We start from the raw sequence: 110,634 nt of genomic DNA on the forward strand, positions 1-110,634 counted from the left end.
TTTTCACGCAAGTTGTCAATAACGTTCCACATTCTGCAACAGGTTTCACACCTAATGAAGTGATGTTATGGACCAAAAAAAAGGATCAGTGGGAGTCGCCCATACCAAAGGTACCCACTACAGAAATGACACTACAAGACAAAACAAATATGGCATGGTTACACTAGAAAACAGGACCGGGTATAGAAAGAAAATTTATAACAAGAAACTGAAACATGTTACACAATTTTTTGAAGGGCAACGAGTCCTCTTACAGATGCATCCTAAAACGACAAAATTTGGCAAATTCAATATGAAGTGGCAATTACTGGACCATATGAAATTTCCAAAATACCATACCCTGGAATGTACAGATTAGTTTACGAGAAAACAGGGAGAGACAAGCGTCTCCACCCTCACAAAGACATAAAAGCCTTTATAGAATGACAAAGCATGGTAACATTTTTTTGTATTGCAAGATAATTGTACGTAGTGTGCATAATTCTAAGTGTAATTTTTCTTCTGGAGTGTATTTTAAGATAAAGTAATGTGTATAGGCATAAGTAATTCTTTTGATTTGTACATGTAGGCATAAACATTAACAGCAATGAGAAGAATGCACCGCTTCACGCGAAGCGGAAGTATAAACGAAATTAGCTTATGGCTCAGCTGTTGCGTGCCCAACAATACGCGTTGACGTCAGTAGCAGGAGTGCAGACATTGACCTGTGTGCATGTGCAACAGACTGGCAGAAGACACAACCAAAATAGGAATGCAACATGTACCTAACTTAAATGCAAAGTAAACGGAAAAACTACGCAAATACATCTACTATCTAAGAACTAAGGAACCTATAGATATATGTACAGAGAGATTTAATTAGATACTAAGCTATATACGACATATTTACAAGCAAAAGGAGATATTATGAAGAAATATACGAGATTTGCAAGCCATTAACAAACGATAAAATACAATAGAAAATGCCAAATGATTCTCTTTGCAGGGTAAATGATCATAAAGGGTAACACAACAATAAACGTAAGTCTATGAATGTAAACAAAGTATGGAAATATCTACGGACAAATGTAATGACCAAATGTGTCAGTGGCCACCGAGCTATGTAATGCAATTAGTTTTAAGTTTTAGCTTTCAGTGACCAGTGCATCGTCATGACGCAGAAGAAGACATTTACACCGAGAGTAGCAGGTACCAAACGAAGAAACAGGCCACACCTCGAGTAAACAATTTAGTTATGTTTATACTGAGATCACAAGGCAAATGAAAAATAAAATATGCATCGTCGCAGAAAATCACTGAGACAATTATCAGTACCTATTCGCTGAAGAGTACACATAAACATTTAAGCATGAGATTTCACAAAAAAATTAATTTTTATCGTGTCACATGAAAGCTTGAATAATGACATTTACAGGTACTCGAGAAAGATAAGTCTACAATGGTTAAAATGTCATATTTCACACTAAGTTACAAGTAAATTGAAGTAAATAGCACTAGCACATGAATAAACAACATGGTTCTACATGAATGATTAGTCAGTACACATTATTTCCACGAAACAAAAGTTTCTAGGCAACTAGTCCATGCCCGTAGGAGTAACATTTCCTCATAAATCCTTGAACCAGTAGGTGAGTATTTCCTTTCTTCCCTCCCAAACAAGGGAGGGGGCGCCAGCAATGCATAATGTTTTAGTCCTCTTCCCAATGTTTTCTCCCTCCTCTACCTAAGGAAGAAATGAGCTCCCATAAGTGATAAAAGTCTATCTATAAAATGAAGCATAAATGTATCATATGCTTCGATTGTACAGAGGCGCAGACTTATAAAAAATATTGGGGGGGGGGGAGGGGAGACTGGGGGTCTTGCCCCAGAAAATGTTCTAAATTTTAGATGAAAAATAGTGAGTTTTAAAGCTTTTTAAGCATTTTAGAGTCATATGATCAAGATTAGAACCCCCAAAAACTGGACTCTGGAAAAAACTAATTTAATTTACAGTAATAATATGCTTATAGACTATTACAGAGCAGTGAATATATTCCTCTGAAAAGACTGAAATTATATTTAAATAAATTCTAAACTATCATTAAAAGAATAAAACAAAAAATATTGCTGTCGCACAGTAATAAGGCTTTGATTAATAAGTGAAATAGCTATTTTAAGCTGACTTCGAATAAGGCTCAGGGTTAATTACATAAAAACAATATCTCAAAGGTAATGGTTTAATACAGTTAATAATGTAATTCAGTATTCCTGATACTTTCAGTCAAAAAGTACGTAAATAGCGGGTTTTAATTGGGTCTTAAAACCTAAAAATATATAAGTATTTGAAAATAAGTAATAAGTATTATAGTAATACAGTAGTACACTAGTACTAATATTTCGAAACTGAAAATGTAACATTATGTATGTATTTAATCCTCTATTTTATAAAGATTTTTAATGTTGCTCTCAATGCCATTATTAGGGCTAGTGTCTTTAGAAAGGTGCAAATATCGACTGTATGACTGGATTACTGAATAGGAAGTCGTTGATGACTGGTCAGATATCAAATTCGTACAAAACATCTCGGTGGGCATGAAGAACAGTCAAGTTGTTCAATCGCTTTTGTCCCATTGTTGATCGGAGATATGACTTCAGACGTCTAAGGGCACTAAATGATCGTTCAGCTGTTGCTGTCGTAATTGGAACTACATGGAGAAATTTAATCCACTGCAGTACGTCACGTAACATTTTTCCAACTGCAGGCTCTTGCTCTTACATCACGCATGTTTTTTAAGACCAGTTGTTTTTTATTAGCGATATCAGCTAGCATATTGAGTGTACGTGTAGTCTCTCAATGTCTATGACATTTTTGAAAAATTCAGTTGATTTTTCCAAATCTGTTTCACCTCTGTTTACTAAAAGCAAGCACTCTTATTCAACTGCACTTACCTGTGAGAGTCCAGCTGAAGCAAAGCGTTCTGTAATGCAAGATTGCACCAGTTCACGAACTTCAATGTAAATAGCTTTGTAGTATTCATTTGGGGTTTTGAAAGTATGTGGTGAGCTGGCTTTGTTGTTTTCCTACTTCTTTGGTATACTTCGATTCCAAGGAAGGGAAAGATTGTGAAGATTTTTCTTTTAAACACAATTCCCAAAAGTGTTCAAAACTATCAAGCCTTCCATTCAATATATAAATCACGCTTTCATATATTTTTTTCCAAATCAGCAACATTTAGATGAGGTCATTGAATTTTATCATTGACATCCCTTTCTGGGTTCACTGCATGGCAATAAAGACATAAAAAGAAATGTCTTGAATTGTAACATTGACTCAAGGAAACCTGCACATTTGTAACCTGTCTCTGTTTTGTCCTCTGCAGAAAATGTTTCAAAAAACTTTAGACGTTTTTCAAAGTTTTTCAATTTTCTAAAGATACTAGAAGATCACATAGTCCATCGAGTCGGGCAAAGAGGTCATAGACCAGCTTGGTTGTTGGTGCTCCCATAGCATTTGCTTCTGAAAAGTCCCATACTTGTATTGGATTCCCTTACGGTGTTTATTAAGTCCTTGGCTAAAGCCATAATATCCCTCATAGACATAAGATGGCGGAGACTGTCTACAACTGTCAAGTCTAATCTGTGAGCAGTGCAGCGCAGATAACGTGCTTTTGGTTGTATATCCAAAACTAAATTTTTTAGTCCTTTGAACTTACCTCTCATATTCGAGGCACCATCATAACGCTGTCCTCGTAAGTTATCCATTGACAAATCACGAGGAGCGAAAACGTCTTTTAAAGCACCAAACAAAGTTTGTGATCCAGTGTCGGGGGTCTCATTTAAGCCAATAAAGTCTTCATTGATGATTAAGGAATCATTGACAGTACAAATACAAAATGACACTTGTTCATGAATCGAAGAATCACTTGTTTCGTCAACCACAATCAGTCTTCTTGATTGATGCCAATACCTTTCTCAACACAGACTTTCCTAGTAGATCAATGATCTCATTTTGAATATCGTGGGACGTCCACTTATACCCCGAACACCCTAAGCAATCTTTAAACTCAGGTATGTAATTCTTTCAGAGTTCCAACAATTGAAAAAAAATTGAGTTTACATCTTTGTGTCCTCTAATTGTTAATCCTTGTCGGCATAGAAAATGCACAGTAGTAAAAATTGTCTCAAGAGTTAAATGGCCTTTCTTTACGTCACAATATAACTGTTCATTCAATTGGGAGGCCACACTTCGGTTAGTGGTAGAATTAAGTTTCAGAACAACTTCTGTATGCGTAAACAGCAGGAAGGGCTTTATACAGCTGCAATGCCATAATGTCTTGAAGCGTCAAGGCGATGCGAGGCGGAGGATTCCAGACGCTTCTGCTCTTGTCCTTTTGATGTCGCCACAGCTGCAGTGCTGGCGCCAGACTTTACCCAAAGGTTTGCGCACCAGGACAATTCTAAATGTGCTCGTAGCACCGTAACACTATAATGATTCATATCGCTAGTTCTCAGTTAACCTGCTTACTACTGTAGTAGTGATTGGTTTTAACTCATTACTGAATGTATTTTAAAAGGTAACTATCGTCAAACAAGGAAAATAAAAAAAATTCTAACATAATTTTGTGGTTTTACAAAGCATAATATAATGAATAATTTTCTTATATTATTGGGGGGACTCCACCCCCCAAATTAATTTTTGAGGGGGTTCGGGCCCCCACATGGATTCGGCGCCTGTGCTACTGTATCATGATAATGTGTATGTAATTAATTTGTATTTGTGATGTGAACAAAGATATGTTGAAACTAACAAACATTAACAGAACTCAGTTAATTAAAATATTATGGCATTTTAGAACTTAAGCAACTTATGTTCACAGTACACTCCTGGAAATTGAAATAAGAACACTGTGAATTCATTGTCCCAGGAAGGGGAAACTTTATTGACACATTCCTGGGGTCAGATACATCACATGATCACACTGACAGAACCACAAGCACATAGACACAGGCAACAGAGCATGCACAATGTCGGCACTAGTACAGTGTATATCCACCTTTCGCAGCAATGCAGGCTGCTATTCTCCCATGGAGACGATCGTAGAGATGCTGGATGTAGTCCTGTGGAACGGCTTGCCATGCCATTTCCACCTGGCGCCTCAGTTGGACCAGCGTTCGTGCTGGACGTGCAGACCGCGTGAGACGACGCTTCATCCAGTCCCAAACATGCTCAATGGGGGACAGATCCGGAGATCTTGCTGGCCAGGGTAGTTCACTTACACCTTCTAGAGCACGTTGGGTGCCACGGGATACATGCGGACGTGCATTGTCCTGTTGGAACAGCAAGTTCCCTTGCCGGTCTAGGAATGGTAGAACGATGGGTTCGATGACGGTTTGGATGTACCGTGCACTATTCAGTGTCCCCTCGACGATCACCAGTGGTGTACGGCCAGTGTAGGAGATCACTCCCCACACCATGATGCCGGGTGTTGGCCCTGTGTGCCTCGGTCGTATGCAGTCCTGATTGTGGCGCTCACCTGCACGGCGCCAAACACGCATACGACCATCATTGGAGCCAAGGCAGAAGCGACTCTCATCGCTGAAGACGACACGTCTCCATTCGTCCCTCCATTCACGCCTGTCGCGACACCACTGGAGGCGGGCTGCACGATGTTGGGGCGTGAGCGGAAGACGGCCTAACGGTGTGCGGGACCGCAGCCCAGCTTCATGGAGACGGTTGCGAATGGTCCTCGCCGATACCCCAGGAGCAACAGTGTCCCTAATTTGCTGGGAAGTGGCGGTGTGGTCCCCTACGGCACTGCGTAGGATCCTACGGTCTTGGCGTGCATCCGTGCGTCGCTGCGGTCCGGTCCCAGGTCGACGGGCACGTGCACCTTCCGCCGACCTCTGGCGACAACATCGATGTACTGTGGAGACCTCACGCCCCACGTGTTGAGCAATTCGGCGGTACGTCCACCCGGCCTCCCGCATGCCCACTATACGCCCTCGCTCAAAGTCCGTCAACTGCACATGCGGTTCACGTCCACGCTGTCGCGGCATGCTACCAGTGTTAAAGACTGCGATGGAGCTCCGTATGCCACGGCAAACTGGCTGACACCGACGGCGGCGGTGCACAAATGCTGTGCAGCTAGCGCCATTCGACGGCCAACACCGCGGTTCCTGGTGTGTCCGCTGTGCCGTGCGTGTGATCATTGCTTGTACAGCCCTCTCGCAGTGTCCGGAGCAAGTATGGTGGGTCTGACACACCGGTGTCAATGTGTTCTTTTTTCCATTTCCAGGAGTGTATATGCGATGGATGGAATGTCAGCCATAGGTATAAGCTATCATGTTGTGTATATTGTTGTAACTCAGTGTGAATTTTCATTGGAAACTCCATATGAAGAAATGAACTTTAGGGTCAAGCAATTTACACTATGTTTTGGGTGTCTATATGTGTGTTTCAGCAAGTGGATGGTCAAGTGGGGTGACATGAACATGCATATGCAACGAAATAATTTATGAGTATCACGGCTCATAACGCTTGTCACTTTAACAAGTGAGCTTAAGTTGTTCGAGCCAGTACTTACCTCATTGACGGATGCTGTTGGTCGGGATTCTCTCCACTGAAAATGCGAGTATGATGGGTAATAAGAACGCCTGGGCCGTAAAAATGAAGATCTTCTGCCACAGCGTCTGATTTTGAACAATAAGCACACACCCACTGCACCCAGAATGAAGACAGACGATAAGAAATTTCTGCAATATGCGACACTCAGGTGAAAGTGTGACACTCAATGTGAAATCAACACTAAGAAAACGAGTGCAAGCACATGCAACGGTAGCATCTAAGATGTTGACCTTTAGTGTCTCAAATCTGCCAGTGTGCCAGTGCGAAACCCAGCAGCGACACGGAACCAAACTGAACATTATTGTTAGCGTGATAAATTCAAATGTGTAATTGACTATCATACTATGTATATAATCCTTTAATTTTTTGTAGTACTCTAACATGCATAGGGTAAGCTGACATATTCATTTCATTAAATAAAAGAGAAGCCGACAAATAAAGGGCATCGACCCCTATCAGGAAATGTAAACATGTACAAGAAAAATAAAAGAAAACTGTATGTCTCCATACCATGTCAGTGAACGGTGTGGGAGCAATTATGTACATACATGATGAAAGACTCCCAGGATATCGTAAAGTTAAAATTTGTTAAAAACAAAAAATGAGGCAACGATCGACCATAAACATTGGCAAAGACGTTAATTATAAGTGTGCAGAAAAAAAATTTCATCATTCATTTTTCTTTATATATGATTTTGTTTCTCACTCTGTGGTATGTCGAAGTTCTATTAAGAAGTGCCATTCCAAATATGACGGTTATGAGTGGTTCTTATCATACATGTATCGAAATAAGAAAAAATTTGATACCAGTATTAAGTATTTTTTATTCAAGTGAAGTGAAACCAAAAAGGAGGATTTTTCTTATTTATGATATGCGCTGGTGTACTTGCGAGTCCGCTGCTGGCATCTACAATTGAAATGTAAGACAAGAAGTTCGACAGCCTAAAAATTTGTAGAAGCACAGGACATTTCTAATAACACAATTGTATTATCCCCTTTAAATGTTTTTCGTATGTATATATCTTTTTGTTTATTTTTATTACAACACAGTAGCCAAGGAAGGCACAATAATATTGCACAACACTTGTGTCTGGGAAGTGACAGTCAGTACTGCGTCTTCACAGCGAACATATCGGCGTTTGACGATGTGGACTCACGACTGAGTTGCTTGCTTTGCAGAAAGCAATCGGAAATTATCAGAACAGGTGACAGAAGTCTGAAACTCTTCCAGTAAACAACTGAACGATCATTGGCTCATACATGGCAGTATAGATATGTAAATCAGAATAAAGAATTAAAAATTAAAGAAGTGAGCTGTGTAATTTATCAGGCTGCGTTATATGTATTTCCCTGCTGTAACAAGTTTTGCAAAGGAAATAAAACAATCATTTACTAAATATTGACTAAAAGCTTGCATGATCATATATGTATTGTACAATTCTTGCAAGAAAAGTAAGTATGAAAGCTCCCTGGACAAATGACACAACCTCATTTGTCATTTTTGAGAATCGCTAGAAGTAAAATAAATATTTCGGCTTAGTGACACCATGCTTGTTAGTTTCTTAAGCTATTGTGCTCTGTGAGGTGTCTCGAGTTTTGTGGTCAACCATGAATTTTATTTCTCAACATACCAAATAGTGCTTTCATGTACATCTTCCACCCAGTTTCTATTTCTTTTGTGATATATTTTTTTCAGTTCTTTGCAGAAATTCGTTGAGCGAGCATTAATGTTTTTAAAGCCCTTCAATTAATTGCATGAAGTGCCTATACCGATCAAAAACGGTCAAAATTACTGTGCAATATGCAGTATTGCACAATAAATGTGGAGCTCCTGATGGTGCATTTTAGTGAAGTCTAGACTCAGAGAGGCCGAAGGTGCTGAAAAATATAATTTTCCCCTACTTAATTTTGTACCCCCCCCCCCCCCCCCGGTTCTATAAAGCCCTCCAAATCCTCGAACGTCATGCACTCCGCCTCGCCTTCCGCATCCGCCTTCCATCCCCCACGCGCATCCCCTATGACCTCATCCCCTTCCCCCACCTTCTCCTTTTCCTTGAACACATCCGCACACTATATATTGTCCGCCGCCTTGATCCCCCTCACCCCCTGGTGTCTCCCTTCCTCTCCACTCCCAACCAGTTGCCCCGCCTTTACCGTTGTGTCCCTCCCTCTCTCCATCTCCACACCCTCCATCTCCTTTCCCAATACAACTTCCACCGTCTACCACTCCCGGATGATGAGCTTCGCCCTGACATCTACCCTTCCTACCAACTCTAACCCCCTCTTCCTGCCTCGTCCTCAGGGCTCCCTCTACTCCCCCTCCCTCCTTCTGAGCGGATTTCCCCTCCTACTCCCCGTCCATCTCTTGTGCCTTCTTTCAGTGTCTCTGCGCTCCCTCCTGCCCTGTCTTCCCTTTTCCTCTCCCGCCCCATGTGTCTCCTGCCTCTTCGTGAACCCACGGTTGCCCCTCCTCTCTTCATCCCGCCGCTTCCCCAGCTGCCCCATGCTCTCCCCTCCTTTTCCATCCTCTCTGACCTTTCCCTCGGCAGGTCCCGCCTGGTAGTTTTATCCTTCGTCGTGTGTGCTCCAAGTGGGTTTTAAGTGTGTTGTTTCGGAGTGTTTTTAATACTGTGGCCAACTTTTAACCTGTGCATGCGCATCCAGTGTCTTCTCTGTGTTTTAAGAATCGCCAACTGTGTTTTTTAACTTTCTGGTGACTTTTTTAACTGTCCCCAATGAACTTCTACATGTCAGTGTATTTTTACCTCCATTTTCTCCCCTTACTCTGTTTTATGTTCCCCTTTTTTACCTCCTTATGTATGTATTATTTTATTCTTGTTTTAGTTGTCATGTCACTCGGCTGAAGAGCGGCGGACTGTGCTGCTGACAGCCCTCCCCTGCCCATATGGGGCAGGGGCATGAAATCACAATAAAGAAAAAAAAAAAATTGTAACCATAGTTCTCAACCATCATTCAGCGATTGTGCCAATAAGAAGACTACTGCGTTACAAGGATTTTTTTAGGTCTAGAGTAGTTTTAGTCTCTGAAGGTGTAAATAAATTCTCTTTTAACAGTCAACACAGTATTTACATTCAACGACTACAGCAAAAATTTATCATCATTACACTGAAATCAAAATACCTTTATAGTAATGAGAATTCTCGCTATAATGTGAACCTCAACAAGTCGATATTCTCAGTCACATCTTTTGAATCTGTTGCATTAAGGTCGATGCACACTACTCATGAAAGGACCATCACATCATATCACCATCACGTCAGTGTGTATTCAAACTGTATATCACACATCAGAATATGGCGTCGGAATTGATGAACTAAAAATGATAAAGTTTATTAATGGGCAAAGCAAATATCATTACGTATATTTTTCATCAGTTTTGCGTGGTTAAGTGCTGTGAAGCGAATCAACATTTCAGAATAATGGCATTTATTTGCTAGCGAAAATATATACATACAAATACATCAAGCAGTATTTATAAGGGAATAAACAGAGCCTGTTTACCTCGTCCATTATGGTTTTTTCCCTATGTAACTAATAAAGTGATAAACAGCTGTATTTCTCTCCTTCATGAGAGCTGACTTTTTCACTTAAAAATTTTATAGTATTTAATGAAAATTGCTTCACCAACTTACGTTCTTATTTATACACAGTGTAGGCATTGGATCTGTACTGTTATTATAAAACCTAAACGATTTTCCGCCTTTGGATATCTGACCTCACTGAGAATACTAAGTGGAAAAAAAGTATGCAAGTCATCACGGAAAATTTGCAATTTGCCAAGAATACAAAGCAAAATAACAAGATAAAGATTAAGAATACACAAAATCATGTAGTGAACCAGTGTAATATGATGGAATCAGCGAAAATAAGTTAACTTCCGATGTTAACAGACGACAATACTGTCAAAGCTTTCTTTCCAAGAAATCCTGACAGTGATATGACATGACGGGTATGGTCCACAGATGGTCTGTGTGATTGCTGCCATTTGAAATGCGTAGTGGAACGTTTCGAATTGACAGGATGTGACATGACAACAAGTGTGAATTAACCTTTACTGCAAATGATATTGTGATTACATGGAATTGTTGAAAACTAGAATGATATTCCTGTCAGGAAGGCTTAAGAACATATTATCACTGTACAATGTATTTATTTGAAGACAAAGTCTATTTTTTCTTCATGACACTAGTCACACAGATTTAATTTACTTGCATGTTCAACATGAAAATATTATATCCAACACTGACAATGTTGAGTATCAATGGACAAAGTTTAAGAATATTATACAATAAGCTTTAGACAGGTATGTGCTGAGCAAAGTTGTGAGAGATGGAAAACACCCACTGTGGTTCTACAGCCATGTCAGAATGCTGCTACAAAAGCAAAGAAGCTTCACTGCAAATATAAATGTAGCCAAAGCCTCACAGACAATTAACACTGGACAAAGCTAAAATTAGCAGAAGGAGAGCCTGCATGAAACGTTAATGTATCCTGAAGTAAAATTCCATTGACAGAAAATCCTAAGAAATTTTGGTATTATTTAAATGAGTGACCAGACTGGTATCGAAACGGAGGATGACACAGAGAAGGCTGAAATACTAAACGTATTTTTGCAAATTCACTGAGGAAGATTCCTCCTTTAAATCATAACAGGAACGTCAAAATGATAGAACGTCGCTGAATGGAGGAAAGGTCATCGCACCAGATGAGATACCAATACAATTCTGCAAAGAGTACACAAAAGCTTACTCTTCTTCTTACAGCAGTGTACTGTAGATCACTGGAGATGCAAAGCATCCTAATCAATGGAAAAAGCGCAGGTCATTCCCGTTTTCAAGAAGCGTCGTCGAACAGACGCTCAGAACTATAGGCTTATAGCTCTGACGTAGTCCTGTTGTGGAATTTTGGAACATGTTTTATTCTTGCGTATTATGACATCTGTGGAGACTGCAAATCTCCTCTGTAGGAATCAACAGGGTTCTGAAAACAATGATCGTGTGAAGCCCATGAAGCAGTAGATGACATCACACAAGTTGATGTGTTCCTTGACGTCTGGAACGCATTTCATACAGTTGCTCACTGTCGTCCAATGAACAAAAGAATGTATGGAATATCCGTGAGCCTGGATTGAAGAATTTCTATCAAATAGTACACAGCATCTCATTTTCGATGGAGAGAAATCTTTAGACGTAAAAGTAACTTTGTGGCGGCAGCACCGTCCAACGCACGAAGGGCTGAACTACTGCACTGCCGACACACGCAGGGGCAGCTGTACCGTTATGCGGAATTTCGGCAACGGTGCGTCGCACACCGGACCGCACGGGAACAAAGCTACCACCAGTGCGAGCTAGTCGACGCGACGCGACACACGTCTCCCCAGTTCTTCCGCCGCGGACCACGTGCGTCGAGTCAACGTGACTCCGCCGTAAATGCGTACGCGCGGTCGTAAACGCAGTCGCCGTTAAATTGTCTTTCGCTTCTTCGCGGACGTTACGGCGCCTCCGGTCGCGCCAAGAGCAGAACATTCTGTGACGCGGCCTTTTGTCTCGCTCGGTCCACGCGGTCGCGCCACGGCTCGTCACTGGAGTGTGCACCCTCCGGGATCGGTGACCGAGCCGTGCCGCCAGTGCAACGCGCCTATATAGGCAGACATTAGCGAAGTATATTATTTGTCATTTATTGTAACGGCAGGAAAAATAAATGTGTCCTGTCCAGAAACCGCTTTAGTCATTTCTTGCCACAGAGCCTCTCCCATGAGCATAGTGCGTGGGCGCGGCGATAAATGCCGGTTCACTGCACATGATCGACTGTAAGCGGAGATACAACATGCTTCCCGCTTCACTGGTGACCCCGACGTGATCTGAGGCTAAAAAAACACGTGGTGACAAACGTTCGTCGGTACAAGAGACGTGGAACCGCGAGTAGGCTTGCGCGCATACGCCCGCGCCGAACAGTGCTCCGTAGTAATTTTTTTTTTAACTAACTTTTTTTGTATTGTTTTTGTGTGCGTATATTTTGATCGCGGACTGCTTAGTGTTATTTTTTTCTTTTCGTGTGTTTCCCTTGTGTTATTTTCACTGTGTGCTTTCCTCTTGTACGAGAATTCGACTCTGAACTAAGATGGCGACACTAGAGGAGTTGCGAAAGACCGTCGAAGAACTGCTCGCACACAACACGAGGCTAGAGAATGAGCTACAGGCACGGACTACACGCGCGGACGCCGCACAGCCGCAGACAGCTCAGGACAATGTTGGCGCGCAAATCCCCGCCACACCGACGCCTCCTACGACCGCCGGAACGCCGACAAGCGCTGGACGGGCATTGATCAGGCTGCCTCCCTTTTGGCCGCGTGACCCCGTGATGTGGTTCAGCCAGGTTGAGGCGGTATTTATGAGCAACCACGTGACCTGCGACCTGGCGAAATTTGGGCACGTGGTGAGCCAGCTGGACCAGAACTATGCGGCCGAAGTGCGGGATATAATCACCGCCCCACCGACGCAGTCGAGCTACAAACGGCTCAAGGAAGAGCTGATCCGGCGGATTTCGTCGTCAGAGGAACAGCGTGTGCACCAACTGCTGCGGCAAGAGGAATGCGGCGATCGGAGGCCCTCGCAATTCCTGCGCCACTTGCGGAGCCTCGCGCAGTCCGATATGGTGCCAGATTCGCTGTTGCGCACTATCTGGGTGCGCAGCCTCCCAGCTCAGGTGCAGGCAGTGATAGCCGCACAGACGGAGATGCAGCTGGACGCCGTCGCTAACTTGGCCGACAGGGTGCACGACGCGCTGACAACGGCGCCTAGCACCGCGGCTGCGGCAGCTTACGACTCCGTCCCCCCACCTCCGTGGCGGCCAGCGCCTCCCGCACCCACATCGGATGCCGACCTGCACCAGCTAGTGCAAAACTTGACTGCACAGGTGGCAGCTCTCTCGACGCAAGTCGACCGGTTGGCGCGCTCGCAGCAAGAGGGCAGCACGCGCCGCAGCGGCAGCAGACCGGGCGACAGGCGGCGTGGTTCGCGCAGCCGGCAACGCAGCAACAGCCGCTCCAACGGTACCCCGCCAACGTCACACCACGCACAAAGCGGCTACTGCTGGTACCACGCCCGCTTCGGCAACGAAGCAACCAGGTGCCGCGCTCCTTGCTCGCACCCAAACGCCAGCTGCGACCGGACCTAGGCGCACCCGGCTGCAATATGATATCGAAGCGTCTGTTTGTTGCGGAACGGGGGGCAGGTGTGAGGTACCTCGTCGACACGGGTTCGGACCTCTCGATCTTCCCCCGTTCTATGTTACGAGACCGCAGGCGGGCCGAGGCACTCTGCCTTACAGCGGCGAACAACTCCACTATTAAAACTTACGGCACACACAGCCGCAATATAGATCTGGGCCTACGGCGCACGTTCTCGTGGACTTTTACCGTGGCCGACGTCAATGAGCCGATCCTGGGCGCAGACTTTCTCGGCCACTACGGGCTACTAGCCGACATCGCAAACGGCCAGCTCATCGACGCCACGACTAAGTTAAAGATAGCGGGACAGCGCCGGCAGGCTGCATACTACAGCATTAAACCCGTGAAGTGCCCCAGACCGTACGCTGACATTCTTGAACAATTCCCCGGCCTCACCCGCCCAGCCGGTGCACCGAGAGACATCAAACATTCGACGGTGCACCACATAATAACCACACCCGGACCCCCCACATCGTGTCGCCCACGTCGACTCGCGCCGGACAGACTCGCCGCAGCAAAGGCGGAGCTCGAGGCCATGCTGCGGCAAGGCATCGTGCGACCATCGAGCAGCCCGTGGTCATCGGCGTTGCATTTAGTGCCCAAGAAAGACAATTCGTGGCGCCCGTGTGGGGACTATCGCGCCCTTAATTCGCGAACGGTGCCGGACCGATACCCAGTCCCACACCTTCAAGACTTCAGCTACGCCTTGGCGGGCTGCGCGGTGTTCAGCAAGATTGACTGCGCAAAGGCGTACACCCAAATTCCGGTGGCGCCCGAAGACATCGAAAAAACAGCCATCGTAACGCCCTTTGGGCTTTTCGAAAGCCTGTTTATGACTTTCGGTCTTCGGAATGCTGCCCAGACTTGGCAGCGGTTCCTGGACGGCGTCTTGCGAGGCTTGCCATTTTGCTTCGCGTACCTCGACGACATCTTGGTGTATTCCAAGTCGCCCGAACTCCACCGCCGCCACTTAACGACCATCTTTCAGCGCCTGAGTGAAGCCGACATCGTCATTAACCCCGCTAAATGCGAGTTCGGCGTGACGGAAATTGAGTTCCTCGGCCATTTAATTACGCCCACCGGATCGACACCGCTACCGGAGAAAGTTAAGGCAATACAGAACATGCCGCATCCGCAGACGCACAAAGAATTACGACGCTACCTCGGCATGTTGAACTTCTATCGTCGACACCTGCCCAACGCCGCAGCAGTGCAAGAGCCGCTGACTAAGGCGTTACAAGGTCCTATCTCAAAAGGAAAGACCCTCGTGAATTGGACAGACGCAATGGAGCAGAGCTTCACCGACTCAAAAAGGAATCTCGTGGAAGCGACGCTGCTCGCGCACCCGGTACATGACGCGGACTTAGCTGTAGTCGTGGACGCCAGCCAGGCCGCCATCGGCGCGGCGTTACAACAGCGCGTCGGCGGGAGTTGGCAGCCTCTCGGTTTTTTCTCCAAAAAGCTTTCCGATTCGCAACGTGCTTGGAGCGCTTCTGACCGAGAGTTGCTTGCGGTGTACGCGGCGGTGAAATACTTCCGACCGTCCATAGAAGCCCGACAGTTCATCATTTTCACCGATCACAAACCCATTACCCACGCGTTCGAGAACAACCACACTAAGTGTTCACCGCGCCAACTCCAGCAGTTAGAGTACGTGTCGCAATTCACGACTGACATTCGACACATTTCAGGGATAGACAATATCGTCGCCGATTGTTTGTCCCGAGCGTGTGCCGTTATTTCACCCCCTGTGAACTTTGAGGACGTGGCCCAAGTACAGGAGAGTGACGAAGAACTACACCGATTCCGTCACGACACTTCCAGCGGCCTGCAACTGGAGCTGGTGCCTGTCCCCGGCTCCGCACGGAAGATTTGGTGTGACACCTCAACCGGCACGCACCGACCGTTTCTCCCGGAGAAATTCCGACGCAGTGCCTTCGACCGTGTCCACGGACTGTCACACCCCGGCACCAACACCACTGCGACGCTCGTGGCTGCGCGTTTCGTCTGGCCCGGGCTTCGGAAGGACTGCCGCGAATGGGCGCGCACTTGCACGTCATGTCAGCGCGCCAAAGTCGGGAGGCACACCCACGCACCCGTGGGCACCTTCCCGGACGCGACACGCCGATTTGCACACGTCCACGTGGACCTCGTCGGCCCGCTTCCTCTCTCACAAGGCAAGCGGTACCTCCTCACTATGGTGGACCGCTTCACTCGCTGGCCGGAAGCAACGCCCGTCGCGGACGTTACAGCCGAGACCGTCGCCACCGCATTCGTCGACACCTGGGTGGCACGCTTCGGATGTCCCAGTCACGTGACAACTGATCGCGGCCGCCAGTTTGACTGCGCGTTGTTCACGCACGTCGCCAGACTGTGTGGCACCCGGTTACACAGGACAACCAGCTACCATCCGGCGTCGAATGGCATGGTCGAACGGTTCCACAGGACTCTCAAAGCCGCTCTAACCTGCCACGACACCTCATGGCCAGAGGCGCTTCCACTGGTGCTGCTCGGCCTGCGAGTCACGCCGAAGGAGGAGATCGGCGCATCACCTGCCGACCTCGTTTACGGGCAATCCCTGACAATCCCGGGCGATTTTGTCGAAGATGTAAGACTCCCACGCGACGCCGTGGCACCCACTCTGGCGGAACGTCTGCGCAGTCACATGGCCGGCCTCCGAGCGCACGCACCGACGCGCCACGGCACCGGGAAGATATTCGTCCACGCCGACCTGCAGCGCTGCACGCACGTCATGTTGCGTACGGACGCAGTACGGCCACCTCTCCGACCGCCCTACAGTGGACCGCACCGCGTGATCGCCCGAGGAGACAAAACGCTGGTCCTCGAGTGCAACGGAAAGCCGTCGACAGTGTCAGTCGACCGCGTCAAACCAGCCTACGTCTTGCCCGCTCCATCAGCCACGCATTTCTTCGACCCGGCAGAAGATCTGATCACGGACGACACGCCCTCTGCCAGCGGTCAGACGGAACCCACACCCGGAGCCGCCGGTGACGCACAGCCGCAGCCTGCTGTCATCGCGCCGCCACGTGCGCCTCCCTCCACCACGCCCAGGCAGCTGGTACGGCCGCCCGGACCGCGCCCACCACAGGCGCACCGGTCGCCCCCACCACAGCCGCCAGCGGACTACGTCACGCGCGCCGGCCGCCGCGTCCGATTCAAACGGCCGTGCTGCGTCGCCAGCGCGCCACGACACCCAAACCGGCAATCACGCGTCTGAGCCGCCGAACGCCGTCAGAATTCGGCGCCCACGAGCCGCCGTCCGCTGTAGAGACCCGACCTCCAGCTGCAAGTGCCTTCGGCCGGTAACTCCAGTCGAGCGTTCGTCACAGCTCCTGGACCCGCGTTCGCGTCTTTTGCCTCCGCCGCGTCGGGCGTTGAGGCCGGATCGGCACCCGCGCCTGCTTACCTCATTCGCTTCTCCGTCGAGCTCCGGACATCGCGCACCACACCGCCCGGCTTGTCCGTAGTAGCTCCCGGACCCGCGTTCGAGTTCCGACGGTACCGCACTCGCGCAAGAGCCTTCGAGACGTCGCCACCAACGACCTGCAACGCGCGCCTTCACGCACATCGCTACGGACAGTCGCAGCCAGTGCCTGCTGCCGCTGTCACTAGCCGCCAGCGCGAGGACACGCCCACCGCACGCTCGCCGGTCCGGCGCGCTGACGTCACGGGCCGCCGCCCTTCCGACGCCGACCGACCCCCGCCAAAGCTGCCGCACTGCCATCACGCAGTGCACGAACTTTAAACACACGCGAACGATCGCCGCGTTTTCGCAGCTACGGGGCTCCGCTCTCCAAGGGGGGATCTGTGTGGCGGCAGCACCGTCCAACGCACGAAGGGCTGAACTACTGCACTGCCGACACACGCAGGGGCAGCTGTACCGTTATGCGGAATTTCGGCAACGGTGCGTCGCACACCGGACTGCACGGGAACAAAGCTACCACCAGTGCGAGCTAGTCGACGCGACGCGACACACGTCTCCCCAGTTCTTCCGCCGCGGACCACGTGCGTCGAGTCAACGTGACTCCGCCGTAAATGCGTACGCGCGGTCGTAAACGCAGTCGCCGTTAAATTGTCTTTCGCTTCTTCGCGGACGTTACGGCGCCTCCGGTCGCGCCAAGAGCAGAACATTCTGTGACGCGGCCTTTTGTCTCGCTCGGTCCACGCGGTCGCGCCACGGCTCGTCACTGGAGTGTGCACCCTCCGGGATCGGTGACCGAGCCGTGCCGCCAGTGCAACGCGCCTATATAGGCAGACATTAGCGAAGTATATTATTTGTCATTTATTGTAACGGCAGGAAAAATAAATGTGTCCTGTCCAGAAACCGCTTTAGTCATTTCTTGCCACAGAGCCTCTCCCATGAGCATAGTGCGTGGGCGCGGCGATAAATGCCGGTTCACTGCACATGATCGACTGTAAGCGGAGATACAACACGCTTCCCGCTTCAACTTCTTACATATCTCAAGCGAGTGTTTCCAGCCATTACTTTTCAAAACATACATGATTGACCTGGTGGATAACGTCGGACGTTCCATGAGGGTTTTCGCAGATGATGCTGTTGTATACGGCGAAATCGTAATGCTAGATAGCTCTAGCAAAATGAAGGAAAACCTGCAGAGGATGGACAACTGGTGCAGGGATTGGCAACTTTCATGTATTGCACATTAATAGGCAGAAACGCCCATTGTTGTATGATTACACGACCGCAGAACAATCACCACAAGCAGTCACTTATATAAAATATCTAGGAGTATGTGTAAAGAGCGATTTAAAGTGGAAGCACCATATAACAGTAATCGCAGGTAAAACAGATGTAAGACTATATTTATTGGAAGAATCCTCAGAAAAGGGAATCCATCCACACAAAGGCAATAGTTTACAAAACCCTCATTTGCCTAACACTTGGATATTGCTCATCAGTCTGGGATCCATAACATATGGCATTGATAGATGAAGTAGAGAAGAATAAGCATGTTTCGTTACAGGTTCATTTAATAAGCGTTGAAACTTCAGAGATTTGCTCAAAAATCTTTCTATGCTCATATTCGGCCTTTTCAAGCTGAGCTTTTGTTTGTGTGTGTGTGCCTGTGCACGTTGTAGCCGAATATGAGGGCAACCTGTGCGTATTGACACAGACGAAGGTCAATGACTGGGTAGCCTTTAACTATATATATGAAGATAGTAATTGTTCTTGAAAGAACATATGTAGATTGTGGACAGTTGGGAGTGTGGGTCTCGGGGAGGGAGGGGGGCGGCGTGGAAGGGATAACTCCCTGCAGTCGCAGCTATTCATCTGTGTCCTCGGTGGCTCAGATAGACAGAGCATCTGCCCTGTGCCCTGTAAGCAGGAGATCCTGGGTTCGAGTCCCAGTCAGGGCACACATTTTCAGCAGTCCCCATCGAGGTATATGAACACCACCTGTCGGCAGCTGAGGGTTTCAATTAATTGTCATTTATTCTAGAGAAGCTGCACGGTCATCAATGGTATCTGTTCTTTCAAGAACAGATACTATCTTCATATATTAAGCTATTTTGACAAAATCCAGATTGTCGTGGCCCACTGCCTGGGAGCAAGCCTCTCGTGCTACTGTCGCGAGCATCTCCAGAATGTGGTTGAAGGATGCTGAAACCACGAATAGGCGACAAGAAGTTGGACATCAGCGGTTCGTCACAGAACATAGGGATCGGAAGCTTCCCCACACTCTAAAGCACGATAGGAGGCGATATATGGCGGATCTGACGACAGAGTACAATGCTGGCTCAGACACAAGTGTTTTGCAGCACACCATTCAGCCCACAGCGTTGGACATGTTGTCCTGCATTAGAGGACCCCTACGTTTTCCCATGTTGACCTAACAACATCGTCAGTGTCAGTCAATTGTGATTATAGTGGGCATGGGATCATTGACATTGGACCACTAATCAATGGAATCATGCCGCCTGGTCGCATGAATTCCATTTATTGTTAAACCAGATCAATGGTCGTGTCCACATACACTGTCATCCAGGAGAACAGCTACTCAAGCTCGTCACAGACTCAAGTTGGTGAGAGCAGTATTATGTTATGGGGGACAATCACCTGGGCTTCCATAGGACCTGCACTAGTAATCGAAGGCAACTGACACCTGTGGACTATGTGAACATTATTAGGGACCACTTGTAACCCCTTACACTTGATGCCTTCCCCAAAAGCAATGGCAGCTTCCACCAGGATAACTATCCATGTCACAGGGCCAGAATCATGCTGCAATAGTTTGAGGAGCATGGCAGTGAACTCACGCTGTTGTCTTGACAATAAAATTTGGTTTATCTGAATCCAATGAAACCCAACTGGGACACTGTCAGGTGCCAGCTCTGAGCCCACTAACCAATCGCCTGTAACTAATAAGAAGTGTTTGACTTGTGCGTAAGCATCTGATGCTACAAACCTCTGGAGACCTATCAAGTACTTGTCGAATCTATGGCAAGCAGGATCACTGCTGGATTGTGTTCCAGAGGTCACCCAACACGCTTTTAAGTAGGTGGTCATCATGTTTTCGCTCATCAGTATACTTACTCAATGAAGAATATTCAACTGTTGAAGAATATACACTCCTGGAAATGGAAAAAAGAACACATTGACACCGGTGTGTCAGACCCACCATACTTGCTCCGGACACTGCAAGAGGGCTGTACAAGCAATTATCACACGCACGGCACAGCGGACACACCGGGAACCGCAGTGTTGGCCGTCGAATGGCGCTAGCTGCGCAGCATTTGTGCACCGCCGCCGTCAGTGTCAGCCAGTTTGCCGTGGCATACGGAGCTCCATCGCAGTCTTTAACACTGGTAGCATGCCGCGACAGCGTGGACGTGAACCGTATGTGCAGTTGACGGACTTTGAGCGAGGACATATAGTGGGCATGCGGGAGGCCGGGTGGACGTACCGCCGAATTGCTCAACACGTGGGGCGTGAGGTCTCCACAGTACATCGATGTTGTCGCCAGTGGTCAGCGGAAGGTGCACGTGCCTGTCGACCTGGGACCGGACCGCAGCGACGCACGGATGCACGCTAAGACCGTAGGATCCTATGCAGTGCCGTAGGGGACCGCACCGCCACTTCCCAGCAAATTAGGGACACTGTTGCTCCTGGGGTATCGGCGAGGACCATTCGCAACCGTCTCCATGAAGCTGGGCTACGGTCCCGCACACCGTTAGGCCGTCTTCCGCTCACACCCCAACATCGTGCAGCCCGCCTCCAGTGGTGTCGCGACAGGCGTGAATGGAGGGACGAATGGAGACGCGTCGTCTTCAGCGATGAGAGTCGCTTCTGCCTTGGTGCCAATGATGGTCGTATGCGTGTTTGGCGCCGTGCAGGTGAGCGCCACAATCAGGACTGCATACGACCGAGGCACACAGGGCCAACACCCGGCATCATGGTGTGGGGAGCGATCTCCTACACTGGCCGTACACCACTGGTGATCGTCGAGGGGACACTGAATAGTGCACGGTACATCCAAACCGTCATCGAACCCATCGTTCTACCATTCCTAGACCGGCAAGGGAACTTGCTGTTCCAACAGGACAATGCACGTCCGCATGTATCCCGTGGCACCCAACGTGCTCTAGAAGGTGTAAGTGAACTACCCTGGCCAGCAAGATCTCCGGATCTGTCCCCCATTGAGCATGTTTGGGACTGGATGAAGCGTCGTCTCACGCGGTCTGCACGTCCAGCACGAACGCTGGTCCAACTGAGGCGCCAGGTGGAAATGGCATGGCAAGCCGTTCCACAGGACTACATCCAGCATCTCTACGATCGTCTCCATGGGAGAATAGCAGCCTGCATTGCTGCGAAAGGTGGATATACACTGTACTAGTGCCGACATTGTGCATGCTCTGTTGCCTGTGTCTATGTGCGTGTGGTTCTGTCAGTGTGATCATGTGATGTATCTGACCCCAGGAATGTGTGAATAAAGTTTCCCCTTCCTGGGACAATGAATTCACGGTGTTCTTATTTCAATTTCCAGGAGTGTATATCACACTTTATTGCACATTTTTCAATGTGTCACCCAGCCATATAAAAAAATTACAGAACAGCATTTGCATCAACTCCTCAATATTATGCTCTATAAATGAGCACTCTTTTCTGAAAGCCATAAAAGCTTTTATTGCTCCATTTAGTGAGCTCACAAATAAAAGATATCCTATTTTCTTCTTCAGTATATCTGGACCAGTAGAACCATTACTAAACAACTTTCATGATAGGGAAATGTGAAGAAAGTAGCTTTTCGCTTTTATGGTAAGTTTGATAAGGACACTGCCGTTCCATATTTTTATCTCTAGTTTACCAATTATACTTGGCAAGACTAGCGGAAAAGGCAGGCATTTTTATTTCAACGTTGAAACAAGAAATAAAAGGATATTATCTAATGTGTATGTTCCTCAGGGTCATACTTAGTACTTCGAATCTGTCTCTTGTTTTTCATGTCATTTGCTTCTTCCAATCCAGCTCCAGCACCTCTGAACTGCACTAGTTGGAACTACCTCTACAACAAATTCTCTGTTCACACTGTCTCCCTGATCTATATTTAACATCTATATCCCCGTACAAGAAACTACTTTGAAGCGCATGGCAGACTGTGTGTCCCATTGTAGGAGTTATTATAGCTTCATTCCAATCCAATCACCTATGGATCATGGGACGGAGGACTGTTTGAATGCCTCTGTGCACACTGTAATTAATCTAATCTTATCCTCACAGTCCCTATGGGAACGATAAGGGTGGCTTTAACATGTTAGTAGATTTATTATTTAAAGTCGGTCCTGAAAATTTGTAAGTAGGCTATGCTTTCTCAGTATAGTATATATCTAAATTTAGGTATCTGCTAGTTCAGTTTCTTCAGCATCCCCGTGAAATTCTTCCACAGTTCAAGCAAATCTGAGACAATTTGTGTTGACCTTCTGTGTATACATTCAATATCCTGTATTAGTCTTATCTGATGTAGATGTTACACACTTAAGCAGTAGTCTAGGGTGGGTCACACAAGTGATACGTAAGTAATCTTTGTAGATCAATTGCATTTTTCTAGTGTTCTACTAGTGAATTGAAATCTGTCATCTGATTTACCTATGACTGAATCTATGTGACTGTCCTGTTTCATATCCCTTCAAAGAGCTACACGATGATATTTGTATGAGCTAATTCCAATTCTGACTCATTTGTACTGTATTCATAGGACACTACATTTTTTCGTTTTCTGAAGTGCACAGTTTTACATTTATGAACATCTACAGTTAGTTCCAACATTTACTCCATTCTGAAAACTTATATATATCTTACTGAATATTTGTGTAGCTTTCTTCAGACAGCACTTTATTACAGGTAGCTGATCATCCTCAAAAGTCTAAAGTTACTATTAATATTGCATGAAAAAGCAAAAGAACACCATCCAAACAGGCTTTGAAGACCCAATGGTACTGACTGGCTGCCGTGTCATCCTCCGTCCTTAGGCGTCACTGGAGTAGGGGCATGTGGTTAGCACACTTCTCACCCAGCAGTTGTCAATTTTCGTGACCAGTGCCGCTACTTCTCAGTGAGATAGCTCCTCAGTTGCCCTCAGAAGAGCTGAGTGCACCCCACTTGCCAACAAGACTCGGTAGATACGAGAGGTGACCCATCAAGTGCTAGCCAAATCCCACCAGTGCTAAACTTCAGTGATAGACATAGGTCGTGTGACTAGGGCCTCCCGTCGGGTTGACCGTTCGCCGGGTGCAAGTCTTTCTATTTGACGCCACCTTGGCGACTTGCGCGTCGATGGGGATGAAATGATGACGATTAGGACAACACAACACCCAGTCCCTGAGCGGAGAAAATCTCCGACTCAGACAGGAATCGAACCCGGGCCCTTAGGATTGACATTCTGTCACGCTGACCACTCAGCTACCGGGGGCGGCCCACTTCAGTGATACAATGGGAACTAGTTTTACTACTGTGGCAACGCCAGGTCATTAATATTCAGCATAAACTGCAAGGATCCCAACCTGCTTTTCTGGGCACATCTCAAGGTGCTCATACATCTGTCAATGAATCTCCGTCCAAGATAAAATGCTGCAACTTCGGTGCCAAGAAATCCTCTATCCAGTCACAAATTTGCTTGATACCCCAAGTAGCATGGTAAGGAGAGTCCACAACAGAGGCTGCATCAATAGCATCACTGATGACCATAGGATTTCCCCACCTCCACCCCTCCTTTGTCTCAGAAAAGTCAATCACCCATTTATAAAATGGCGGGAATCCAAATTTTGGCAGCAAATTCAAAATTTTGGCAGGAAATTCAAAAAATAACTCAGCTGCGCTAGTGTGTACATAGGGCCGTTCTTGTAAGTATGAACTGGCTGGAAATTCAAAATTCCACATTGACATGCTGGTTGACATGGAATCGAGGGACAGGGAATGTGAGACCTGGAATGCTGAGACATGAACTGTGATGTCCGAATACAAGATGGCGTTGCAAGAGCACCGATCTTCAATACTGGGAAAGGAAATCCAAGACTCAGAATACTGTCACCAGCCTAACAATGTCCAAGTTCTGGAATACTAGCATCACAATGTCTGAGACAAAGAATATTTTTGCAGGTCTAGCCCCATGAATGACATGTTTTCCTTGGCTGCTATTCCCTTGGAGGTGTGTGTCACTGCTTTTCTTAACTCTAAGTTTGGTTCTTTCCACTTCATATCTCTAGCATCACTGAGAACAAAAGGCTCTGACTCAGAGGTGCATGATTACTTACAGAATTCCTGCATACTTCCTCTAACTCGCTCTGGATTCGGCTGATGACAGTTCTGTGTACAGAAACATCAAATACATACTGTTGACGCAACTACCTCACTGCAGCCATACACTTTGCTATAAGTTTAACTCTGCCTGTGGTATGGATAAAAGAAGTACAGAGGGTAGGACAGTGACATTTCATCTTTCTCTAAACAAACAAACACCAGGCCAGGGAGAAATCTCCTTTCCTCTATCTCAAAGTTTGTGATCGAGAAGTCCACCCACAACCAGTAAGTGTCATGTCACAGTGCACCAGTGCCGACGTCAGCAGACAAGGCCGCAGGGTTTGGTCTTCTGTATAAGCCATCAGAATCTTTAGTTAAAATGACAGGAAACATGAAAACACTGGATTTTAACCCAAGTGAAGCATACGGGAGGGTAACAGCAGTGGGACTGAGAGACAGGAATACTGGAATTGAGAGTTGCTCCAACCAAGTCAACTCAATAGCGAATGTGTCAGGATAGTAATTATTGAGAAGCACAGGGAGGTAGCCCCAGTCAAGTCTGCTCAAGAGGTAATAAGAGGGGAACGCTATGGCAGCTAGTAACACACACACACACACACACACACACACACACACACACAAAACCCACACGAACTAATACACAGAAGCCGTGCAGCCTCGAAATTTGAGAATGAAACATATCTATACATACTTACAAGTGAATGGTATCCATCAAAATGTGACAAATTCATATGTTGGGAAGTATGATATTTTGTATGAGAATAATGGTCTACACTATACTCGCACATCAAATTTCAAGACAAAAAACTGAACTGCCACCTCCAATAGAGTGTAGTGCCAACTGGTGGTAGACAACACTAGCATCGCCCAGTGACACAAAGCGAGTAGCTAGCTCTATCTGGTGGAAAGAGTATGAACATTAAGCCTCAAGAATGCGAGCAGAGGCTAACAGGAATGACGTGTGATTCATATGCACTGGCTGCACTTCATCTCTTTAGGCACTGACAGTGTCAGTGACTTGTGTATGCCTAGATGACAGAGCCACTAGAATTTGTCAACATGTCACAGAACTTTTACAGTGCTCACCCATAGGATTTCTAAATGGTGACAGGCATCACACATACAGATAGTCATTAAATTTCCACATCAGTGTTATGGTGAAATCAAAGAATAACGTATCAAAAGATACACTGGTTCAAATGGCTCTGAGCACTATGCGACTTAACTTCTGAGGTCATCAGTCGCCTAAAACTTAGAACTAATTAAACCTAACTAACCTAAGGACATCACACACATCCATGCCCATGGCAGGATTCGAACCTGCGACCATAGCGGTCGCTTGGCTCCAGACTGTAGCGCCTAGAACCGCATGGCCACTCCGGCCAGCACAAGATACACTATCCAGGGTTGCGAATGAAAAGAGTGAGGCACCTACCTTTAAGAAAAACGTGGTATTTACTAGGAACGCATCACCTCAGTCATTATTTCGGCGCAAACATTCCGCAACATGTGATCGTGCATTGTCTTGCTGAAAAATAGGGTTTGGGGTGTTGTGCAGAAAGGATATGGCTATGGGTAGCAGGATGTCATTCATGTAGGTCACACTAGTCTCAGTGACCTGGACACGCACCAACTGTGATTTGTGGTTGTACCCAATAGCACCCTACACCATAAGGCCTAAAGTTGGTGCTATAAGTCTTGTGCAAATGCCACTCCCACTGTCGCAGCAAACCAAAATTTGGCCGCCATTTCCAAACAAACAGAACCAGGATTCGTCTGACAACACTATCTGATGCCATTCGTGTTCCCAGTGACATCATTCCATACACCACGACTGTTTATCATGTTTCTGCACATTTATCAAGGGTAGGTTGAGAAGTGAATGACACGCACTTAGCCCATGCTATAATAAATGGCGACGGACTGTCACCACTGATGGTGTATGACGTGTTGCACTGTTCCACTGTTGTGCCAGAGCAGAGGAGGACACAGATCTGCCCTGCAATGCCATACAGATGACGCAGAGGAGATTCCGGGAAGAGCTCACGTCACTGCAGGACGATTTGTGTCTCCAGGACAGGCCCATCGAACCATTACCCCTGATGTGATGTGGCGGATTGATGGCCCTACCTGGAGAGACTGACAAATGAGAATGAAATTCGCGTTTAGTCGGCATTAAGCATGGTTCCATTCATACCATCATCAAAGACCACTTGCGTTACTGAAAAATTTGTGTGCAGAGAATGCTGTATCACCTGGCAGAGAGACAAAAGATGGCCAGAATGGCATCAAGTGTGAGTAATCTGCTGAGGTACCACAAGGGAGGGCATTTGTTTCTGTCCTGTATAGTCACAGGGGTGCCACCATTTCGAGCCCAGGGGCAAACATTCAAGCCAACAGTGGAAACATCCCACATCTCTCCAGCCAAAGAAATCAAAAGAAGTTTACTCATGTTCCAGTAAGTTCATGATGACCTCCTCTCCGGCTGCATGGTGCCTTTACTCATCAAGTTCCTTGACTGTGGAATCACAATCAGTGTGCAGAACTATTAAGACACTTTGCAGAAACAGCAACTTGCTATAAAGTCAAAACAGCCTGGAATGATGCCAGAAGGAATCGCCCTGTTGCACGATAACACCTGTCCCTTCGCTTCCAATCGGATGAAGGCTACACTTCAGTGATTTGATTGGTAAACACTGCAACACCCTCCATAGTATCCAGAAGAAAGGCATGCATGGACGCCAGTTTCAGTCAAATGAGGAATTGCAAGACTGAGTGCAGTTGTGGATCTGTTAGAGGCTGACAATGTTCTGAAAAACTAGAATGGATCATCTCATCTTATGGTGAAATAATTGCAGTAATGCATGTGACGATTACTATCAGGGTGTATACGTGGACAAGGAAAAAAAATCCCCGATTTTTCCCGGATTTCCCGTTTAAAAATACACTTTCCCAGGTGAAAATACACTTTTTCTGTGTTAAGTGCAGTACACTCTTCCTCGGCACTGTATAACTCATCAATCCTTTGAATGTTTATAGTTTTATTTCCCGGCACTTTAGAAAACGAAACTCAGCGTGGAAAAATAAGTTTTGAAAGATAAGAATTTTTAGCATATTGCAGCCCCGTCAGCAATTGTAATAGACTAATATTTTGAAGAATCATCCTCGTTTGCACAAATTTTCTAGTCTTTGCCAGCAGTGCAATTCCGCATGCAACTGTCAGTGCCAACGTATTTGCTGCTGCCGACCGACTGCGTGGTGAAGATGAGCTGGGGCTGGACTTCAGTTAAGTAGTTTTAATTCGACATTGTACCACGGTACTATAGGTTTTAATTTTAATGTTTATTGTGCCTTACTCTGGCATGTTACAGTAATTTTCTGCTTCTGAAGAAGGCTAGATTAATTTAGCCGAAACCTGGTAAAGACCAGAAAATTTGCGAAACTGTTGCTGATTCTTCACAGTATTACGTTTTGAAAGACCTTTGATGTGCAGCAACATGTACACTGCATATTTTCGTATTAGGAAGGTATAAATTTGAATTCCACCGAACAGCGCACGTCACTTTCCGAAGCATTGAAATCGAGATTGCGACGTGCTTTTGTAAGCCAGTCATAGTTTATGTCACGTGATCTCGCCAGCTGATGACAGCATAGGGCAAGTGATGTAGTCAGCCAATAGCAAGATCACTCTTAAGTAGCGTGAACACACAAATATGAAAAGTTAGTGGTTTAAATTAATATACATAGCATTCACATACACTCCTGGAAATTGAAATAAGAACACCGTGAATTCATTGTCCCAGGAAGGGGAAACTTTATTGACACATTCCTGGGGTCAGATACATCACATGATCACACTGGCAGAACCACAGGCACATTGACACAGGCAACAGAGCATGCACAATGTCGGCACTAGTACAGTGTATATCCACCTTTCGCAGCAATGCAGGCTGCTATTCTCCCATGGAGACGATCGTAGAGGTGCTGGATGTAGTCCTGTGGAACGGCTTGCCATGCCATTTCCACCTGGCGCCTCAGTTGGACCAGCGTTCGTGCTGGACGTGCAGACCGCGTGAGACGACGCTTCATCCAGTCCCAAACATGCTCAATGGGGGACAGATCCGGAGATCTTGCTGGCCACGGTAGTTGACTTACACCTTCTAGAGCACGTTCGGTGGCACGAGATACATGCGGACGTGCATTGTCCTGTTGGAACAGCAAGTTCCCTTGCCGGTCTAGGAATGGTAGAACGATGGGTTCGATGACGGTTTGGATGTACCGTGCAATATTCAGTGTCCCCTCGACGATCACCAGTGGTGTACGGCCAGTGTAGGAGATCGCTCCCCACACCATGATGCCGGGTGTTGGCCCTGTGTGCCTCGGTCGTATGCAGTCCTGATTGTGGCGCTCACCTGCACGGCGCCAAACACGCATACGACCGTCATTGGCACCAAGGCAGAAGCGACTCTCATCGCTGAAGACGACACGTCTCCATTCGTCCCTCCATTCACGCCTGTCGCGAAAACCACTGGAGGTGGGCTGCACGATGTTGGGGCGTGAGCGGAAGACGGCCTAACGGTGTGGGGGACCGTAGCCCAGCTTCATGGAGACGGTTGCGAATGGTCCTCGCCGATACCCCAAGAGCAACAGTGTCCCTAATTTGCTGGGAAGTGGCGGTGCGGTCCCCTACGGCACTGCGTAGGATCCTACGGTCTTGGCGTGCATCCGTGCGTCGCTGCGGTCCGGTCCCAGGTCGACGGGCACGTGCACCTTCCGCCGACCACTGGCGACAACATCGATGTACTGTGGAGACCTGACGCCCCACGTGTTGAGCAATTCGGCGGTACGTCCACCCGGCCTCCCGCATGCCCACTATACGCCCTCGCTCAAAGTCCGTCAACTGCACATACGGTTCACGTCCACGCTGTCACGGCATGCTACCAGTGTTAAAGACTGCGATGGAGCTCCGTATGCCACGGCAAACTGGCTGACACTGACGGCGGCGGTGCACAAATGCTGCGCAGCTAGCGCCATTCGACGGCCAACACCGCGGTTCCTGGTGTGTCCGCTGTGCCGTGCGTGTGATCATTGCTTGTACAGCCCTCTCGCAGTGTCCGGAGCAAGTATGGTGGGTCTGACACACCGGTGTCAATGTGTTCTTTTTTCCATTTCCAGGAGTGTATAATATTGGTCTCTAAGATTAATAAGCTGGAAGAGAAGCTAGGCTTCCACATATAATGCTGATCTTTTTTCGCGTGTTATATTTTAAGACACATCACACAAATGTGCCAGTAAAATTTTTAATTACGACGTAAATGACTGATCTTCTGGGCTCGAAATTCTTCTAAATGGTCGTCCTCAAAGAGTTGATTTTTAAATTAATGTCAAACGCTTTGTGATTTAAGAAATTCAACGTACATTCTCGCACATAGTTCATCTTGCGGAAAAGTAAATTTGCTTTGAATGTAACGCTTTTCAAACCCCCATTCGCAATATTTTCCTGTGACCTGTTAGAAATTGGTTAGTTTCAGCAGTTGCAAGAGAGCGCCAGATAACAGGCGTCACTGTGCTTGCGCAGCTACGATGAAGCAGGAAGCCCATATGTTCGTACGTGTAAAACATTAAAAGACCTTACATTATGTCACAAAAGAAACAAGACATCAGAAGATACTTCAAAAGCATTGGAATTTAGTGAAGCATACTAAAATACATAATTCGTCTTAAAATGCACATTCGTTTTTTCCAGATTCATATGTAAATTTTCTTGGAGTACCAGTTCTGTATTATCTCATTTATCATAGCATAATGCCATACGTGCACTTGAAATGCAGCGAACAGTTGAAATTAGCCAATAGTGTGAAATTAAACACTTCGTTTCAAATAAATTGACAGCCTCAGCAGAAAAGATTAATAAAAGCCAAATCTCTTTAGTAAACCGACAAAAATAACTTCATTGTTCTGCAAGGCGATTAATGCTTGACTGACAGAAAGGTGGAAATAAAATCGGAAACTAATAACACATTTTAGCCATCCGTAATTGTGCGAACGTATTTTAATTCATTTGATAGCTCCTGACCACAAAAATCCGTATTTTCATCATTTAACGTGAGAGCAATAAACGAAGAGGAAACAACAAAATCACTGGACTGAACACAGGTCACGTGGAGACGACCCACCTCCCCACCACAACTCAGACTGCTCTGTGCATCAGCCCCAGAATTACTATATTCCCGAACCGGGGCAATATTAGGTAGTGGCACCCAGCCACTCTACTGTAACCAGAATCGGGAGAAGGTACTTCTCATGCGCGACTCAGCAGCGCACGCGCAAGAGTCAGCCCGCAACTGCTCAAACGAATCTAATTTAAACAGTTCTCACGTCACGCTCATCGGAGGCAATTTGTTTTTATGAAGCATTGCACAGTCTTCATAAAGCCTTTGACACACTTTGCTGTAGGCAGACGCTTGCATGAGCACTATGTTTTGTTGTTGTATACGGCGCATTTCCTTTGCAAAATTAAGTTTTATTTTAGTTTTTTTTTTCTCTCGTTCATGTTTTGTTGCTGCAGTATTATTCTGCAATAGCGGGATACAGTAATATCCTTTGTTAGAGTACTGGTTCTGACCAGTCAAAATCACAAAAATTTAACTGGAAATAATGAAAAATTCCTGGAATTCTAAACAATTCCCGGGGTTTCCCCGTTTTCTCCCGGATGAAAAAATTCCCGGGATTTTCCCGGATCGTATACACTCTGTTCTATGGTACCATTGTGGTGGGTGTTTTATTTTCATTTGACTTTCCCTCATAGAGGTTAATGATAAGGCATAAAATGTAATTTGTTAATTTTCTCAGTTTGAGAATTTTTGCATAAATAACTATATTCTGTGTGAATGAAGGGTGAAAATGTTCAAAGGCATAAATAGTGATGTGGAGCATTTCCAGAGCTAGTTGGAAAAAAGGTAGCACAGTTGTCGGCAGATAATATAAAGTTTTGGGGGCAAACTGCAGTTAAGGATGAGCAAATAGCATAGCTCCAGGCACCAGGCCATGTGATAAGATCCAGCTGCCATTAGCCTAATCATTCCTTTTCCTGGAGGGTATGACGATGTGGTGTCGCTCATGGAGGACCTGATGTCCTCAGCAGTTACACGTGGCTTGTCTGATTTTTGCAGGAAGCAAAATTACGCTTGTTGGAGTGGCAAAAACTTTTGCAAGGTGTACAGAGGCACTGAGGAATTTGGAGAAGTTCTAGTATTTGAAGCTGGGGCTTCTGCAGAGTTATAAGGAGCAAAACAGTGAAAGGTTCTTTCAGGAGTGACCGAGTACAGTTATGATGCGGCAAGGGGAAGCATTAGAGGATATTGCTGACAGAATAAGGGAGGTGAATGTACACACACATGAGGTGGTGAGGAATTATGAAGCAAACATAATTCTGCTGCAGGAACCTAAAGAGCACTCAACACTTTTCTGCAAGGCATACTAATGGATATATCAAGAAGGGTGCCCACAGGTGATCCTAAGAATAGAATGTAAGGAGATCGATATGTCAACAGGTGTATGTGATAGACATGGGGTGTTCTTCAAACAAAACTTGCTCCAGGTGTGGGCATACAGGACATGCAGAGGCAGTGCCGTCAGCCTCAGAGGGATGGGGGTAATATGTATCAGCAACGGAATTTTGGTGGGGGTAATAATGGTGGACGGGAATGACATGAGCAGCTCGTAAATGTAAGAGGGAACTCGAAGTCCGTAAAAACCCATTCCTGTTAGACTTCTATGCAGTGAGTACATATGCAGGGGTGGAATGTGTGACAGACACATAACTCGTACCCAACATTCCAGATACCATTGATAACTTGGGCCAGTGCCAGTATTTCTGTATCATGGTTTTAAAAAGTGTATTCCGTCGGCTGGTGGTGATTCTGGTGGACCAACTGAAAACAGTGTTCTTGGTATACTGGGGCCATTATAAGTACCGGAGGATGTCTTTTGGACTGAAGAATACTCCTGCAATGTTTCAGCAATTGCTGGACAGGGTATCGAGGGGATAGAAGCCTAGCCAGTGTGTAAACTACCTGGACAATGTGACTGTGTTCTCGAAAGACATGGAGGAGCATAGGCAACGGCTGAGGGAGATACGGTATGTAATAAGTTTTAGGCTGCAAATCTGACGTTAAGCATGGTAAAGTGTCATTTTATGTTGGAGAAAGTAGGTTACTTAAGGCATGTGATTAGCAAGGATGAGGTGAGGGCAGATCCCAGACTGGCAAGAGAAGTATGGGATTTCCCAGTAACCAAGTTGATTAGAGAGCTACAATCATTTTTGGGACTCTCAAACTATTAGAATATTTGTGAGAGGGTTCGCTGATATAGTGTGAGAGGGTTTGCTGATAACGCACGACCACTTGTGCAGCTATTGAAAAAAGATGCAAAATTAGTGTGGATGGATGACTGTCCGAAGAGTTGAAAAAGTTTTAACGTCAAGTGCAGCTTTGCTTTTTCCATATTTTGAGTATGTTACACTATCTTGTGACACATATAGCCACACTTTGGAATGTGTCCTAGTCAAGAGGTCAAAGCTGAAGGAGACTCATTTGGCTTTCACTTCCAAACTTAATAAGGCACAGAAAAACTATTCAACTACAGAGAAAAAGATAATGAGTCTCATATAAGAAGTCACATTTTTCGATGTTGCCATTACAGGCCAAAATTTACAGTAGTGACTGACCATGCCACTCTGCAATGGCTGTAAGACCCATCCAGCGAAATGACAAGGTAGGTGTTAAGACTCAGCAAGTTTTACTATGAAGTGATATACAAGCCAAGAAAGAAATACGGTGGGGGGGGGGGGGGGCGGCGGCAGATGGTTGGAGCAAAAAAGAAGTGATAGTACAAGTGCTAGGTCATGGCCTTGCTGAATGGCATACAGCGCACAATGCTGACCATAACTGCAAACTATACAAAATGCAATCACAGTTCAGCGTGTGTGACAGTCTGTTGTGTAAGGTAACTAGGGGCCAGGTGCACCACTGATGGTTAAGTTGAAGGATGAAGTCCTGATGGTCATGCATGATCTTGTACTGTCTGGTCCTGGAGAATGCAGAGCAAACAAACCGAAGGGTGGCTTAGAGATATTGGTGGAAGGGAGTGCGAATAGGTATGTGAGAAACTGTACATAGTTTGAACAGCATGCAGGCTTGAGGCATACATGAATACCATTACAGAGACTGCCAGAAACATCAAAGCCATTTGAAACAATTGGGATGGACGTGTTAGGGCCATTTAACCAGACTATAGCGAGAAGTGTTTTGTGTTGACAATAATAATAATCTTTACAGTAAAGGAATGGTCAACAGTTGGATACTTAAGTTTGGGGTTCTGGAAGTGGCAATTACAGATCAAGGGACAAATTTTATGTCATACTTGATAAAGGAATTGTGTCACTTGTTGCGTGTGAAGAAACTGAGTAGTCCACTTCACTTACAGTCAAATGGAAAGGGTGAATTGTATGATCCGAAGTATGTTAAGTTACTATGTGAAATTATGCCATAATGAATGGGACACATATCGCTTATTTGTCATGTCAGCATACATTTCGAAGATTCACACAAATACAGGATTATCTCCACAGGAGGTAGTGAATGGTAGAAAAATGCAGACATATGAATTTGGTGGTGGTTGTCGGATGTTTAGAGAGATCAACATGGCACTCATCAGTGCCTTCAGAATTTGGATGGACCTGTATGGGAGGTACCACAAGCATTAAGGTCGAGGAAAGCACAGATGCGTTTTTACTATGTCTACTGTTGACTGTTTACAGTATCGTGTGCAAGGTGTCGGGATGTAATATTTGACACTAGAGGAACACATTTTGTGTTACAATAAGGGTTCTTTTGATTTTCTTTGCGAGGGAGTGCTAATCTGTGGCAGCAGCCTCCTTATGGGGGACGAAGGATTATGATAATGCCTGTACTCAAGTTTCTGTGCACCAAGAACGAGGATGGGAAAGAAGCTAGTTGTAATAGTGCTGAATCTGTTTGCTTGGAATGGAGTGGACTGCTACTGAATCAGCACCTAGAGGGAAAAGTTCTTTTTGTGAAACAAGAAGATGTGGTGGTTACCAGCCAGCCTCTTTTTAGATGCTGAGTTTAGATGTTAATGCATGGGAATTTTGGAATGAGATGAGAAGCATGGAGGTGTTTTCTGTTCTTCAAAGGAAGCCAAGAGCTGGGGTGTACACAGGGAAGTTTTGGGGGAATGTAAGACATTGCAAAAATCTTATGAAAAATTAAGGGAACAAATGCAGCAAGCATTTGGGGTCGTGCTGCGTTCTCTAAGCGCAATGGAAGTGTGGTTGGACAGACGATGGCGGCAGAATTTTGAAGACTGCATTTGGAACAACAGATAACAGTGGCACCGAAGAATTGAGGGAGACCGTGAAGAAATTGGATAAGGACAGTGAATCGGTGGCAGAGTGGCATACCTCACAGATAGCAAGCCTGAAGAGGGAAGTGTTGAACAATATGTATTTCCTACAGAAGCAGGACACTGTTAATTGAGATTTAGGAATCAAATAGGCAAGAGTGCATGTGGAGGATGCAAGAGTCACTATGACAAGGCTGACATAATCGATTGCAGACAGTGTATGGAATGCATGAGCTGCAATGGCTAGCTTGCAGCAAGCTATCCATCATACATTACACAAGCAGCTGAGTCCTGTCCTATTATCACCAGAGCAGTATTTGCCACAATTGTGGAAAGCGCACAGGGAACTATCATTGGAGCTGGAGATTGATAGCTGAGCCCCATAGGCAGAAGTTACACTTTTACGATAGGGAAGTTTGTACAAGTGAAGATAGGCAGTGTGTTGATGACCTCTGATGAGACTGACATGGTGATGACGGAAGAGCAACTGCAGTGCTGTCAGAGGGAGTGGATAACAGTGCAGCCAGCCTGGGTGATTCAAACTGCCACAAGCACATGCACAGTGCAGTTACTCATAGGCAGGAAGGACTGGATTGCCGAGGGACATCGTGGAACCAAAAGCTTATTTCCAGAAAGCAACGTTACACTGGATTCTTCCGTGTGGTGGTGACAAGTTGCTATGAGCAGGAAAGGCTCACAGAAGCAAGGCAGATAGCGCTGAGGGGTAGTGGGTGGTTGATTAAAAGGACAGGTTGTGACACAACAAGGCCAATTTTCCATGTACCTGCTACGGTTATGAGGATGACCCAGCTGGACATGACACAGCAAAAGTTGTACTGGCCAGACAGAGCACTAGAGGTGCTTCTGAAGCAGAATCTAACAGTCCTAAACAATACATTAAAACTGGACCTTATCCATTTCCTGAACCATGAACAGTCGAGCAAGAAGAACAGATTTCTGCACAACAGTTGGTGCAGCACATTAAGTAATTTAGGGAAGGGCAATGACAAGCGATTGTGATTTTGAGTGTTGCAACAGCTAGCATCACAGTGGCTCTATCTCCGCTGTCCATAGCCTTCATATGTATGAGGCAAAGAGCTGCCCATCAACCTGATCCACCAGTAGTACAGATTCCAATAGACTGGATCCCTAGAGGACAGAATTGTGAATATTGATAAAAAATATATTTCCTTGAGTTTAAGAGGGTATATGGTCACAGAATGAGCTGTGGTCATTTTCAAAGAAAATTACCATGAGCACATTACTGGCAAAAGGCAGAAGTATAAATGCACCAAGTGTTGGGGGCTTCCAAAGGAACTAATGGTCTCTTAAGTGGGATAGGAATAATCAGATTAGTAATATGCAAAGAAATCTAGTACATAAGGCTTATAACTTAAAGTAACTGGTGAGCACAAGGTACTGTCATGTTGTTAATAACAATGGAGCTCTTGAATTACTATGAGATGGGCCAGGCTCACCTAGTGAAACCTGTCAGTGCAGCCTTAATCCACAGCACAAGCAAGGGGATTTCTCCACCAGCAGTTTTCACTGAGGTTGCAGGGAACGTGATGAAAAGTGGCACATTGGCATAAAAGGTGTGCTACTATCTGGTACAAATAGCTGTTATTGTCATAGCATATCCATTTCCAGCCAAAAAGTTCTGCCAGGATTTGAGGGCTATGCCACCTACACCAGTCATTAATTCCGAGGCTCCGTTGCAGTACCAGCTTGCAGCATTAAGTCTGACCTATGGGCTTAATGCCATAGTGCATTGGGCCTTCCATGCTCTCTCCAACAGCAGGCAGACTCCTGCCCAGAGAAAGTGGGTGGCATCCCATGCACGGCAGCCCACTGCTGTGAGCGCACCTTGCCACTAAGCATCAAGGGCAGTTGGGATGCAGTCATTTCCTGTAGAGCTGGCTACCAAAGCAAGGTTGCCAACCATCTACATTTGGCACTGACGCCAGGTATTTGTGGAGTGACTCACACAAGGGAGTTGCATGCCAAGAACAGTGCACAGGTTTCAACAAAGCTGGGCATGCGCGTGTTGCAGCAAGCTGGCCGGACTCTAGTTGACGGACGACCAGCCCTCTTTCCTTTGTGTGGGGGCATGGTCACTAACCTGCACCGATGGAGCATTAATGTGCGAGTAGAAAATAAAATAATTTTGACAGCCACAACTTTCTGAGTCTGCACCTGCCTCAGTCCTCTGCTGTCTGCCATCCTGATACCATTGCAACCCCTCCGCCCCTGGGGTCAGCTATAGTATAGTTGTCAGGCAGATCTGTCTTTCAGTAAATTTTATCCTAACAAGACTTAATGAAAACAACAGAAATAACAGGGATTGGGCAGACAATACTCTGGTTACAAGGTATCAATTTGTAATTTAATCTTGCAAGTAACTTCTTATTGGAAACACTCAGAATAAATCATACCATGTACATTCTGAGTGAGCGAAAGGCAAAGCTTTATCAAGCTCTGCATTTATTTGATCGTGATAATGCTACATTCAGCTCTCATCAATTGCATAACTAATATTATGGTTGAAACTGTTGCTGGCACATTGCCCCCCTCTCCTCCACCTTAATATTCAATATGAGATCTTGGGGAGGAGGGGGGGGGGGGGGAGGGGGGGAATCAATATGAGATCTTGGTTTAAAAAAAAAAAAAAGACCTTTCCCCAAAGAGACTGAATGACCAGTGACATTGCTGACGTCCACATGTGTACCTAGAGATTTCTGTACTACTTCCTGATGTTCCTCTCCCATGACTATTCATTAACAGTTGGATTTTCTTGGTCTTTTTAACCCTACTTTAACTCACCATTTTCTGTGTATGCTGTCAAAGAGTTCTAAAACTCTCCAGGTTGTCTCCATACTTTGTCGCGTCTCCAGAGCACTGAAACTGTTGCAAGACATCTAGACTAAATGTAAAAGACTTGCAAGATCTTTTAAAACTCTTACGTGATTTGGCAAGCTTCATCATAGTCCAGCAATCTATCCTATTTCTGATTCAACTACTATCGGCTGCAGCATTCAATTGTTGTAATTTTGTTACACATCCCAACAAGTAGTGTGTTACAGGCTATCAGTCAAGAATATATTTTACTAGTAATACGCCTTATTCAATCACCATTCAGCTGTGCTACTGCTCCATCGGCATTAAGGTTCAAGAACAGCTGCTCTTGCCCATGCACTGTGGAGTGATATTTAAAGCTACTACACAATTTACGCTCAACCACATCTGCTTTTAGGCTGGATGCATCACAGCCTCCTACACAATATAAAAGATAGACAGCCTCCACACAGTAAACAATTTGCCACTGCTCTGTGGCATTTTCTACACCTGTACATTGAGATAATATTTATTTTGTTGGGACAGGTTATTAACATTAACTGTTCAACAAAAAATCGCTTTGGGCGACTTTCTGCTCGTTTTGAAAATTACTGGCTTAGGATACTTATTTTAGGAGAGAGACATGTGCAAATTTTTCTGTGTGTTACTTAGTTCCTTAAATATCGAGTTAACAAATGGATACTGAACATGATTTAAGTGGCATTAGATTAAGTTACATTCAGTATATCACTATACAAGGAATGGAAAATTCAAAGAAATGCTAACAGTAAATTTGTATCCTCTATCTTAGGCTATTCCAGCTCGCATGTCCACTGGAGGGTAGCCTTGCTGAGGTGTGGACAGCCTTGCAGCCAGGTCATTATGTGCAAGGTCATACTCCACTGCCCAAGCACACAGGAGCAGGTATGGTTAAGTAGCTCACACATGCAAAGAATGTGTGCAATGAGACTGACTTGCTGTTAGCCTACATGCACCTGCCAGATTGTGTGAAGAGAGTTGCGCCTCTGGCCGATTGGGGCAGCATTACAACACCTGATATGAAATTTGTAACTGCTCTTTTACGAAGTATGAATTTTTACAACATTTAAGTTTTGTTCTCCGTGGGAGCAATGTGTTTTATACTAATCCTTCCACAGTTGCAGATGCTGCAAGGTACATATTCACAATGATATTGTATGTGCATGGAATACAATTTACAAAATTAATTGGAAAGCATGAAAATGAGGATGTTCTACAGTGCTAATTTATTTAATTTACAAGGTCATCAGATAGTAACTGGCTACCACTTAACCACTTAACTAAGTAATACTGTAGAGCATCCACATTTTTGGGCTGTTCATTCATAAATATGAAGTTGTTCTACCAAACAGTGTCAGGAGAAATAATTAACACAATATATAGAAATTTTAGTCTGTACGTCAAGAACATAGAAAAAAAATACTACAAACTTTTTGCTGTAATTTCAGTTCTCTAGTTACTTAGACACACGGAAATCAATAACTTAAAAGTGTTCTGGGATAAAGTGCCACAAGTACTGGAAATTTAACACTGACCACATGGAAGGTACCACATCACCTCCATTAAAATTAACAACAGCATTACTGGCTTCAGTTGTTTTATTTCTGTTACACAAATTATAAATTATGCACAAGAGAAAATTTCGCCATTTCAGTTAAGTACAAAGCAGGAGTTAAGTAATTTTCTATGACCAACATCGCAGCTGAAGTTCATGCAATAATAAGACAGTTAACTTTATTCAGTCTTTATTTTTCAAGTGAACAATGAAATATATTGAAATAATTTGAAAATTATTTTAAAGTTCACATGAGAACATGTTATGTGTATATTTACATTAATTAATACTTCTCTTTTATTTTACTTCACTGACAGTTACACATAACATGGCTTAACCTAAAGATATTTACAATTTTGATCTCAACATTTTGATTAATTTTGGAGATTGATTCTGAAAGCGCATCGACATGTAGTTTGAATTGCCAGGCTGCAGTTCATACCCAAGGTTCTCATAGAAAGGAATCAGATCATCTTTGCAGTCCAGAGTGAGCTTGTAGCAATTCAATTGTCTAGCAAGCAACTCAACAGTTGCCACAATTCTGAAAGAAGATTCATGAAACAAATGCAATTCAAAACAATTTTAAATTAGCTACTGACAATGCAATATAGTGAAAAAAGAGATTTGTTTCCAGTTGGTATTCTTTTTCATACAGTGCACATATTTGACACTTGATTACACACTCCACCTAACTGTGTACATTAAGATTATGAATGAGGTATGGAGAGTTATGATCTGTTCCAATATTTTTTAAAGAAAAGGATTCATATATAACATCTGATTATACAGTCTATCTAATTATGGACATTAGATTATGGAATCAAATGAGACAACAGGGGCTGTGCCAAAAGTGTTTAGCAGCTCTTAAACTGGAAGTCTAATGACAATGGAATTATTTTAGTTTGAAAGGGTACTGTTTTCAGCCCTAGAGCATACAGTTTCCCAACTACTAGATTTCAAACCATGCTGTGAGCTGTGAGTGAAAACACAGGTAGTATTGAGTCAGGCAGAGTGCATGATGGATCTGTCGTGCTGTGATTTTCATGCGATGATATATTATGACTAAACAAAAGGGTTACAGGTGGAAGAATGATTTTCTGGTGCATGTTCTAGAGCTACCACTGGAAATTAGTTTCATAAGTTTTCAAGGGGGTCAGGAATCTCCTGAAGATGAACCTTGTCCCGGATGCTCTGCAATGACAGTAAGCCAAGGAAACATTAATGCTGCATGCAAAATGATATCTCACAGGAAGATGATCCTCATCTCACAGTTTGTGACACTGAAGGGATTCTAAATACTGGGTTGACTACAGCACAGATTACTGTTCACTACCATTTAGGTCTAGGCAAGAGATGTGCCCAATGGGTGCCACATTTTTTGACAAAAGCCCAACAATGCACAAGAATGGAGTGGTGATGTTTATGCTTGAAAAATTTGACAAGGGCAGTCTGAAGACATTTACAATATTGTCATAGGTGGTGAAATATGGGTGTACCATTATGATTCTGAAACACAGAGTCTTCAGTATGATGCATTCCCAGTGAGGAACCACCCACGAAATTTGGACAGGTATGAGCTCTGGAAAGAAGATGGTGGCCACTTTCTGCACCACAATGGGTCATCTCACCTCTGTGACCTTGAACACAGCTTGCACTGTCAATGCTGAGTGGAACGGGACTGAATGTGTGCTGAAAGTCATTGCCACATGGAGATCAAAGAGTGGTCACCTTCTTCTGCATCACGACAATGCCCCAGTGCACACAGCTGCCAGAACAATGGACTTCTTGTAGAAGGAAAAGGTGTTTTACTGAACCCACCCTATTCATCTAGCCTGATCCTGTATGATTTCTTCCTGTTCTCAAAGGCGAAAGAAAAACATTTGTGGGCAGTGTTTTTCATATGATGAAGAGACTATTGCAGCATGCAACAGTGCTCAAAGTGGTTTCCCCAAAGAAGCTTCGACTGAGGTATTTTCAATGTAGTTTCAAAGGATGGAAAAATGCATAAGTATTTATGGAGAGTATTTTGAAAAGTTGTAACAGTTACATTGTAAACAAAACTTCTTCCCGAATTTCTGCTAAAAACTTTCAGCATAACCCTCATATGAAATGTAAAGGTCTGTCCCAATAGTTTTAAAAAAGGAAAAGGCTTCAGATATCCAGGACTCGTTCTTCATGATCTCTTTTTTCTCAAAGAGACTGTTAATAAAAGTCTAAGAGTTAGGAATAGTCCATCACAGCCCCTAGAAACTTTATGATAATATTTTGCTGTACAGCAGACAATGTGAGGAACGTTTTTAAGCAATCCAACAAACAAGCATATGAAAATTACAGTCGCTTATGCAAAAAAAATAATCGTTTAAATTAACACAAATTGTAGGTTAGTTGATAACCCACCATAACTTCATAATGTATTCTGTACTACTCTGTACTGATTGATTTATGTACAAATGAGCTCCACATTATAGTGCAGATTTCAGGATTACTCAATCCCCATGACAGCCGTAATGTTTCCTTATTTTTATAACGACAAATACTACTGGAAATTTAAGCTAAAAACAGTGCACTGATGCAAAATGTATAAAATTAATAACAGTGGAAGCTGCCTTAACTAAGAGACAGAGGGAGAGGCCCTTAATTACCTCTTAATGGGTATTACAGAAACCAGCCAGGGTGGAATCCAGTAGCCAATCCATATGTTAACACTGTGCAGGTATCAGTACCTACACAATCTTTATGTATCGCTTGAAGACGGACAAATGTAGGTGAGCTGCTCACCAATTCACACTTTAGACAGCGTAATGAACCAAAGTCTGCAGTGCTCCAACTAAATTTATTATGTGTGGCACAAAGACAGATTGTTGAATTACAATATTGTCTGAGGGGTGATTGAGGACTCTTCTGGTGTGTGATCAGTTTGCAAACTGGCCAAGCTGATTCCAGGCTCTGTTATTCAGAAAAATTCCTCATACAAGAAGCTTCCACATGAGCAAAACTGTAATCACAGTCTTACAGAACATTTTCAGTTCCTCACACTGCAAAATGAGGAAGGGCTATGTTAGTGGAGCATACCTAAACCACATTCATTTGCTTTTGACCCTGTTTGCCTAAATTGCAGATAAACTTCAATAATGACTGGCATAACTTAACAGACCAACTTTGAAAGTAGGGCTAAAAATAATACATAGCCGGCATACTAAAAAGAAAATATTAATCAACAATAAAATCACAGAACCCAAGGAAGAGTTTTTTATTTAGAGCAGCTGAAAGTAGTGGAGGAATGTACAGTAAGACAAATACAAAGAAGTGCAAACATGGTCTAGAGCGGCAAAGTGCTGCATTGAAACAATCCTACGTCATAGGAAGAACATTTTTAAGATTGATGATGTTGAAGTTACTGACCAAAATATATTCTGTAAGAAATATTAAGACATACATGATTAATAAATATCCCTCCCTGCATTTAGAAACTTATTTGATGCCCTTGCATCAGTATGATGCTGTCTTGAAGTGATTGCCTTCACTGAAAGCACAGCTGTGAAAATGTGGAAGGTGCCTAAAGAATACAGTGTGGCACTAATGGTGGAATTAGAAAATTGATTTGTACGAAATGAAAAGCTTTATGTCTGAAAACTGGAGATAAGAAACTCCCCAAATAGGTGACATATAAAGATCTGGAATAAATTTGGACACTGTGGACTTTGTAATGCAATATAGGTAGTATACGAGTGAGGAATAAAAATCTCCAACACTATCTGCTTTACAATTTCAGTTCTGATGGTAATGCTTCATGCGTTAGTGTATCTTCTTTCCACATGCCATCTTGAACTCTGACACGGTATACAAGTTGTTCTGATGTCATTCTTAGGTGGCTGAAGTACTTTTGAAATAACCTGCATAAAATTTCTGTTGTTGAGTACCCTGCTGACTACTACTCTTTTCTCAGTCAAGATTTCAGACGTGTTTGTCCCCCTCTCTCACTCTCTATTGGTTTCAAGCAGACTAGCCTGAACCCCAGCATTGTCATTCACAGACAGAAATTGTCCTTTGGTACTCATTTACTTTCCTACAGTCAGATATGTTACTGAGCAACAATCAAAGGTGCTTCTTCTGGTTGCAAGTTTAATACATTTCTCAGCTACTGAAAGCTTTAGTGATGAGTCATTTTTCTGCCATCGGTACTTTCTTTTTATGTGATGAGCTTAAGAAAACCCACCACTATGCCACAGGACATTACTGAGAGTAAATGAGCAACATATATTATTAAGATGTTATTCATTTGTTTCCAAAACTAACAAGTATGAGAAGAACACAAGTTGTTGAAATTAGTTATCTGAGATGCTCAATAGTTACCGGTACTCTTTTCCAGTTCAAATTTTCATTTACACAAAAAAATTCAACACATTTTGCACTGCTTGTAAACTCCTGTTTGTGTGCAGCAGTAGTCAGTGTTATTTTGTTTGTTGTACAAACCTAAATGGCTTTGGAGCTTATTTTGGAAAATTATTGCAAATAAACACATACTACATATTTTACATCATACAGAATTTATTTCCAGTATGAAGCAATAACAAAAGCAAAATGCAAGACATTCCATTACACAGCAGAAAACTTTAATTACTGTCCATTTTTAATGTTGAAAAAGAAATTGGGCACTTAACAAAAAGTATTTGGACTTTAATGACTTTCGCTGATATTTGTGTGTTAAGGCAGATCAAACATACTTGTGAACTTACAAAAAGTGACCGGCACAAAAGCATCTGGACAGTACATGGTGTGTCAGAACTAATTCCTGCTTCAGCAACAAATACAGGGAACAGAAGATATTCTACACTGACTCTTTCAAGTTTTAAATGATGAAAGTCTTTTCTCTACTACTGTCACTACACTGACATCCTTTTTTAAAATTATTTTCATTTTCTATAACTCTTTCATAATATTTTGCCTTCTGTCACAGATGATTTCTACTCATTCTACCTTTGTCAGTTCAGATAATTCACTTTCTCCATAGAAAGCACCCAGTTCCTCATATTCACCCCGGAATTCTATTTGTAACTTTGGATACCTCATATACAACTTTATATCTCACACTGCTATCCTCATTTACCACTCCATCAGTAACTAAACATTCTGCTTCTACTTAATTGCACCACCTCTACAAGAGACTACTGCTGTCACTGCAAGTATGTGAACTTGTGCATCAGTGAAAGAGTGTGTAATTAAATCAGGACAAAACGTGGCAAACCATACAGTGTTGTGTATGTCTATGTAGCACACAGCAACTTACTTGATACCAGTATTACTATTATTATTTTACTAGTATTCTCCCACGACAGATAAAATGTTAAGAGCAGTAAGGTACTAATGTTTTATAATACCCACACCAAGAAAAACCTTGCAGTATGCATAAATAACATAACTGATAAATTAATGAAAATTATTTAAAAGTGACAAAGTCAGATCCATTTAATAAGAAAAGTAATTTTAGACATTATTTGCTGGCTTCTAAATTTTCTTTGACATGTTTGTAACGTACATATTTTCTCAAACAGATAAATGCAGATGTTTTGAAATGTTTGGATGACATTCCCCATCCATTCTCAGGAGTGCGGAGAATTTACCATAGATCTTTGTCAAGAACATCCACAATAAATTTAGCTTTGGACCATAATGAACTCTATTATTATTGTTTATTCCTACATAGGTTACTATTTTTTCCTGAAAAAGGATGGTCCCTCATAAACTGACTTTCACCATTCAGGTGTTAGGCTAAAGAGGAGACAATTCTCGCAATAGACTCTTTATTGGCACTGATGTGTAAACAAAAATGACCATTCATCACATGAATAAAATGTACTGCAGTGGATTTACTTGTCGCAAGTAGGCAAATGAGACAACTATGTTGCACATGTAAACGAGGCTTCAGGGTCAGTGGTTTATAGTCCTAATTTTTGTTTGTTGCTCCTATCCTGAAATGTCCATTCTGTTCTCATGGATTTTGGATAAGGTGTTATTATGGAAACTGTACAATATTTATTTAATTGCCATCACCCTTCTTACACATAAAGCTTAATAACAGCATAATTTAATCTCAGTAGACTTTGTATGACATATCTCACTAGAAATCAGAACTTCTCAGAACTCAAGACAGGATTCCATCAGCATTACATAAGGTTTTGTTTTTGAGAATTTGATAAATATTAACTGCCACTCTTTAAACTGTTTTTCAGGATAACATTTTCAACATAGCCCTTTGCATTCCCAACTGAACTATGTGACTCCATTTTTGTTGCTACATCCAGAAAACTTTATTCAAAGTCTCACTGGCAATGACATTTTCTTCTATTGTTCAGGTAGCCTAATGTTTAAGACAACAGCTCATGGAAAGCAGCTGATGCAGGATCATATCTTGTTTATCATAAATTTTAATTTCACTTAACATTCCTGAACAAATTTCATTGATAACATTTCATGTAACGACATTTAACTAATTTCATAATCATCTATTACATTTATTTTATTTCAGTGAATTATGAATTGAAATGAGTCTTTATAGTTTTCTCTTGTTAAACAGGTAACTCATAAATGTGTACTGTACATTGTTAAAAATTATGTCATACATTTTTCAACAAAATGTCTCAATATTCCTGATTTACACAACAACTTGTTTCATATTTTTTTTAGACTTTTAATGATGTTACAAAACCTCCAATTTGCATCATGACTCTACAGGAAAATGATTCTATCCTTTTTAAATCATCAGTCTTCTCATTGATTTTATTTGGCCCACCACAAATTCCTCTCCTGTGCCAACCTTTTCATCTCAGAGTAGCAACTGCAACCTACATCCTCAATTATTTGCAGGATGTATTTCGATCTCTGACTTCAAGTTTTTATCCTCTACAGCTCCCTCTAGCACCAGCTGTCCTATCATATTGTCCTTTCTTCTTGTCTGTGTTTTCCACATACATCCTTTCCACATAATTTTCAACATTCTTCTGTACCACCACACCTCATATGCTTCAATTCTCTTCTGTTCTGGTTGTCCCACAGACCATTTTCCACTAACATACAATGCTGTGCTCCAAACACACATTCTCTCAGAAATTTCTTCCTAAAATTAAGGCCTAAGTTTGATATTAGCAGACGTCTCTTTGCCAGGAGTGCTTTTTTTTTTTGCCACTGCTATTCTGCTTTTTTGCCCTCCTTACTCTGTCCATAATGGGCTATTTTGCTGCCCAGGTAGCAGAATTCCTTAATTCTGCCAACTTCGTGATCCCCAATCCTGATGCTAAGTTTCTTACTGTTCTCATTCTACTACTTCTCATTAGTTTTGTTATTCTTCAATTTATTCTCAATCCATATACTCTATACATTAGATTGTTCATTCCAATTAACAGATCTGGTCATCTTCTTCACTTTCACTGAGGATAACAATGTCATCAATGCATCTATCATTGATATCCTTCCACACTGAATTTTAAACCCACTCTAGAATCTTTCTTTTATTTCTGTCATTGCTTCTTTGATGTATAGGTTCAACAGTGGGGGCCAAAGACTACATCCTTGTCTTACACTCTTTCTAATCTGAGCACTTCATTCTTTGTCTTGTTGCTCCCCCTTGGTTCTTGTACATACTGTATACTAACCGATCATTCCCTATAGCTTATCCCTACTTGTCTCAGAATCTTGAACACTTGCATCATTTTACATTGTGTAACACTTTTTCCAGGTCAATAAATCCTATGAATGTGTCTTGATTTTTCTTCAGTCTTGCTTCCACTATCAACTGTGACTTCAGAACTGCCTCTATTGTGCTCTACCTTTCCTTTAAGTCAAACTGATTTGTCATCTAACGGATGTTTAATTTCTTTTCTATTCTTCTGTATATTATTCTTGTCGGCAGCTTGGATGCGAAAGCTGTTAAGCTCATTGTGCTATAATTCTAGCATTTATCATCTCTTGCTATCCTTCAAATTGTATGGATGATGTTTTTCCACAAGCCTGATGGTATATCACCAGTCTCATACATTCTACACACTGACATGAATAGTCATTTTGTTGCCACTTCCCCCAATGATTTTTAGAAATTCAGAAGGTATGTTATCTTTCCCTTTTGCCTTATTTTATCTTAAGTCATTCAAAGCTCTTGGTAGCCTATAGACACTTAATATGTCACGTAACAGCAGTATTTAGCAATGCTATATTACTCTCTCTCTCTAATAGGTTTATGTATGTTGAAGAACTCTGAAAATATTAAGCTTTTGACAGATTTGAATCCTTTCCTGGAATATTTTCATTATATTCCTCACTAGGATATCAACTTTTTATGCAAATGAAATCCACCCTCTTATTTACTGACTTACACCAATGTTGAAGAGCAATTTAATCAGATACAGTACCATGTACTAATGATCTTAAAAGGAGCAAATGATAAAATATGATTATGTTCAAATTTATCAAGTACATTCCAAACTCTGAAGCAATGATATGGAGGCATTGTGGATTTTCAGAATCAGTGCACTTATGAATGTACTGGAAGTCTTTGAGAAAGCTACGATTCATTCAATAATTAATTCCATTGGCACTGCAACATTAGTATTATGCTATTGTTCCTGGAACAGTGTATGATGTCTGTACAGTTCTCATTACAAACCTGCTACATTTTTAAATTTAAATGCTAATCTTGTCTTATTTTTCAAAATATTGGACAACAATAGTCAGAACATCCATTTTAGTTCTCTTTCTTCTGCCTTTATGTATTTTGACGTATGACGTGTGATAAAAAATTAACAAGTATTTTTTTAATTTAACAGGTTTTATACATCCAATTTACAATTTTTTCTCTAGTTGATACTCATGTACTTGATGTACATTCACATTTTTGGCTGTCTTGAATATTTAGTTTATTGCTGACATTGAAAAGGTTATAAAAGCTTTTTAGTGCTCAATGAATTTTTACTTTAGAAAAAGATGGAGCAAAGAATTTGCATTAAATGTTGCTTGAAAAATGAAATAAAGTGCAGCACTGCACTTGAAATGTTGACTGCAGCTTTTGGTGAATCTACTGTGAGTAACAAGGCTCTACGAGTTATATAACTGTTTCAAAGAGTGTCGAGTTGAAGATGACAACCACCCTGCGCACATTAGCTCATCAATTACTGATAACAATGTGGAAGAAGTAAAGAAAATGGTTCTGGAAAAATCGCTGAATAAAAATCAGACAGGTTGCTGATGATGTCGGCATATCATTTGCCCCCACCCCCCCCCCCTTTTTTTTTTTTTGGGGGGGGGGGGCGTGACATGAAACATGTAGCAGCAAAGTCTGTTCCGAAATCGTCGAATTCTGACCAAAAACGACATCATGTAGACATCGCTCAGGAATTGCAGAATGAAATCAACAGCAATTCAGAACTTCTAGACAAGGTTAAAAGAGATGACAAAACATGGGTATACTGGTATCATGAGTCGGTCATACGATCAATAAAGAATACTATCTGGAGGCTATGCGCCTTTTGCATGATGCAATCAAAAGAAAACGATTGGAGTTAGGGAAATTGCATCATGATAACACTCCCACTCAGAGCTCAACACATATTCGCAATTTTTTGGCAACAAAACAAATCCACTATCTTGCCTCAGCCGCCATATTCACTGGACATGGCTCCCTGTGACTTCTTTCTATTACCTAGGCTGAAGGTAACCACGAAAGGATGTCTTTTGCCACCACTGATGAAACAAAAACAGAACCACTGAAGGAGTTGAACACCATAACAAAAAGTGAGTTCCGAAAGTGATTCCAAGATCACAAAATGCACTGATGTTGTTGTTGATGATCATCATCATTAAATGAAGATTCTTTAAGAAAAACAAAAATTCCCATTACTTTTACATCACACATCATATATTAACACCTAATATATGGTGCACTGGGGCCTCTTTGATTTGAAAATACTCTTAACTGTATTTGCTTTTCATGCAACCAGATTTGGACTTCTATCCTGTACTGTTCAAGATACCCCAACTATTTCCTGACATAGCCATAGACAACTGTTCTTGTGTTTGCAGTATGTTCCAAACATTAGGAGTCCTGCATTACCTGTTAGCAATATAGTGAACATTGTTGCAAAATATGTTTCAAACTCGAACAAAGCTTTATACTTAATTTGGGGCAATATAGTGAAGGCAGTTTGCTAGTCCCCCATTGCGCACCTCCCTAGGTGGCGGATAGGGGAATGCTCTCTATATATAGAGGGTATACGGGGGGAAAAAAAAACCTGGGGTGGACCAAAACTAGCACGGGCAGGAGAGGCTCACTCAGCCGCGGTGAAGGCGACCTTCCTATGGGTAGAGTACCCCAAAGTCAAGACTACTGGTCCTCCAGGTTAGAGTTGTGCAGAGGGCTACCAACCCACTCATGTAAAAATACCAAATGGTCAGGATACTCAACGCCAGCCTCGGAAACAGGACAGGATTTCCTTGAACAAAAACTGGCAAAGCTACAGTGCACTGGACAGACAGAAGTGGAAGAGGCTTATAGAGCAGGTGTATGGTCGATAAGGCCCTTGCAACATGTAAAGTAAAGTACAGTGAAGGAATGTGGTAACGACATACATTTTTACTCAATCTCAACTCTTAACTACTGACTTTAAAACAATTATTTAATCACTGAAATGCATTCACACAAAGAGAAACACCCACAGAGCCTTTATTTCATTAGTTATGATAAAAAAACCACTCACTACAAAGTGATTCACAATTGTGCACAAAGACTTCCAGTGAACTATTCTTTTACGAGTACACGTCTCGTCTTTCTCTGCTATGCCATTTAGAAACACTATGGTGTAAGCAACTGTTTATGCAGCTGCTCCAGCTTATAATAAAGGCATCTACAAATGAATCCTAATATAGGAGTTATTCCTGTAAGTTTTTTACTCCCTTCTATGCAAAAGGCACCATTTGTATCAGCACCTCCAATCATCCTTCCTCTGTTTCGTGCAGCTCCAGAACTATGATTCTAACTAGTATATTTCCCCATTAATGTCTTTTTTTTTCTCCTTTCCATTCTGTATTTCAATGCCACAAAATGAACCTAGTTCAAACCACTGCAAGCTTTATGAAATATTTTTAGTGTGGTCTAATTTTGACATTTATGAGTATACACAAAATCAGTGCTGCTCAGCATAATTAACAAGACAGATATAGAAAAAAAAAAAACTATCTGATGTTGTATATTCTTATAGTACAATACTTACCACTCTAAACACTCTGGTAAAAACAAAAGTTAGAAGTATTGTGAAAGAAATTAAAAGTAATTTGTTATGCAGGACATTAGATTTAATTCAAAAATCATTCACAAGCATTTACAGATATTGTGCTGCATGATATAAATCTGCACATGAAAAGTCAACAAATTAGTTTCATACCCTATATTCAATTGAAATGGACAGATTATCAAAGTAACGAAATTAAATAAAAGTTAAATTTCAAAATACACATGCCAATAGGAGAATATTAAGTACAATTGTTACAAAGTGTTACATCCATTATATCTGGGAAACTTATAATTTTGCAGCAGCATTTGGGGTGTGCTTTTTTTGAGGAGCATCAAAACGTATCGACATAGAATTTGAATTCCCAGGCTCCAGAACATAGCCTATGCTTTGATAAAATGGTATTAATTTGTCTTTGCACTCCAGGGTGATCTTGTAGCAGTTCAGTGTCTTAGCCAACAATGCAACGGTTGTCACAATTCTGTAATGGAGAATTTTTTTAAAAGTGAGATACACTGTCCAAATAACACAAAACCCTCAGAAAATTATTTTATGATGATACCTCCACTTTAAGGGCATGTTCTACAGCTAATAATATCTCACAGATGAAGATGCACATCTTTATTTAGTGTTATTATGGCTAACTCAGTTATAATAAACTTTAAATTTTGTCATTTAATACACCTCCTCCCAATATTAATTTTACTAACTATAAGTTGTGAGTGCTATTTACATTACTTGGTGGCTCCTATTAAAGTACCGGAAAGAATACCATGAAGCCGTTACTTTAACTTTTCCTATAAACTTAGGTTAATTATTTCACTGAAGGGTGAAGACCTGCATACTTTTTTGACAACAATCAAGAAAAATTGCAATATGAGACCACTGTCTCATGGGGCAACAAAATAATTAAATAAGTTCTCAATTTTGAACATTCAGCATGATTTTCTTCCTTAAAAATGTAAAAGCTAGCATGGTACGAAACAATTTTTAAAACCAGTAAACAATGAAACGAGTCACACAGAATCTCACGTTAAACAGTACACATACGGAACAGGTCGAATCCCAGGTCAAGAGGAATATATACGGCATAGGTTATTCACAGTGGATTGCAGTAGCTGAGAAATTCCAGACAAGTATATCAGAAGTTTTCCAACACAATAGGCAATACATGTAGGTAACAGTGGGAGGTGGGAGATGAGAGAAGACATAAGCTTATGGTACAAACAGAATACCAATAAATGACAGAGTTGGTTTAGAACCAGAAAAATAAAGACTAACAGATGGTACCATGAGAGTCTCATGTTTAAAATGTAAAGTTTAAAGAATGTGATCACTAGAAGCCCGAAATATTTAATTTTATAAGCCCATATCTGTGTAATTTGTTTTTCAAAACAGAGAGAAGGAAAAATGCAATGGCATGACAGGGATGAAATAATCATAGTCCAAAAATGAAAAATAATGCTCACGTCTTTGCCATCACATAGCAGTCTGTGACCTGTTGCAAGGAATATTCAAGAAATTGTGTATGCTTTTTCTATCTGCTAATTGAAGATTGGAGATGAGAAACACTGAAACTGCCAAAACGTGATACACTCCTGGAAATTGAAATAAGAACATCGTGAATTCATTGTCCCAGGAAGGGGAAACTTTATTGACACATTCCTGGGGTCAGATACATCACATGATCACACTGACAGAACCACAGGCACATAGACACAGGCAACAGAGCATGCACAATTTCGGCACTAGTACAGTGTATATCCACCTTTCGCTGCAATGCAGGCTGCTATTCTCCCATGGAGACGATCGTAGAGATGCTGGATGTAGTCCTGTGGAACGGCTTGCCATGCCATTTCCACCTGGCGCCTCAGTTGGACCAGCGTTCGTGCTGGACGTGCAGACCGCGTGAGACGACGCTTCATCCAGTCCCAAACATGCTCAATGGGGGACAGATCCGGAGATCTTGCTGGCCAGGGTAGTTGACTTACACCTTCTAGAGCACGTTGGGTGCCACGGGATACATGCGGACGTGCATTGTCCTGTTGGAACAGCAAGTTCCCTTGCCGGTCTAGGAATGGTAGAACGATGGGTTCGATGACGGTTTGGATGTACCGTGCACTATTCAGTGTCCCCTCGACGATCACCAGTGGTGTACGGCCAGTGTAGGAGATCGCTCCCCACACCATGATGCCGGGTGTTGGCCCTGTGTGCCTCGGTCGTATGCAGTCCTGATTGTGGCGCTCACCTGCACGGCGCCAAACACGCATACGACCATCATTGGCACCAAGGCAGAAGCGACTCTCATCGCTGAAGACGACACGTCTCCATTCGTCCCTCCATTCACGCCTGTCGCGACACCACTGGAGGCGGGCTGCACGATGTTGGGGCGTGAGCGGAAGACGGCCTAACGGTGTGCGGGACCGTAGCCCAGCTTCATGGAGACGGTTGCGAATGGTCCTCGCCGATACCACAGGAGCAACAGTGTCCCTAATTTGCTGGGAAGTGGCAGTGCGGTCCCCTACGGCACTGCGTAGGATCCTACGGTCTTGGCGTGCATCCGTACGTCGCTGCGGTCCGGTCCCAGGTCGACGGGCACGTGCACCTTCCGCCGACCACTGGCGACAACATCGATGTACTGTGGAGATCTCACGCCCCACGTGTTGAGCAATTCGGCGGTACGTCCACCCGGCCTCCCGCATGCCCACTATATGCCCTGGCTCAAAGTCCGTCAACTGCACATACGGTTCACGTCCACGGTGTCGCGGCATGCTACCAGTGTTAAAGACTGCGAGGGAGCTCCGTATGCCACGGCAAACTGGCTGTCACTGACGGCGGCGGTGCACAAATGCTGCGCAGCTAGCACCATTCGACGGCCAACACCGCGGTTCCTGGTGTGTCCGCTGTGCCGTGCGTGTGATCATTGCTTGTACAGCCCTCTCGCAGTGTCCGGAGCAAGTATGGTGGGTCTGACACACCGGTGTCAAAGTGTTCTTTTTTCCATTTCCAGGAGTGTATTTTTGCTCTTTTCCCTGTAAGCTGTTGAATTTGCCTTGGCTAATAACTTGAGATGGGTTGGAAGCAGCAAAGAAGCCTCGATAATTTAAAATATCACACTAGGTTTCACAGTGTGTACATTCATTTTTTTTGTGACATCATGAATGTGCTGAGCACATGTAACTCACTCTCTTTCCAACATGCAATAAGCAATATCCCATTTTACTTCACTTCAGTTCTTCCCAACATTAGTCTTTGGTGTCCTTTGCTTTATGATGGAAAAGAAAGGCAATATTCGAAACATGAATAACAATACTGAGCTAAGAATTCAAGGAACGTCATGTGCAACAAACAAAGGGGTGGTTGAAACTTCCTGGCAGATTAAAACTGTGTGCCCGACCGAGACTCAAACTCGGGACCTTTGCCGTTCGCGGGCAAGTGCTCTACCATCTGAGCTACCGAAGCACGACTCACGCCCGGTCCTCACAGCTCTACTTCTGCCAGTATCTCGTCTCCTACCTTCCAAACTTTACAGAAGCTCTCCTGCGAACCTTGCAGAACTAGCACTCCTGAAAGAAACGATACTGCCGAGACATGGCTTAGCCACAGCCTGGGGGATGTTTCCAGAACGAGATTTTTACTCTGCAGCGGAGTGTGCGCTGATATGAAACTTCCTGGCAGATTAAAACTGTGTGCCCGACTGAGACTCGAGCTCGGGACCTTTGCCTTTCGCAGGCAAGTGCTCTACCATCTGAGCTACCGAAGCACGGCTCACACCCGGTCCTCACAGCTTTACTTCTGCCAGTATCTCGTCTCCTACCTTCCAGACTTTACAGAAGCTCTCCTGCGAACCTTGCAGAACAAGCACTCCTGAAAGAGAGGACACTGCGGAGACATGGCTTAGCCACAGCCTGGGGGATGTTTCCAGAATGAGATTTTCACTCTGCAGCGGAGTGTGCACTGATATGAAACTTCCTGGCAGATTAAAACTGTGTGCCCAACCGAGACTCGAAATCGGGACCTTTGCCTTTCGTGGGCAAGTGGTAGAGCACTTGCCCGCGAAAGGCAAAGGTCCTAAGATCAAGTCTCGGTCGGGCACACAGTTTTAATCTGCCAGGAAGTTTCATATCAGCGCACACTCCGCTGCAGAGTGAAAATCTCATTCTGGAAACATCCCCCAGGCTGTGGCTAAGCCATGTCTCGGCAGTATCGTTTCTTTCAGGAGTGCTAGTTCTGCAAGGTTCGCAGGAGAGCTTCTGTAAAGTTTAGAAGGTAGGAGATGAGATACTGGCAGAAGTAGAGCTGTGAGGACCGGGTGTGAGTCGTGCTTTGGTAGCTCAGATGATAGAGCACTTGCCCGTGAAAGGCAAAGGTCCCGAATTCGAGTCTCGGTCGGGCACACAGTTTTAATCTGCCAGGAAGTTTCATACCAGCGCACACTCCGCTGCAGAGTGAAAATCTCATTCTGGAAAGGGGTGGTTGTTACTTACAAAGAACCATCACAATATATTTCGAGTTGAAATCATTAGAATTCAACTGCATATTGTGCAGCACAATGAAAGAAAACAAAATATCGTGGTGTTTAAACTAATCTTCCCAGCCTAGTGTTGAAAAGAAGAGGACCTACAAAGCAAGCTCAATTTTCTTGAAGTGAAATACAAGGAATTATACTGAAGAGCCAAAAAAACTGGTACACCTGCCCACTATCGTGTAAGGGCCCCGCACAAGCATGCAGAAGGGCTGCAATATGACGCAGTATGGACGCAACTAATGTCTGAAGAAGTGCTGGAGGGAACTGACACCATGAATCCTGCAGGGCTGTCCATAAATCCATGAGAGTACGAGGGGGTGGACATCTCTTCTGAACAGCACGTTGCAAGGCATCTCTGATATGCTCAGTCATGTACACGCCTGGTGGGTTTGGTGACCAGAGCAAGTGTTTAAACTCAGAAGAGTGTTCCTGGAGCCACTCTGTAGCAATTCTGGACATGTAGGCTGTTGCATTGTCCTGCTGTAATTGCCCAAGTATGTCGGAATGCACAATGAACATGAATAGGTGCAGGTGATCAGACAGGATGCTTACATACGTGTCACTTGTCAGAGTTGTATCTAGACATATAAGTTTCCTATATCACTCCAACTGCACACGCCCCACACCATTAGATGATCTTCACCAGCTTGAACAGTCCCCTTCTGACATACAGGATCCATGGATTCATGAGGTTGTCTCCATACTGGTACATGTCCATCCACTCTACACAATTTGAAACGACACTTGTCTGGCCAGGCAACATGTTTCCACTCATCAACAGTCCAATGTCGGTGTTGACGGGCCCAGATGAGGTGTAAAGCTTTGTGTCACACAGTCATCAAGGGTACACAAGTGGGCCATCAGCTCCGAAAACCCATATAGATGATGTTTCGCAGAATGGTTTGCACAAGGGTTGCACGCCTGTCACGTTGGACAATTCTCTTCAGTCGTCATTGGTCCTGTTCTTGCAGGATTTTTCCCTGGCCATGGTGATGAAAGAGATTTGATGTTTTACTGGATTCCTTATATTTACGGTACATTTGTGAAATGGTCATACAGGAAAAATCCCACTTCATCACTACCTTGGAGTTGCTGTGTCCCATTGCTAGTGCGCCGACTATAACGACATGTTCAAACTCTCATAAATCTTGATAACATGCCCTTGTAGCAGGAGTAACCAATCTAACAACTGTGCCAGACACTTGTCATCTTGTATAGGCGTTGCCGACTGCAGCATTGTATTCTGCCTCTTTATATCTCTCTGTACTTGAGTACACATGCCTATACCAGTTTCTTTGGCACTTCAGTGTAGTTTTTCTCAAGGCAGTGATATTATATTCCATGTTTCCGTTCAGAAAAAAAGTGACGTGAAGCTGTGTACAGTCAATGTCAGATGATAAAAATGATTATCATAATGACAGATGAAACTATCATAATTTGCATTCCTTTGAATAAAACGGTTTGTAATGTGTATCTGTCACTTTTTTTTTTCCTTCTGTTTTTTGTTTTGATATTTCACACTTTTTCATGTGTTATCTAGTATTTTACCACGAATACAACTGCAAAATACAGCAAACAGGCATTTGCATTACAGCTGAGCCAGATCTTCTCATGTACAGTCTTTTTTCTTTCGTTTCTCTTTTTTTTACATACAATGTTATGCAGGCAGCTCCTGCAGTATTGCATATTGTGTCACGAGTCGCATTGCTGAATGATTTGTATTTTGTCTAGCTGGTGACAGAAACTTCTTCTAATGTAATTTGAACCTCTGTTTTAACTGCTGTTAATTTACACTAATTTCTTGTATTTTTAGAATAAGTAAAGAATAATTTATTTTCTATGTTAGTGTTATGCATTACTTGACACAATCAAACCAGTGAGATGAAGTGGGGGGGAATGAAAAGAGTGAACGGAAGGAAGCAAGGTGACAATAGGCTAGAGTTTACTGACAACTTTTTGTCAACAAGGTCATTAGAGAAGAGCACTAGTTCCTTTGAGGAGGAATAAGAGGGGAATTGGCAACTACTACTACTACTGGTGGTGGTGGTGGTAGTAGTAGTAGTGTTCATTCATCTGTAGACCTCTTTTACAAGGATATTGAAGATGTCTTAGTATTACAATTTCAGAACAACAAAAATAAAATAGTTAACATATACTGTGGCCATGTAGAAGGAACTTTACTCACATTCACCTTAAAAGACTTGGAAGAACCACTGAAATCCTAAATATGAATTGTCAGATGGGGATCTGATCCTACTCTACCCCAACGTGTGTCTAGTGCTTGTGTCAACTGTGCTGCCTTGCTCAGTACAAAGAGCAAGAAAAATGAAAGAGTGTGAAGGGATGAAACAGGGTTAATATAATGGAATAATCTGGAACAGGAGGGTAGTACTCACATGGCAGTAATCCATGTGGTCAGCTCAATACACCAATGATGCTTTCTATGATTCACTGTTCTTAATTGTTTAACATCCAAGAGCCTGTTTCTGTTAAACTTAATGTCTAAGGCCGATTTACTTCAAGATAGACAGTTTTCCATCCACTTTCCTTTTTGTTATGTTAAGTACTCTTGGTATTACTACCTAAATAATGACGAAAACATTTTCACTCAAGCATTCTGCCAGCATTCAAAATGAATTACCCTGTCTTTACAGGGAGTATTTCCATATCTTTCTTCAATGGTTTTACTCTACATTTTAACTCCGCTAACAAACTTGAAAATATGGTATTGGATTTCTAATTGTCCTAGGTTCTTCCTTCACTGTAGCACCCTTTAGGTACATTTCTTTACCAAAACACAAAGAGTGGTGGAGAAGCCATTTTGAAAGTCAATACACTGCAGCAATAAATGTTATTAATCAACTACGGGCAACAACATGATACATGAATTCCTGAGCTAGTGAGATGCAGTGAATGAGGAAAGTGATGGGGAGGTGTGGACTGGGTGATGATGACAGGACAGAGGATGGGAAAATTGTTGGGTAGAGGGTGTAGGTACAGTGGGTGCACTGCATCTAACCTGCTCCAATTCCCGTACATTACACGCCTACCCCAAGCACTTACCATCCCTCCCTCCTCCATTCCTAGCCAGCAAAACTGCTGCCTTCCTGCAGGCCACTAGCTATCCATCCTCAACCCCTCCTCCCACCTCTATCTCCCTTCACTCACCCCATCCAATGCAACCCCCATCCCACTGTAGTCCACCTACCGAAATGTAATTCTGAAATTGTGTGAGCAGCAGGCATAATGTAGGGACCAGGTGTGTGTGTGTGCGTGTGTTGTGTGTGTGTGTGTGTGTGTGTGTGTGTGTGTGTGTACTCTTGCTAGAAAAAGATTTTATTCCAAAAGCTATCAAGTTTTCTTTCTGTTTTGTGTGTGCCTGGTGACGACTCAACACTTCTGCTATTCACTGAGAGGTCTCAATTACTCATAAATGATTCACATACAGCCACAACTTTCCTTATAATATACGGATAAAAGTCTTTTATTATAGACAATCAGATAATTATAAAATAAAAAAAGGATTAGTCAAGTATATGATCTACTTACAGTTTACCGAGTTGCTTTCCACGATACGTATCATTTACAACAACATCTTCCAAACGGCCACGCTGTAAATAATAATACCATTTTATAAAAATCCAAGAAATCTAAAACAAATCAACTACTCCTTACCAAAAGGGAAGTATTAAAACTAAACAAATGCAACATTTGCAGTAATATTCCTCTCCTAATCAATTTGAAAGCACACTATGTGTAAGAAACACTGGTCAACTGTGTTAGATTAAGAGTCCAAACCAGAAAGATCATGTCTTCAAATCAGAAAAGAAAAATTTGAATGTCTAATGTTTGCTTTATAGAACTCTTTCAGCAAGAGGAAAAAAGAAAAAGAAATTATAATATCAGCCTTGTGAGAAGACAAGTGTTAAAACCTACTTATGGATATGCAGTGAGATTAAAAGCGACAAAGAATCAAATAGCACCTACTTTTTGTCACTGCAACTGTCTCATTGCCCTGCTGTACTTTATTGTCTGTTGTTTCACACACAAGCAAACATTTATTTACTAAAGCTTTTGATATACACTAAACGACGAAAATAATGATACACCACAAAGGTGTTATCCAAATGGGACAGAAATCGGTTGATGTATTGTACATGTACACACAAATGATTACAATTTCAGAACAATTGGATGAGTTATTCAACAGAAAGAGTACTGCAAATTTAGCAAGTCTTAACACATTGGTCCACCTCTGCCCCTTTTACGAACCATTACTTGGTCTGGCACTGATTGAAGAGTTGTTGGGTGTCCACCTAAGGAATATAATGCCAAATTCTGTTCAATTGGCACATTACTAAAAAAGGTAAATGACATTAGTCTGTCATATACATTGAACATCAATCCCACCAAGTCCAAACTCATGACTGATCGAGTAGTGCAGGTCCAACTCTTGGGCCAATTACAGGAACTGAAAGTCTTGCACTGTTTCACACCTATCTTAGGTCAATCATCTACAACATGGGAACTTGTGAAAATGAGATAAGAAGATGGATCATACTAGGGCAAGTAGTTATTAAGCAGCTCACCAAGATCTGGCAGAACAGAGTGCTAATGAACAGCAGAAATATCTAGCTTGGTGAAACACTTATTTTCGATCTTCTTTTGCAGATGCAAAACAGGGACCCTCAAGGCTAGGGATAAGCAGCATATTGACGCATTTGAGTTTTGGTGCTAGTGCAGGACGCTAATCTTAAAATAGACCAAAACAAAAATTAATGTGGCCATTATTGAGCAATTTAATATCTCTAGGCATCTTTCTTCTCATATGAGACATAAAAGTCACCAGTTCTTTGGCCTTATTGGGAGAAAAGGTGGAGAAAATAATCACGGAAAGAAAATTTGAGGGCAGGAGACCACAGGGGAGAGCAGTGAACAGGTGGTTAGATCGAATCAAGAAGATAACCAGTCCCCCTCTTCAGCAGGCTCTAAGAGAAGCAACTGTCAGGGATGGAGACACACAGCAAATGAGTCGAACAATTTATAATGATGATGATGATGATGATAAGTTTTCGAGTTCATTCAACTTACAATGATGCTTTATGTTAGACAATCTGTTGTTATGAGCCTACTTCAGAAAGTTCATAGGTAACATTTCTCCCAAATTGTTTGGGGCAATGAGGATTTTACTGCTTGGTTACCTTCTAGGCACAACACATCGTATGTTGGCAGGCGTTGTTTGTACCATTCCAAAAAGGATAATTGTTTCACATCAAAATATTTGTAGAATAAAAGATACTTCAACTTCCCCATTCACAGTAACTTACGGAGTTGCCCATTTAAAAACTTTTGAGCAGAATAATGATGTAGGATTAGTTGCAATTAAGATACACGATCTTCGTAATATTTATCCATTTTTCTTTCCGTGCCTGACTTGTGACATTATAACACAATCAAATACCTAATGGGTACTCCAGGGTGATACGGATATTTGGAGGATGTCACACAACACATTTTTTATTAAATAAGCTTTGTAGTAACAACAGTACATTTACAGCTTTATTATACGCAACAGTAAAAGACTGAAGAATTGTGTCAAAAACTGAATGGTAACATTAGATCAGCCAATCTGAATGCCTGAAACAGCCTAGCAAGTTACATAGACACCTCTAACTTGGAAATGTTATCTTAATACTTGATGGATACCCTCTACTGATATCTTTCATGGGCGTAATGGATTTTATAGTGGAAGGTAGTAGGCTGACAGAACTGTTCAACATACTTTCTGCCTTTTACAGGTGAGCAAAGCATGTTGACAAAAAGGACCCCATCTAATAACTTCAGCAAATGTATTGATTGAATAGAATCATTTTATTTTATTGCGAACTTATTCATTTTTCTTTTTCTTTCTTTCCTTCTTTTTATGTTGCTGTCTACTTATGCACGTGTAATAAGTAACTACTGCTGTAGAAGAGCAAGTTACAAAAATGGTAATGAGGAGAGTACTTTTGTATCAAAAGGCACAACTATCACAGGTACAAAGTTTTTTGGACTGTCGCAGCAACAACTCAATCAACATCAAGAACTGGTAAGACTTTTGACGAGTTCAGCGTTCCACCAGTCACAAGCATTGTGGGCTATTCCAGCTTTACGATCATTCAATGATAAGCAGGAAGATTGAAAAGTGTACCAGAAATGGCTAGTGCTGCATTTTCAGGCAAGAGATATTAAGTGTCCGGACTGTCAGTGAATGTTTTTGTTGTCGAGCAATCTTCAACTGCGTCACTTAGTTCAAAAGTCAGATCTGCTGCTGGACCCATCGGTGCTGCTCCTATCAGATATTATTGCCTTACTTTTGGAACATTTTCCGTCAGGATGCACATAGTAGCAGCCTATTTAGGGGTTTTGCAACTTTGCAAATCTGGCACATAAAGCTATGCTTTGTGGACTGTCTGACTTCAAGGTTTATGCAGAATGCATAAATTTACATGCATAAACTTACAAGTGGAAATTTGAAAGTGTGTAAATGTGAATGATCCTATGCTGAGAGTTGAAATAGATATGCAATGCATCTGGCTCCTGATAGAGATGTGGCAATCGGACATCTCTCTCTTACACTCCCTTTTGAAATCTCAACAGTTACACAGCAGATGTTTTCTCTATTTCAAAATTTCTGCTATGAGTATGGCTATGGCAAGAACAGACTCAGTGCATTAGGCTTCTGTGTTGGACCCTAAGGTGAAAAAAAAGTCTTGCCCGGCAGCAGCTCAACAGTCCCGTTGTGCACTGTCCCATGTTGTTCTGATGTGCCAGTTGCAGCAGTTTTATTTGTTTCCTAGTTGTCCAGACTGTTTCACATCATATGCACACCACGAGTCTCTTAACTGTGAAACGGAATTCCATTGATGTTTTTGTAAAGAGCATATTGCAGAGCTGTGTTAAACTACAGTAGGCATCAGGTGACATCCTTCGCCAATTCATATTAACAGTGATTGAGAGTAATCATGTAGGAGCACCTAGGAAAATACCGTTACAAGCAGAATTACAAGAAGGGCCAGTTACTTTTCTCTTTAACACTGATGTGTCAGTCTTAAGATAAACCTATTCACGTATTTCAGTATTGGTGCTCTGCCATTGAACAATGTGCAACCAAAATTATGGGTATATGGAAGTTATGTTATTCCATGCTTAGCTCAAGTGCAACTTTCAGTCAAATATATTATAATGGTGCATTAAGTTCATAATGTTTTTGTTTTGCATGCTGGTAATTCAGTTGCTATGGGTTTATTTATTGATTGTAGTTTTTTATTTGTACTTCACTGTTGCTATTTGAATTTACACACTGCTAGCTGTGGGCACTAGAAAATGGAGGCAAGTGCAGAAATTCCTGGCATATTCTTCTGTTTGATTTCAGTAGGTGTGTGATAGCAGTGAAGCCAGCAGCGAAACATTTGGAGATAATGCCACTGCAAGAAAATGATTTTCTCATTTTAAAGAGGATCGTTTTGACATTAGTGACTCTCTATGTCCAAGAAGATCTTTGGGGTTTGATGAAGATCATTTAAATGCTTTTATCCACAAAGATCCATGTCAGCGTACTCTAGAACTGGCAGATGTGATGAACTGTTATCACGCCACCATTCTGCGACATTTACATGCAATAAGGATGGTAAAAAAAATTGGATGTATGGATACTGCATGCTCTAAGCCGAAATCAGAGGGTGGCCATATATGCATCTCTGCTTGCTCATCATCAATTGGCTTGTGAGCAACAATACTAACCACTCCTATCATGTATCATTACTGGCAACGAGAAATGGTGTCTTTATGCTAACATATGGGAAAGAAAAGAATAGGTGAGCCCAAACAAAGCAGCAACTCCCCATAGAAGGACCCGTACACATCCACTAAATATAATGTTAGGCATCTGGTGGAACAGCGACAGTATGGTGTACTATGAAATGCTTCCCTGAGATGTAACCATCACTGCTAACCATTATTGTCAATAAATGAGACGTCTTGCAGACACAACCCAAGAACAATGACAAGGAAGACTATGTGAAGCAATGCTGCTCCGTAACACCCACCCGTATTCTGCTAGACTCGTGCTGTACAGGAGTTGGGAAGTCATTATGAATCCACCATACTAAGCTGATCTTGTGCCTACAGATTTTCATCTTTTTGCTCTCTATCGAACAACCTTCAAGCAAATTCCTTTCCAGATGAAAATGTACTCCGAACATGGCTTGAAGAGTTCTTCGCATTAAAACCATGAGATTTCTACAGTCATGAAATTGAAAAGTTACCCCAGTGTTGGCAGATTGTTGTAAATAGTGAAGGATAATATACTAAACAATGGAAACTTCAGTTTGGAATATCAGCAATGTAGGAAAAGCTAGATTGCTACTTACTGTAAAGATGACACTTTAAGTTGCAGACATGCACAATTAAAACACACACATAAGCTGTCAGCCACAACCTTCGCCGTATGTACATAAGATGTGCTTGCTTGTGTGAATGAATGGTGGGCATTTCTCTTTTTTTTTTCTGGTGAGGCTGTGGCTAAAAACTTATGTATAAGTGTCTTTTAATTGTGCCTGTCTACAACTTAAAAGAGTCATCTTTATGAAAAGAGAGTGTATATGTTGTGTTTATTAAACTTATGGAAAAACACTATGAACTTATGCACCAACCTAGACCAACACCTTCAGCCTTTTGCCCGTAACCTACCCTCCTATATAAAAGGTACCAACCATTTCAACCAGTGACTCTCCACAGTTCCTGTTCTTTTACCACGCGGTGCCCTGCTCGTCACTATTGATGCTACCTCCCTCTATATAGACATTCCTTATGCCTATGGCCTCACCACTATTGAACACCACATTTCCCAATGCCCAATGAATTCCAACCTTACAATCTCCTTCCTCATCACCATGACCAACTATACCTACACCCACAATTATTTCTCCTTGAAGGCATCACATACAAACAAATCCAGGGTACGCCAATGGGCACCCGCATGGTGTCATCCTATGCCAACCCATTCATGGGACATCTAGAGGAATTCTTCCAGAAATCCCCCCCCCCCCCTCTCCGGTCCACATTCACACTGATGACATCTTCATGACCTGGATTGAGGGTGAGGACACCTACACACATTCCTCCAGAACCTCAATACTGTCTCCTCCATTCAATTCGCCTGGTCTTCCTCAACCCAACAAGCCACCAACCACCAGTAACACTTGCACTTTGACATCTGCTACCCATTCTAAACCAAGAAGTCCCTTCCATATAGCTTAGCCAACCATAGCCGTTACATCTGCAGCGATGAGCAGCCCCTCTCAAAATATATCAAGGATCTCACTGAGGCCTTCACACACTGCAATTACACTCCCAACCTCATACAGAAACAGATCTCCCATGCCTAATCACTCCAGTCACCCCCTCCCCTCCTCCTCCCAAAGTCCCACCATCTGGCCACAAATGAGAATGCCCCTCATGACACAGTACCACCCAGGACTGGAGCAACTGAATAATACTCTCCATATGGGTTTCCACAAGATCTCGTTGTGCCTCAAAATGAGAACTGTCCTACCCACTAGCCTTCCCACAGTGGTATTCCACCACCCACCAAACCTACACAAAATCACAATCCATCCCTACACAACCCCAGCTTCCAACCTCTTGCCTCATGTCTCATATCCCTGTTTAATAGACTTAGATGTACGACTTGTCCAGTACATCCTCCCACCACCACCTACTCCTCTCCAGTCACAAGCATCATCTATACTATCACACACAGGGCTACCTGTGAAACCAGTTATGTTATCTACAAGCTAAGCTGCAACCACTGTGCTGCGTTCTATGTGGGCATGACAACCAACAAGCTGTCTGTTCACACGAATAGCCACCGACAAACTGTGGCCACGAAACAGCTGGACCACTCAGTTTCTGAGCACGCTGCCCAACATTATGCTCTTCTTTTTAATGATCGCTTCACAGCTTGTGCCATCTGGATCCTTCCTACTAAGACTAGCTTTTCCGAACTGCGTAGGTGGGGACACTCCCTGCAATATATAGAATGTTACCGCAAACTTCCTGGCCTAATCCTCATAAGTCATTCTCCTTTACGCATCTATCATCTTCCCTGCTCCCAATCCAACTCGTACACAGCCATCCATTCCACCAATGCACCCAGTCTTTTCTCCTTTTCCGCTCCTCCCCTCACCCGCCTAACCCTCCATCTAACGTCCTGACTGCACCTAGCTGTCTTAACCCTCTTCACCACTTTGTCCACCCCTGGTAGCTGAATGGTCAGCACGGCAGAATGTCATACCTAATGGCCCGGGTTTGAAACCCGGCTGGGTCAGAGATTTTCTCCACTCAGGGACTGGGTGTTGTGTTCATCATCATCATCATCATTTCATCTCCATCGACACGCAAGTCGCCAAAGTGGCGTCAACTCAAAAGACTTGCACCAGACGGTCTACCCGACAGGAGCATTTCCATATCACCTCATTCCCGTATGCTTCCACAAGCAGCACTTTACCCCACCCACCCTCCCTCCCTGCCCCAGGCTCCTCCTCACCCCCACCATCTCGATTGCTTCTCGCATTATCAGCAGCTGCTCGCAGTGTGGTCTCAGCACCCAGAGACAGTGGTCTCGTGTGTGTGTGTGTGTGTGTGTGTGTGAGAGAGAGAGAGAGAGAGAGAGAGAGAGAGAGAGAGAGAGAGAGCGTGCGGGCGCATGTTTGCGTGTGCGTGCGAGTGTGTTTTGTCTAATTTGGAAGGAGGCCTTTTGGCCGAAAGCTTACTTGTTTTACAGTATTTCTACTGAGCCTGTCTGTAACTCAACATCTCCACTATATGGTGAGTAGCAGTCTATCCTTTTCATAATACTGCCATTGTTCCTTCTGGATTTTCAATTGCTTGATTTCACCTAATAACTACGTACCTTTGACACTGCCTCTCCTGCTGATTATAAACCCTTCTGTGGAGAACATTTTTGGACTGTATTTATACTCCACACTTGAGTTTTCTATTTAATATTCTCTGCATTCTACTCAACCTTCAGTGCCATGTGAAGCAACAGACACTATCTACACTCAATGTGCAGCATTTTTTGAGCTGGGTATAGAGAAGACTTAAAAGTTTCAGGCTCACGTAGTGCTGGAACCTCTGGTGGTGCCACAGTTCTTTAAGACACATCAAAGTTGGTTAATACTTCTACACAAAGTTAAGCTTGAATTGGACATATCGGATAGCAACAAGTGCTTGCCCCTCCCCCAACTCTTTTAGCCATTGGACTTCTCCTTTGGTTGCAGCATGAAAGCAAGATGTCTCCCTTCAGAAGTGTGGCAGTTTTAAACTTACAGTCAGTGCACACAAGCAGAAGCAGATCCATACCCATTGCCGTGTCCCGAAGAGCTCTTTTGTAAATTGTCTGGAGTTCAACTTTTTTTGTAAAGCTTATTTTTCAGCTTCTGTAGATTAACAGTTCAGAAAAATTATGGTGTTTAACACCACTTTTGCCTCTCTGTCAGTGCAACATGTTACCATTTGTAGTTGGTAGTGCACTTGCCATATTTTAGATGTTTTGAACAGATCATTACAAGGACTCCTTACAGTATATAATACGTGTATGACATTTTGGTAACAGATCATACAAAAAAAAAAAATAAAAAAATAAAATAAAAAATTAAAAAAAAATAAAAAAAAAAAAATAAATAAAAAAATTGGCACATGGAGTACCATTTTTGTGACAATCACAACAAAGACGTGAAGTGTACTTTTCCAAAATGTTCCTTTTTCTAGCCACCCGTTGCATACCTCGACTACATAGTTAATAAAGAGGACCTCTGGCCCACACAATAGTACATCATGGCAATGCACAATCAATTAGAAACAATGTGTCTAATTTTGTGTTAAGAAGTGATATTCATAGCCATAATACTAGAAACAGAACATCTGTAGACGTACCATATCATAGATTATCAAAATCGCATAACTTTTACCTAGTTCTTGGACTAAGGATGTTTAATAGACTAAGTGCTGACTTTAAAGAACTGCCTGTAAATATCTTTAAAGCTAAATTATACAAGCTACTAGTGAACAATCCGTTTTACACCATTGATGAATTCTCTGAAGATGAAAATACTGTATTCTAACGTGTACCTATTTTATGTAAACCAATTTACATCGATATAGTAGTTTATGTAGAAATATATGCTCTTAACTTTGTCTATTGCTGTAATCAGCTGAACGACAATAAAATTATTATTATTATTATTAATTCTTTAGCTGCTAAAAGATCTTCAAGTATTTTAGGCAAAATTATGGCCAGGTTATCCCATGTGCAGCTTTTATTCCTTACCCGCTGAATCAGTTATGCAGAAAGCAAGTTCCCTTCCATGCTTGTCGGAAGGATTTTAAAATCTTCAAATCCTGCCTTCAGTTTGTGCCCTGTCCAATGGTGTATCACCTTAATTTACCATTAATTCTGGCTACAGATGCCTACTGCATAGCACTGGGGAAATCCTGTCTCACAAGCTTGCTAATAGTACTGAAACCACAGAGTTTGTGTCCAAAAAAATTAATTCAGGTTTTTTTTAAAAAAAAAGAGAGAGAGAGAGAGAGAGAGAGAGAGAGAGAGAGAGAGAGATGTTGGTTTTGACCATAAACCACCATTACCACTGTGCGCTTACGGGCCCTGACCTGGACTTTCACAAGCAAGATATAGTCAGTTTACAGATAGACACCTAAACAGAATAATCCTTGGAGGTCTTTCTAATTCTTTCTAAAGATGTTGCAGCACCATCCAGGCATAACATATCTCCAGCATGTTTTACCAGCATGTCCACTTGGGATGCCCCATCATGTCATCAGCCACTTCACCAACAGGCATTAAATGCTTCTTTGTCCGATGACATAATTCTCAAATTTGTTAGGGTGTTCTGCTATTAACATAAGAAGATACAATGGCTGGGTGGTGGTGTCAACATGCCTGCAGCAACTGCTGTTGCAGCTGCTCCACTATTCGCATTGGGGAACCACACAGATGAAGCAACTGGCGAGTCAGTATACCTAATGGCCACGGATGGATGACGATGTCACACAGATAGTACATCCTGTCAAGCACTTCAACCCCCCCCCCCCCCCCCCCCCAATTTTATTCTGCATGGACAGCACATACTTAGCTATGGGACCATGTCAATTCTGATTTCTTCAGCTCCTTTCTTGGAACAATGGGGTTATAGTGGTGGACTCCTTTTTTCACTTTCTTTAAATTGTTGCACTGCACCAGACAAGGTGATGGTGGAGGTCATCAAAAGAGCTTCCTGCATCTTGATTATGGACAACTGACCTCAGTTCATGGCATCCAAGTTTCGGTGATTCTGTACTCTCAACAGCATTAAGCATTTAATGAGTCCACCTCTTCACTCAGCTGCTAACGGTTCAGCAAAACAATTTGTTCGTACTTTTTAATAACAAATGGGAAAAGCTAAGGTGTTAACTAAACCACAAAAAGCTCTTAATCTCTTTTTATCTATCCTAAGAAATTATTGCATGGGCATCCTCATGATCCTGCTGCATCTTCTCTTCATACCATATCAGTAAGCCAAAGAGGAAGCAACAATGTTTTGCACGAGTGCTCCACTGGGTGCATACACTTTCGGAGTGGACCTTGCACTGGATTCAGGTGTCCATTGCAGCACAACAGGGATGTCAGCTGGTTCTGGTAGTGACTGTGCATAGGATGCTGCACAGATACTGCAACCAGCTTCAGTTGCTGCACAGTGACCAGATTTCTCCGCTGTCCTGAGGCACCACAACAGTGGCAACCCCCACACCCAGCTCTTCAACAGCTTCCAGCAAACATGGGCATCTGATCCTTTCACCCCACCTATTACAGGGGACACTCCTGGACATTGACCCAGCTCCTCCACTAGAAGAACCACAAAGACTCTTGGTACCAGCATGGGTGCAACCTGCTTCCAAAGTTCCCACACTGTCTTTGGAGCCTTTAGCTATGGTTCCACCACCACTTGGGAATCAGAGCACTGCCCCAAAACTGACAAGGCTTCCTCAAGCAAATGCCTGCTCCCACCTCAACATTCTATCTGACATCAGCCCGGTCATTTTCATTTTCAACACTGCATGCCAATTCGAAGGGGAATGGGTCTTTTAACCACACTGGATGTATCAAATCAAGGAAAGATTCAGAACTATCGATAAGTGTCATTGCATATATGTCTGGGGAGGTACTCCCAGCAACGAAAACACAGCACCTCCAGCTGATCAACTGTTTGAGGGCAGCTAGCAGATGGATTTGGCCCCATGTGCCCATTCTCCTCTGTGAATCAACTGACACCGATCAACTGATACTGTGTTCAGCTGCTAACTATCATTGTAGTTGCTGTTACATGCAGTTATTCAGTGCAAATAATCTGTGCTGCTACTGCCAATGGTAGACATTTCAGAGCATTTGTAAAAAAATTTGACTGAAATTTATTTTTCCACATAGATTCACATTTAAGAAATACATTTTACCCAGCAAGAAGGATGGTTTTTGTATTGCTGCATTGTAGAATGCGGCTAACTGCATCAGGAGCCAACTGCACATGAATCCTTCCATGCTCTCATTATCTTCAAATAGGTGCCCACCTAGAGCTTTTTTAAGGAGTCAAAACAAATGGAAATCACAAGTAGATAGGTCTGTGCTGTAAGGAGGATGATCAAGTTGAGTCCGGTTTATTTGATACAGTTTGGAGAACATTAGGGCTGCAGTATGAGGCCTGACATTGATGTGGAGGAGGATGACTTGTTGAATCGGCCTGTCATTTTTTGCGGCAATATGCATTCCTGACCTCCTTCAACAGCTCGCAATAGTACTCAGTATTACTGATTGTGTGTATTGCCTCTCCAGTAAAAAAAGATCGGTTGAAAGAACCTTGCCAGCTGACGGTCGAGTCTGATTTCCCTGGGGTTCCCTCCCCTTTTCTTCGCCACTCCTTATTATCTTGTTTGAATTAAGGAGTGTAGTGGTGGACCCACATTATGTCACACGTGACAATCTGACTTTAAAAAGAAAACCTAGCTGTAGGTCTCTGAAAGACATCCAAACGCCTCAGCTTTTGACTTTTGGCCAAAAGACGAGGGACCCAACTGGAACAACTATAGGTCATTTGTGATGATCATATGAGAGATTCCAGAACTTATTCTGACCTGTTCTGCAACTTCTTATACTCTCGTTTGTCAATCACCTTCAAGAATGTCTCTTAACTGCTCAAATATTTTCATCTGTAATGATGGTCTGAGGATGGCGATCATGTTGCTAATTTTCTATATGATCTTGCCTTCCTTGAACTCTTTATGCCAGGCAAAAAACACATGTCCTTGACAATGTTTGATCACTGAAATGTGCAGTCAAATTCTGTAAAATTTCCATCACTGCAATTCCTTCACTATCAAGAAATTTTCTAATTATGCACCTGTTGCTCCAACATTGTGAGTGTTTATGATGAAGATGCTAGAAGTATGTAATGGCTGTGTCTCCCCACTCCTAATGGCCCCATCCAACTATACTAGAGGTGCAGGTCCGGTCCTACCAACTACTGATGCCTGGGAACAAATATCCCATTTATATTTGATTCACCCATGTACATATCTGCAATGTCAACTTGTTCACTGGAAATTCCTAGTACAATTTATCTTATTATCAATTGGGGCTGAAATATGAATTCAAAGAGGCTTGCATGTGAGAATGTTACAGATGGTGAACTGGGATTAAGAAGATTCATACACAAACAAATGACGAAACATGAAGAAATAATTATTTATTCCAAACTATTAAGTATCTTTTTTGTTAGAATAAACAATAGTGAAGTTGTATTTTATAATCGCTCTTTCAACTACAAATGCCTTTCTCTGTCTATAAATACTGCATGTCTGAACTGACTTCCACTGGCCAGGGTGTATACGTGGACAAGGAAAAAATATTCTCAGGTTTCTCCCGCATTTCCCGGTTAAAAATACACTTTCTCCCGGGTGAAAACAGACTTTTCCCTGTTAACTGACAGGACATTTTCTCTTGGAACTGTTAAATTTTTCAGTCCTTTGAATGATTATGGTTTTATACATGGGTGTAGAATTTCCCGGCACTTTAGAAAACTAAACACAGGCAAAAAAACGCATTTTGGAAAGATCTTTGATGTGCAGCTGCATGTACGCTGCATATTTTCGTATTACGAAAGTATAAATTCGGATTCCACCAAACACCACATGTTACTTTCCAAAGCATTGAAATTGAGACTGTGATGCGCTTTTGTAAGCCAGTCATAGCTCATGCGCTTTTGTAAGCCAGTCATAGCTCATGTCACATGATCTCGCCAGCCGATGACAGCGGGTACTCAGAGCTTAGGACACGTGTTGTAGTCAGCCAATAGCAACACCACTGTTAAGTAGTGCGAACACACAAATAGAAAAAGTTAATAGTTTAAATTAATATATATAGTGTTGCTACACGAAACGCAAAGCTTTCACATATAATATTGGTCTATAAGATTAATACGCTGCAAGAGAAGCTAAGCTTTCACATATAATGTTGGTCTTTTATGCGTGTATTACACTTTAAGATATATCATACAAATTTTTAATAACGACATAAATGTCTGATCTTCTGGGCTCAAAATTCATCTAAATGGCTCGTCATCAAAGAGTTAATTTTTAAATGAGAGTCAAATGCTCTGTGATTTATGAAATTCATCGTACATTCTCGCACGGGATACAGTAATATCCTTTGTTAGAGTATCGGTTCTTACCAGTCAAAATTACAAAAATTTAACTGATAACAAAAACAATGGAAAATTCCCAGAATTCTAAAAAATTTCCGGGTTTTTCCTGGGTCGTATACACCCTGCTGGCTGGATCAAAAGAGACTGGCGATTTAGGAGAAACCTTATGTTAGAATAGGAAGCTGTTCAGCTTGTCCTCTAAATTTCAATACTCCCCAATATTTTTTCTAGCAACAACCAAATTCTATTTTTCAGCATTTGACCAATTGGTTTGGAATGAAATTTTGGCAATGAGACTTACCGCCACTTAGGTGACTGTTGAATGACGTGGACTACGTGTCCTCTTATGTCTTTTTTTTTTTAGCCTCAAGTGACATGTGCCATGCTTTGCAAACAGAGTAAAGCTCTGGCTCTCATATCACATTGATCACTGCCCAAGCGTGACAATACTAACAGTTCAATTCTCACTCAAGTCATTGCCAAAAATTCATGCAGAATTCATGTCAACACCTCAGTAGAATTTGAATACAAATTAGTTGGAAAAATCTCCAATTAAAATGTCTGGACTTGAAAATACTCACCACAGCACATCCGTGAATGAATTTTTGCTCTATAACAAGAGTAGCAGCACCAATAATTCTGTTAGTTATTGTATCTTCAATTACGGTGATGAAGTACGTATTTTTACATGCCTTCATTTCAGCATATCGCCCTAATGGAAATAAAAATAAAACTGTGTTATTCATAGTATTACCTAATCAAAGGATTTTGAATATTAATAAAACAGAATCTAAATGATGAAAATGAAAGCAACAAAAGCTATTGTTTGGATTTAATTATAATACCAAGACACAAAATTAAACCATCAGATGATACAGAAGGTGGAACAAAATATGGAAACACAAAAAACACAATACCAGGCTTAATATGGGGCAGGGAAACCACTAGCACTCAAAACAGCTTCCAGTCATCTCAGAATGGATGAATACAGGCCTCGTATGGCTTTCCAGGGAATTTTGTACATTCTTTCTGCAAAATAGCAGCAAGTTCAGGGAATGACGATGGAAGTGGGTAATGATCATGCACCCTTCTTTCCAAAGTAAGCCACACAAAAGCTCATTAATATTGAGATCTGGTGACTGTTGTGGACATGGGAGATATAATTCAACCTCACACTCACGAAACCGGACCTGGATGATGCGAGCTGTGTGAACAGGGGCCCTGCTGCCTTGCCATACTTCTCATCATTAGAGAACAAACACTGTACCATGTGATAGATCTGATCAGCCAAAATGGTCACATAATCCTAGGCACTAATGCACAGAGAAACCATGGGGCCTATAGAATACCATGATACTGCAACTCACATCATCACTGAACCTCTCCATGTTTTACTTTTGGAAATAAATGTAGCCAGAAATCGGAAACAGTGAAACAAGACTCATCTGACCAATTAACATTCTTCCACTGCTCCACAGTTCAGGTTTTATGGCTTCAACATCAAATTTTCCTGTTATGGATGTTTGCATCACTAGTGGGTGGTTTTGAAATTGCAGCTCACTTTGAAATTCCCTGCTTATGGAGCTCCATGTGTGTTGTGTCGGTGCTGACAGGATCAGCGAGTGCGACTTTCAGTTCAGCTGTGACTTTTGCAGTTGCTGTCCCCTAATTTTTTGTCACAATTATCTACAAGGATGTCCGCCAAAATCACTCCACCAACACTTTCGTATGTATTGTAATTTTGTGGGTGATGTTTTTTCTGCTTTCCCTGTATGTAGTAAGTCAGCAATCCGGCGCCTCTTGAAACAGCAAACAATTCAACTGCTTCGGTTACAGAAGCACCCACCATACAAGCACCAACAATTTGCCCACATTCAAATGCCCATGGCTCTGCACAATGCACTCACAATTACACAGAAAACTGTTCTGACATGAGTGACATTTGAAACGTATTGAGAACATTGCACATGTGCCACTCATGGTCAAATACAGCATTGCGAACTGCAGACTTGGCTAGCATCTGCATTTAGGTTCAAGCATGCATTTCTTGCTGTGTTTTCATATTTTTGTCCACCCTTGTACCTGTATTAGTAATGACAGCCACGATTCATTCAACAAGAGAGAAATCGCAGTTTTTCAGAAAGTTAACTATGGCTTTGTACGTATCTCAAGGTGCAGGTCTAGAGAACAAAAGATTGCCAAAAAATAATGTCAGCCAAACGTTTAGCTTCCTTAAAGGCTGTATCTTCAGCTTTAAATGGAATGTTATTAATAATACTTCTCCAGATATTTCTTTATGTTTTCAGTTTCTTTTTATGGCCTGTTACTCCCAGATCTTCAGCTGTACACATTCATCTTTCTTTACTGTATTTCTCCCGTCTTTCCTTTCTATCTCCACTACTCTCTCACACATTCCAGTACATCATTGCTCGTGCAACGTATTAGGACTGCACTAATCTTATTGAGACTCAAAATGATGACTAGGTCAAGTGCTGCACTATTGTAAGTGTATAAAATATAGTGTTCATAAACTTCAGTGAAAACAGTAGGTTCCAAGTAATACATGATTGGGCCCTAGCACTAGGGGGGGGGGGGGGGGGCTACTCAGATGATGTTGCAGATAAAATTTGCCTCTCTTGGTAACTGGATGATGGTAACAATTTTTTTTAAATTCTCTTGCACATCAAGCCACCTTACCCTACTAGCACACAATTCTGGCTCAAAAGCAAGATAATGACAGGTAGGGCAGTACACAAGGGGTGACTGTGAAAACGTTAAAAACGTGTCACCCTGCTGGATCATAGGAAGTTGCCAGTGTGCTAGTTCATGCACCTCAGGGCAGAGGCTTGATGCAGAGCTAAGTCTGCATAACCCAGCAGCCAACCAACGTTCTATGCATATTCTTTACACAAGGAACAGTGAGCATTGAAAAGTTTTTTGTTCCCTCTCTCTCTGACAACAAACAGCAGTAATTTGTTATGGCTATCATGATAAGAGTTACCAAAATTAGTAGAAGTCCCTGAACCATTAGCGGAAGAAATCAGTGCTGCCCTAAAACCACTCAAGAACAACAAGGCCCCAGGAAGTAGTGGTATCACAGCTGAGATGCTTCGCTTGGAAGAACAACCACTGATGGATGCATTGAAACGATTAATATCCACCATCTGGCAGCAGAAATAATTGCTGAAGAATGGAAGGGAGCAAATTATATGTCCCATCTCCAAGTATCCAACTACTGAGGAATTTCACTTCTTGAAACTGGATACAACGTCTTTGCAACTCTACTTCTAAACCGAATGAAACCACAGGCTGAAAGAATTGTGTGCGCATACCAATGTTGGTTCATCCCTGGACGGTATATCACTGACCACATATTTACTTTGAGGTAGCTGAGAGAAAAGTTCTACGAGTTCATTCAGGAACTACACCTCATCTTCATCGATTTTCGGCAAGCTTATGACAGCACTGACCGCATCACATTATGGGAAACGTTAGAGGAACTTGGAATCCCATCGAAATACATCCGTCTAATTGCAGCTTGCTACCCCCCAGTCAACTTCTAAAGTATGGTTTGGCAACCGACTATCACCACCTTTCACTATCCAAAATAGATTGAGACAAGGAGATCCATTGGTGCCAATATTATTCAATTTGGCCTTGGAAAAAGTAAGTAGTGACACTTGCCAAACCAGAGAATTGGAGATGGCGGGAGCAGACACAATTCTGGCATTTGCTGACGATGTTGCGATCCTTGGCAACGCTCTAGAGCAAATGTGTGCTGATACTTCCTGATTCCTCCAAAATGCAAAGGAAATTGGGCTGGAGGTGTATGACGACAACACTAAATACCTTGGAGTATAATCTCATCGAGTTCTCCCTCCTTCCATTGTTGTAGATGGGCATGCCTTTGAAGGAGTTGAAGAGTTCAAGTACCTGTACTCAATATTAACGAACAAAAGTGAAGTGACGAAAGTACTACGTCAGTGCATAACAAGTGCTAATCGTGTGTTCTTTAATCTGAACATTTTTTTTAAAATCTCGTTTGATATCTTAGAAGAACAAAGTTCATCTGTACATGATACTGGTGAGGCCAGTACTTTTATACGATTGTGAAACTTGGGCGACATCAGCAACGACAGAAGATTCAATATGTGCATTTTAAAGAAAACTACTTTGAAAGATCTATGGCCCCATCTACAATAAAATGGAAGGTAAATGGGAAAGGGGAAAGAAAGAAGACCTGTACCAGAGATTTGGAAAGCAGCACACAGGACGTATATTGGGACAGAGGCGACTACAATGGTTTGGTCACATCTTACGAGCGGGCGGATCCCTTCCTGAGAGAGTCCTCCACTCTCAACTCATGGGAAAATGCCTGAGAGGGTGGCCAAGAACACAATGGAAGAATTGAGTGATGACGATCCTTCAAGAAGTGGAACTGGGGGCCTTGGAGGATGATGCTATAGACACGAAAAGATGAGAGTGCCATCTGCAGCAAATATCTCCTCTCTTGTGATTGACAGACATTCCTTTTATTGGGGTTTTTGTGTTTGTAATGTTTTTTTTTCTTCCTACTGTTCTTCAGCAGTAAGCATCAAAGGCCCGTTAATACAATAAATGATGATGATGATGGCTACCATGTTTAACATTTGAAGTTAGGTCTCTCTCACATTGTCCACATCCTTACATAAACTGTTGATGCTCTGACAAATCTTCGACCATCCCCCCAGTATTAGCTAGTAGTGTCCACATACAGAGTATGGCTACCTTAATGCAAAAATCACCCATGTATATACCAACAAATGGCTATTTCAATACCACAACAGATAGCACATACATTTGTAATGAAGACACACCGGTTAACTACAAGAATTATTTGGTATCAGAATGATCAACCTGTTTGTAAACTTAATTGAAATATGAGACACATTTTGTCAGTACACACAAACTGCATTACAGAGCATTGCCATACAGTGAAAAGAAAAAAAAAAAATACAGCTACTTGTTTCACAATTACAGCTGGTTGGGTTTTAGATACTAGCTTTTAAAAAACCTTTGTTTATGGGATTTTGCTTCATTATTACTGATACACAACAATTTAGTTTCATATAGCATTCAAAATATGTTCTTTAACTGGTATCATAGTATTCATGGTACTGAAACATTCCCATTAAAAAGTCTGTGTGTATGTGTCTAAAAACACACATACACACACACACACACACACACACACACACACAGAGAGAGAGAGAGAGAGAGAGAGAGAGATAATGAATATATATGCAATGCTTACGAAGAAACTGCTCCTTTGTGATATCTCCAACACTTGTCAGCTGCCCAAGCAATTGTACAAATCCTGAAAGATGAATTTTATTCTGTCAGAAAATTTTTCACCCTGTAAGCATAATGTAATTTACAGAGCCAAATGAAGTGACAAGAAAATGACAGCAACAACAGCTTCACAAGCTGTGGCATATTCATGAATAAAAACAGATCCAGGAATTGTTGAATTTGTTCCAGTATACGGTCACAAAAACTGTCATCAGACTATCAGTTTGGTCTGTGATCATAGACTGTAAAAAATTTACACTTCCTGGATCAGCTTGTGAAACTAGTGTCATGTCTGGCTTATGACAGAGTCAACAGCCTTTGTAAACTGAAGTAGAAAATAAGTGTCAACATCTGAAGACAGTCACCACAGAAGAAATTGATTACAATTTTTGCAGTCATTGACTGGAACAAAAGAAAGAAACAACAATAACAATTGATCAAATCTGAAAGAAAAGATGGTATTCATTTAAACATGGTTCCATAATAAATAAATAAATAAACTAAGGATGTGGAACAAATCAAATTACACGAGTTCACAAAGGAAGGTACTTTAGGCTAATTCGTCCTTTAGGTCTTGTTTTTGTCTAATATTTCAAACCAAATATACGTGGAACCTTACACAGAACACAATCAAGATGTCCATACACAGGTAAATTAAAAAGGTGCCTAGTGTGAACATAAGTGTTAACCAGAGTTCACCCACTTAGTGATATCAGTGCGTTACAATTACAGGTATGAAGAAAACATGAGTAAAGAAAGAAGCAGACAACTATAAGTTTATAGATCATCTACTCAAAAACAGAGCCCAGTACATACAAGAGGAAGAAAGCTAAACTGAAGAAACTATCTGAAGTATGACCATTTTAGAAGAGAAGGTGAATAGCACATTAACTAAAACAAAGAATGGTCATCTAGTACAAGAAATATTCCTGCAGGATTACTAAATGCTGGATGACACCATCTGAAGTACAAAATAACACACCTTATTAAAAACTGTTGTCAATCGACTGTAATACGTCATTAGTGAGAAACGTATAATGAGCAAAACTATGTATGAGAAAATAAAGCAGAATGAGGGTCATCCTACTGGGGAAGACAAGTCGGTGTAGACAGATAGATCCTGTACAGATATGACAAATGGGGACTGCAGATGAGTCTGCCAAACACTGAATATCTGGTAGTGAATAGTGACAGTAGATTTGAAGTACACATCAATAACAAAGCAGTTATGAGACATGTAGAAAAACTTGATGATCTACAGGCATTTATAGACAGCAGTGGATTTGGCAATACCGAAGCAAAATACAGACTACAACAAAGTGGAAAAGCAATGAAGTGTATGAATTCTTTTTGGCAGGATAAGAAAATTCCGAACAATAACAAGACAGAGGGCAGGCTAATAGTTGAAACTGTCATATGCTATGGATCAGCACTATGGACATTAAATAACATCAAATGAAGACTGATAGCTGTGAAAATGCATTATTAATAATAGAGTACCAGAACATCAAGAATCACGGGGAAAAAAACTAATGATGAAGTAAGAGTTAGAACAAGGACAAATGAAACAGTGATAGGAGTGAAAGAAAAAACATTAAACTGGTATGGACGTTTGTTGAGATTGCCAAATATAAGTGGCCACAATTTTTTTTTAATAGAAGCCACCAGGCAGATGGAAAAGTGGCAGACTACAACATTCTTGGAAAAACCATATCAATGAAGTAATGGAGCGTCACTGTGTATGTAAGGGGGATGATCTGAACACAGAGACTTTGCAGATGGTAATACAGCATCATGTTGTCATTAACAGATCTTGATATTAAATGTCTATAATAATAATAATAGTAATAATAATAATAGTAATGTCAATGAATAGTTTTACTTCATAAAATTTTGTAAGTAATTATTTTATAAAGTATATAATATGACCTTGTTGCATATAACACATAACAGTAGCTGTTATATGAAAGAAAACTTCCAACACTATATAATGTAAACTACAACAAGCATACATTTTCTATTGAGAATGCAGTAATATCTTGTTTGGTTATGAACACTCAAACAAGCACTGAATCAAGTCGCCAAGTAGTAGAGGCACTGGGTCATCGACAGGTACATAAATCAAGACAGAAAACTTTCTGATTAACAAGTAAGCACCGAGACGTGTAAAATTCTTATATTGTCCTTTTGATGTCATATAATTTTATTTCAGTTTGAGTGTTTCTAAGCCATAAAACTTTAATTTAGCTCTGTCACAGTGTATACGTATCCTTCAGCCTCATGTACAGTACTGTTAATAAACTTCTGTCTATTGTCTAATGTATGTTAAATTACATCTGTTGTGGTGTATGTATTTTAGTTTTGGTTCAATGTACTATTATGCACATTACATAGGTTTGGCAGGTTGAAATCTTCTTATATTTTAAAGTGAGAAATATGTAATACGTGTGTATCATCAGTTTTTACTATTTTGATCTGGCTGATATTATTTGCTTTGTCTTCAGTAGTGCACAGTGTTCTCAGTTTCTTACTGACACTGTGCATGATTACTCATTATACTGAGCTTTGTATGTTCGAATATGAAGGCCTAGCAAGTGTGGAAGTCTGATTTTCGGTACTGGTTACGCAGAATCATGCTTCTGGATTGTATTTTGTCTTTTCCTACTCTTAGCAACAGTAGACTGCATGAACCAAAATGAATAGTAATAGATTTATTTTGCAGTTACCGGAAAGAGCAATCCCAACACACTGAATGCCCGGAGGCTGCCAGTAGATACAGCAGGTTCATGCCCAGCACTGTGTGCCTGCCAACAGCCACACTCTCAACTATGTTTAGAACAGTATATAATGCAGTACTGTGCATTAATTTGCGTTTCTTGCTGGAGTTACAACCGGTGACAGGAAATTAGGTACAATGCCTTGTTCCACATCTTGGACTTTGTCTTTTGCACTTTAACCACTACTCAAAGATACACTATACAAAACATCTTGGATCATGTGGCCACAGGTACACAGCGTCAGGTGTGAATCTCTGTTGTGTCCGCCACTGGCCCCATGACTGTCAACGTACTAGAGCGCTACATAAAATAAAGTCTTGAATGGAGACACATTTGGAATTCTGTATAATAATTTGCAGAAGTTTAATGTTTTGAAGGCGAACAATTTCTGGAACTGCTGATTAAGTAATAACAAATAATTTCTGTTTCACGTGTGATTAAGGATGTGCAAAATATTAAACTGGTTGCAAACCATCTGTTGTCTTTTCCCACCTTCAAATAACAAATGCCAAGAGAAAAGAAAAATATGGTATAAGTCTCCAACAGGGATCAGTGTTAGGGCTACTGCTATACATTTTGTAAAACACCTCATTAACAGGTGACACTATAACTATGTATGAAGATTAAATAGAAGGGAGTAAATCATATCAGTATGCAAAACATGCAAATTAATTTTTTTTTGTTCAGTTTGGTTTACATGGTGAGGCACAACGCGACATTCAATTTAGCCAAAAATGCACAGCTGTTTCAGTTTTCTCTATCTATTCTTTTACGTTCTCCTGTAAGTCTCTTGTATGCGTTTACCATGTTTATGAATATTTTCAGCCATAATTCTTCATGTATTTTGTTCACGTGACTAGCCATACATATCTGAGAGTAACATGTTTACTGGTTAAATATGATACCTATAGCTGCTTCTCTGAGGAAGAGAATGAAAACACTATAATTAATAATACAGAACTCTTGCGAATTATTATTGCAAGTTAATGTAATTCTTACAAAGGGTCGTTTCAAATCTATTGCACAGAAATAAATTAAATGCTCCCGTAATGCTAACTACGTTACACTGTTCCACAACAATGGTGTATGTATAACAATGTCCGTCCCATTAAATTGGGCTATCCGTCCATGTATTTTATTAGCTCCCACTTCCAAGCAAAGGCAATTGGAGTTTTATCGTTAACAATGATACTCTTCTTTACAAATCATTCTAAAATGTTAACTGAGCACCGTACACATTTATTAACAAGGAATGTAAATTAGAACAGCCAACGCTAAATTAATAACTATATTTAAATACTACCAAAATGCTACAAACCTTTTTCGTAATCCGCCCGGCACAAGGGGCGAACTAGAAGATTTTCTCCGGGGTTAACTGCAGTAACAGGAGGATTAAACTTTGTTGGTGACTGCGAAAAGTCCAGCTTTTTAAGTAACTCTGGATCGTACATCGGCTCATGATGTAGAGCATGTGTGTCCTGAAAATACGTTATGTTCAAATCTACATACGGCTATATGGTGGAACAGTACAACGAATTACATGCAATAAAGCGACAATGTGACGTTACACCACAAAGATGAGAGGTAAAGTTTCCCATTGAAGCAAGTATAAGCGGCTTTCGCGGTGTAAATTATTAAGTATAAGCGGCTTTCACGGTGTAAATTATCTTATCTCATGTCATACACTCTGACAGCTGTTGTTACAGTGCTGATGTGACATATGCTTAAGTAGCTTACACTGTCAACAATGCTTTAATCACATACAAATGAAAATAATCACTATATTTTTTCAGAGTTACCTGCTCTCTAAACACCATTTTACAGCTTCTGGCAGTTCTCTGCGAATATGACCGTTAACTACGAACTCCAGGGACTTGGGTGTCCTTCATAACTTGTCAGTCCAACATTCCGAACACAGAGCTTTCAGAAGGTCACTTAGCGTGCCGGAGAAAACTTTCGGGCGTAGCGACGTTTACATCCAACGCCACCTGTTCCTAGTGTTGCCACATCGCACGTCGCGGTTCGATACATGCCGCGTCCACAAGTTATTTTCGATTCAGTGGTACAACTTTGTTATAAGCGATGCTTATGATATTATGTCCAAAAGAACAGTCTCTGTCGCCAAGCAGACAGATTTTATAAAGTCTAACTAGTCTATATTTTATCATTTGCCGAAACTTATGTTTCAGTAATCACGTCTTCCGAGAACCTTACATTATTAAGCTAGACGATTACAGTCAGTTCAAGGGATATTTATACACTTTATACAAGTTTAGCTACCTTATCCGGAAGGTAATTGCTTATTTTGTTTCTTCATTTAGGATTGCTAGTTGACACCAGCGACAGAATGGAACAGGCACAGACTCTCGGAATCTTAAGACAATCAGATACGGTACTATTGGGTGATAGCCGCGTTGTTCATTTCAAAAAAAAACTTGGAAACAAAAGTTAAGTCTTGAAATGTTTCAACGAAAGTTCCACCCTGTTACTGTTAATGAATGATTGTACTTAAATGCAAGGGTCAATGGACGGGAATGGATTGTGTTGTTCATGACTGCGTATTTTGATTTTGAGGCACACTCTTAGAAATATGATACTCATATAAGCAACTAAGAATTATGGAAATGATTTAATTTATATACCAAATTTAATATTATGGGTCATTCTTGCGATCTATAATGGGGACACAGGTCTTTTGTTTCTCAAACATATTCCGTTTTGAGGGACGCTCCACTGGTGGGAACAGAAGTGAAACTGAAGAAATCAGATTCCTGGTATTAAGGATAGTTAGGAAGCTCTCGTGATTTCTTGCAAAAGCTGAACATAGCGTCTTTCATGAACAAAATATTGACCGCAGTCAGCATCTATTATGCCTTTAAGATAATGTACCTTGCATGCTTTCGTCAGTTAATCTAATATTCAGTGACAACTCAGTTTGGTACCAAGGATACAGAGTCAAAGAATATTTGTATCATAGTATGTAATTTCTGAGCATTAAAAGTCTTTCAGAAGAGACTAGCAGGAGACAGTAAAATATAAAGCAAGAGTGTATGGGTGAATGGAAAGAGATTCAACCATTCTGTGGATTAACAGGCAACAAAAGATGCATCTAAAATGTATTAGTCTCTTCTCAGTTCTGCTGTGGTTTCTCTTGATCCCACCACTGGTATCGTGGCGCGCGCACACATTACATTACCGCGCGTGCATATTAAGTTAAAATATAGATGTATTGGTAATTAAATTTCGACTTCATAGTGTTATTTAAACCTCATATCTTTCCATTTCGCCCTTTTCTTTCGTTATAATCACACAAACATCTTTCAACTCAATCTAGATCGTAGCCTAGGCTACAGATCAGTATGCCACCACATCTAAGATTACATAGTCACATTCACGGGATATAGGCCTACCAACTCACAACCAAACTGTTACCTTCCAGCCTAATCGAGACCTAGGGATACATTACAAATCAGCCTGTCACCACAGTCTTCATTTCATAAAATAACAGACGCAACATAATTATCGTCAGCGTTCTGTCATCTTTGTTATTTTGCACAATGATGTCACGTGCCACATCATAATTATGTTACAGGATTAAGCTGACATCCGTTACCAGTAGGTTCAAATGATCCCAAATTTCAGTTTGAACATGGATGTTTTCACTGCACAAATTAAAGACAGTTTATGCAAGTTTAATGGCACCTCATGAAAAACAAGAGTTTTAAGTCTGGAAACAGATTCAACATGTATATTAGAAGCCAACACCTGACTCAAGGAGGCTGAGAAATATGATGAGAAAAATTTGTAGCTGGTTGTAATTTCTTGAGAGTGCACAAGAAACTCAAGATGGCATATCATGTTTGAAATTGACAGTTCCTAGGTGCATGCAATGTGCAGATTGTAGCACAGAAGAGACTTGAAGATACACCATGTTTCTAAGTTTATCTGTGAGTTGTCTCATATATCTACATCATAATCCACAAACTACCCAATGGTGTGTGGTGGAGGGTACTTTCAGTACCACTATCAGATCCCTCCAACTCTGTTCCTTTCGCGAATACTATGTGGGAAGAATGATGATGGTAAGCCTCTGTATTGGCTCTAATTTCTCGAATTTTCTCCTTGTGGTCAGTACATGTAATGTATGTGGGAGGAAGTAATATGTTGTCCAACTACTCCTGAAAAGTGCTGTCCCGAAACTTTAATAGCAAATCTCTCCATGATGCACAACACCTCTCTTGTAACATCTGCCAGTGGAGTTTTTTTAGTATCTCCATAATGCTCTCTCGCCAGCTAAACAATTCCATGACGAAAAGTGCCACTCTTCATTGGATCTGCTCTATCACTCCTACATGATAGGGATATCAGATGAACAACACTCAAGAATCAGGCAAACATACGCCATATAAGCCACTTCTTTCATGGATGAGTTACATTTCCTTAAGATTCTTCCAATGAATTGGAGTCTGGTATCTGCTTTTCCCACTATCTGTTTTATGTGGTCATTCCACTTAAGGTCGCTCTGGATAGTTACGCCTAGATATTTTATGGCAGATGCTGTCTTCAGCTGTTTGTCATCAATAGTGTAGCTATACAGTAGTGAATTTCTTTTCCTATGTATGCGCAATATGTAACATTTCTTTACCTTCAGGTTCAACTGCCAGGGCCTGCACCATTCATCAATTCTCTGCTGGTTGTTTTGCAAATTCTTACTACCTTCTGGCATTGCTACTTTGGTATAGACAGCTGCAACATTTGTGAATAGCCTTTAAGAGCATCTGACTCCTACTAGATCATTTATATATACCGTAAACAGCAACGGTTCTATCACACTTCCCTGTGGCACTCCAGGAATTACCTTTACATCTCTCGACATAATGGACAAACAACTTTCTGATTTCTGGCTAAGCCACAGTGCTTGTACCTGGTACAGAAATTAGGCATAGTGTTTAAATTTTAGCACCATTTTAATCGTGTTTAATCAATTAGGACCATTGCTGTTGCTGAATGGGTAGTGTTGCTGCCTTCATTGTGAAAGGACCCAGGTTCAATTCCCAGTACAACCTCACATTTTTTTGAGGTAGAAAAAGTCAGGAACAGGATTCACTCAGCCTTGTGAGGCCAAATGAGTAGCTTGTGACATCATCAGGATTCATCTACTGGCAATCTTGTAGGCTGCAATCTGAACAGGCCTAAGGCTAAATCTGTGAATGTTGTTTACGTTTCATTTTGCTGTGTAATGAAACATTTAAAAGACTTTCCTAAAATGAATGTGGCTGTTTTATAATATATTTGCAACAATATTCACCACACGTTTCTGATATGTAGAGGCTGGAAAACCATATTTTTTCTGAGCTAGAACAATTACAATCAATTGCAACAATGATTACCAAAGTACAAAGTGCAACTGAAACAGCCAGAAAGATATACATGTTCAGTAAACAAGATTAAAAAAACAGTAACGTCACATTTTAACGAGGAACTTGAAACTTCCTGCATAGGGTAGGAGCATGTAGAGGATCTACGGCTCAAGTTTAATAGAATAGTTGACCATGCACTGGAGAGAGATGTGCCCAGCAGAACAGTTCATAATGGGAAGGACCCTCCATGGTGTACAGTCACTGTAAAGAAACTTCTAAAGAAACAGAGATTACTGCATAATAGACGTAAAACAAAGCAGAGAGCTACAGCTAGAGAAATGCTGAATGAAAAGCATTTGGCTGTCAAAAGAATAATGCATGATGCCTACCATAGGAGAATATTGTCAAACAATATTTTACAAAACACAAAGAAATTCAGGTCATATGTAAAGGATGTTAGTGGCACTAAAGTTAGTGTCCTGTCCCTAGTGAATGAGACAGGAGCTGAAACTTAGGGTAGCATAGCAAAAACTGAAGTGCTTAACTCCGTTTTCAAATGTTCCTTTTTACAAAGAAAATCAAGGAGAATCGCCCCAATTTAATCCTCGTACCACTGAAAAGATGACTGAAATAAGTATTAGTGTCAGTAGTGTTGAGAACAGCTGAAATTACTGAAAAAAAAGCTCCAGGACCCGATGGAATCTGTACCACATTCAACACTGAATTTGGGGCTGAGTTAACTTCTCTTATGCCGACGGCCTTGCCGCAGTGGTAACACCGGTTCCCGTCAGATCACCGAAGTTAAGCGCTGTTGGGCTTTTTGAGGTAGAAAAAGTCAGGAACAGGATTCACTCAGCCTTGTGAGGCCAAATGAGTAGCTTGTGACATCATCAGGATTCATCTACTGGCAATCTTGTAGGCTGCACTGAACAGGCCTAAGGCTAAATCTGTGAATGTTGTTTACGTTTCATTTTGCTGTGTAATGAAACATTTAAAAGACTTTCCTAAAATGAATGTGGCTGTTTTATAATATATTTGCAACAATATTCACCACACGTTTCTGATATGTAGAGGCTGGAAAACCATATTTTTTCTGAGCTAGAACAATTACAATCAATTGCAACAATGATTACCAAAGTACAAAGTGCAACTGAAACAGCCAGAAAGATATACATGTTCAGTAAACAAGATTAAAAAAACAGTAACGTCACATTTTAACGAGGAACTTGAAACTTCCTGCATAGGGTAGGAGCATGTAGAGGATCTACGGCTCAAGTTTAATAGAATAGTTGACCATGCACTGGAGAGAGATGTGCCCAGCAGAACAGTTCATAATGGGAAGGACCCTCCATGGTGTACAGTCACTGTAAAGAAACTTCTAAAGAAACAGAGATTACTGCATAATAGACGTAAAACAAAGCAGAGAGCTACAGCTAGAGAAATGCTGAATGAAAAGCATTTGGCTGTCAAAAGAATAATGCATGATGCCTACCATAGGAGAATATTGTCAAACAATATTTTACAAAACACAAAGAAATTCAGGTCATATGTAAAGGATGTTAGTGGCACTAAAGTTAGTGTCCTGTCCCTAGTGAATGAGACAGGAGCTGAAACTTAGGGTAGCATAGCAAAAACTGAAGTGCTTAACTCCGTTTTCAAATGTTCCTTTTTACAAAGAAAATCAAGGAGAATCGCCCCAATTTAATCCTCGTACCACTGAAAAGATGACTGAAATAAGTATTAGTGTCAGTAGTGTTGAGAACAGCTGAAATTACTGAAAAAAAAGCTCCAGGACCCGATGGAATCTGTACCACATTCAACACTGAATTTGGGGCTGAGTTAACTTCTCTTATGCCGACGGCCTTGCCGCAGTGGTAACACCGGTTCCCGTCAGATCACCGAAGTTAAGCGCTGTTGGGCGGGGCTAACACTTGGATGGGTGACCATCCGGTCTGCCGAGTGCTGTTGGCAAGCGGGGTGCACTCAGCCCTTGTGAGGCAAACTGAGGAGCTACTTGATTGAGAAGCAGCAGTCCCGATCTCGGAAACTGATATAGGGCCAGGAGAGCGGTGTGCTGACCATATGCTCCTTCATATCCGCATTCAGTGACGCCTGTGGGCTGAGGATGACACAGTTGGTACCGATGGGCCTTCATGGCCTCTTCTGGAGGAGTGTAGTTTTTAGTTTTAACCTCTCTTATAATTATAATCTATCACAGATTTCTCAAACAAAACACCATGCCCAGTTCTCGTAAAAAAACACAGGTCACACTTGTCTACAAGAAGGGTAGCAGAAGAATCCACAAAACTACCATCCAGTGTCCTTGACATTGATTTGTTGTAGTCTTAGAACATATTCTAAGATCAAACATAATGAGGTATCTTGAACAAAATGATCACCTCCATGCCAACCAGCATGGATTTTGACAACATTGATCATGTGAAACCCAACTCTCAATTTTCTCACAACATATTGAATGCTTTGGATCAAGGCAACCAGGTAGATGCAGTATTTCTTCATTTCTGAAAAGGATTTGACTCAGTACCATGCCTATGCTTATTGTCAAAAGTATCTTCATTTGGGATATCACATGAAATTTGTGACTTGGCTGGTAGGGATGACACAGTATATCATCTTGGATGGAGAGCCATCATCAGTTTTAGAAGTAACTTTGGGTGTGCCCCAGGAAAGTTTATTGGGACCCTTACTATTCATGGTGTATATTAATGGCCTTGTGGACAATATTAATAGTTACTTCAGACTATTTGAAGATGATACAGGTATCTATGATGACATACTGCTGAAAGAATCTGCATAAATATTCAGTCAGATCTTGATAAGATTTCAAAGTGGTGCTAAGATTCTCAATTTCCTTTAAATGTTCAGAAATGTAAAATTGTGTACTTCAAAAAACGAAAAACATAGTATCCTATGAGAATAATATCAAACTACATCCACCTCTATACCAATACTTTCAAGAATTTCAAGAATTTTATTCACCATAGATCATTTTACAATGATATTGGCTTCGTCATACAAGATGTACTAGTACATACAGAATAACAAAATAAACTTCTGTCAATACATTATAAATACATTTGAAGCATGGCAGTGTACCAAATTACAAAGGATAGCTTTTAAAAGCTAACGCAACAAGCTATCTTATAATCTAATATAATAAGGTATTTTATTGTTTATAGTATAAACTTTGTAATTACACACGATTAACCACAGCACAAAATAATATGTTTAACTACAGACAACTTTTAAATGCTTATATTCTCCTCAGGCATCTCAAAGAATTCTTTAATGTCATAGAATGGATGATCTGACAGCCAGCTGTACCACTTAATTTTAAAAGAATTTTTATCCATAGACTGAACATGAATTGGCAATTTATTGAACATTTTGAGTGGGTTAACTTTGTGGGAATTTCCTGTTCTCGCTAATCTGTGGCGCGGTATGTCTAAATTACCGTTCGCCCTGGTGTGTGTTTGTGTATTTCCTTTCTAGCCATAAATTTTGAAATATTATTTTTAATATAGAGTACAGACACATAGATGTATAAATTTATAATTGTAAGTATTCTGAGTCTGGAGAAAAGAGGACGACAGTGCTCCCTATGACCTCTTTTACATATTATACGTATGACTTTTTTTTGTAATTTCAATACGTTTTTGATGTGAGGGGAGTGCCCCCATATAATAAGACCATATGAAATATGTGACTGGAATAGCCCAAAGTATGTCACCCTGAGGTACTCCAAGCTCACTACCTCCCTTAGTTTCAAGAGAAGATATGCCACCTGCAAACCCCCATAAGGTACATGACACAATACATACCAGTTATTAGGCTTTTCTCCTGTTCCATTCATATATGGAGTGCGGGAAGAATGATTGTTTTAGTGCCTCTGTGGGTGCAGTAATTATTCTAATCTTATCCTCATGATCCCTATGCGAGCAATACATATGGGGTTGTACTATATCCCTAGAGTAATCATTTGAAGCCAGTTCTTGAAACTTTGTTAATAGGCATTATCAAGATAGTTTATGTCTGTCTTCAAGAATCTGCCAGTTCAGTTCCTTCAGTATCTCTGTGACACTCTCCCATGGCTGAAACAAACCCGTGACCATTCATGCTGCCCTTCTCTGTATATGTTCAGTGTCCCCTGTTAGTATTATTTGGTAGGGTTCCCTCACATCTGAGCAGTATTCTAGAACCAGTTGCATGTGTGATTTGTAAGCGATCTCTTTTGTAGACTGATCACAATTCCCCAGTATTCTGCCAATAAACTGAAGTCTACAGTTTGATTTACCCAGACTAAGCCTGTGTAATCATTCCATTTCATATACCAACAAAGCATTACACCCAGGTATTTGTAGGAGTTGGCCAATTGAAACAGTGACTCATTGATATTATGGTCAAAGGATACTACATTTTTTCCTTTTGCACAGTCAAAATTTTACATTTCGGAACATTTAGTGGAAGTTGTCGATCCACCCAAGATCACATGCTGTTTCATCCCCTCCAAAAAGTCCTCAGTCCAGTCACAAATTTCACTTGATTTCCATATAATCGTCTTTTTAACAATAAGTGTAGGTGAGGTACTGAGTCAAATGGTTTTTTGAAATCAAGAAACACTGCATCTTCCTGGCTGACTTGTTCCAAAGCATTCAATATGTTGCGTGAGAAAAGTGTAAGTTGGGTTTCACATGACTGATGTCAAAATCCATGCTGGTTGGCATGGAGGAGGTCATTCTGTTCAAGATACCTCATTATGTTTGAGCTCAGAATAGGTTCTAAGATTCTACAACAAATCGATGTCAAGGATATTGGACAGTAGTTTTGTGGATCACTTGTACTACCTTTCTTGTAGACGAGTGTGACCTGTGCTTTTTTCTAAGAATTGGGCTGATTTTTATTCCAGGAATCTATGGGATAGATTATAGTTAGAAGATGGCCTAACTCAGCCACAAATTCACTATAAAATCTGATAGGAATTCCATCAGGCCCTGGAGTTTTGTTCAATTTTAATGATTTCAGCTGCTGCTCAACACCAGCGACACTAGTACTTATTACACTCACCTTTCATTGGTACAGGGATTAAATTAGGGTTTTCCTACGTAGAGGAACATTTGAAAATGGAGTTAAGCATTTCGGATTTTGTTTTGCTATCCTCAGTTTCAGTTCCTGTCTCTTCCCCTAGGGACTGGACACTAACTTTGATGCCACAAACAGCCTTTACTTAAGACCAGAATTTAATTGGGTTCTGTGAATGATCACTTGACAATATTCTGCTACAGTAGTCACTGAAGGCTTCACGTATTGCTCTCTCAACAGCCAAAAGTATTTCATTCAGCATCTCTGTCTAGAGCCCTATGCTTTGTTGTAGACCTATTATGCAGGAATCTCTGTTTCTTCAGAAGTTTCTTTACAGTGACTCTATACCATGGAGGTTCCCTACTGTTATGACTGTTGTAGTGGGTGCATATTTATCCAGTGCATGGTCAGCTATTCTTTTAAACTTGAGCCACAGTTCCTACCCTGTGCTGAAAGTTTGTAGTTCCTCATTGAGGTATGATAGTACTGATTTTTATCCAGTTTACTAAACATATATATCTTTGTGCTTGTTTCAGTTGTCGTTTGTAGTTTGACAATCATTGTTACCACAGCTGCGTCACGGTCACTGATACCAGTTTCAATGTGGACATCCTCAAAGAGGTCAGATCTATTTTTTGCTGTGAGATCCAATACGTTTCCATCATGAGTGAGGTTCCTAACTATTTGTTCTAGGTAGTTTTCAGTGAAGGCATTTAATATAAAGTTTCACTGGATGTCGTATCATGCCCACCACTAACAGCACTCTGATTTTCCCAATTAATTGTTGGGTGATTAAAGTCTCCACCAATGGTCACAGTATGATTGGGGAACTTACATAAAAGTAACCTCAGGTTTTCTCTAAAGTTCACAATGAGTCACAGTTGGAATCAGCCCACTCATGCAAATACCTTGGTGTAACACTTTTTAGGGATATGAAGTGGAATGATAATGTAGGCTCAGTCACTGGTAGAAGAGGTGGTAAACTTTGTTTTATTTGTAAAATACTGGAGAACTGTGATCAGCCTACAAAGGAAATAGCTTACAAATCACTCAAGCAACCAGCCCATAGTACTAACAGGGATGGCACGAATGGTCACAGGTTTGTTTGATCCGTGAGACAGTGTCACAGAGACAATGAAGGAACTGAACTGACAGACCTAGAAGACAGACATTATCTATCCTGAGAAAGACTACTAACAATGTTACAGGAACCAGTTTTAAATGATTACTCTATGAATATACTACAATCCCCTACTTATTGCTCGTACGGGGACTGTGAAGACAGCATGCACAGCGTTACAGCATGCACAGAGGCATTCAAACAATCATTCTTTCCACACTCCTCATATGAATGGACTGGGAAGAGATCCTAATAACAGGTACAATGGGATGTACCCTTTATCATGAACTTCACTGTGGTTTGAGGAGTATAGATATAGATGTATCATTTAAAAATTAAAAGCTGTAAACATTTTTCCATATTACTCTGAAAATGGTAATGTGCTGCTTTTTCTAGTTTCAGATATATTAATTGAGCTGAAGAGGAGCATGTCAGTACTATAATAATAAAGTGCAATGATTCTCATGATTATTATTAATAATGATTGTTCCCCTTTAGGAGAGGGATTGAACTTGAATTCACAATTTCATCTCTCGACGTTTTGCTTGCCAAAAACTCTTCATCCTCTCAGAATGTTCCTTCTCCTGTTTGTCCATTTTTTTTTTACCAGGCTGGTGCCATGTTCTTTCCTCAAACTTTACACTTGTGATTTTATTCCGACACTCAGTGCGGTCTTCGGGATTTTTTATGTAGATCTGCTGCAGATGCCTCTGGATTTCTTTCAGCCTCTCTGTGCTGCATTTGCTCTTTGTTATACTAATGAAAAGTTTCCTTGCTGTTCTGGAGTCTTCCATCCTGTAGGTACATGTATAAAATTTGGCTCGGCATTTTCTGATTTTGTCTGTTACTGTGTTGGTCTTTATGTAGAGCTCGTTTTGCAGTTTCTTCATCCAAATGATGTTGATTGCCCCATAAATCTTCCTGAGCATTTTTCTTTCCTGCTTTTCTATTTTGATAATTTTTGAATGACTATCAATCACTATTGTTTCAGCTGTGTAGATTGCTTCTGGAAGAATCACTGTTCATAGCGGCTTAATTTTGCGTCTGTTGAAATGCACTTCTTGTACGCCTTCTGGAGCTTGGTGATTCTTTGTTCATTGGCAATTCGGTTTACTCCTGAGGACTGTATAGTTTCTCAGAGGTATTTAGAATGGCAGACTTGTGCAGTTTTACCATGTTTTGTGATTAAAGGGGATTTATTTTCTGGCTGTCTTTCCATATATTTGGTTTTTTCTTAAGAAATCTGTAGTCTAGTTTTCTTGTGAAATTTCATGTAGTTTTGTCCACTGTGTGAATTGCTTCTGTTCTGTTATTGGTGATAATTACAACATCATCAGCGAAAGCAAGGCACTTGACTTAAATTCGGTTTTCTTTTTTGATATAAATTTGGATGTCCTTTATGTGAGATTCCTATTCCCTGATGATCTTTTCTAAAACAATATGGAAAAGCTTTGGGGATACTCCGTCCCCCTGTCAGATGCCAGTTTTCATTTCAAAGGTTTCTGATATTTCGCCCACGAGTTTCACTTTGGATGTTGTTCCTGTATGTGTCTGTCCTGTGATTTTTCATGTCTTTCAGTCAATCCCAAATTCTTCCATGATTTTAAACAGGGTTTCACAGTCCACTGAATCGTATGCTTGAATGAATGTAATTGCTGTTTTCCTCATTTGTAATATCAATATCGTCTTTAAGCACCAGATCTGTTCTGCACATTATCGTCCTTTTCTGGTACTCACCAATTAGTGGATCTGCTTGGGATTCTATCCTGTTTAAAAGTGCTTTGGAAAGGATTTTTTAAGTTACTGGGAGCAGGGAAATTCCTCTGTAATTGATGATGTCTGTCATGTCGCCCTTTTTGTGTAGTGGGTGAATTAGAGTGCATTTCTAGTCGTCTGGTATTTGCTCCATCATCCATATGTCCGGTATTATATGATGTAGTTTCCACATATGTATAGTATCATTTAGTTTCCAGAATTCAGCAATGATCCCATCTTATCCTGGTGCTTTGTTATTTTTCAACTGCTTGACTATCTCCCTAATTTCATCAAGATCCAGGGCATGTGAGTCTGAGTGTGAGAATACTGGAGGAGAGAAGATAAGTTTTTCTTGGGGTGGTTCACAGTTGAGGAGGGAATTCAAATATTGGGCTAAGATTTTGCAGTTATTTTTCGTGTTAGTTTCCAAAGAGCCATTGGGTTTTTTGAAGCACAAGCTGGGCGCTTGGTATCCCTGTAAGTTTTCTCTGAAAGTCTTATAGAAATTTCTTGTGTTATTTTTGATGAAATATTTCTGGATTTCACAGAGTCTGTTGTCGTATCCCCATTTTTCTTTTCTAATTATTTTTGAGATCTGATTTTGGGTCTTAAGAAAGTTCTCCCAGTTTTCACCAGTTTTGTGACTGCTAAATTTTTTCCATGCAGTTATTCAGTTGCCGACTGCCTGACCACAGATTGTGTTCCACCAGTGATGTTTCCTGGAGTGAGGGGTTTTTCCTAATTTGATGACTTCCTGAATTTTCTCTGTTAGTTTCTTCTGGTCTGCTGATTGATTTGCATGATTATTTCTTCTTTGTTGAGTTTCAGATACTCTGGATCTGGTTTGGTACTTTTGGGTGGCCTTTTTAGCATTCTGTTGGTTTGGAATTTTGTTTTTATTTGGAGAAGATGATGATCTGATTCAAAGACACCTTTGTGGGATCTGACGTTTAGAATTTCTTTTATGTTTTCCTTGGAAATTGTGACATGGTCAATTTGATATTCACCCTGTCTAAGACTGGGTGATCTCCAAGTGGTTAATTTATGTGCGGGTTTTTGAAATTGGGTACTCATGACTTTAAGTCCGAAGTTTCTGCAGAAGTCGATTAGTTTTTTCACCATTCTTGTTGGTATGTTTGTGTTTGGTATGGGTGCCAGTGGTATCTCTGTCTTTTTTTTTTTCTTACCTAACTGTGCGTTAAAATCACCTAATAAGATTTTCACATGGTGCCTTGGTATTTTGTTTGTTGTTTCTTTTAGTGTTTCCCAGAAATTGTTCACAGTTTCAGGGTTGATTTTATTGTGGAGACTTGTGGGAGCGTGCACACTGATAAAAGTGTAGGCTTTATTAGCTGATTTTACTGAGAGCAGGGAGACTCTTTCATTGGGAGACGTGAATTCAATGAGTGAGTCGAGTATGGAAGTGTGTACGGTGAATCGAGTTCTGATCAGGTGAATCCAGTCTATAGACTGGTGCCTGGGATAGTGACTCTGTGGTAGTCTTTTCCATCATGTGTTCAAGTTGAATTTTGGTTTTTGTGGTGATCTCTGTTGAGACAACAGGATTTTTGCATCATATTACTATTATTATCATCATCATTATATGTAATAGTTTTATATGTTGATTGCAATTAAAACAATAAAGATGTATGAGTTGGCTGGCTATGGCGATGATGCAGACCCATCTTTCCTAATGAGGAATTTGAGTCAAGTGTTTTGTCCTTTTTATGTCCAGATCAGTAAAGCCAGTTTTTGTAATCAACATGGTCATTAAGTCAGTTATTTCAGTCTTCAGTCAGGTTTCCATCCCTTTTTAACTATAGAAATTATTTTCCACTTTCATTGAAGTATAGTTCAAAATCTGTAATGACTGGTGATGACACAAGCAAATTAATCAAGGGTCCAAACTTAACTTACCTGACACAGTTCAGATGACAGCTGAACAGTCCAACTGGTTCACAATAAACAGTCTGATTTTTGATCTCACACAAACAGTTATTGGATTTCAAACAGGCAAAAATAATGGTTGTACACTAAAAGAAACATCTATGTAAATGTCATGATTCTAGCTGGATAACAATCTCTAATCATGTTGACCTAAAGACAAAAGTGTTTGCTTATTTTAACTGCGTGTTTTATGAAACTGTCTTGTGGGGCAGTGCACCTAGAGTGATATCACATTTGTTCAACAGAAGTAAGCTGGAAGGATACTGAAATGTGATCTAAATAAATTGCAGCTCAAGGCAAAATATAAGTTTCATGTAGATTTTGCCTCCTTGTCTAGCACTGAGAATGGAGTTATGTTGTTTGCTGTAAAGGTATTCAATAAGAACCGATCTAACAGTGCCTGAAATTGGGACTCCCAACCAATTCAGAAGAAAATTAAAATCTTCCCTAATTAGCTATTCCTTCCACAAATTGTCTGAATATCTAGATTCAACAAGTGAACAGTCTGCTAGCTATATGCCAAGTATCCTGGACTGTTGTAACTCGGGCTCCACATTTACAGGTGCTGATAAGTATTTTCTTTGAAAACTACTGCACTGAAGCACAAAAGAAACTGGTATAGGCTTGTGTATTCAAATACAGAGGTACATAAACAGGCAGAATACGGTGCTGTGGTCAGCAACGCCTATATAAGACAACAAGTGCCTGGTGCAGTTGTTAGATCGGTTACTGTTGCTACAATGGCAGGTTATCAAGATTTAAGTGAGTTTGAACATGGTGTTATAGTCGGCGCATCAGCGATTGGTCACAGGATCTCCAAGGTAGTGAAGAAATGTGGATTTTCCCATACAACCATTTCACGAGTGTACTGTGAATATCAGGAATCTGGTAAAATATCAAACCTCTGACATCGCTGTGATCGAAAAAAGTCCTGCAAGAATGGGACTGGCGACGACTGAAGAGAATCATTCAGTGTGACGGAAGTGCAACCGTTCTGTAAATTGCTGCAGATTTCAGTGCTGGGCTGTCAACAAGTGTCAGTGTGCAAACCATTCGGCGAAACATCATTGATATGGTCTTTCGGGACCAAAGGTCCACTCATGTACCCTTGATGACTGCACAGCACAAAGCTTTACACCTCATCTGGGCCTGTCAAAACTGATGTTGGAATTCTGATGACCGGAAACATGTTGCCTGGTCGCACAAGTCTCATTTCAAATTGTATAGAGTGGATGGATGTGTATGGGTATGGAGACAACCTCATGAATCCATGGACCCTGCATGTCAGCAGGGGACTGTTCAAGCTGATGGAGGCTCTGTAACAGTGTGACGCTTGTGCAGTTGGAGCGATATGTGACTCCCAATATGTCTAGATTTGACTAACAGGTGACACGTATGTAAGCATCCTGTCTGATCACCTGCATCCATTCACGTCCGTTGTGCATTCCGACAGACTTGGGCAATTCCAGCAAGACAATGTGAAACCTCACACATCCATAATTGCTACAGAGTGGTTCCAGGAACACTCTTCTGAGTTTAAACACTTTCGCTGGCCACTGAACTCCCCAGATATGAACATTATTGAGCACGTTTGGGATGCCTTGCAACGTGCTGTTCAGAAGAGATCTCCACCCCTTCGAACTCTCACAGATTTACGGACAGCCTTGATGGATTCATGGTGTCAATTCACGCCATCACTACTTCAGATATTAGTTGAGTCCATGCCATGTTGTGTTGTGGCACTTCTGCGTGATCGCAAGGGTCCTACACGATATTAGGCAAGTGTACCAGTTTCTTTGGCTCTTCAGTGTAGTTTTATCAAATAATTATTACGCTACTAATAGGAGAAAAACTAGTTGCTTTATAATGAGGAAGTAGCAGCTTTTTTTGAATAGTAGCTTTCTTTCTGATTTACTTGGTTAAATGTAGCTGGTGTAACCACAAACAGCATTCAGCAGTCTACAGAAGAAGTTTCTGTGATCTGCTTGTCTTTTAGTAATAATATAATGTAAGCCCTGTTTGTTCCATATCCTAGAAGTTTCTACTGCTTACTGCTATCAACATAACCTAACAAGTAGCTGCTGCGCACTTACTACCACTTGCAAGTATTTACAGGAGACTAATGATGATTGTCAAAGAATAACAGTTATCTACATCTTATAAAAATAGAGGTGTATTTACAGTGGACATCATTATTGTAAACTGGTTTCAGGTTATAATGTTATGAGCTTGAATGTGAACAGATAATCAGATAATAAGGTGGAAAACTTGGGTCTTCGTTTCAATTTTCAGTTTACAAAACTGATAACAACTAATTAACCATTTGGCAAAAAAAAGCATAAAAAAAGAAACAAACAGTTTTTGATTACTCCATTCATCCCACAAGTGGGATACAAAGTTATCCATAATAGTAGTAGATGAGAAACTTCTAGTTTGAAACATTCTTGTTTTCTAGTTATATATATATTAGCCACTGCTTACCTCCATCTGCTTCAAAATATATACATGACTACACTGAGAAACCCCACAGGCAGAACAGACAGATACAAATTATATCTTCGTAATTATTTACATTTCATCCCATGAAGGGCGAAGAGAAACATCTTTATAACTCATTTTGATTGTTAAGCATAGGTTTCACTCATTTTAATCATTTCATAAACAATTTATTCAAAAATCAAAATTTGGAAACTCCGCACAACTATTTAAACATATTTATCATTTGACTACCTAGTAGACTGAATACACAGCCAATAATTAATGTTGTCAATTAACTGAGATCACTGCTAATGAGACAGATCATGTTTTTGAACTTTAAATAAATGGGCAATGACAGATTTATAGCTCAGTAACTCCTCGTCTACTTCTGCAAACTTCTTTCGTATCAGAAACTGACCATATGATTTCTTGGCCAGTATGTTGAATCTGGAGTTGACACTTCAAGGGTATTCATAAGCAGCATCAGCCATATTTACAATAGTTATAGGTAACAAACTGGGATCATAGTTGTTATGTTGGAAGGTAACATTATAGATCTTTAATAAGGCGTAATAGTATAAGGACCCAAATATGAAGCATGGAAATATTCAGCTTTTCACAACCAAATTCTAAATTGTATGTCCAGTTAACATGCTTATGAGCTCATCTGCAGAATAATGAAAAGCATGGTTAAGTCCACAATGGTGAAGTTTCATTTATATCATCATCGACAGAAAGAAACAACTGAATTCTTTCTAAGAAGAAAAAAAATAAGAAGAAAACAAATTTGACTTTTGTATTTAGTCAGTGGATAATGGGAACAATGAGGAAATTATGAATTTTTGTACTGGAGGATATGGCTTTCTATTGTTTTTCTTAAATAGATATATATGATATGTGTTGGAAGTTTGAAGAGGAAGTTTAGTATAATGTTTATCTGATAACAGTCATCCGAGACAGACAACTAGGTCAATTATGTAAGAATGAAGGAAGAAACCATCCAGACACTCACTGAAATTATTTAGAGAAATCGTAGCAAACCTAAATTAGGATGCTGAGATGGACTGATGTGCTTGACATGTTTATTTTTAGTGTCAATACTAAAACACATCAAGTTTGATTAAAATGATATAATATTATTAAGAAAAAAAGTTTTCCTAAAATGTGTCCATTTAGCACACACACACACACACACACACACACACACACACACACACACACACACATTCTCTCTGCCCCCCCTCCCCCCTCTGCTTCTGCTCACCCATAGAGTACTGGTTCCTCTCATGCAAGCAGAAAGTCACATGTCCAGCACAATGCCCTATACCTTCCTGGTTCAGTCTCTGTGATATGAAAGAAAAACAGTGCAGCCAGACAAAGTCTGACTGCAGCTTATTGTCCATTGCTTGCAGTTAGTCTTCTTCCAACCATAAATGAAAAATGAACTTCTACCTCAACAGCAAAGCCTAGTCTTGTAAGGACATGGCTTGTTTTATTGCAGCTTGCTCTCAAAGAGCTCACTTAGCTGCTTCGTCTGTTTGCTCATTTCTGTGGATTGCAACATGTTCTGGGGCTCTGCAGAAAGCTGTGACCTTTCCCTGTATTTGTAACAGGAGAACAAAAAGTGTCACCTTATCTGAATTACATTTTAACCTGAGAACATTAATTGAATTATTTAGAGGGCACTGAGAGAATCAGGTCAGGGACGATATGATCATGCTTGTCATGAACTGCATTCTATGAAAAAATTCAAAACCTGGGCTTTACACCCATTTTGACAGCCTCTTGCTTGTGAATTGCAACTGTCTTGTGGCTGCTGACAAGCTGATAAAGAGCAAAATTTGGAAAAATGTTCCTGAATTTAGATTTCTGTATGGGGTCCTGTATTATAGATTTTAATGTTTGGAGGTGTCCAGGAATATGAAACCTCAAATAGTATTGCAGTACAGTAAGAGAAAACACCTGTTAGCTGTTTTCCTGTATAACTATTCAACAGTTTGAAGTATAGTGGTTAGTGTCACTGCCTCTAGATTGAAGGGTCCCTGGTCTGATTCCTAGCCGGGGACTGGGTGTTTGTGTTGTAATCATTTCATTTCATCTTCCTTGATGCACAAGTCACCAAAGCGGTTCAAATAAAAAGGCTTGCACTCAGGCAGCTGGACAACCCCAGGTGGCATCTCTAGCTAATAATGCCATACAATCATTCATTCACGTGCAGCAGTCAGGTTACTGAACCACACAGAAAGTGATTAGAAAGCTGACTGCATTCTAAAAAGTTTAATCTCACATCACAGTTATCAGAAATTGAGTAAAAACTGGTATTGGAGAAGGACAGGGAAGGAAATTAGCTGTGTACTTTCAAAAAGTAATCATACTGGTGCTGGAATTTCAGATGTAGAGAACGCAGCAGTAGACCCATCAAAACCATGGTCTTTCTGTACAGCTGGTGAGGGTGACACCACAAATACTTTTTGAGCATATACAGTCCTTCATAGGTTTGAGGAGGAGAGTTAAAATATCTTCTTTCCACAGTTTGCAAGAATTCCATTCATCAATACAGCATTAATAGGGCACAAGAACACTCAGCTGGGATCCCTCTGATTGTCTCACATACAGTGAAGGTTGTTATTCTTTCCTACATGACAAACACAATTAAGATTTAATGGAATAATTAATAGAATACAGTAATTACAGCTATGGTCTGTACTTGCTAACCTTAGTAAAATGATGTTATTTGAACCTGTGCAGAGCTGTTTGCCTGCCTGCTCACAGTAGCTCTCTTCACTAAGTAAGAGGACATATGCTTTTCATACCAGCCATACAGAATTTGGAATTTATGCATCTACAGTTTTGCGGACTGTGGTTGTAAGATAATAATAAAGAGTAAAACACTTTATACTTAATATTTTTAGTATTCATGTTACAGCAAATAATGATACTGTGTAAGCTGCAATAACAATTTTTATGTTGTCTCATGATGATCAGAATACTGAAATTGGTAGCAAATAAAAGTTTTGTTTTATTAGCTGCTTATTGAATGCAAGAAGTTGATATTCTTTAAATATTTATGAGCTGTGGGAGACTGCCTACACAAATTATTAGGGAAATGCTTTGTAGCAGAGCTCAAATACTTGTATGCTCTAACCACTGTTCAGAAGGTATAAAACTTATGAAGACTTTGGTGATACAGTCCCAAATCACATCACAATGTTACAGACTCCAACAGAGGAGGAATGATCAAGAATTTTTCAGAGCCTCTAGACCAAAATCACCTTTAGGGGAATAAGTAGAGGTAACACATGAATGATACTTGGGATGCATACACTAATGTAGTCTCCTTTCAGGGTTGTGGCTAAGGACAGAAGTGATGAGTGGCCCCTTTGTTGACAAGTATGGCCACACCACCTTTAGATCTCCCCAACTGAGGTTGTCCTCTGCCTACAGGTTACAAACCTTTAACAAAGAGCTGTCAAATAATTTGAAGTATTTTTGTAAGCACAAGAATGATTTGATTTCTTCCACGTGTACTCTGAACCCATTAATGTGCCACTGTAAAATGAGAATTCTTCTCTCAAGGGAAGGCACACCAATCTCTTAGAAAAATTTTGAAACAAGAAATGGAAATAATGACTGGTGCTCCCATGAGCAACTAGGAAGTTAAAAGTAATTTTAGGCAGTGCCCCATACATCTAAAAGTGATTAAGCCTAGCATATCTTAGCAGTGACAGGTTCCCCTAAAGTTGTCTTCTAATGACTGTTTTCCTCTCAGTAGCCAACTACTCCATCAAAATGTAGTGCATAATGACTGTTTTCCCCTCAGTAGCCAACTACTCCATCAAAATGTAGTGCATCTTGATTTCTTCCTTTCTTTTTTTGTAGAGGTTACAACTGCTCTTATAATATGGGCTGTTAAGCCAAGATCCCTATTCTCCATAACACGAAACATTTCACTGCAGGCAGAGCCTCACATACTTGAGCAAGTCTAACACAACTGAGGTGCGGGAGGTGCCTCAGATGTTGATGCTTACTAACCACTGTTATGCCATAACAGTCAACTAACCCATCAGTATGGACCAAGCATTAAGTTAAGCTGAGATCCCCATTCACTGTGACACACAACATTGCTCCACCATCCTTAACCATAGCTTTGGAGATGCCAGGAGCTTCCAACAATAAAGGACTGTTCATCCGCATTTTAAATAGTTATGAATTATTAGGGAAACAACAGCAAAGGAGAGAATAAAAGAGAGAATTTATTTTTAAGCAGTATGCTTCTTTGCACCTACCTCAAATTCTTTTAAAACAGCATTCCTCACCATCAACCATCACAAACAGAAGAATATCACAACTGAATTTTTTTGACTCTACATGCACTTGAAATAGTTTTATTTTATGACATTTCTTGAATTATGGCCTGCGATGTCACTTTTTCCATTTATACATGTAACAAACGTTGGAAGGTTAGGAGTCACCTCTTTTATGTATTCTTCATTTGACAAGTGAAGATATATGTAATATATATGTACATACATAGCCTTTCAGGGCCTGAGCCATTTTCCATAGAATTCTTGTGATTGTTAGGCCATGTCATATTGTAAAATGTACCGCTGTTGTAGCCACTGTTTACCACAGTGCATAATGTTACCAGTCTAAATAGGATGGAGGAGGGGCGGACACCAGTCTAAATAGTGTACTAGAATAGACAACCTTATAAAGGCCGCTTGCAATTGTGGTTGAAATCTTGGTATTTTTACAACATGACATGGTCTACTATCCATAAAATCTTATGGAAATATGTAATTTATTAGAAAACAGCCATTTCTACAAATATGGGCGGAAATATGTACAACGTATTCCTCGTGTCTAGGAAAGTGCATCCCAAGAAATAAAGTTTGTAGCAGATTTTTGAATGAAGGCAATTTTTTTACATAATGAGCTGTGTAAGATAAATGCTTATTTACAGTCTTGCCAAACTATTATTGGGTACTACATCAGTCTTCATCACTATGAAGATGATTACTCATACTTCATTAAAAGCAAGACTGTATTGCCTGATTCTATTTGGGCAAGACCAAAAATAAATATGCATATTACACAGGCTTCAGTCAATATTATTACATAAAATTTACCTTTTTTCAATATATTCAAGCTGCTGAAAACCAATATTTTAAAGTAGTTGACTTACGTTTGAAGTAATGCCATTATCATTAAAATGAACAGATTACATGACTTAACATCTACTCTATCAATTTCACATCACTATTACACATTCTGACCTACAGCTTTAATTGTTTCAGAAGTGTTTGCAAATGCTGGGATGGTTGCTTTGAAAGGGCACGGCCGACTTCCTTCCCCATCCTTCCCTACTCCGATGAGACCAATGACCTCGCTGTCTGGTCTCCTTCCCCAAACAACCCAACCCAGAAGTGTTTACATTTCAAAATCTGTTAGCAGTAGAGCAGGATCAGCTAGAGCCTTTTGCTTACTCATGTAATGCAGAAATGTCTATCTCTGCCTTGGAAAACATCGAAAATTCACTATAGAATAAATGCAATAGGTCTCTGGTTGTAGGTGAATGGAGCATCACTGCAGTAATAAAGTGAAATATCCTCGATAGTATATTGTGTGTCCATTAGCTATGGGGGACTGATGACCTTAGCTGTTTAGTCCCCCTTAAACATCCCAACAACCACCACCATCCATTAGCTATTCTGTATATACACATACATCTTGAGAGAACATTATATTTTTAACAGTTAGCTGCATAAGTATCCAGAATTATCATAGGAAGATGTAAGACATCAACTGGACGGACATGATGAGAGTACAGTTCTCAATTATTGGACCTCTACGAGTTGTCACCATTCAGCATCAGCTTAACTATGATTTGAGTAAAAAATGTACAGGTTGCACATTATTTGGTTTACTTGACTAGTTTGACTCATCAGATGTGAGCATCCTCATATATTTCTTGCCCTGTTGGCAGGTTTAAAGCACTGCTCAGCATCCTCATCAACACACAGTTGCTAATGTTGAATGTTGCTTAAAACATCCAATGTTTTGCCACAAAATCAATGCAATGAATATCTCAGGATGCTCATGTCTTATGAGCAAAACAAGTCAGATAAATCAAATATGTGACCTATTGATATATGCCAGGAGGTTTCTGTGTTTCAGCACTGATCTGTGGTGAATAATGGCATATAGGGAAGTGGACATAAAATAATTGAAACTGATTAATAATTGCTGCTTGAATAATTAAAAAAAATAATTGGAAAAAATAACTGAAAGAAACTAGAAGTTACAAATATCTTGGGTGAACTTTAACTGGCACTAATATCAACAGACCTACAATGTCATTACATTTAAGATCAATATTCATGGTTTAAAGTTATGCACTTCTTCTCAATAGTTCCATTGTGCATAGAGCTGATTATGAAACTACCGATGCAGGAGCGCCCCTCTGCTGGTCCCACAAATTCCTCGTCTGCTTCGATCCTCTTGGTGCAGGATTCTTGGCGCAAGCAAAATGATGAACAGACAGGTGTTATTGGTGTGTCTAAAAGCTTGGTCTTCCTAATAACTTTTATAACACTTTTTTAATATATGATTGGAACACACATTTTTAAACAATACTGTCTCAGCTGAGCTAGTCATACGTCTGACCGCTACCACTTATAGAAACAAAATGCTGAAGATACAGAAATTAATCATTTGAAGATCGTAGCTCTTCTGCCTCTTTTTTTTTTTTTTTTTTTTTTATCAAAACATTATCTCTGGCACAAAGCAATTAGTTAATTTAAGTTGGTTTTATGTATAGCTTACATATATAAAAAGGAAAGAACGAAGAAAGAAAAAATAATACAATCCATTACAATTGCCCCCCCCCACTGTGTACTGATGTCACACAGAGGTGCACAGTGCCTGAGCTTATTCCCCTTTTTTATGGTTGATAACCCTGGCAGGTATGGGCATAACCTTTATTTTCTGCCACTGGAGTTATCCCATATGGTTATCAATTTATATGGGCATGTCGGCTTCTTTTAACACATTCATGCATCAGTTTTCTCTCATAACAAAGTACCTGCTGTAACCGCATAGTCCCATTGTTATCAGTCAGTATCTGTCGAGTGTTTAGCTTGTGAAACATGTGTCTGCAACTCAAAAACCATTTTCGTCCCAGTTCGTGCTCACATGTTCAATACGAAGTCCGGAGTGTCCATGTTGTACGTGTTCAGTAGTGTGATCCTTTGTGCAACCTTAAATGCGGTGACAACTGGTTTCCAAATGAGTGGTCCGAGGAATTTATTTCACCTAATTGCTCTCACTTTTTCGCTGGAAAACCAGCTGTACATCCGACATCCACTGACAAGGTAAGTTCCTTGCCGCTTTTACGACATTGTCGAGCACAGAAAATTCATGTTATATGAAGTACTGTCATCTTTAGTGTATCACGGGCACACACACGTATACCACACACACGCTTAACACTTTACAGCCAACTTTTGTATGTTTTTGCACTTTGTTCTTGAGCATCTTTTATGCAGTTGCATTACATAAAGTTTCTGTAGTGTCCTTTCCACATACTATACACATAACAAAAATATACAAATACAATTAAAAAATACACTTATCCTACTCATTTGCTGACATGACATTATCATTGCTTACATACATTATAGTCTGCTTGTCATTTTGTTAAATTACAATTTTGTAACATTATTTAATTCCAATTATATGAGTAACTTTTTACTCTTGTTTGGTTGCACATTCTTTACATAACAGTCATATAATAACAGATTCTATTTTCCTTTATTGCATAAACTGACATACATTTCGTTTCAATTTACAATCACTTCTTGTCGGAGTATGTTTATCAACTCCAAAGAATTAAGGAAGTAACCAATAGTTGATACGATAGACTCTATGAGCTGCTCAGATAACTACGCATGGCCTCGTCTCTCTAGCATTGTCCAGCAAGGATCTATACACTACAGGATTGAAGAAATTCCACGGAAAGGCATTTATGTGCTCAGTTACATCTGGTTACTAGACTTAACTGTGATCCCAAGAACAAAATAGTTTGTTGTTTATAAACACAACTCAAATCTGATGATACCAATTGTATCAAATACTTATTAAGTGTTAAAAGTGCAGCTCAGTATTTACTTGTTATGTTCATCGTATAAAGGATAACCACTTCATATGCTGAGGTATACAGATTAGTATCATCAATATGATATGTTTTGTACAATGAGTGTAAAACAGTGTTTACATAAGTAACAAAAGTGCATAAAATTTTCAATGTAAATTAGGTATTTGACACTTTGATGGGTAGTAGATGCTCACTTTGGTTTCGACTCCTTGATTATTTGGTAGTGCTCAACCTTAGTTCAGACAAGTCGATGCATCGTTCCCTGGGAGAAAAACTTGATACTAACTTAAAACTAAATCTTCATAGATACGTGTATAGTGACTTGATCGCTACTAATACCTTTTTCATATATTCAACCATGTATTCATTCGATTCAGTGTGCAGTCATGCTATCACAAAACTTATATAATGTCATGTGTGAGTCTCTACTTACCTTATAAATCTGAAAGATAAAATATATTATATGCATGGTGTGACATCTTATTCAGTTTGCCACTTATACTGCACTCCCTTGTTTACCTGCAGCAAGACTTTTCTGGTCCATCAAATATAATTAGTGTGTGTACTTTCACTACTTAAATTTGTAAATATTGTACATATATAGATATATTGTATATAATAGCATAAATTCAGTAAATATCTCGTAGTTTAGCATCTCTTTCCTGTGTATATCATCCCCTCGCTTGTCTTTCTATGTGTGTTTTGTGCAGATAGTAGTAGTTATAGTATACACTCTCCCATAATTTTCTATGTCCTTGTTACGCAATAGGCTTTACTAATGCCAGTGCAGGCTATAGCTCATAGGGTTGGTTTGTTTTGGGTGCTCCAACATTCCAAGCTGCATGTGTCTGGCATGCATGCACTTGCAGTCTGTTGACTTGCTTGCTTCCCAATGCGCATCCGCTGCATTGCTCTGATACCACTTACGCTACGTGCAAATTGAGACACGTATAGAGTGTGTGATGCGGCGAAGCGCAGCGCACTTTTTTATAACTTCACAGGTTCAAATGGGACGGCACAAGTTGCGACGCGACTGGGATGTGACTTGCACCTGCTCCAGGTTGTGTGTCATCGTGGTTGGGGCACAGTTCCTCGCACTATGCGTCATGCGAGCACTGCAGAAGGGGTGAGGCAGGGAATGGGAAGGCAGTCCTGCTATACACTCACTGCAGCATAGCGCGTTTGGGCAGCAGAAGTATTGCCCATCCAAAAAATCAGCCTTACAGTATACTTTTTGTCACAGAGAAGTGTTTCGTTTTTCGCCGTGTAAGTGCTCCATCTCTTTTTGTTAGTACATAATAATTTTCAGTTACATATATCTGTATAGTTTTTTGTTTTGTTTATTCTTTTGTCAAGAACAATGCACAGTTTAATAACTGGTGAGCCATATTATAAAATCATGTGATCTGGAAGCAAGGCAGTTAAGTAAATCAAGGTTATGTACTTACTGACTGTGCTGACTTATCTCTACAACATGTCACAAAAAGTCCAAAAGGTGTATTTTCCATGGGTATAACCCCTTTGTATTCCTGGTAAAAATCATCGAAGATAAGAAGTTTCATTATCATTATTTGGATATGGATGTAATAAGAGACATTATACTATGTACATCACATTTCCACTGCAAGCTAGAAACAGTCTATGAGCCCCCACGAATAAAGACATTTTAACTGGCTCGTCGTAATGAGAAAAAGCATTTCAATGGTTGCACACACACTATCAGCATAAATAAATTAATTATACAACAGGCTACACAAATGAAGTAGTAATCGGTATTATTCCAAAAGTATGAGTATCCTGAAGGAGTGTGATGATTTGATATATTTAATTTAATGAGATGCATTACTGACAAAGGAAGATCTACTTTCACAACAATGTTTATCAAATGACTGAACTCTTCCTCTCACAAAGCACACTTGGCTAGTTTCTGCATTCCTGTCGCATTCATTATTCTCAGCTGCTGATGATACACTGGTCATTGTGGTGTGCCATGTATCAACCATTTACTATCTCAATAACAACTAATTTATTCACGAATCACATTTTGTCAGTCTGGCAAGGCACAGGTGAGACACCAGCACCTGGCATGTGCGTGTCACTCCGCCTGAAGGGTACGCTTGTCATTGTTTTAATACTGCTCAGACAAAGAAAAGGAATAAAATCCTTTGGTTAGTTTCCATTCCAGTTGCTCAGTGTTAAAAATACGGTGGGTTATGGGATTCAACAAAAATTCTAACAGAATTGGCAATTTATTTTTGTGCAAATTGTTAACCTTTTCTCATTCGAAGAACCATCACCATTTGGCCACATTTCTCTTGTTGACATGTTTAATTGTACTTATTTTGCCAAAACACAGTATAATTTGCACAAACTCATTTATGCAGCAGCTATTGTGACAGAATTCTGAAACAGTGTCTCATTAAATAAGTAATTGGTGACCAGAGAGTTCAATAGCTTATGAAAAACAAAAACCTCATTGTGTCGGTTTGTGGCAACATAAGAGAAGAAATTTCACGTTTATTTTCATACTAGGAAACTCTTGTTTCACTAGCTATCGATAACTCTTATAGAATTACATATGTGATGCATCATCATAGATAAGAATGTTCAGTGTGATTATGAACTGGCAAAGTACTCTCCTCCTTGTGTAAATCATTTGCCAAAATCTCATTTCGATAGGTTTAGGAGATATGAGGGATGTTGTGAATCTTTCATTCTCGCAGGCGTGACATCGGGACCGAATGCCTCACATTCTCGAGATCAGAGACAGATAGAGACCTCCTCCCAAGTCTAAACAAAAATTCAATATGTTAGCTAAATTTCATATGCAGCAACATATAGTGTAATAAGCAATAAACATAAAATCATAGCAACCCCTATTTTTCATTGCAAACTTTCTGAATTTTGCATAGCGTCTTACTAAAATGTGTACATCACATTAAGTATGACCATTAGTGAGATGACGGGCGCTTCACCATGAACCTGACATATAATGCTACAAGTAAGGCAAAAATGAAATATTTTCGCTGAATGGTGAAATCATTTGAAAACTGTAAAATCATTTGGAAAAGATTACAGGGTGTGCGCGCTTTGGCTCTGTCAGTGCAGAGCATCGCCAACTGGCGCTTGCGAAGTACGTGTACGCGTCGCAATATCCACAGGACCAGCATGACGTGTGGAACGTGCATGGCTGCGCTGTAGTTTCATGACACGACACATGTGCTATACGCGTCTCAATTAGCGCTTAGCCTTACATCGCGGCAGGTTGTGTATTGCATTGTGTGCTACAGTGCGTTTCATAAGTTCATTTATTTGTTTCCAACTGGGCCACGTGCAAGGCGAAGCACTGTATTTAGAGTATCGTCACCTCTAGACACGCGAAAATAAAATTCTTCCGGGTTACCTCCAATCATCTTATTGTTTACACATTTGACGTGTAAGAAAAAATAGAAATAAAAATTTTCCTTATCAACTAACAAAATAAATTATGGAATGTGATTTTCCAGCATCTTAAATCTATTATTATTATACATATATCCAACTTGGAGAGTAAACCTATCTTGATGGTATCTAATAAAGCAAATGCCGATAAAGCTCGTGCCCCCACTCTCCTCCCAGATCAATGAACGGGGGCCTACCGTGACCCATTCAAGTTTTCCGGCATCGCGGTGGCATCAGTCTCTGGGTTAGGCATAACTTCCACTATATAGACTGTTGGTGTTTGATTATGCCAATTAGTATCCTGTGAGGCTCTCAACTGAAATTCTCTTTACCTCTGCACATTATTGGGCATGTGTGTGTTATTTTGCTGGTTGAATCCCACTGTCTGTGGGTTATTCAGCTGTCTGGTATTGTTCTGTGTTTGCCAAGCAATCGGCTGATTATTGTTGGTAGCTTGTGTCTGTACTCACTGTATGGGCTGGCCATATGCTACTTCCCTGTTGTAGTTGTTTTTGATTAATTTTTGCCCATTTCTTTTATATCCGCCTTTGAAATTACGGCTTTCTCCAGAAAGGCTCTCTCAAATTGTTCATAGTAGTGACAATGTTCTGCCATGTCCATAGCCCATAGCAGAACATCACACTGTGTGTATCCAACAACAAATCTAAGTTTCTGGGCTTTGGTCCAGGTGAGGGAAAACATTTCGAAATGCTCTGATGAACACCACAGGGTAAATTCTTTTCCCTTCAGAGGTAAATACCAGAAATTGTTGATGCCCAAGTAATCCCTCATTTGCAAGTAATGTTGACAAACATGCCACACTGTCAGAGAAAGGCATGTTTGTGTTCACTTGTAGTGTAGCGCATGCCAACTGCACTTGCTCGACATATACAGCTGCTGGCAAGTGGTGTTGCATTCTGCAACCTTCACTATTTTCCTTCGACAGGCTAGGACTGTATTGTGGGTAACTAGTGAAAGTATCTTAACCTCTCTGAAAGCATGGGTTTGTTTTGTGTCAAATGTTGTTTTGGAATGTCAGTAGTTTTAGCAATTCTGCCTCGAAACCTCTCC

At 41.3% G+C, this 110,634-nt stretch overlaps 1 protein-coding gene and 1 pseudogene across 2 annotated transcripts; one reads left to right on the forward strand and one right to left on the reverse strand.

Moving 5' to 3' along the window:
* Window positions 1-39,533: 39,533 nt before the first annotated feature.
* On the reverse strand, window positions 39,534-82,208 carry LOC124601055 (probable glucosamine 6-phosphate N-acetyltransferase). Of its 2 annotated transcripts, none has more exons than XM_047136214.1 (6): window positions 82,007-82,208; window positions 81,526-81,685; window positions 77,393-77,455; window positions 72,681-72,811; window positions 58,856-58,917; window positions 39,534-40,046 (listed from the first exon to the last, which is right to left on the reverse strand). In XM_047136214.1, the coding sequence occupies exons 1-6, from the start codon at window positions 82,022-82,024 to the stop codon at window positions 39,854-39,856; spliced, it is 627 nt and encodes a 208-aa protein (XP_046992170.1). In that variant the 5' UTR covers window positions 82,025-82,208; the 3' UTR covers window positions 39,534-39,853. The 2 variants fall into 2 exon arrangements, with proteins under 2 accessions (XP_046992170.1, XP_046992169.1); XM_047136213.1 differs by lacking the exon at window positions 39,534-40,046 and adding an exon at window positions 50,821-51,259 and having other exon boundaries at window positions 82,007-82,204.
* Window positions 82,209-87,420: 5,212 nt separating this feature from the next.
* LOC124558244 lies at window positions 87,421-87,538 on the forward strand (annotated as a pseudogene).
* The last annotated feature ends 23,096 nt before the right edge of the window (window positions 87,539-110,634 follow it).

Source organism: Schistocerca americana, chromosome 1, assembly GCF_021461395.2.
Source record: "Schistocerca americana isolate TAMUIC-IGC-003095 chromosome 1, iqSchAmer2.1, whole genome shotgun sequence".
Taxonomy (NCBI): Eukaryota; Metazoa; Arthropoda; class Insecta; order Orthoptera; family Acrididae; genus Schistocerca; species Schistocerca americana.

Coding starts and splice junctions, on each gene's coding strand:
- LOC124601055 (XM_047136214.1), bottom strand. Junction 77,456..81,525: donor CCGGGCGGATTACGAAAAAG/GTTTGTAGCATT, acceptor TTCATCTTTCAG/GATTTGTACAATTGCTTGGG. Junction 72,812..77,392: donor CACAAAGGAGCAGTTTCTTC/GTAAGCATTGCA, acceptor TATTTCCATTAG/GGCGATATGCTGAAATGAAG.